The sequence below is a fragment of the Natrix helvetica genome (assembly GCF_964273705.1).
Source record: "Natrix helvetica genome assembly, chromosome: 6".
In the NCBI taxonomy this organism is placed as follows: Eukaryota; Metazoa; Chordata; class Lepidosauria; order Squamata; family Natricidae; genus Natrix; species Natrix helvetica.
The window spans coordinates 58,687,064-58,831,242 of NC_138553.1; the positions used below are offsets into that span (position 1 = coordinate 58,687,064).

Sequence of the window (144,179 nt, forward strand, 5' to 3'; positions counted from 1 at the left end):
ATAATATATGTTAGGAGGGAGGAAATGGAATTGGAATAGCTGTTTTTCACAGAGATATGAAGATGATTATTTATGAAGCTAAAAATAGTATTGGAAAGATCCTACAATTTGTTTTGCAAAATAAAAATGGGTCAATTACTAGCAAGATTATTGAGTGGCATGGGTGGCCTAGTGATGAAAATGCTTGCTTCCCACTCATAAGGTTGAGAGTTCAATCCTATGCAGCCACAGATGTTTCTTTCTCAGGATACAAAGAGAAAATATCTGCTGCAAACTCTGCATAGGCATTGGGAAGGACAACTGGCTTAATTCCATTCAATCGCCCTGACTTTACCCAGAATTAAGGAATTACAGGATCGTTAAAAAATCTAGCACGATTATTAATTATTAATTTGATTTCTAATCTGGTTCACAGTTACAGCTAAAGATGTCCAAAATATTTTTAACACGAACTCTCCTGAATTACAAACCCTGTTTTCAAGCATGAATTCTGCTGGTATGAGCATTTTGGAAATATTCTGAGTGCCAAGCAGTCCTGAAATGCTCAAACTGAAATGTGACATTTGTAGAATTTCTGAAAAGGGGTGACAATAGTGTGGTTTAAAAAAGTATGCTTAAAGTATGTAAATACAAATTAGAGATAACAGTGAGCATTCCTAATAATTTAAGACATGAACAGAATATTGTGTATATCTCCTGTACATTTTGTAACTGAAATTTGCAAATAGGTCACTCCCACTTTTTAATTCATTTAACCTTTTAATAATTAAAATTGTGCACAGTTTTATAATAGCAAGTACAATGTAGTTTCTATTTGTTTATGATGGCATGGCATATCCAGACTTGTCTTATTGGGAAGATGGGTGGCAAATTAATCAAGCAATCCTAGAATCCTTCTATGCTTGTTTCTCATACATTTTAAAATTAAGAATAGTGATGTGTATATATATATATGCCTTGAATCTTGCCGATACAACAATGACTTGTTTTAATTTTATCTAGGTAATAGACCTTTTTTCTAGTATTTTCTTTGTTAAAAAGAATAGATATAATCCTAAAAAAGCAAGTCTAGTAAAACTCCCTTGACAGTTTCGGAATATATAAGTGTTATAATTTTGTCCCTAAAAATATGTTTTCTTTTTGCCAGATGTTAAGAAGAATTCTTAGGATTTGTGCAGTGCTCTTTCACAATGTGATGACAACATAATAAAGGTATAAATTCATAGAGGATAAACACAGCTGTTTGTGGACACATAGGAAACTTGTTTAGAAGAAAAGGAACAATCAGCATCATCAAGTACTTGATCAATTGTATTAGCACAGAAACAGAATGCAATCTGTGTTGACAGCAAACCTTATTATAGTAGTATATTTACATCATGTGCATCTTATTGCTTCTTGCAATGCAACGAGACACAAGAAGAAGCTATATAATCATGAACTGAAATAAATCACTGCATGGAAGAATAGGTCTGAAACATTTCTAATTATTTCAAAACTTTTTGAAATGATAATAATAATTAGTGGTTTAATTCTTGTTTCTTGAATTGATACTATTTCTTTCATATATGTCTTATAGAATGCTTATTAATACCAGTGCTATAGACACCTAAGACAAAGCTCAGGAGAAAATTGCTTTTACATATCTGCTTAGCAGAAAAGTTATGTAATGAAGCAGGTTATGGTAGTACTCTCCAAATATTGTCTACCATTGTTTTTTTTAAAGAGCATATTTAATAAACAATAATGAATGGAAAATAGATGTAGCCTTTCAGGACAGGCATTCCTGAAGACAACTCTTTTTGTTTCAAGACATAGATATCAACCCTATTAATATGAAATGATCCATGAGATAGCTTAAAGTTCAGAGTTATGATAACAATAGATTTCTCTACATTTATCTTACTGCTAATAATGAGATACATTGAGTTTTATGGTAATCTTGAAAAGTGATTAGTAGGGAAATGTCAAGAATCACAGTCAGCTCTGCCGCAGCTGGCTCTCTGGGAAAGAAAGATGCTTGATTCCATCAGGTTACAAGGGTCTTTTAATAAAGACAACTGGAGGCAGTGAAAGTATAAGATCCTGCCTCGCCAGACTTCTCAAGAAAACAGAACTCTTGAAACAAAAGCCATCTCAAAAGGAACTTTTGTTGGAAGATTGTGATAGCAAGAGATGTAGGCAGAAACTAAGTTTTACTGCTCAAAATGTTAGATTAAACCAGTGCTTCCCAACGTGGGGCACATGCTCCTCGGGGGGGGGATTTGATTTTTAATGGGGGCAATTTGAACCTGTTTAAACTAAGTTAATGGCCTTTTAGGCTTCCTCCATGTGAGTAGAGTTCACTTTTTGAGTAAAGTTAGAATTATATGGGGGGGGGGTGCATCAGGATTTTAAAGATGCTTAGGTGGGGCATGGCCAAAAAAAGTTGGGAACCACTGGATTAAATCATTGCAGACAGAGCCCCTCCCAAAGTCCAATTCATCATTGAGCCAATCCCGGGGTGTGAAGATGTTATGGGAAACTCAGGCCGAGATGATAAATGCCAGTCTCCAAGGCAATGCTGCTGCTCTTCTCCAAAGATGAGATAAGGCAGCTGGCTTGAGGCATATTCCTTTCCCGCCTCCCAAGGTCCCAAAAGTTACAGCAAGAAAAGCAAGGAATAGAAACAGAAACAGCATTCGGAGATCCCCACCAAGCCTTCCCCCTCCACAAGAATGACATAAATGTCCCTATAGGAATCTATGGGACCTGACCAAAAGTGAGGCCAGATCCGAAGAAAACCTGCACAAATTGCTACAGTTCCAAACCCTTAGCTCTCCCCATTTTCACCAGTAATCAGTGCCCAGTAGGATGGTAACTGAATGTTTTGAGAACAGGACACTTTGAGAAGCAGTTAACACTCCATTCCCAGTTCCTGAGCACCCAAAAGTCCTTAAAGTGAACCAGATGGTACTGGTTGACATCTCTGCTTCCTATCCATGCTGGTCTCACCATCTTTCCCACTTTACTTCCTATCCTCCTCTCTCTCGGGATTGTGGCAGGCTGCAGCACTAATGTCATAGGGACATTAGTCCTGGAAAGAGATAGAGAAAGATTAGTTAGTATTCCGTGGTTTATGTAGATATTGGTTATGGCTCTCTGGAGTAGTTTAGGTGCATGCACATGCCGCACATCCACCCATTCGGTTTCAGAAAGGGGAAACTGTTTCCAGGCAATGAGGTATTCTATTTTTCCACTGTGCTTGCAGGAGTCAAAAATGTCTTTAATGTCAAAATGCTGTTCCCGTTCAATCAGGATGGGGACTGGAGGGGTTCCGGCTCTGGCTATAGTGAAGGAGCTAGTGTCAACAGGCTGCAATGAAATACCGGATTGATTTGTCTGAGATTTTTGGGAAGCGTTAACTGTGGTGTGACAGGGTTGATGATTTTACAAATGGGAAAAGAGCCCCCGTTTTTTGGACTTCTGTCTAGATTGAAATATTTAGTGGAAAGGTTGACTTTCTCTCCCATTTCAAAGGTTTGGAATGTGTGCAAGATATGTGTCATCTAGTGCTTTATGGACCATGGGCCAGGTGTCTTATAATTGGGTGATCAAGTCAGCCAATGAGACAGTCTGAGGCATGCTTTGGGGCAGTTCTGGCATGACAATGAATTCTTCCCCTGTAACAGCCTTGCATAGGTTGGAGAGAAACTATACGAAACCCAAAGTGCCCTGCAGTTTTTGAATCATGGCTTTTCTCTAGGACTAAAGCTCATCAGCTCTTAGGAATGTACAGTTTCCCTCCAACTTATGCAAAGCCCTCACACATTCATTTGTATGGTTCTTAAACTAGTTACCATATTTTAGGGCTATTTACAGTGTTTCAATTACTTTGTTAGGTGTAGTTTTTGGCTGCCTTGCTCTTATGATAACTGGAATTGCTATTTGCTTTGAAGGGATAACTGGCCGGATGAGCTCCAGCTTAACACGATTGTATTGTGGCACTCTAGATAAAGCATCCACTAAAAAATCACAACCCCTTGTGATATAGCATAAAGCAGACATGTGAAACACGCAACCCATGAGCTGTGTCCGGCCCACGATAGGCTCTGAGTTGTCTCTCTATTGCCAGGGTCATGATAAAACATAAAGTCTTGGTGTGCCACCATTGTCCTCACCACTCATTCAGTGACAAATGTTGTGGGAGCTCCCCCTGCCCTAGTTCCATTTGGTTAGCAGAAAGCTACAGGTACCTTACATTCTCTAAGGCACAGTCCAGTGGTGGGTTTCTGCCGGATCGCACTGGATCGCGCGATCCGGTTGGTCAATGAACCCGGAAGTAATTTCCTGCCCCGCCCCCTTGGTGTTTTTTGCATCGGGGCTTGCTGCAAGAGAGAGGGAGTAAAGACCTTTTCCAGATTGTTGGTGGTGGAGGTGCGGGCCCGTGCTCACTGAAGCAAGTCCGGGGAAGTCCTTTGCACCAGCTGGAAAAGGTCTTCACTCCCCCCCCCCTTGCAGCATGCCCCCGATGCAAAAAATTCTGAGAAGTTTCTCTTCTCAGAAATGTCTTCTCGGGCTGTGCCCGAGTGATCTGAGCAACCACTCTCCCTGGCAGCAGGACAGCACTTGCCTGCGCTCCACCAGCTTGGGCGCGACCGGAGAAGTTTCTCTTCAAAGAAATGTCTTCAGTGGAGCGGTGGCAGCCTGTGTCCCTTTCAGGAGCTCCAGTGAGGAAACTTCTCTGGTCGCGACCGAGCTGGTGGAGTGCAGGCAAGCGCCGTCCCGTCGCCAGGGAGACAGTGAGTGAGGGGAATCGCATGTTGCTCAGATCACACGGGCGCACTCCGGTCGAGCACCTAGCCGAGGGCAAAGGATCCTGCAGTCTCCTTTATTCCTTCCTTCCCTCAGCGCCCCCCAAAGCGTTCCCCCTGCTCGGCTGCTGTTGCTGCCGCCACGCCCTCTCTGCGTGCCTGCCCGGGCTCCGGCCTGAGTGGTAGTGAGCAATGGCGCAGGGCGGCTACTGCTCCTGGGCTAGCTGTGGGTCACGCTGCTCAGCGGGCAGCGCCCTGACTCCCCGCCGCCACCGCTGCGCTACCTCATGTTCTTTGTCTTCTGGCCGCGGCCCCACTTCGTGGAAAACATAGGCGCAATTACAATTCAATTCAATTTATTAGCGCTTATAGACCGCCCCCTCTCCCGAAAGGGACTCGGAACAGAAGCAAAGCCCCTTTTCCAACTGGCCTTTCCTCGCTTGGAGGGCTTCGGAGGGAAGCTTCTGCAGAAGCCCGGGCGAGTGACAAATAGTTCCCGCCGTTACGAAGTCTCTGAGGCTGTAATTTTCTGAGCTGTGCGCGCGCGCCTGTTTTCCACGGCGTGGAGCAGCAGCGAGGCTCTGCGCGGCCAGCGATGATTCCGGAGGCCATCAGTGGGGGGCAGGGTCCCCCCTCACGTTCCTTGTCTTCCCAGATGGCCTCCGGAGTCATTGCTGGCCACGCAGAACTTCGCCGCTGCTCCACGCCGTGGAAAACAGGCGCGCACGCACAGCTCAGAAAATTACAGCCTCGGAGATTTCGTAACAGCGGGAACTTCTTGTCACTCGCCCGGGCTTCTGCAGAAGCTTCCCTCCGAAGCCCTCCAAGCGAGGAAAGGCCAGTTGGAAAAGGGGCTTTGCTCCTGCTCCGGGCTGTAAGCCTCCCTCCGAAGTCTTGGGATGTTCTGAGGAGACCCCCAAGGAAAAACGCCGCTGCCAGGTACTTTTAACCATATATTTTGGTCCTATGACTGCAGAATGCTGCAAAATATCATAAATGCAGGCCAGTTGTTGAGTGTTTCAAATGTGATTGGAACACTCAACAAGGTGACCACAGTGTGTGTGTGTGTGTGTGAGACAGACAGACAGACAGAGAGAGGAACAGAGAGAGACAGAGAGAGGGAGTGAGGGAGGGAATCAGAGACAGACACACAGACACACACACACACACACACACACAGACAGAGAGGGGGAGGGAGGGAGGGAGGGAGAGAAAGATAGACAGACAGAGAGACACACACAGAGTGAGTGAGAGACAGACAGACACACACACACACAGAGTCACAGAGATGTGGGAGGGAGGAGAGAGAGAGAGATACAGAGAGAGAGAGACAGACAGACAGATAGACACACAGAGAAAATGACAGAGGGAGACAGAGAGGGAGGGAGGGAGGGGGAGAGAGACAAAGAACCAGAGAGAGAGAGAGAGAGAGAGAGAGAGAGAGAGAGAGAAAGAAAAAGAAAAAAAGAAAGTGGGAGAGAGAGAAGGAAAAAAAAAAGAGAACTTATGACCACAATTGAGCCCAAAATTTTGGTTGCTAAGCAAGAGCGTCGTTAAGTGAGTTTCACCACATTTTCCAAGTTAGCCATGCCCACCTGGTCACATGACTGCCAAGCCACTCCCACCCGGTCACATGGTCGGCAAACCACTCCCACCCGGTCACATGGCCAGCAAGCCACTCCCACAAAGGAGGCCACACCCACAGAGTAGGTTCCAAAAAAATTTGAAACCCACCACTGGCACAGTCCCACTTTTTCCACCACTCTAGGACTGACCCAAGTCCGAAATGGCAGTCAAATCCCCTTTACTGTGCAAGGAAGGCACCTCATGTTCTATGGGGATGGTTATGGGAGGAGCATCCCGTTACCAAGGGGTCTTCATTAGTGTCAGTGTAGCTCACAGTCAGGTTCCATTGGGCTTTGATCAGAGTTCGGTTGACCAGGAATCTAATGTTTTTATTGAAAGTCTTGAGGGAGCATATGTGCCAATGTCACCATTGCCTCTGCAGGCCTTCAAAGTCATGGAAAGTTCCTCAGGAAACACCCAAAGTCCCTGAGATGACACCCAATGTCCTTGGAGGATCTCAAAGGGTAGTGGATGGCTATTTCTGTACTTCTTTATCTTATTTAAAGTGCGCTAGCTTGGAGTGGATCGAGTGTGCCAGTGCTTCTGGGTGGAGAAGTGGACAATGTAGCACAATATGAGTGTCAAAATATTTCAGGGTTCTCCCTTGCTAAGGCCCATATTTATTCAGCTGAATAAATGTGTAAAGCTTATCAAAGTAAATGCACTGTCTTTCTTTATACCAAGTCACACCTGAAACTGGCAAAATAGCTCCAGGCTCGTCATCAGGGAAACTCAATGACCTCTGCTCCCTTTAATGCCATTTCATGAAACCTCAGGGAGTTTCCCCAGCTTTTTACCTGGCACTGGGGTGTTCTTTGGGGTTGAGTGGGGTGCACGGCAATCTACAGTCTGATGTCCCTCCTTCCCACCCTTGAAACAGCCAGCAGTGGAGTGTCTTCGCAGGCTTGATTCTCTCCCCCTCCCCCATTTCAAGCCACCTCTCCTCTCTGCCAGGAAAGGTTTCTTCCATCCCTGGCTGTAGCAGTGGGAAGAGCAGGCCAGGTCAGTTTCAGCTTTCTCCAGCCACGAAGCGTGGGGGTGTGGGCTTGAAATGCAGGTATTGTAGACGTTGTCATTTAGCCCATCCTGGGAACACTTGAGCAGGTTCTGCAGCCAATCGGTTAGTCTGTAAGCCAGCTCACAGAATTCTTTAGTGCAAATGGCCACAGATTAGCGCCCCTGGTTGATGGCTTTAATTTGGGTTTCAGCTTTGCGGTTGCCAAATGGATCCTAGAACCTCCAGCAGAGTGCTGTCATAAAGCGGTTAAAGATGTACAGCTCTGGGGCATCATTGTGAAGGATGACCATCCACTTTGTTGTGGTGCTGTCTAGTGCCAGCGTTACCACCCTCACCTTAACCTTTTAGTTGCTATGTCAGCCCCATATTACTGCATATAAATCCAGATGTAGGCGATGAAAAATGCCAGGGTTTGTGGGTGACTGGGCCGCTCTGGCAGGGGGGCTGCGGCTGCTGGAGTGCCTGATTGGGGTGCATCCAGAACTTGGGTTTGGGCTCCTGACCCCCCTCGACAACAGCTCCATCCTGCTTGATCTCTCTGCACTGGAGCAGCCTGAAAGGACATGTGGGCCAGGTCTTCTCATGCTTGCAGGTTGTTCATGGCTCCCCTTAATGCTTCCATGGCTTGCTCGATCAATGTACCATCAGTTGCTGGGGCTCAGTTCTACTTTGAGTTCCATGCCCAATTCTCTTCGGCGGGTTCCTCTGCCTCCCTGGGTGATGGTCTCGAGAATACTTCATCCCATTCTTTTTGCCAGATGATGGCCATCAATCACCTGGTCTTGGTTGCTCATCATTAACTTCCGCTTCTCCTGCCCACTCCAGGGGTGATCTACCTTGCCCTGGTTCTGACAATTGCCTCTCCCTGGATGTCAGCCTCCTCTTGGTGAGACATTGGTTGTGCAGTTCTCATGGTAGCTTGGTGGCTCCGAGGGGACTGATTTTGCAAATCTGGTCTAATGTCAGCCCTGCCTAATGTCAGCTGGCTCTGTAGGAAAGAATTTTGACTCCATCAGAAGGTTACAAGGCTCTTTCACTAGAGACAATTGGATGCAGTGAAAGTGAGGTCAGCTCTGAAGAAAACCCACGCACATTGCTAGAGTTTCAAACCCTTAGCCCTCCCTCCTTTGACAAGTGTGTCAGTGCCCAATAGGATGGTAACTGATGTTTTGAGAACAGGACACTTTGAGAAGTAGTTAACACTCCTTTCCCAGGTCCTGGACGCCCAAAAGTCCTTGAAGTGAACAAGATGGACTGGTTCACACCTCTGCTTCCTGTCCATGCTTGTTTCCTCCCATCTCTCCCCTTTTACAACAGGCTCCCTGTACTCCCCATGCCCCTCCCTCTCAGGATTGTGGTAGGTTGCAGCACAAGCAACAGGGAGGGCAGCCTGACAATCAACTTTATTTTCTATTTGTCTATTTGTGGCATAATCATGCCAACCATATACCAGATCATGACCCTCAATATTCAATATTCTATCCTCTGTTAGGTTAATCCAATCGCTAATTGTTGTTAAAACTATTGCTTCATAGTACAATTTTAAGTTGGGCATTTTTAAGCCTCCTCTTTCGTGTATATCTTACATTATTTTAAGTTTTATTCTCGGTTTCTTTCCTGCCCAAACAAAGTTGTTAATACCTTTCTGCCATTCTTCCAAATTTGCGGCTTTTTTAAGTATTGGTATAATTTGAAAGAAGAATAGAAACTTAGGCAAAACATTCATTTTAACTGCTGCTATCCTTCCCAACAAAGACAATTGTAGTTTTTTCCCATTTATTCATTTCTATCTGTATTTTATGCCATAATGGTTCATAATTGTACTTATATAATTTCCCATTTGAAGTTGTAATATAAATTCCTAAATATTTAACCTTTTTTACTATCTCACATCCTGTTACTCTTTCTAATTCTTTTTTTTTTTGGTTCGTAGTCATATTTTTAGCTATCATCTTTGTCTTGCCTAGATTTACTTTGAACCCAGATACTTGACCATATTGATTAATTATATTCATTAAACCTGTAACTGATTCCCCCAGCTGGGTTAAAGTTACAACCAAGTCATCCGCAAATGCTCTTACTCTGTATTCATAATGCCTAATCTTAATTCCTTGTAGTTCGTCAGACCCACGTATTCTATTTAACAACAATTCCAAGGTTAAAATAAACAATAATGGAGACAAGGGACACCTCTGTCTTGTTCCTTTTTCAATTTTAAAAGATTCTGTTAAGCCTCCATTAACTATAATTTATGCTGACTGTTTCTGGTATATTGCTTTAATAGATTGCATGAAATGCTCTCCGAACTGCATCTTTTGTAATATTTTTATTAAAAATTGCCAATTGACTTGATCAAATGCTTTCTTCGCATCTAAAAATAAAAGCACTGTCGGGACTTGGTTATACTTTCTCAAATATTCCATTATATTAATGATTTGCCTTACATTACTTTTCATTTGCCTTCCCTGTATAAAACCAGACTGATCATTATGAATCGTTTGTTGCACAATTGGCATTAACATGTTTACCAATATTTTAGCAAAAAATTTATAATCTGTATTAAGTAATGAAATAGGCCTGTAGTTTTTTGGTTGGGTAGGATCCTGATCTTCTTTTGGAATCAAGGAAATAAAGGCTGTTTTCCAGGATGGTGGAACCCTGCCTTCCATTTGTATTTTATTAAATAATTTCCTAAGAGGTTCCACCATTTCTAGTTGTAACTTTTTATAATAAACTGCTGTCAAGCCATCTGTGCCATGAGCCTTGCCAATTTTTAACTGCTTAATTGCCAGGAAGATTTCCTCTGTAGATACAAGTTGATTCAATCTTCCCCTTTGGTCATCTGTGAGTATAGGAATTTTCTCTTTCTCCAAATATCTGTCTATGTCTGAACCTTGTATTTTGTCACCAGCATACAATCTGGTGTAAAATTCTAAAAAAGTCTTTTTAATCATATCCTTTTGAAAAACTTCTTTCCCTTTGTATTCTACTTTCTCTATAATATGAGATTTTTGTTTTTTCCTTAACATGTATGCTAGCCATCTACCTGGTTTATTGGCATTGCAAAAAGTGTTGTTTAGCATATAGAAGATTAGTGGCTATCTGGTCCAACATCAACATATTAAACTGCCCTCGTAATAAGGTAATTACCTCTTTTGTCTTATCATCTGGTTTAGACATTAACTCCTGTTCTTTTTTTTAATCTCTTCCTCTAATTCCCTTTGTTTCTCCCTTTGTCTGCACCTATAAATATTATTCAAATTTATTAAAACACCTCTCATGTATGCTTTACTTGCGTCCCAAACCATTTCCATAGATATCCCCTTATGCATATTAAAAGCAAAGTATTCTTTCAATAGTTTTTTACATTCCGTAACATTTTTCTCATATCTAAATAGATTTTCATTTAATCTCCAAGACCACCTAGGTTGGTCTCCATATTCAAGTTCCATCCAAACCGGGTTGTGATCTGTTAAAGTTCTCGGGCATATCTCAGTTTTCTTCACCCTGGAAAAAAAGTCATTTGTAATTAGTATAAAATCAATTCTAGAAAAGGATAGATGCCTATCAGAAAAAAATGTGAAATCCCGTTCTTTAACATTCCGTTCTCTCCAGATATCTCTCAATTCAAAATCATCCATCATATCAAAAAAGGATTTAGGTATATTTTTCGTGTTTGGGTATTTTGCAAAAGCCTCTTCTTGTCTTGAACGGGGTCCAGTATTCCTTTCCAGTCACCCAGTAAAACACAAGATCTATAACCCCATTGTGTTAATTTAGTGTGAAGCAACTTATAAATTTTTTCTTGTTGTAGATTGGGAGCATATACTCCTGTTAAGAGTATTTTCTTTCCTTCTATTAATAGTTCAATTGCAATATATCTACCTTGAGGATCTGCTTCAATTAATTCAGCCTTTAAGTCTTTTCTTAAATATATGACTATACCGTTTTTCTTCTCCGGAGCAGATGCTATGAAGTGTGGTCCCAGTCTTGCGTTCATCAAGTATTTGTAAACTCACAACCCCAGTTTGTGCCTGACTATCTTGCTGCCTGGGGTCCTCTGTCTCTTTTCTTTCTTTGGGACTTGGAGATGGGGGGCATCCTGCCTTTAATACTATGCTATAAAATCTTTTGCCTTCCAGACAGAGTTGAGACGATGTCTTTCTCCCAGGTAATTCACCACCAATCTGGCTGGGGTCTCCCATCTGTATTGAATCTGGCGATTTCTAAGTTCATCCACTAGAAATGCATAGTCCTTTCTAGATCTCAACATTTTGGGGGGGATTTCCTTCAATACTATCACATCTTGACCTGCCACTTGCAGTTTATTTTTATAGGTTGCTTGCAATATTTCATTCCTAATTTTCCTGGTGACAAAATAGATTACAATATCTCTTGGCAGTTGTCTTTGTCTGGCAATCCATGAATTAACGCGGTAAATTTTGTCAATTTGCCAGGCACATTCGGCGTTTGGTTCCCTAGTTAATTGAGCGAAAGCGCCAGCAAAAATCTCTCTTAAATTTTCTTGGTTATGTTCTTTCAAACCTCTTATCCTCAGGGCAAATTCCATTGTTCTACATTGTATCATTCTAAGCTCCGCCTCCGATTTATCAATTTTACTTTGTGCCTCCATAAGTTTATTGTCCAACTTTATATTAGACTCATTAATTTCTTCCACCTTCTCGTCGAGAGATGTTACGTAACCAAATAATCCTTTAAATGCATCAACTATATCCTCCCTTATCTCTTGGTTACGCGTTTGGATTAAATCCTTAATTCCAGATATTTCATCAGAGACATCTTTAAAGGCACTTGCGATTTTCCCCTCCAAGACAACTGCCTGTTCTTTTAATGCATTTTGTAAGTTATTTCGTAGAGCCTCCAGTGTCCAGGTTTGTGCTTGTGTTGAGGTAGTAAAGATTGTAGCTTTTGCGATTGCGCTGGAGAACTGCCAGCGCTTTTTGAGACACTGAATTTTGTTTGCTTTGAAGCCATTTCAAAGTATTCAAATCAAGCTTTTTAACAACCAATTTGTTCAGTCCAGAAAATCCACCTATTCTCTCAAGTCTTCCAACAACACTAACAAGCACTTAACAAGTGCTATTCTGCTTTCCGCTTCACTTTCGTTTTCACCACACCCTTTATTGTTCCGGCGCCATTTTTTTTTAAAGTTCCCTTTAAATTTACAGAAGGAGATATAATCTATGGAGTTAAGGCTTGTACTTGTGTTATGTTGACCTCCTGGTTTGCTCCGCCTGCATCTTGTTCAAATGTAGAATAATCGTTGGAACAGCAGGAGTGGTCACTGCCTTTTGTTTCTGCAAAGGCAGAAGCGTCCCGAGATGAGATTGTCAGGCTTCCTGGGGAGTTCACACCCTTCATGCCACAGAATTACTTCTGGGGCCGCTGGGGACCTCTACCTTATGTCAGACAGCTCACCTCCCCCTCTTTTCCCGAGGTTTTTTTTTCAAACCGCTGGACAGCTGATTTATGCTATCCTAGCAGCTTGTTACTCAAACATGGGGCTGGCGTTCCCAAGGGAGTGTCCTCCAAGTCCAGCGGCGCCACCGGAAGTCGTGGCAGTGTTTATTAATTGCAAGGATGACACGACTTCAAAAAGAAACCATAATACTACAACAGATTATGTCGGGAATTCAAAAATTATTAGAAACAACAGAGAGCATTGAGAAGAGATTGGAAAATATTGAAAATATAAACTTTAATGTGGCAAAACCTGATGGAAAAATGGAAGATACTCAGCAAATAGAAGATATTCAACAAATGGAAAAAAAAGTGGAGACTGGAGTCCTAAAAATCCAGGGGGAAAATGAACAAAGAGATAACAAGATAACTGTGGACATTGACAGTGAACTGAGTGTGTGTCAAGCATGCCTCCTTCATTATCCAAGAAAGGAAAATCTCAACTCCATTTTAATAGAGATAAAGTAACTTTTACTAGATATGAAAACAGCTAAAGGAAAGCAAGATCTGAGCCAGAAAGGCGGGAACATATATATACCAAACGTTTTCCCAGCACCCTCCCCCCAATTCCCCAACCCAGTGTCCAATCTGCAACTCCCTAAGGTGTCATGTGGGGTGCTTCTTCAAACAGCCTCATCAAGTTGGTATGCGGAACGGTTGGCCTTGACCAAGTCCAAACATCAGTCACCAGCATGCACACAAAATGGTGAGAACAAGACTCCTCCAGTACAATACAATTCCCCTCCCTAATACTATGCATCCTCCCGTTCCTATGGCAGCCAATAGCAAGCACGCGTAGCAAGCAAAACAGAGGCTGACAGTGTGGTTGGAGATGGAAAGAGTGAAACAAGGAAAGGGAAGATAGATGAAAAAGTGCTTTACTACAGATTTCATGGTATAGAAGAAGGAAAAAGAGAAGGATGGATGGACTTAAGGAGAGAAATTTTGACCAAAACACTACTGATAACCAGAGATAAACAGATTAAGGAAGCTGATGGAGGGTTTCGAGATTTTATAAGATATATAATAAGAAACAAGTTGCGAAGAGAAGTCCAAACAAATTTGATTAAGGAACTAACCAGAAGATCAATTCCACAAATGGCAAAAGAAATAGGACTACACTATTACTGGAAAGGCACAGGTTGAGATATGAAAACTAATAATAAAATACTAGTTAAATTTAGTTAAAATTAGAGCATTATGTTAAAAATGTAGTGGTAATGATAGTTAGGTAAATAATTGATAATGATAATAATGTATACATATGTATTGGTTTGATAGGAGGAAATTGGTTTGATAGGAGGAAATAAATTTTTAAATGGTGAAAAAAGGGGAAAAAGTTAAAACATAGTTGAACTAAATGACTGATAATGATAATAATGTAATAATTTGTATTGACATAAAGGGGAAATTGGATATAAATTGTAAACAATGATTAAGAAAAGAGGTTTAAAAACTTTGTAAATTTGGTATAAATTTTTAAACATCTTCTTGAGCCACTCTGCACACATACTCCAAACAACTGGATTCCTTATCTCAGGCATTGCTACTACTGCTTTACACATTTCCTGCCTACCTTTTTTGGCTTTGAAGCTCCTGCTGGATTAATACAGTGAAGGTTCTCAGCACAATACTGAGTGTCATTTATACTAACCACAGTTTTTCACAGTCACAAATTTCTCCTATGGGAACTTCCTACTAGCAAAAAGGAGTGTCTCCAAACATTCTATATGAATGCAAAATACCCCTCCTCCTTACTATTCATGCAGGCATTGTAGGAGAGATGTAGTAAACTATGGTGGCAAAAAAAAATCAGGAAAAGTCTGCCGGGTCTTTTTTTGACTAACACATTTTTAAGAGGCTGCTGATTTGATTTTTAATAAAATGTGTTAGTTGGAAAAGACGTTACCATATTTCTTTTAATTAATGTAGAAAATTATGCTGATAGAGGTTTGTAATTTGCAGTTGTAGTCTATGACATATTTTCTAAGCATAGGACTTACAATAACTACTGCATTGAATGGATTTAAAAAAAAACATGTTATGATTTTTTTAAAAAGTTTATTTTTCAGTACCTAGTTTTTTCTGTTCATAACCAAAATAGGAATAATATTTCTACAGCACCCAGTATTCTATTCAGACAGCTGCTTTCTATCTTGTACAATATAGTTCAAAACAGAACATGTTGCAACATATTGCAATTCCTTCTTGCTGATATTTTCCAATATAGGAATGAGTTTCTCATGATTCCTAACAGAAGAGAGATACTTAAAAACAAGAAAGAGAATTTGTTCTAAAATTCAGACACTCTACAATTAATTTATTGTATTTCCACTAATTCTTTTGGCAAATTCATGGTGAGAAAATTATATTTTGCAAAAACATTATCAATGCCCTGAACATTGAAGCATTATATTATTTTATTCTCATTCTAGGTATTCTGAATATGCTGAATCTTGTTCCAAATGTTATTGATTGAAACTGTAGAAACATATATATTAAAATACTTAATTGCATTTCTGAATTTAATGAACATAATAATGACAAAATCAAATTTGTATTCAAAACCCAGCTGATGTTTTAAGAAAAAGTGATTATTTACTGGCTGATTTAAAAATATTTTCCATATGGTTAGGTCAGTGGTGGGTTGCAGGCAGTATATCCTGGTACGGGGGTACCGGTGCCTGCCCGGAGCACCGGGTACCGTTCTGGTACACTGCTCCGGGGGCCTAACCGCCCGCCCGATCTCCTTACCTATCTTTAAACTCTTTGGTGCTTTCGTGCATGCTGCATACAACGCATGTGCAATGCTCCGCCGAGCAGCTGGAGCGTCGCGGAGGCATCGCTGGAAGGTAAGATGCATGTGCGGGCCGGGGCGCGTTCATGTGGAAGACGCCGGGCAACGGGATCCTGAACCCACCACTGAGTTAGGTGTTATATTAGGAAATATAGAGAAATTAAAGCTGGGTACAAAATCAGCTTAATTAATGACAAAAATTCAGTTATTAATTTTATATAGGTTTTCTTATCCCAAATGATAAACTTGAATCCACTGACAGGGAAGCAGATTTAACTAGATGTTAAAACAATTCTAACTATGGGTGCTGTTTTTCTAAAGAAAATTTTGTCAAAGGAAAGGGTGACATCCCATTAAAAGAAAATAACCAAGAAATTATTACTTCATTCTTTGTCTAGCTGCATGCTCCCTGAAAGGTGGAAAAAATTAATTTATGTCACTTCTATACAATCCAATTAAGTTTAACAAAAAATAACAACAACATTAAATGGCTAAATATAGAATGAAAAAAAAATGTAAAAAATATCATACAAATGAGCATGCATATATAAATAATACTTTTATAGTATAAGTTCAATTTAAAAAACTGATAACAATTTTTTTTTCAAGAAAAGTGTTACTCATTGCTGACAGTACATTCAGGCTTAAATTCTTAAATCACTTTTAGCGTACCAAGACCTCAAATAATCCACATAGAATAATGCTGAGAAAAGAATGCAGCTATACAGTCAATAAAATGGCTTACTTTTTTTGTAGATATAATTAATATACTTTCCATTTAGATCCAAATTACATGGATGTATCAGTACTTTCATGTTATAGGAAATATGTATAAAAAGGAGAACAAATCAAATATAATGAGTTAAATAATTAACTCATTAAGCACAAGAATATTAAATTCTAAAACTGTATTTTAAATAATAGCTATTCAGAAACCACTTTCAAGGATTTTTTTTTCTCCTTCCTTCACCTAGTGTTTAATGAGTCCTGATAATTTGAAATTAAAACTGATTTTTTTTTGCCTGAAACTGCACTTTAGGACAAAAGTAGTTTGATACCTCTCATATTATTTATAAACCTTGACTTAATAACTGGCTTATTTTCATTCTGGCATCTCTTGACAAAGAATGCACAGAACTTGTTTTAGAATGTCCTGATTTTTCATTTTTAGTCCCATCTTGATTTAATCATCCCAGAATGCTTCATTTGTTATTACTGGCTGAAAAACATGGAGTTGATCTTACTATAACTCTTGAGTGTTGTCTTTTAGCAAGTGGTTTCTTTAGGGGCATTGGACTTTGCAGACCACAGCTGTTGAATGGAATATAGGCAATGCAAGAGAAAGAATCCCCCCCCCCCTTCTGAATCTATTAAACTATGAACTGTTAAACAGAAAGTGGCTTAAGTAGGAAAGCACAATTAGTAAGTTTCAGCTATTTCATTACTATTAATGCACATTTTAAATTAAAGTTCTGTAGTAATTGATAGTAATTTGAATAAATATAGGAATGGCACAATGCATTGTGAATCTATTTTATAGTGCTTAACAAAAGTATGAAGTAAAATACTGTAATCAATCATTACAAAAAATATTTCCATTAAAAAAAATAAAAGTAAGAATGCAGATTATGTCGTATTATCTCCAGATATTGCCAGCTATATGCTTTCATTGTGCTGTACATTTTATAAGATAAGAGGGGGAAAACAATTTATCTCCCATAATTAGAAACATTAAATGGTTTGTGGGGAAACTTTATCTTAATTTTATAGTTCTAAAACTGTTGCATGAATAATTAGTATTCAGTGAATAGTTTTTTAAAAATGAATTGAATATGTTTTTTCATATATGCATTTTAGTTACTACTCAATTATTTTCTATCTCCGCAAAGAAACATTCTGCAGTTTAATAATTTTCCTTTAAAAACTAAAATCAATGTGTTTCAGTGTGATGAAAAAATATAGTAAAAATTGCTTAGCTTTCTCCATTGAAAATCAGAGAAAAATATCAGTTTAACCTTGCTGAATTTAGCTTTGCTGAACTTATTTATGATGTTGTATTAATTAAGGCTTAAAATATTCAACAATTAATTTTGGCATTATTTCCAAGACGAACCATTATGCTTCCAAACCTAAGAATACTTGGCAATAAGCTCCACTGACATCAGAAATACTTACTCCCATGTATGTTGTCTAGGATTAGGATATAAGACTCCTATGTTCCATGGAAAAATGTAGCATTCACTTTAGTTCATTTCAACATGAATTCAAAGTGCCAATAGCTTTAGAGTAGGGGTGTCAAACCTGCATCGTCATGGCATCATCATGTGACATAAAGCAACTTCCCCACCTTTGCTAAACTGATTGTGGGTGCAGCCAGGATGTGACGCATCTGGCCTACGGGCCGCAGGTTTGACAGCCGTGCTTTACAACTATCTATGTGGCATAACTTGATTTATTTTAATTCTTTGCTGTTTTTCTTTTTGAAACCCTTCGAAACAAACAATGACCATGATTCAGTAGTTTCTCTTCCAATGACCTAGGGCTGAAATTGATATATTGATATAAGTGTGAAATTTGACAAATTTATATCAGACAGCTACAATGCAAAGAAGCACACAAAGCTGTCTCTCAAGTCTATGGTCACATTTAATGGCTCATATGGAATTCAAATCCAATTTGGTTACAAATATCTATGCTGTTTTTCTTTTCAAATGAAGTTCTTATTTTTCTGAAATCTTGCATTTGCGCAAGAAAATACAAAAAGCAATATAGCTACACAAGTAACATTTCTTCAAAAAGTAAAATGTAACAAATAAAAAAGTTATAAGTCAATCCTGTTTCAAGTTGTAGGAGCTCTCACTTCTGATTCTTTGTTAAGATCTGACAAGTTTAAAGCCTTGTCCTGTATCCAATACTGTAGGAAGAAACCAACTCATCTTTAATCGTTTTAAGCACCTAAAACAAGTTTTGCAAATCCAGAAGAGATTAAGCCCACAGAACCAGTTTGCAAGATGAACCAATGGATATGTGATACGGGGAAAATACATCATCCAGTGTTTGGCAACATCACTTTCAGTTGGCAAATGTAAAGTGTAGTCACTCCACCCTTTTGACACTCCATACACAGCTTTCACAGTACGTCCCTTTTCAAACCAGCTGATATTGTGATTGGAATTACAATTGTATTCAACCCAATCTCGGGTGAAATCACCAACGTGGGGAGGTTCTGATTCTTCTATGTCTACTACTTTAGCCAGTTCTGCTCCTTGCACTGCAATATACATGTCACTGACTTTTCTGACTTCTTTAACCCAAGGCAGAGCATTTTCACAGTCTAAGACTATAATAAGCCGTGAACAAAAGGAACCATTCTTCTCTCTCCACCAGTCTAAAAGCGTGTCAAGCTGTAATGAATCTCCACCTGTGAGGGAGCCAGAAATGCAAGAATTAAAAAAAAAGAACCATTCCTACTTTATACTAATCTCATCATGTTTTGTCATATGATGTTTTAAATAATGCTATAAAAATTAGTATGTCCTATAAGAATGCCTTATACAGTTTTGTTCAGATCAAGTTCACTGCAGGAATCCTATTCATGAAAAATTGCACTAGTGAAGTTCCATGCAGTCAATACAGGTAATTCCCAGGTTACAAGTGTTCTCTTAGTGAACATTTGAAGTTACGCAATAAGTGCCCCATAACATTTACGAACAAGTTCCGAAACTATGAATTTGCAGCACTGCTGAAGTATTATGGAAGACCAGGATGCTTCAATAGCAGCCTTCAGCTCTTCTGCGTTGTTCGGTCTCATGTCTCTCATCTTTCTCTTGGCAATGCCCCATAGATTCTCTATGGGGTTCAGGTCAGACGAGTTTGCTGGCCGATCAAGCACAGTAATCCCACAGTCATTGCACCAGGTTTTGGGGCTTTTGGCAGTGTGGGCAGCTGGAAAATGAAGTCAGCATCCCCATAAAGCTCGTCTGTGGAAGGAAGCATGAAGTGCTCCAAAATCTCCTGGTAGACGGCTGCGTCGACCCTGGTCTTAATGAAGCACAGTGGTCCAAAGTCCTCTTTTCTGATGAGAGCAACTTTTGCCAAAAGCACCAAAAACTGGTTCAATGACCGTGGGATTACTGTGCTTGATTGGCCTCTCCATTCTTCTTCCATACTCTTGGTCCTTGGTTTCCAAATGAGATGCAAAAGTTGCTCTCATCAGAAAGAGGACTTTGGACCACTGTGCTTCATTAAGCACCAAAACCTGGTTCAATGACTGTTGGATTACTGTGCTTGATTGCCTTGCAAACTCACCTGACCTGAACCCCATAGAGAATCTATGGGGCATTGCCAAGAGAAAGATGAGAGACATGAGACCGCTATTGAAGCATCCTGGTCTTCCATAACACCTCAGAAGTGCCACAAGCTGATAGCGTCCATGCCACGCAGCATTGAGGCAGTAATTGCTGCAAAAGGGGCCCAAACCAAGTACTGAGTACATATGCATGCTTATACTTTTCAGAGGTCCGATATTGTTCTATGTACAATCCTTGTTTTATTGATTGCATGTAATATTCTAATTTTCTGAGATGGTGGATTTGGGGTTTTCATGAGTTGTACGCCATAAAGATCACAATTATGAACAAATCATGGCTTGAACTATCTTGCTTTGCATGTAATAAGTCTTATCTCATATATTAGTTTCACTTTTTACGTTGCATTACTGAAATAAATGAACTTTGGCACAATATTCTAATTTTTCAACTTTCACCTGTAGGTAAAAGCCAGTTTGGTGTAGTGGTTAAGGCATCAGGCTAGTAACCAGGTGACATTGAGTTCTAGTCCTGCCTTAGGCATGTAACCAGCTGGATGACTCTCAGTTCTAAGAAGACAATTGTAGACCACTTCCACAATATTTTGCCAAAAATAGGGGCTTTGCAATGCATGAGAGTACAAATGAAGCATCACCCTTTGAATCGTTAAAACCACTGCATCTTTTGCCATATTTCTCATGGCTGTTTTCAAAACTGCTCCCAGCAGTTTCCAAATATATGTGAATGCACAACAACTTTATAAGTAGCTTTTAAGTTCCCAAGTGAATGTCATGCACATAACTGCAGAGAGTGGCAGGGGCAACTTTCAAAACAATCTGTGGAACCCTGGCAAAAACATGGTTGCTTTACCAATTTGAAAATAGTTGCTGTTAATATTCCAGCTTACTGCATTTAAAAAAAATAGTTTAGCTTTTCTACAGATTACTAAAATTGTCCTTGAAAATGACAGGCTAAATGAGCTTTAAACATATATAAGTGAAAGAAACACAGTATTAAGACCTGGCTATCAACTGACATGGGGATCCAAGAGTGGCACATAACCTCAGGGGTGGTGGTAGATTGAGTGTGCGTGCTCGCTCTAACTTTGTCTGTTTTTGTTGGGATTTTAGGTTTTTATAGGTTTTTTTACTTGTAAACCATTGAAAGTCACTTAAATAGTGATGGGCAATTTATAAATTTGATAATATTCAGTACTTACCTGCTAGTGCCCACTCCCCAGAGCTGTGAGAATGACCACTGTAGTATAATATATAAGTATCATGCCTAGGTCCATCAGATGTTCGAAGTTCAAGAAATGACTTTAGTTTAGAATGTAATGTGTCAAATGAAAGTCCACTTGTGGAATAATCACAGCCATAGGTCTCAATCATATGATATGCAAAAAACCTTTGGATAGCATTAAGCATGCCTGTAGACCTCAAATTTAGCTTTTGCACATGCTCAGGTGGAAGCAATGTTGGTTGTCCATCAGGACTGAAGGAAATAGAAGAAAAATGGAGAAAATTGTAATGAATACAACTTATTATAATTTGTCTAATGTTGTGTTATTAAATGATTGACCACTCTAATTGCATACACTTTAAAACAAGAATATTCAGTTACAAATGGCTTAAATTAGCAGCCTAAATCATGGAAAAGTTCTATGTCTCATTGATAGCATATACAACGGACATAGTTTTAAGATAGTCCTATTTCTCAATGATATGTTAAATATGAATATCTATTTGCTTTCTGATACTGTGTTTGCCCGAAATAAGACCCGGTCTTATTTTCTTTTTGGCCCCAAAATAAGCACGAGGTCTTTTTTAGGGGGGATGCCTTACCCGCTTACCTTAGGACCACTGTAGTCACAGCTCCCACACCACTGCTGCCGCCTGACTTTTGTAGCTGCTTGGGGCCGCGAGGCTTGAAGCACCGATGCCACTGATTGCGGCAGGACACCACATAGCTTGTAGCACTGGTGCTGCCGTTCATGACAGGACGCTTCATGGCTCATTGCACCTGTGCCACCGCTTGTGACAGGATGCCACATGGCTTAGTGTGCCAGTGCCACCACTCATGGCAGGATGCCATGTGGCTCATTGTGTCGGTGGCGTTGCTCACGGCAGGACATCCCAAGGCTTGTCACATCGGTGCTGCCGCTCAAGCTGTGTGGTGCGTTGTGCCATTGCGTATGCAAGCGGTGGCACCGGTGTGACGAGCCTTATAGCGTTCTGCCACAAGAGGTGGCAACAGCACAAGCCACACAGCGTCCTGCAACGAGAGGCACCACCTATGCGATGAGCCATACAAAGTCCTGCTGCGAGTAGTGGTAACATCGCGTCAAGCCATGCAGCGTCCTGTCACAATTGGCAGCACCGGCACAATGAACCATGTGGCGTCCTGCCGCCAACAGTGGCACCAGTGCTATGAGCCTCATGGCATCTGGCCCTGAGTGGCCACAGAAATTAGGCAGCGGCACGACAGGTGTCGGGGCATAGAAGATGTGGCTGCGGTGGTCCTAGGGTAAGCAGGTGTGGGGCAGCTCCACCCACCCTACCCTAGCTTGTGCCTGGCCCCATCTGGTACAACCAGATGGTGGGTGGAGCTTAACTAGGGGTTATTTTGGGGGGTAGGACTTATATCAGGCACAGGGGTGAAAATCGGGCTATGACTTGTTTTCGGGGCAGGTCCTATTTTGGGGGAACACAGTATTTATAAAGACTTTAGCTGAAAATGCAAACGTGAATGGTTTTGCTCAGACATTAATAACCACTTCAAGAAAACCTGGCTGTAATCAGCAGATATACATTGACACCAATTATTCTATGACCTAGAAGAATGCTCCCCCTCATTTTTCTATCAGTTTTAGTTGACAGAGAATTTAAGGGGTTATTAGAATCTTTTCTGCATTTCTAGTCTCATTCATTACTTCTCTCCAACCCGTTCAGTTACAGATACAAACTTCCAAATCCAAAACTATTATAGAAAGTAGGTAACCAGCCAAATCAGTGTGAACAGAAGGTGTTCCTTTTCCAAGGAAAAGAAATAATAGTGATAGAACTTCATTTGGAATGCTGTTTCTTTTATAAAAAATATTACTTGAACTTGCTGTTAGAAATGATTCCATTCAGAACAAAAAGCAAATTAACATTACCACTGTTTTCTTTCTTAAAGTTTAAAGTGCTCACAATGTCAGTTTTATTAACAAATCAACACAGTCCCATGGATTCCTTAAATTTATCAGATTAGAATATGTAAAGGAGAAAAATGCAAATCTAGTAGATAAATTAGATGACTGCAATACTGTGTATTAAATAACATGTATTTGCATTAACACTTACCTACAAAAATTGGTAGGGATCACAATTGCATAGCCAACACATGTGCCTCCCAAACAACTTCCTAGTTCATGAAATAACCCATGAGCCATAGATTCAAGAGGCAAGACAATCAAAAAAACACTCATGAAGATTCCATTGGATTTCTATAATAAATGAATTTGTTGTAAGAAATGAATGCATACAATTACAGTTATTTCAGTTTGCAAATGCGAGTGAAAATACATAACATTTAAAATCACAATATTTTAAGCATGATTCAAATGCAATTCTGTAATCTTAACAATGCTAATTCTCAATTTGGTCCTAACCACCTCACCTCCCAAAAAGTGCAATAGTATGCTCTATAACAGGGGTGGCGAACACGCGGCTCTCGAGCCGCATGCGGCTCCCGGCCAAAATGAATGCGGCTCTTTGCCTCTTATCATTATTTTGTATACTGTGGCTCTTTGCCAAGTTTGGATTTTGTCCCTTTCGGCGCTAAACCCGGATCGCGAGCTCCCTTTCGGCGCTAAAGCCGGAAGTACGGTCTTGCCCCGCCCCTGGCGATGCGACGACGCTTGCCTGCGCTCCACCAGCTCGGCTGGGAACGGAGACGTTTCTCTGCTCAGCAATGTCTTCAGTGGAGTGGTGGCAGCCTGGCAGGCTGAGCCTGCGTCCCTTTCAGGCGCTCCGCTCCGCTGAGGAAACGTCTCCGTTCCCAGCTGAGCTGGTGGAGCGCAGGCAAGCGTCGTCGCGTCGCCAGGGGCGGGGCAAGACCGTACTTCCGGGTTTAGCGCCGAAAGGGAGCGCGTGGTGTGGCTCTCTGACTCTCACAGTTTAAAATTTTGGCTCTTTTTGTCGAACTTGTTCGCCACTCCTGCTCTATAACTTTAACAAAAATATTGCTGAAAAAGCTTATTAAGTATATGCACAGACGCAGCCAAATATTTACAGGTCTATTTTTTGTATTTGATTTTCAAAAGTATTAATATTTCTTATATGAATATGAATTTCCATGAAATAATAATTTATTTATTAATAATAATTTATTACATTAAATTTAACAATTTAATAATAAATCAATAAATTATAAATTAATTTTTATTGATATTATTATTATTATTATTATTAACTTTATTATTTCAGGAAAATGCATATCTATAAATGTAAATATTCAGCTGAGTCTGTGCATATATTTAATTAATGAACAATTCCACTGCAGTCAAAAGAAGTATACACTCTTTTTTCCCCTGTTATCCAGTTAACTGGCACTTGCTTCTTGGCGATTTAGGAGGCAGCTTCAATACATCTATATAACAATTCTCCCTAGCTGAAAACTATTGGTGCCAGCCTCACCTGTCTTAGTCCTTAGAAATATAATGAAGTAATGCTAAAAATAAGGAAATTAATAGAAACCATTGTTAAATGGTTTTAATTAGGATGATTTTGTGGCTAAAAGCAAATTGGGGGGGACCAGGGGTTGATGAAAAGAACACAGAGAAACCTAAATTAGAGAAAGAATTAACTATCAAGTTTGCTCTGAAAGCAACTTGGTTTACAAATCTTCTATCTTTCAAGGAGAAACAAAAATTAATGTAACTTCAACCATACCAATTAGACAAACAGCTGATAGAACTAAAAGATATTCCCTGTCTTGTTAGAAGGAAATAAAGGTGGTAAGAGAAGAGAGGTGATATTCACAAGTGGTCTGTAAAAACTAAGGGAAAATAAATGAAAATAACTAGCTTACTTTAAAAAAAGAAGAGAAACTTTGATCATATCTTGTGACAAGCTAAAGGATCATTTTGTAATTAAGCATGGCGATTTTGTAGATCAAGGGTGTCAAACTAAACTTCATTGAGGGCCACATTAGGGTTACGTTTGAACTCAGGGGGCTAGGGTGTGCATTGCCAGCTTGACGTCATTCATATCTGGGGTGCCTGTGCTGGCCCAAACGGGTTCCCGAGATCTGTTTTCAGCTGCGACTGCCTCCTGCAATCCTTTGCCAGCGAAAATGGAGCTCTGTTTTCACTGGCAGAGGCACCTCAGGCCAGTCCTTCGCTGTTTTCAGGGTGGCCCCACAGGCCAAATCTAAGCACTCTTTTGGCCAGATCCAGCCCCCAGGTCTTCAGTTTCACACCCCTGTTGTAGATTTAGCTCTTCAGAGAGGAATAACTTACCCCCTACTACCATTTCCTCTCTTTCTTTCTCCCCCCTCTCTCCTCTCTCTCCCCCCCCCCAATATTTCAGGGGCTCTCTCTCTCCCCCCTCCCCCCAATATTTCAGGGGCTGCCACAAAGAACAGGGGTCAACCTATTTTCCACAGCACCAGAAGACAAGACAAGAAGCAATGGATGGAAACTGAACAAAGAAAGAAATAACAGAGTACTAAGGAGAAATTTCCTGACAGAACGATCAACCAGTGGGACAGCATGCTTTCAGAAATTGTGGCTGCTCCAACACTCAAAGCTTTTAAGAAGGGATTGGACAACCATTTGTCTAAAGTGGTATAGGTTCTCCTGCTTAAGCAGGGGGTTGGACCAGAAGACCTCTCAGGTCCCTTCCAACTCTATTTTACATTCTTGTAAAAGGATGTAAAGAACTTGTAAGACAAGTCATAATGTGAATATAACATGAAACTTCAATATATGAACAACATGTTTATTATTTTCAGGACAGCAGCTACTAATGATGCCACTTAAATAGAAACTGACACACATCTAGTTACATCTTAAATAACTCATCTCAATGTTTATTGCAGTCATTAACCAGCACCAAATATAATAGTAATGTACACCTACAAATGTAGCTGATTAAAATAAATGGCAGAAAGTAAATATCCATCCCCCAAACATTCTTCCCATCAGCTGAAAAGTTTCCACACTGACTTTTACGATGTGTCACCAAATCTGTTGCTTCCCATCAGTCAAATGATAAAATGCAGCCCACACAATAAAAAGGGTTCTCCTGTTTTTTAGCCCAATGAAATGTTTACATTTTTCCCCACATAGTTGTTGTGGGGGGGAAACAGGAGAAAGGAGCACTTAGCAAGTTTAACAACTTGAATTACCTATAAAGTAATAAAGGTGGGATAAACATCAAATAAACAAAAATAAAATAAACAGAGCATGGTGAGTCCATTTCAAGGCATAATATTCTATCTGCTTTTATTTTTTGTCAAAAGCCTTAACCACAATTGTTTTAAAATCTCCCTTTTTTGCTACACATACTTTAAAGATAGTTTGACAGAGGACTATAAAAACATTAAAACCTACCTGCCAACATACTGTACCCAAAACTGCTGTTGCAAGAAGGCTGAAAAAGACAAGTTGCTCTGAAATTAAACAAAAATGGCGCATTCCTTTAGATGCCATTACTCTGTCAAGGCTATTGTTGTCTGCTCTGTGTGTGTAATATATTTTGTGACAGTCATTAAGTTTTGTATGAAATCCCCAGAGAGTTATAAGAAAAATGATGTGACAGATTATCCAGAAAATGCCAAAAATGGAAAAGCCTGGTATTACAAAGTACCAGAGATCCAAATCACCTAGTTTAAGTGCTGAAAGGATGAAATAAATCAGTTCAATAAATCCAACAAAAATGACTGAGAATCTTCGGCAAACTCGACCACGATATAAATAAGGTTTCCAACGTTCTGTGACTGAAAGTCCACTAAAGTAAACATCAAGAAGGGGATCAGCTATTAAGCAACTAAAAAAACATCCCAAGGGAAATGGATTTGTTGGTATATGCAAGGATGGAAAAAATAACAAAGAGGCAAGGACTCCAAAAATTACTAAATTTGGAATTGACAAAAATGATTTCATCCTCAAATCAATAATCAGCATTGCTAAAGCCACAATCAATAGAATAATACTCATTGATTTCTCCACCAGCATAGTTGTACTGGCAATTGCAAATCCAACCAGCTCAAGTACTTCAACCGTTGTTAGTAAAATGGGCCGATGATGAACACAGCCACATATTCTCTGCACCAAAGCATACAATATTCTTATAATTATGGAGGAAAGAAGTAAATATTTTGTTGCCTCTTCCTTTATATCATTTTTAAAAGAATTATTATCCAGGAAACAAAGAAGGCCAAGTAAAAATCCAAACCAAAGATTAGAGAGACTTAAACTTGCTGCTTCCATTGAAAAATAGTAATAAAGTATACTTGCAATTCCAAGAACAAATAATCCAAGGATAAAAATTATGAGTATTAGTGCATCTGCAGTTTTCTCCCATCTGACATAAAGACCCATACATATCGCTGCCAACAAATTCATTCTGGCTAAATAGCCGAGATAGCGGACAGAGGAATGCATGTTCACTTCTTGATTTGCTTCTTCCAGTCTTGTCATTGCTGCATACAGACAATGGCTAACACAGTAGCGCAATGATCTACACATGTAAGCAGACTGGTAGGGATTATACCCACTTTACAGAATATAAATGTTTGAATTTCATCCAAGAAATATGATGCACATGGCGTCTTTCAGTATTGTTTCATTTATAATTATCAGTCATTACTGAAGATCTGAAAAACAAACATAACTTCACTTTAATAATATATTGTATCACATAAACAGATAGTCTTACATATTGTTTTTCAGCAAGAGAACAATGTAGGTAATACAGTGTTAAAATCTTAATATAGTAATATATGAATCCAAAAGGGGAATTAATTTTACATGTTGACTCTGCAAATTACATATATTACATTAGTCAACTTTCATTTCTTACTGAAGAACAGAGGTAGTGTTGTTGAAATAGAAGCAGGAAAAGCCAGGTCCTAGTCCAGTGATGGAGAACCTTTTCAGCACTGAGTGCCCAAAACAGAACACGTATGCATGCATGTGTGCATGTGTACGCCGGAGCACCAGAAACCCAAAGACCAGTTGGCTGGCGTGTGCATACCTGCTTTTTGGCCATTTTCCGGGCTGTTTTTGGTCCAAAAACAGCCTAAAACAGCCTGGAAAATGACCCCCAAACACCCTGAAAAATGGCTCCAAAACTGCCTGAAAAACAGCCTGGTTTTTGGCTGTTTTCTGGGCCATTTTCAGGCCGTTTTCCGACACTCTGGTGCCTGCAAACACCAGCTGACCAGCACGCCGGAAACCAGAAGAGCAGCTGGCAACAGCACATGTGCCCACAGAGAGGGCTCTGTGTGCATGTGTGCCATAGGTTCGCCATTACGGACCTAGTCCTTCCTAGGCATTTGGAGCGTCCATTTATTTCTATTTTTTGTCCCATACACATTTTGATTTTGCCATTTCTCTCATTATTTTGATTTTGTTCTTCTTTTAAAAACTCTTCCATATATGAAATTTATCATACATTTCCGAAACCTAGCCTTATTTTCACTCAAGAAAATGTGTGGGATAATTATTTATATATTTTTATTATTTATACGACCACCCAACTTGCAAAAGTGTAAAGCCAAGCAGCACTTTAAAATAAAAATCTCTGTACTTGTAACTCTGTATGTATGAGAAAATATTAGTATGTATACTGATGGCATATTAATTCATTTTACAAAATACAAGATGTAAATATGCATCATATAGATAGATTGTAGTTAACCAGCATAATTTTTACACCACTCAGGCCTTTTGATATTGTTACAGCCAAAAACGTAGGGTCATTTTTAAAATCATTTTTGGAGTATTTGGAAAAAATTTGTGGGGCAATGTTGGGTTTAAGTCCTGTACTGTACATTCATCTCATACCTTTAAATCCTTTAAAATCAACCGTGGAAACTATCTGTCCTGACTTCTGAAACTTGTTATGCCAAAACAATGTTAATATATAATAATTATTTATTTTTCTGCCCCGGGGCTTGTTCTTTTTAGAATGTGGCTGTACACAGTACAAGTGTGCTAGATGCACTTTTATTTATTGGGAGGAGGGGATGTCACCAGATTTCATTTTAGTTGGTATTGGCAACTACAGATTGGCAGGATAAGAAAGCTGTAGCATGAAAATAAGATTTCTTTTTTCCTAAGAGGAAAGCAAACTCCTCTTGAGTAAATGTAATTTTATAACTGTTATCTGTCAATTTAATTTTCCACTGTTTTTCAATTTTTTGAATTTTGTATAGCAATAGCAATAGCACTTATAAACTGCTTCACAGCTCTTTTGAGTCAGAATACTACATAAGGCTGAGTCAACCTTGAGCCACTTAGAATTTCTGGAGTGAGCAGTGAATTAGCCTGCAGTACTGCATTCTAACCACTGGAATTGATAGATTTATTGGAGAACATCTAAATTCATTGTAAAATTATTATCTATGGCCGTGATGGTGAACCTATGGCACGCGTGCCGGAAGTTGCACACAGAGCCATCTCTCCAGGCAGGCGAGCCGGCACCCATTGCAGTTCCAGGTTCTGCCGTGCTGGCCAGCTGGTCTTCACGCATGCTGGAGTGCTGGAACCAGAAGAGCAGCCGCCTGGCACGCATGTGCACACAGGGAAGATGTTCTTCTGGTTTCTGGCACACATGTATGCACGAAAACCATCTGGTCAGTGTGCATGCGTGCACCAGAAACCAGAAGACCATCTTATTGGCGCTCATATGCACACCAGGCGGCTGCTCTTCTGGTTTCCAGCATGCACACGTCCGCGCCTTGGCACTTGGTGCCGAAAACCAAGTGTCAACACTGGTTTTCACCAACACTGATCTATGGTTTCAAATAAAGATGTTATTTTTTTATTTTTCAGTCTTTCCAGCATATAGAAAGATTCAAACCATGGAAGAATAAAGCATAGTTTGTCAACTGCCCAAAATGTGTGCAAAATTACAGAAAATCATCATCCTTAAAATATTAGAAATACACTGTTACATTTATGTTGAATTTATTTTAAATTTAAACTAATCTGGAAAAAACTATGTCATTTTGACTAGTTTAAAATTTTGAGAACCTACCAGTACTGATCAAACTACTAAACTGGAATAGTACTTACAGAAGCTATGCAAAAATGTAGATAGCCACAAACTTTATTTTATTAGGAAAAGAGAAGCGATCTCAATAATATTTTATTTTCAAAACTTGACAGTCTGCTGTTGCTACTCCTTTGTCTCAGCAGCCCTAAATGATGGCAAAACCTCTTTTCTTACTTAATAAACCAATCTAATTATTTCTGCACACAAATGATCCAGCATTTCAAGTTAAAGCCTTGGCCGTTTTAAATATGTTTCATCCCATCTTTAACATGCAGGTATTCAGGAGAATGAGCAAGCGTGTTTCCTATTTAACTGTAATAGGGGAAAAGCTTCGATTTCCTAACGAAGTTAAGAGAGTTTGTGAAACGGGGTTAAGGCAAGGTGGGCTCTGTAGGGTGGCGGGTGGGCAGGACGCCTGTTTCAGCGGCTCACAAGCAACACGGGTTCACGGCTTGACAGCGGACCGACTATTTGCTGGCGGCAAACTAAGAGCAGCGGGTACGCAATCGCTAGATGAGGTAGGAGGCTGAGAGGGCAGACCGACGGCCTTTTTTCCAACGCCAGGTGGGGCAATCACACCCCTCCCCCCTTCATATACGAGACACATTCCAACTATGGTAGCCGGAAGAGGCAGTGGTCTCTTAGCAGCCTTCGCGCCCACCTCCCGCCTATGTTCTAATCGAAGATCAAACTGTGGCACCCGTGTGATTAATATCCCGGTTTCTTCGGAACTCACCGTCCGCCACTTCCTCCCAAAACTTCCTCTCCCGCCGCCATTTTAGCGCTTCTTCAAATGTGTTCCGAGTGGTACGGGAAGAGCGAAGGTTCAAATCGCGCAACGCTCCTAACCCAGAGCAGGAAGGCGAAAACTGCAACAGCAGAATTAAGGCATAGTGCTTTAACAGGAGTTTTTTCCTCCGAGACTTACGACCTAATAGCAATGCAAAGAGACGCCACTCGTTCTTCCAAAGGGGGATGTTTGAATCTCCTTTCAATAGAATGGAATGGGAATAGAAATAGAACTGGAAGGGACCTTGGAGATTTTCTAGTCCAGCCCCCTCCTCAAGCAGGAGAACCTATACCATTTCAGACAAGTGACTGTCTAGTCTCTTCTTAAAAACCTGGTTAATGGTTAAAGACAATCATGATGCCTTTTGTGCAAAGTGGAGTCACGTGGCATCTTGTTGCACTTAGCCTGTGTACTTATTCAGGATTTATGGGATAAACCGATGAGGCGAATTTCCTCTAAGACCCTGAAGCAAAACCAATCAAATTTATGATTTAGTATAGTGTTTCTCAGTCTTGGCAACTTTAACTGTGGACTTCATTCCCAGAATTCCCAAGCCCAGGAATTCTGGAAGTTAAAGTCCACACATCTTAAAAATGCGAAGTTTGAGAAAAATTGATTCATGCTGGAATGGGCACAATAACAAATGGTGTTTTTTTTTTTTTTGGTAAAGCTCTTTTTATTTCTCAACACAAGCAAAGAGAATGGATGAAATAGATTGTCTGGAACACCAAACCACAGAGCTCTTGTGGTAGGAATAGAAATGCCCTACAAAGATTTGTAGAAACTTAGCACCCACCCCTCTCCTAAAAGAATGAAATATTTTGGGAAATATTATAAAAGGCAGAATATAATATTTCCCTAAAGGAGAAACCTGCTTTTGGAAACCTTTCTTAATAGCCCCAACAGGGCTGGGCCAGCCTATCTATAAAACAAAAGACCTTCAGCTCCAGGATTATGGAATTATCCTTCAGGGCAAAGCCATTCAGCCACAATAGGAACTGCATTGCATCAGCCCAAGTTTCAACCAAGCTTGACTCAGAAAACTTACAAAGTTAGCTATGATCCCTGCATAGCCCCATGGGAGTCTGACAGCAACCAATATAATACATGTCCTTGCCACAGGAACAGGAAGCTAAAGGGCAAGGCCCAAGCGAGGTATAAATATTGTTCTCTCTAAACTCCACGTGTTCAGCTGCCCAAGATCTCAAACCCATGTGGTCCTGTCCATCAATAAACCATCTTTCCAATCATCAGTAAGTTGAAGTCCTGCCTTGGCCATGAAAGCCCCCATGACCCAGTCACTTACTCTCAGCTCTACTCATCTCACATGGGTGCTGTGGTAAAAATAGGACGAAGATGTGTTAGATATGTTTGCTGCCTTATTTATAACAATAAATGTGGGATATAAAATAAATACATGATTTAGCCTATCTATGTAGTCAGTTTGCACTCAGTAGGATTCGTGACTCCATTTAGTTGAAGCAAAAGAACTTTTACTAAACTGGTTGCAACAAAGTCAGGCAAAATCTGATGTTCCCGCGCAAAATACAAAACTATTATTTCTAATTCCCAATCCTTCCCCCCATGATCGGGCTCCCAACCAGCCAATGCGATGCCGGTAAGATGTTTTGAGAAACTGAGGTGTGGAACTAGACACATTCTGTTCTCAGGGCAAACAGCCTTGAAGATCCTGCCAGTTTGGTGATCTGGTCGTCTTCCATTGTCATTTCCCATCCCCCCCTTCCCACCATTTGACACTAGATATGGATTGTCCAAAATGTCTCCCCCACTCCCTTTCCCTTAGATGGCAGGAACCCAGCAAGGAGCCAGGCTAACAATGGAGATCCTGACACCTTGTAGCTTTTGGGAACAGCTTCTAGTTGCAGCAAGCATAAATGTATCCAGAACATAGTCATACTCCTTTCTTTTTAATCAATATTGGTCAAAGCTGCAATTCTTTTTCAATATCTATAAGCTGATCTGGTTAAATCAGACAGGAAATATGACAGATAAGTTTAATTTGATTTATTGTCAGGCTAATTAACAGAAGTCAATGATAGCACAAAAGTTGCTGCCAACACCTTTAACTGCTTGTTCTATTAGGGCAGGGTCCTTTTCAAGTTTCTTTCTCCGACAGTTGAACCATTGGGGCACATGTTTCTTTTCTGATTTCCTAGGCAACATTTCATCCTGCAAGGACATTCCCACATTTTGTTAAAAACCTAACTCCCAAGACCCAATTATTTCCTTGCTCCTTTTAATACCCATGTGGGAACACCCTTAAAGGATATTTGAACACCTTACAACCCAGTTCTTATATTCACCATTATTCACTCGCCAATGAACATAGCAGTGTTCACTAAATCTGCTATGAAGCTTTAGAAAATGAATTATCTTAAAAGAGTTGAACAACCTGGTTTGTCAATCCAGGTGACTTTAAATTAGCAGTTGGAAAAAGACTAGTGTTTTTAAAAACATACATAATAAAGCTTTCTTGGTTTGCATCTTTCACCTCTTCAGAGTTATGCTGTAACCAAGCCAACTCCTACAGCCAATATTCAGGTAAGCTGAACTTAATTGGAGTTACTGAGCTGCTAGTTAATATAATTGTAGTTTGATTATGACTGCAAGTACTGTGAGAATTCATATGCACTACTGATAGCAATATAGGCAGTATTTTATTAATGTTATCAATCACCTCACCCAGGAGAGAGAAGAGATTCTTTAGGACAAGAGCACAGAACATCAGGCTGCATCATGATCAGCTTCAGTGGGAAAAACTGAAGGGATGGGAGGTGCTGGAATCCAAAGATCAAAAGATTTATAGAAGAACTTGTCAAGAGCATTTAATTCATAAATAATTTTACCAGAAGAGAAAAAAAAGGAATAGGATTTTCTGAAAGAACGTTTGGTTGGATGGAATGAAGCAGCTTTCACTCCTATTCTCACTGTAAATTTTAATACAAAACACCGCACACACAGAGTCAAAAGTAGGTTATTTTGTGTCCTGAATTTTGATGATATATTTCAATGTGTTGGGATTGCAATTAGGCATGCTGGAGAACTATGTGTGACTCAGAAAGTCTCCATCCCAACTGTCCATTGCAAGCTGTGTGCTTGTATTCAAAGAAAAGGAGCAGCTGTTGTGATGCTAGCAAGCCATCCTTCAGGGGTATCCACTGGCAGTGAAGTAACCAAAGAATTACAAGAGGGAGGGAGGGACTGCTGCAGCAAACCCTTTTTACAAATCATTTTCATTGTACTACTTTATAAATTGTTTAAACATCACCAGTGTCATTTCTGTCCTTGAAAATGGATTAATAATTTGACCAAAAGAAATAAAACTAGTCTCATGACAAAAGGCAAACTTGTTCATAGACGCTGGAAGTACATAAGAGTTCAACATTTTAATGAGCAAATACACCAGACTGAATGAACTGCAATTGATGCTTGGTATTTAGTTTTTTTAAACACAGAAATATAAAAATCCTAAAGACCTAAACGTTAATCATATTTCCAAAGAGGTACAAGACGTCAGTTTAATCTAAGTTGTTGAATAAGCTACTATTAGTTAGATTTAAACATTACACTAATTTGTAAACATATTTAAAAATAAAAATCAGGGTACAACCAATAAAGCAATCCACAGAATGCTAACTCAGTGTCTTCCAGAGCAAGGTATTATTTGGTTGATGTGGGAGAAATCCCTTTTTGGTATTATGTTAGTACTGATTTATATAAACAGTTGCTCTCAAGGTTGTGTATAAATATAACCAACCATTATTATGGCTTTTGTTATAAAATATGATTTTATATTCTCAAATTCTCTATTAATAATGTAACAATAGCAATTTTGCTCTCTTGATCATTAAAGGCAAACTAAATGAAATATTATACATCAACACTATTGAGAAAATTGTTGATATAATACATTTATCCTGATGTGCTCTGAGAACATAAAAGAAAAAATTGAGACATTTTGTGGTACACTTGAAAAAGGTGTCTTCCTTGTTAACCCTAGATTAACCCCTTGGTGTTTCTAAGAACCTCCTTCTTGGAACATCTGACAGATCTACGTAGCTGTCTTGAAATTTGTATATCCAGTGAAAATATATCCAGTAAAACATAGAAAGTAGTTTAAAACATCACCATATCCACAAACATTCAGGAAAAATATTATACTTTTCACAAAGTCATCAGGTATTACTGGCCAATATCTACCCTTTAAACTTGAAGCTCTTTCATCTACATATATCTTGAACTGGATTAGGCATCAGAATGAGTTGAAAACAACATTACCACATACATACACACAACATAAATGCATCATACTATGTAGTTTTGAGAACTTTTTGCTAATTAAACAGTACATCGTGCATATTCTAGTTACATAAACAGGAAACACTATTATGAGAAGAGGGATAAAGCTAACATATTTTTAAACTAGTCCAACAATATAAAAGGAGAAAGCTTTTAAATTCTAGTTAAAAGAAATTTTTAACTAGAAGTAGGCAACTTTTGTTTGACTAGCATATACTTTTATTCAAAGGCCATTTAAAAAGTTGCTTAGATGTAGCATGTTGGCTGCAAGCTTTCTAGGACCCTTTATATATATATAGTTCACCCACACCCAACTTTTGCTACATCTCTGGGGTAAATGATTTGCTAATCTGATTCGGAGCTAAAAATTGTGGTCTTTTATTTAGTTCAGGTCTCATCAGTGAATGCATTTAGATAAGGTTTAACATATAAGATTTACACCATGAATTACTCAACACATAAGGCAAAAACCAAACCTAAAAGTCAGTTGTTAAACATTAGTGCAAAAAAATTAGTGGTAAAGCATTGTAAATAAATACCTTTCAGACTAAGCAGTGGTATTCCTGAAATGAATGGTTAATATTAATATCATTTCTGAAACTGAAAAACTCTTTTGATTTTTACATTTTTGTTTATTTCAAATTATATTGGCTACATCCTCATTCAGATTTGCAAACATAAATTATTTAATCAGTTATTAAGTCAGGAAGCCATCTTTAGATATTTGAATGTAACTTTCTGAGGCAGCTAAGGACAGAAATGTTGGGATTGTTCTTAAAACAAAATCTATTATTTCATTTTTAACTAGAATGAAAGAAATTAATCTTAATTTTTGAACTTCATATCTTTATATGAAGATTAGCTATTTAATCTAGTATCTAGAAAAAGAATTAAGCAACAATCTTCTATTACTCCCATTTCCCAAAATGTTTATGTATGTTTAGGATAAACATTAGTTTAATTAAAAACATTTGGTAAAGCAGTGAAATTGAAACAATGGTTACACAAGTTGTATGATAACAAAAAAACCTGTTTATGTTTATGTGTATTATATATTATTCACTGATTTAACAGGTAACAGAATCTGTATTTTGTGAAAGTGCTCCAGCTGCAAATACAACTTAAGTGAAGTGATTTTGGAGCTATTTTCACTTACCAGATCAACTTTAACTCAAGCAAAACTTTTGTTCAAGTTCAAGGCTAACAAAACTTTCTAAATATATTTCTTAGACATTTAACAGTGCATATCATCTATTTTGTGCAAACTTCTGAGAAATGCTATCACGAATCTCAATCAAAAGCATTAAGTATTAAACCAGGGCACATCAGCATAGAATACATAATCACAGTTCACAGCACTGAAAGGGAACAGTAACTTTCTAGAATATTACTAAGTAAACTCTGTTCATGCTATGGCATGAGCCATTCTGCATAAAACATTAATTTTTCAATACAAGAATACGTTTTAAAATTTATAAGTACAAAAAATAACAAGTTTTCAAAAACTTTAGCAGTTCTTTTTTGTAAATGCTTCATGTGCAGAATAGATGGTGATTTAGCAAAATTGGTTTTACGGGAAAGGGAATCTGTACTCTGAAGCAGATTTTAACTTAGAAGCAATATAGGATCTTCTAGTTCATAGAAGGGTATCGAGCTAGCCTGGCTTTCTCCAGAGTCTGAATCATAAGGAGCATCTGGAAGCTCCATGAAGCTACAGGCCAGTTGTTCATCTTCAACATCTGATCGGATATAGTAGGAATTATTAGAAAATTCCTCCTCTTCCACAGTGTTAAAATCCTGGGGAATGTATAGCATTCCTGGGTAGTTCCTGCTCACTAAGTCACTTGTTGTTTTGAGTGAGATTTTCCTAAAAGCCATCAAGTGCATATGAGAAAACTTCGAGTATTTGAAACGTTTAAACCCTAAAGATTCTACAGCAATTTTCCAGCTTTTCATCATCATAGCATGGCGGTTCTGATGAGAAGAGTCAGGAGTGATAATAAGGAGCAATCCATTTAATACAAGTAGTTCATGGGCCTTTTTACAACATATCCATCGCTGATAGGGTGAAGGGAAATAAGAAAGGAGGAGGGAAAAGACCACAACATGAAATAGTTCTCCGGGCAGGGAATCAATAGGATTCTTCAACTGTTTCAAAAAAGCATTAATAGCATCTTGTGCAAGTTGAAGAGGTTGATGAATCTGAAGGTTTAAAAAGTCACATTTGTAGACACTCTGGGGGAAGAAATATAAATGCAATGATGTACTTGGTATACAAGTAAATAAGAAGATAAATAATTCTTAAAATCAGTAATAGAATTTTTCATTGATCACTTAATATCATTTTTATCTGGGTATAATATTTTTAAGTTAAACAAGTAGCATGCGTTGGTTTCAGGTAATATAGGTGTGTAGTTAAATCCAACTATACAGATGAAACTCGAAAAATTAGAATATTGTGCCAAAGTTCATTTATTTCAGTAATGCAACTTAAAAGATGAAACTAATATATGAGATAGACTCATTCCATGCAAAGAAAGGTAGCTCAAGCCGTGATTTGTCATAATTGTGATGATTATGGCTTACAGCTCATGAAAACCCCAAATCCACAATCTCAGAAAATTAGAATATTGTGAAAAGGTGCAATATTCTAGGCTCAAAGTGTCCCACTCTAATCAGCTAATTAAGCCATAACACCTGCAAAGGGTTCCTGAACCTTTAAATGGTCTGTCTGGTTCAGTAGGAATCACAATCATGGGAAAGACTGCTGATCTGACAGTTGTGCAGAAAACCATCATTGACACCCTCCATAAGGAGGGAAAGCCTCAAAAGGTAATTGCAAAAGAAGTTGGATGTTCCCAAAGTGCTGTATCAAAGCACATTAATAGAAAGATATGTGGAAGGGAAAAGTGAGGAAGAAAAAGGTGCACAAGCAGCAGGGATGACCACAGCCTGGAGAGAATTGTCAGGAAAAGGCCATTGAAAAGTGTTGGGGACTTTCACAAGGAGTGGACTGAGGCTGGAGTCAGTGCATCAAGAGCCACCACACACAGATGGATCCTGGACATGGGCTTCAAATGTTGTATTCCTCTTGCCAAGCTGCTCCTGAACAACAAACAACATCAGAAGCGTCTTACCTGGGCTAAAAACAGACCTGGTCTGTTGCTCAGTGGTCCAAAGTCCCCTTTTCTGATGAGAGCAACTTCTGCATCTCATTTGGAAACCAAGGACCCAGAATATGGAGGAAGAATGGAGAGGCACACACTGCAAGATGTTTGAAGTCCAGTGTAAAGTTTCCATAGTCTGTGTTGATTTGGGGAGCCATGTCATCTGCTGGTGTTGGTCCACTGTGCTTCATTAAGTCCAGGATCAACACAGCCATCTACAAGGAGATTTGGGAGCACTTCATGCTTCCTTCCCAGACGAGCTTTATGGGGATGCTGACTTCATTTTCCAGCAGGACTTGGCACCTGCCCACACTGCCAAAAGCACCAAAACCTTGTTCAATGACCATGGGATTACTGTGCTTGATTGGCCAACAAACTTGCCTGACCTGAACCCCATAGAGCAGTAATGGCGAACCTATGGCACATGGAGCCATTTGTCAGGGCACGCGAGGCGTGCCCTGTCAACTGGCCAGCGCGCATGTGCGCACTGGCGAGCTGAGTTCATCCTTTTTTAAAGCCATTTTTGCCCTCCCCAGGCTCCAAAGCCTTTATAGGAGCCTGGGGAGGGCAAAAAGAGCCTCCCCTGCCCCTCCCGAAGGCCCTCCGGAGACTTCATGAGCTTCCCTGAAGCCTCCGGAGTGCAAAAAAACGGCCCTACAGGCAAACCGGAAGTTCGGGAATGGACTTCCGGTTCGCTCGGAGGGTGGTTTTGACTGCTCCTGAGGCTTCAGGGAAGCGTCCTGAAGGTCCCTCAAGCCTCCGGAGGGCTTCCGGGGGGGGGGGGGGAGGCTGTTTTCGCCCTCTCCAGGCTCCTATAAAGCCTCTGGAGCCTGGGGAGGGCAAAAAACCCATGCAAAAATGGGGGGGAGCATCTTTAGTGCGTACATGCGCACTGGGGGGTCATGCATTGCATTATGGGTGCGGCACCCCCGCACACTACCCCCTGAGCTCCTCCCACTTATGGCACGCGAGCTAAAAAAGGTTTGCCATCGCTGCCATAGAGAATCTATGGGGCATTGCCAAGAGAAAGATGAGAGACATGAGACTGAACAATCCAGAAGAGCTGAAGGCCGCTATTGAAGCATCCTGGTCTTCCATAACACCTCAGCAGTGCCACAGGCTGATAACTTCCATGCCACGCAGCATTGAGGCAGTAATTGCTGAAAAAGGGGCCCAAACCAAGTACTGAGTACATATGCATGCTTATACTTTTCAGAGGTCCGATATTGTTCTATGTACAATCCTTGTTTTATTGATTGCATGTAATATTCTAATTTTCTGAGATGGTGGATTTGGGGTTTTCATGAGCTATAAGCCATAATCATCACAATTATGACAAATCATGGCTTGAACTATCTTGCTTTGCATGAGTCTATCTCATATATTAGTTTCACAAGTTGCATTACTGAAATAAATGAACTTTTTCGAGTTTCACCTGTATAGCACATCACTGAGTACTCAAGCTTTAATCACACTATAACTTAAGCAATGGCTTTAGATATACACTAGTAAAGCTGAAGTTTTCAGTCGTGTCCCCATACTTTCGACTTAACTATTTGTTAAAATACTCACTTTCAACCTAAAAACTATACTATCAGATATTAATCAAAAGGGAATTAGCAATCATTGAATAAATAATACATTTTATGTTTTGGATTGTTAATATTTCATACCTCAACAGCTGGGACAATATCAATGCCAATAGTCAAAAACTCTTCAAACTTCAAAAATGGATTAAAACAGCTGCCAACATCAAGTAATCTTATCTTTCCTGAAGGATGTAGCAATCTAAGTAGAAGAAAAAAATTGAAATCTCCCTCAGAATCCCCACAATCTTAATCATGGAAATTCTATTTAAAATAGTAAATATGTTGCAGTTTCAGAATTAATGAGTGAATTTTGCATAAAATATTTTTATTTTTAATCTTTCAGGTAATCAATAAGATAATGTTTGAATTGGTTTTTATTTAAACAACAGATTAAACATGTCAATTTTGAAAGATATGGAAGATTCAATGAACGTCTGGCTCATGGCATACATATTTGGCAACATGACCCCCAACTTAGCAACTATGTACCATGTTTCCCCCAAAATAAGATCCCATCTTATTTTTTTTCCCCACCAAAAAAAGCCACCAGTCTTATTTTCAGGGGGGTTGCCCACTGACTCACCTCACTTGCATGCGTCACCCCCAGCCTTTTTCACTATCAGAGGCTTTCAGGAACTTCTTTGTCTGGCAAGGCCAGCAAGGGTTTCCTGAAGGCCTCTCTAGCCAATAAGAGAGTTCCAGATCGATCCGAAGCTCTGTTATTGGCTAGAGAAGCCTTCAGGAAAGTCTTGCCCGCTGCAGAAGAAATGGGCCGAGGTGTGCGAAAAATGGTATATAATAAGAAAATCTGTTTTTTTTAAGTTCTAATATAAGAAGCTATTTGCCTAGCTACACACATACGTATTATGATTATATGAGTTCTAACAAAAAAAGCCTGTTCTATATTTTTCATCTAAATTATCTGCTTACTTCAGAATAATTTAATTCTATACATTATAGCCATGGTATATGAAAGAGTACTTAATCTATTAGTAGCAGTTTAGTTATGCTTTTCCCAATGAACTCTGAACAGTGACGTGCGGTGAGGTTTATGGCTGGTGAGGCTGGTCTCTCACGGTCCCCTTTGTCACGATGTTAAAAAGTTTGCTAGGCATGAACTGACATTCAAGAGTTAAACTAAGAAAGCTTTATTGCGCAGGTCATAAAACAAAATGTTATCTGAAAGTGATTTATTGCGCATGCGTCACACATTCCAGAATTCCTTTCTTCTTTGTTCGGCTGCCAACTTGGCAACCGGAGCTTTTTATTATCAAAATGTAACCAATTAGTTACTTCTGTTTTATTTACTTTTTTTATTTTATTATTAAAGTTTGTTTATTAATTAGAATACTTCTTAAAGACTTTTATTTTTCTTAATATCTCAAAAGATATGCGGAAGGGAATCAGCCCGATCCATTGATCTCAAATTTCTCCAGGGCATTTTTTCCCCTGACACCCTTCATGTTGACTCAGGAAGGCAGGGAATCGGACCACGTGTGCCTTTTCCCTTTTCCCTTTTTTTTCTTTTCATGATGAGAGCGGTGAGGCTCTGCCTCCCCTGCCTCCCCTGACCGCACATCCCTGACTCTGAAATATTTTTATTGTTGTTAGAGAGCCATAAAACCTATTCCTAATAGGAGAGAGTAACTGGTTGTATAAGAATGTTGTATATGTTTTATGAGAAGATATAAACCAACCAAAGCTGAGCATTTAAATCACACTGGTTTTAAACAGAAAATCTACATTGCACAATTAACTAATGTATTAAGCACAGTAGTGCTCAAAAGTCTTATTTATCTAAGTTAATAATTTCAAAGTAAATTACAAAAAATAACTTCCTATTCACAATCACATCATAACTAGATACTTACTCATCCATTAAAGAACTATGGATTGAATTATCAGTAGAAACTTCCATTTTTGAACTTGCATGAATGCTGATAGTTTGAATGCTTTTAGTAGCAAGAGCTGCTCTTTTCTCATCTTTTTCTAGTGCTTTCCGTTTTCCACCATTTTGAAAATATTCCCGGGATACGCTTAAGGAAAGAAAGGCAGATAGCTTTTTAAAAAATGCCTATTATAACCATGATTTAAAACACTGTAATTATTCCACATTACAATAGTGTAATTTAATTATACTTCATCAAAATGCATACAAAATTAACAATTAGATTTAGGCTAAATGCTAAAATAACCACAGAAACTGTTCAATATTGTACAATTCTTTCAGTGACTCATGCAGTACTGTAGAATTGCATGGATCTAATTATTTCCCCCTTTTCTTTCATTGTTTTTCTTCCCTATGCATCTTCAGCACTATTTTCTATAGCAAGTTACTCTTTCTAGAAAACACTTACAGTATATTTCTTCATTAGGAATTAAAAACAATGTTTAAACTGTCAGTTCTTTAATATGATTGCAAGGTAAAGACTATAGGTAGTCCTGATCTTACAACTGTACATTTAGCGATCAAAATTACTATGGCACTGAAAAAAGTGAGTTACGACCAGTCCTTTCACATGACTGTCACATAGTCACATGATCACAATTAAGGTGCCTGGCAACCAGCAGTAATTTACAATAATTGCAGCATCTTGGGGTCATATGATCACCATTTGCAACTTTCCCAGGTAGCTTCCAACGAAGTCAATTAAAGAAGCCAGATTTTCTTAAAGGCTGATTAAGTCACTTAACACTGTGGTTATTGTGATTTCAACCTGAAGTTCTCCAGCTGAACAGACATGGAGGATTTGAGCTCTGAAGAGGCTCATATGAACCCTGTCTCCGAGATCCATTTTGGGATCAGAACCCCCCTGGAGGGGGAGCGAAGAAGGGGCAGTGTCTCATCAGACCTAGAGGGAGTGCAACAGGTCCCTCGTAGGTTAGAGATTTGCCCTCTGAATCGGAGCCGGGGTGGCAGCATGACAACATGCTGCACAAGAAGCTGTCTCCAGGCCAAATGCAGTTGAACAGGAGCGTGCAAAGGCGAGATGAAAGCCTGTTAAGATCTATTAACCCACAGTTATAAAATAGAATTTGGAAAAGGCAAAGAACCTTGAGAGCATAAATAATATTGATGGACAGATCAGGATTTTTGCAAAAAGAAAGAAGGGGAAAAATGAAGGGTTGAATCACCAGCCCAAAAGAGAGCTATTTTCTGGAAATAATTTGGAGAAAGTAAAGAAGTGACAAACCCACTCAAACACAAACTCTAAATTTGGTTTTGGACTTGAAAAGATTGGTTTTTTTAAAGGAGTTTTAGGAGTGTGAAGATTTCCTTCGCCCTATTTTAAGCAACTCCTATCTCCTCACTGACAACTGATAATTTAATCTTGCCTGTGTGGGAAATTCTAATTAACCGTCATAAATCAGAACTTGGAAAAGCAGGAGGCGAAGAAGAAACATACCCGAGTTGTGACTGTATGCAAGCTTGTTCCAATTAATATATCGAACAAGAGGTGAAAAGTAGCAAGAGGAAAAAAACAATAACAAAATCAAGAACCAGGAAATACAAAAGTTTTTTTCCCCTTTCTTTCTGCAAAAGATTAAGATGGCTCTAGCTTCTTTTCCGGTTTCACAGTAGTTGAATTAATTAAATTTAAGGTGGACCAGAACTTCGAAATAAGATTTGTATAACTAACTGCAATTTTGGAACTGAACATTATGGAAAGCTGGGAATTTAAAGAACTACGTGAAATTATAAAAAATATGCATATAACATTAAAATCAAGCCTAAATAGAATTCTGAACCCAGAGAAGCAAGTATTTAAAGAAGAAGGTGGTGGTGGGGGAGATAATGAAGGGGGTAGAAACGGTGGGAAATAAAAAGCAGACAAAAAACTACATAGGGCGTGGTAGTGGTATAGGGAAAATTGTAAAAGGGGGATGTATCCCAACAAAAGGGAATAAAAACCAGACAAAAGATGTTTCGGAGGTTGAAAGTGGCATAAGGAAAATTGAAGTAGGAGGTTACGCCCCAACAAAGAGAAATATAAAAGAACTTTCTGACGGTGGTTTGGGAAAAATTGAAGAGGGTGGATGTGTCAAAACAAAGAAAAGGGAGAAGGCAGGAACAGAGAAGTGGGACAAGAGACTTACTAGGAAAAAATCAGACAACTAGAAATTGTTATACTAGAAATTGTTGGGAAAATACAAAGCTAAGATAAGGGGTTTATTCCTAAATATGACAATAAAATGGAGTTGCTAACTGGTTGAATATGATATTGGAAAGATAATTAAACAAAGGTTAAAATATATAGTCAAATATGAAACTGAGATGGGGAGATTGTAAAGCAGAGGTTTGTGATTCTCTTTTATACATGATAATTAAACTGAGTTGCTAATCAATTGAATATGACAATAGTACAATTAAGCATGGTTAAAATATATGAAACATGGACATATATAAAACTTTTAAGATGATGAACAAAGTGAGATGTGTACCGCTTGTTATTCTATATAGTAGATTAAGGGAATTATAATGAATATTGAACAGTAAGGATTGTTATTTAAAGATAATTAAGGGTGACCTAATCCAAGATATGGTAAAATGGAGAGGGAACATAAAATATACTTACAGTAGGAAATTCCACTTACAGTGGGATTTAAAGACAGAAGCACAAATTGGGGGCGTGTAAGGATGTATAATTATATAAATATAATGATAATAGCTGGGAATTGTAACCAGGTCTTCATCTCGGCCAAAATTATGCTGGGGGGGGGGGGGAGCGTTAAAGACACAATGACTATATATGTATACTTTTTTGTTCTATTTCTTTAAAAAAAGGAGGAAGATATATGATAAAATTAAATATGTGTCAGGCCTGTAGTTATGTTTCTTTTTAGGATCTTTGGCCAGCCACACTTTTTATTAATTTCCTATGCTGTTTCATTAGTGTAGTAGTTGGGAGGGGGGAATAGAAAGTAGTAGGATTGTGGAATGTATTGTTGACATTCTTTTATAGAAACAAAGGTCATCTTTTGTCTCCGCACCTCGGCACCTGACCGGAAACAGAGGGGTGTAGATGCCAGCGTGGAAGATGATGATTGGAACATGTGATGGATTTGTGGGTGTGGGGATAGATCATGAACTTTCAACTGGGTGGAATTCCAGGAAGAACATTAGAGTTGGAATTCCATAGACATGCTAACTTGCCTGTATGATTAAAATGGAACTTTTAGGATGATTTGCCTTGGTCTCTGATGATTTCATATATCGTATTTAGAACGCCTGACAATATGTATATTGAAAAGGAATTATAAATACCATCAACATAAAATGGAGCTCGCTCAGAAACTGAAATACACCAAGCAAATGAGAGGGAGAGTGTGACGCAGAGGAGAGGGGCAAGGGAAGAAAAGAAGGATAGGAGAGAGGGCAGGGAGAGGAAGAGAAGGAGAGAAAGGAGAAGTAGAAAGGGAAGAGAGAAGGAGAGAGGAAGGTTAAGTGGAGAAGAGAAGGATGACAGAGGGAAGAAAGGAGGTAGGGAGGGGGAGGAGAGAGGGAGAAGAAAGTGACGGATAAGGTACAAATATGATGTATGGAGAGCAGAAGAGCCAATAATCGTTTTTGGGAGTTGATAGTAAGATAAATTGATGTAAACATTTAATAATACAATACGATGTTGGCTATGTAATTGTATACATGTGATTATATGTTATGAAAATGAAAAAATAAAAAACTTAAAAAAAAACCACTGTGGTTATTTGCTTAACAACTGTGCCAAAAAAGGACATTAAACTGGGTGGGGCACATTTAACTGCCTTACTTGCAACAGAAATTCTGGTCCCAATTGTGGTTGTAAATTGAGAATTACCTTTACAAAATTCCTGGGTCTATGCCACAGATCTCATAAAGTAGGTTCACTAATGGCTTTATATACATATTAGAAAGCATGAAAGCATACTGTATGGGATTCTGTGGGACATTACAGGTTCAGTGCCACAGGGTAGTGCACAAGCTCCAAATTACTTTTGAAACCAAATTTGAAAATAAAACTGAATCTTCATGACTTTCAATCCTAATCAACACCACTGGTTAATAGGATATTATAGTCATTGGTACTTAAAATTGCTAAAGTTACAAAAAAAAATCAACTTTATTTATTTATTTGGATCCCTTTATTATTTTTACAGTAATTCAAGGTAGTGAATATATACATCTTCCTCCTCCTATTTTCCCCACAACATCATTGGGGGTGATTTGGGCTAAGACTGACTAGCCCAAGGTCATCTACCTGGCTTTTGTGGCTAAGACAAGACTAGAACTCAGTCTCCCACTTTTTAGCTGGGTGATTTAACCACTATACCAAATTGGCTTTCATCATAACATCCAATCTTTCTTTGAATACAGATCTTTATATTAAGTTTTATTTTGTGCAGAACTTAAACCTAATACATACTACATAGTTTTGATCAGGTTTGTTTCAGATTGAAATTCTCCACATATTTAGAATTTCAACTCTCAAGCAAGTATAACCAAAAGCCAAGAATTGGGACAATGTAGTTAAAAAACTGATAGTTGGCATCAGGATTTTATAGTTTACTTCTGGTAAAAATAATGTTTTATTCAAGAATACCTGGAACTGGATTATCATCATTTGGTTGCTGTACTTAGGCTAAAAACAGAAAATTCATAGTTGGTTGATAGTTGTTATTAACATTTAGGTCCAATGAAACTTTTCTCAAAAATGTCTCACAAATTTCTACTTCGTTACGTTTTTTTCTTTTCTTTTAGACACTGATAACCTTCTGGACCCATTCAGTCATCCCTTGAAGAATGATTAGAAATAATCAAGATAGGCATAGGTTAAGAGTATAAGTGGATAGTTGGAGCTCTTCAAGCACTTTTTCCATACTTTCAGACTGCAAAACACATCTTTCAAAACTGGAAATGTATAGTACTCCCACTATCTTCCAAAAGCCCGAGAAACATTTTTAATATTCTACAACATTTTCTTTCCTTAGACTATATATTTACCTGCAGCACCATTCAATGCGACCTTCTCCTTCACAAGTTTTAGCCCAGTGATTATCTGCCAAGTTTTTCATTGCCTCAGCATATTCACAGAGTGTTTCTTCATCCTCACAATGTTCACGCCATATTTTATCAAAGTCACCCACTAAACAAAAATACACACACATAATATGAAAGCAGCTATTAAAACTTCACTGTAAAGGAAATCAGATACGCTACAGTATATTCCTATATACTGTATTTTCTACTTAACAAAATCCACTGTGTAATGTGATCTTATAAAACAACTGATCCATACTGTTCTACTCCTTCTCAGACTTACTTGAGGATATGAATATATCCATTAGGACATCAGCAATACAAAGTTTTTCCCTGTGATGTTGTTCATGCCTGAAACATTTTGCGCCATGATTTCTGAGGTGAATAATTTTTTAAAAATAGAAGTCATTCCTTCAAGTTTCCTTCCCATGCTTGGTAAAAGATTTGTAATTTCCTAATCAAAAATATTTACTTGATTTTTTGTCTTAGCAGGCAAACTGCACATACCAAATTATAGCAAGGGTTAGGGTTAGGGTTGTATAGCAAGGGTGCAAAATCTCAGCTAAGACACTATTGCTCAGGCCTGAGATAGGGAGCTTGTCATTGAGCTTGTCATTTCAAGGCATTCACCAATAACTTGACATGGCAGGCTGCCACAGCACTTCACCTGCAACCAACCAAAATTGGCTGACTTAACAAAGGAGGAACTTCACAAAGCAACTGGTTCCACTGAACTCACTCACTCTCTCTCTCTCTCACACACACACACACACACAGACACACACACACACAAACGGTGTCCACTCAAAAGAAAGTATTATTTAGATTTTTTTATCTAAAGAATAAAACAAACCATTATTTAAAAAGTTAAGCATGAAAATGAAAGTTCATTTAAAAAATCTAAGAAGCTGAAGCAATTGTTCAGTACAAACAGCCAACTAAATAGGCATGTCTTCAGCTATTGATTAAAGGAACAGGGTGCAGACATAGGGTTAAGTTTTATAGTTGGAAATTGGCACCTTGAAGGCACTTATCATTACCTTGTGAATTGAACTCTTTAGTGAAAAGAAAAATTGGGCTTCTCTACTTGATTTTAATGCAGGAGTTGGATGATACCTGGAAAGAAATTTTAAAAAGTATTTGACTCCTCATATATTTAAAGCAGGAGTCCCCAACCCCTGGTCCACAGCCTGCCAGGAACCAGGCTGTGCAAGTGAGTGAACTCCCATCCACACACGCGTAGGATCCAGGCAGCGCATGAAATCATGCCCACCCTGGTTTGTGGAAACTCCATCTTCCACGGAAGCAGTCCCTGGTGCCCAAAAAGTTGGGGGGGGGGCGCTGACTGTAGATGACAATTAATAACTTGGATTAGGCCTGGTGCTGCAAAAGCGGGAAAGGCAGCTTAATTCCCAGGCCTCTGAACTATCTATTCATAGTGTTTCGTATGAATTCAGTTTCCTGACGGCACCCACTTTCCTGGTCTTAAGACAGCTGTTATATACCTGCACAATCTCCCCTGATTAAGATGGGAAGAGGAAATAAGAATACTGATATCAAATATCTGAACTACCACACCCAAGTGGCTTTATGGAAATGTTGAAGGAAGAAAAAAAAACCTTGTGAAGTTATCACTAAGCACAATGAAGCCAAATAGAAATCAGTAATTGTCATTCTTATGACCCTACAGTTTCAAAAAACATAGCCACATTACACTGTCCCTGCTAGATCTTAACAGTCATACTGGGCAAACTGATAGATAAAAAGTAGCTTGCTTATCCTCCCTAACAATAGCAATCAGGCCACAATAACAAATTAATTAGTTCATGCTCACATACATTTATGTGCAGCAATTATATGGGTCAATTTAGAGCAGATTTTATCTTCAAAATTTGTTACAGTAGACTGCTAAATGATATGCAGAATCTGCCTCAGGATTAACTTTGAACAGCAACCCACCACCCAAGGAAGTTGTGCTGGGTTGTTTTCTGAAAATGCAATGATGGCAGAGAAATAATCAATAATATATAATTCCTATTAATAATAAATAATTCCTAACCAACCTAGCTGACAACTTTGTTGTCCAAAAGGTAGAGGAGGGAACTAGAGGAACAGCCATATTGTATTGAATTCTTACAAACAGAGAAGAAGTGATAGAGGAAGTTGAAACTGGCAAGGAAGTAACAGGTGACAGAGAGAAAGCAGAGATGAGTAACTCATTCTTTGCATCACTCCTCTTGCAAAAATAAACTATAGCCCAACCTACCAAAAACATAACTGCAAAAAACAGACTAGAAATGCAAGTTAAAATAAGCAAAAGAATAGTAAGAGAACACCTGTTTGATCTTGATGAATACAAATCACTGGGACCTGATGGATTAAATCCCAGAGTTCTAAAGGAGCAGGTAGATGTCACCTCAGAACCACTGTATCACATCTTTCAAAACTCCTGGCACACTGGGGAACTACCAGAGGACTGGAAAAGAGCTGATGTGGTTCCCATCTTCAAAAAAGGGAAAAAGACCCAGGAAATTACAGACCAATCAGCCTAAGATCAATACCCGGGAAGATACTGAAAAAATAATTAAAAAACAGATCTGTCAACATCTAGAAATGAGTAAAGTAATAACTAGGAGTCAGCACTGCTTTGTTAAAAACAGATCATACCAAACCAATCTTGTTTCATTCTTCAACATAGTGACTAAATTAGTAGACCAACCTACTTCTTGGTAAGCTAGAAAAAACTGGGATAAATAGCACCACCACCAGATGGATTCGTAACTGGCTGACAAATCATACTCAATAAGTAGTCCTTAATGGGTTTATGTCTACATGGAGGGAAGTAAGCAGTGGGGTACCACAAGTTCCATCTTGGGCCCAATACTCTTCAATATCTTCATAAATGACTTAGATGAGGGAATAGAAGGGGAACTTACCAAATTTGCAGATGATACTAAGCTGGCAGGAATAGCTAACATCCTAGAAGATAGGTTCAAGATATAGATGGATCTTGATAGACTTGAACATTGGGCCCTATCTAACAAAATGAAATTCAGTGGAGACTTAGGCAAGAAAAACCAAAAGTACGCATATAGACTGAGTGAAACCAGGCTTAATAACAGCAACTGTGATAGGGATCTTGGAGTCTTAGTGGACAACAAGCTAAATATGAGCCAGCAGTTTCAGCAGCAGCCAAAAAAGCCATCACAATCCTAAGTTGCATTAACAGAAGGATACAATCAAGATCAAGTGAGGTACTAATACCATTCTATAAAGCCTTAGTAAGACCACACCTAAAGTACTGCATCCAGTTTTGGTCACCACACTATAAAAAAATGTTGAGACTCTAGAAAAAGCGCAGAGAAAAGCACCCAGGATGATTAGGGTACTGGAGACTAAAACATATGAAGAACAGTTACAGGAACTGGGTATGGCTAGTCTAGTGAAGAGAAGATCCAGGGGAAACATGATAGCAGTGTTCCAATATTTGAGGGGCTGTCACAGAGAGGAAGGGGTCAATCTATTTTCCAAATCACCTGAAGGTCAGACAAGGAATAATGGATGGAAACTGATCAAGGAGAGATTCAACCTAGAAATAAGGAGAAATTTTTGACAGTGAGAACAATCAACCAATGGAACAGCTTACCTTCGGAAGTTGTGGGAGCTTCCTCACTAGAGGCTTTCAAGAAGACATTGGACTGCCATTTGTCAGAAATGGTGTAGGGTCTTCTGCTTGGGTGGGTGGGGAGTTAGATTAGATGACCTACAAGGTCCCTTCCAATTCCAATTAATCTGTAAATCACCTTTTGTTGCTAGCATTGCACCTTAAATTATTCTGGCTTGTGCTTAGTCATAGTTATTATAGGCTTTGTTCTAGCAATCTAATGATTTTTACTTTACTGTACACAGAACCAAAAGAGCATTCTAGGCTGTATGTAATTGGAGAGGTACTCAGGATCAATAGCATCAATGTCCATCCTCTACTCAATGTACCACTGTAAATCTAGTGCTGTGAACTACCAACCATGTTAGCTGAGAGTGTTAACTACCGTAAGTCCTCAGATTCCATCTGTCTCTAAGGGTAAATCATCTTAACTGGTCGAATTGCAACAGTAATGATCTTTTCATGCAAACAGAGCGATGTTCATACTATGAATTAACCACTCACTTCTAATATAATCTTATTCTCTTTACACTAATAATCCACGGTTGTCATGACACAACTAAATTACTTGTCAACTTTAATGTTGATATGAAAGTCTGGAGAAAAACTCTCTCCAAGACCATTTCAAGAACTGCCTTTGATAGGAAAGATGAGCAATAGAATTCCAAACCTCAGAAACATGAGAGAGAAAATTATGATAGAAAAATGCAATCCCTCCTCCCCTTCCTTCTGGCATATGTTGGTCCTGTACCAAGTATATGGCCCAGCATAACTGGATCAAGACTGCCTCCAATAGTCTGTTCTCATGCCAGCAACATTTATGCAGAAAAGATAGATTCAAAAAGGCTCTGTAAGGCTCTGTAACAATAACCCAATCCTTTTAAAACCTTGCTTGTCACTTTCATACTCCTTTTCCCCAGTGATGGTTCCTTTAAACTAAGAATTTCCAAGGGAGCACATTTTCTCACCAAGGACTTACTTCAAGTGATTTTTTTTCTAGTATAGCCACTCTCTCTCTCCTATACAAAACTGGAATTATTACCCTTTGAATAGCTGAGAGAAAAGAGTATCCCTAACATCAAAGACAAAGTAGTGGAACATATGGGTATCAATGATAACCATACTAGGTTCAAAATAGATACTTTACAAGACGCAAAGATAAATTAAACAACTGCCCTTGAATCATGAAAGGTGTGTCTTTTACAAATCTTGGACAACTGTTTCAAAACTTGTCCTTGGCTCTGAGGAGGCATGTAAAGGGCAGTGTCAGGACAAAACGTTTGTGAAGGATAAACTATATACTCTCTAAACTACTAACTTCAGCTCTGATGATTAATTTGTAATTGTGAACCTAATTTAAAATGATATAAAATTTAACATTCCAGAAAAGCATAAATACTCAATTCCATGGAACTTTTTTCTATTTTAAAATGTTCCATTTTATAAAACTATTTAGTTTTCATTTGCAATTAAAACAAGGCAATTAATTAAAGCTATCTAAAATATCAATATACAAATTTCTCAAAGCCTGACTAAAATAGCAGTTTTAAATTGGCTCCTAAATGTTAAGAAAATGTTAAGAAGTAAATGCTGTACTTCAGTCTTGAGACTACTAATACAGTCTTTAAAAAAAATTGAATACATCTACAAAGTAAATATGTCTGCAGTTAAGCTATCCTCACCTCCTTAGGTCACTAATGGATTACAGAACTATATAACGAACTGACATTTTCCATTCTCAGTTCTGCCTCAGGCTTGTACAGCTAAAAGTATTGTCAAAATTGACAATAAAAAAAGATGAGAGAACTTCTCTTTTTTGTTTGTTTAAAAAATTTTTACATTAGCATAGGGCTCCCAGATCTGATCTGCAAAAAGTCCACATGACTGCTAGATGACAACAAATAGATACAGAAAGCACAGTTGTCGCAGCCTTGATATGGTATCTCTGCATTAGAATCTCAGGATCAGTAATAAATATCAGGGCAGACTATATATAACAGGATTGACTTTATAGCAAATATCTGTAAGAAAAATATTCTATGAAATTGTATAACCTCTACTTCCAAAGATGTGGCCCTAAAATAAGTATATCCATAATTTACATAATTGTAGTATTATTGGATAGAAATGGCACGGAGCTTTCCCCATGAACATCAATATAAGCCCTAATCCCACAAATAAGCCCTAGTTAAGCCCCATCCACCGTCTGGTTGTACGAGGTGGGACAAGATGCATTTGTAAAAATCAAGCTAGGGCAGGAGTGGGGTGGAGCAGCCCAATGCACCTGCTTACTTAGGACCTCCGTAGCCAGGCCTTCCATTTCTCAACACCTGTCGCACCCCTGTCTGATTTCTGTGGCCTATTGTGGCCAGACGCCACGTGCTGCATTGCACAAGTGTCACTGTTCACGGCAGGATGCTGCGAGGCTCATTGCACCAGTGCTGCCGCTTGTGGCAGAACACTGTGAGGTAAATTGCAGCAGTTCCGCTGCTTGTGGCAGGACATCACAAGGCTTGTCGCACCGGTGCCACCACTCACGGCAGGATGCCGTGTAGCTTGTTGCACTGGTGTTGCTGCTCGGGTGTGCAATGACACAACAAGCCATGCAGCCTCTTGTTGTGAGCGAAAGCACTTGTGTCAGAGGCCACAGAAGCCAGGCAGTGGCGCAACAGATGTTGGGGTGCGGGAGGCCTGGCTGCAGTGGTACTAAGGTAAGAGGGTAAGACACCCCCCAAAATAAGACCTGATGTTTATTTTGGGGCCCAAAAGAAAATAAGACCGCGCCTTATTTTTGTGGAAACACGGGTATGCCTAAGGAAATGCTTTATAGTTACTTGAAGTTATAGTATTGCTAATTTAAGCAATTAAATATTCCATTTAATAGTATACATGATTATTTATACCATGCAATGTTTCTGAACTTTCCGAAAATGTTCATAAAGCTTGGGGAACATCAAATTAAATAAACCTCCTCTCCCTATGTTTTTACTGAGTTCATGTTTTGAATGAGTAAAATAATAATTGTCTATGTAAATTTTGCATCAAAGCATATAATACAAAATTAAATATATAATTACCATTTAAGGAAGATGCTGAGGTGGCAAGCAGGCTCTGTTCTGCCAAACTAATCATTAATAAATATAAGGAGGAGAGGCTGGAGTGCCAAGCAGGCTGTCTGAAATCTTAAGTGTACAGCACTCAGCTGGTCAGAGCCTACTTACCACTACAGATCTGCCTCTATGCATGTAGCAAATCAACTGGCCAGACCCACTCACTGCCTGAGCCCTGCGTGTCCACATACACTGACAATCAGCTTGTTACTGATTATCAGTGAGGAAAGGGAAATGTTTAGGGATGGGAGTGGTGGGGGAGGGGAGAGGGACTGTGGGCAATGGATACAAGAAGGCTTTAAGTACTCCCTTTAGTGAATTTCCAGAGTTATTCAAAGGAAAACGTAATGGGTAATACTTACACCACCCTAAGTTTTATTTAATCTTGACCAACTCCAATTATATTTTACATCCTTCATTTAATCCATCAAAGGCAAATAGGTTCTGAATACTTTAGTTCAACTAGTAATCAAAAGCCATCTTTAAAATTTAGATTTCTGCTCCTAACATGAGAAAGAAAAACAAAAAGCATCTTATTTTAGTATGAAATTCCAGAACTAGGATTTCTATTAGGTTTAATACTTCCTTTATATAATAATAAGGAACTAGTAGCAGAATTGTTAAATTGGTTTCAAGATCGAAGTCATATAATAATTTCTTATAGGCCAAAACTATTGCATGTTTAATATTTACTCATATTTTAGCCAAGTAAAAACTAGCATATATTTCTGTGTAGAGCAGATATATGTATACAAAGTTTTGCTGCTAAGGGTTACATGTAATTTAAGCTTAAACATATTCTCTTTGTGCCTATAGAGAGATCAATTATCTACCGTAATTGCAAACTCATTTTGGATTATGCCTACTGAATTAAATATTTAGTTCTGAGTAACCACGTAAAAGCCTCTACATTAATAATCAACCTAGCAATTTACAACTAGTATTATAAACTATTAACAAGTACAAATAATGTCTATCCCAATATTATCTTTTCTCTTTTAAAACATATAAGACAATAAATTAAGACTAAAATCACAAGGCCAATATATTTTAAATTGTGGGATTATTTTTCAGATACAACTGAATAAACCTCATCTAGGAAATCAGCTAAAATAAATACCGGTAAGTTATCTAATAATTAGTTTTTCAGGTAGCTTAAAAGATTTATCTGATCTTCATCCTGACAAAGACTCCTATCACTGCAAATACACTGGCTATGATTGTTTCTAAAGATTTCTTAAACTGTGAGTGATCTTTATTTGATATAATCATGTACTTTTTGCCAACCCTAGTGACTCTAAGCATTTGCAATTAAAACAAGGCAATTAATTAAAGCTATTTAAAATATCAAAAATATCAAAAATTCCTCAAAACCTGACTAAAATAGTGGTTTTAAATTGGCTCCTAAATATTAAGAAGGCCAGCCTCATTCAATGACAATTAATCCATAATATAACTCTAGAGTATGTAGCAGAAACCACAGGCTGTTCTAATACATACCTTGAATTGGGATCAAAAAGCAACTGCTAACCCAGGGGTCGGCAACCTTAAACACTCAAAGAGCCATAAAGGTCCAAACTGGAAACACACACCACCACCATCACCCCGTTCAATTCTGGAGCCGACCAGAAGTTTGGTTTCCCCATCATAGAGTTTCCTCCTAGCATGGCATCTTTTTTTCCTCTATCTGGCCTAACTGAAAACCCTATCAATTATGGAGCTGACTGGAAAATCCACCCCTTGCCATAGAGACTCCTCCCGGAGTGCCCTGCTCCCCCCCTAACCAGAAGCTCCTCTCAAAATTGTGGTGTCAACTGGCGACAGGGAGCCACAGCAGAGGGATGAAAGAGCCCCATGTGGCTCCAGAGCCATGGGTTGCTGACCCCTGTGCTAACCGGTACGATTATTGAAGTTTCTCCCCACTTATGTATCACATTCTATGCCAATGGCAAATTATAATGTTTTCAAGGGCTGTCCCATGAAAAACAAATGTAGTACTACAACCTTGAGGCTACCAATAGCCTTTTTTTTTAAAAAAATGAATACAACTACAAAGTAAACATACCCTCTTGCTATAGTGGCCATTGGTGAACAGTTTTATTAAAGATACTTTAGAAACTATGAGAAACTTCATTTTTATAGTATCTGTTCAAGGGAATAATAAAATGTTACAATATTCTTTTGTTTTGCTTTCAAGATTATCCTAATTTGTCAGTTAAATCACTATTATTTCAAGTGCTCAAGCTGAAATACTCTGAGATATAGAATAAAACTGAACTGTACAAAAGAGTTTGTTCCACTACTCCATACAATTCTGGGATAAATGGTTGTTTTTATAACAAATTTTAGTTAAACGTACAGAATAGGTGTTACTCTCAATTCTATTGACAGCTAAGATAAACCAAAGAGGATTGTAACAATGAAATCTCGGGTCTTTTCCCATGTAAGATTGAGATTGTCTTGGCAACATTTCGGCGAGGTCTCACTCGCCATCTTCAGGCTGGGTTTTGGGCTTAAAGAGGCTCTGTAGCCAAGACCCTCATCTCCAGAACCAAACGCCTAGCCAACAAAGACCACCTGAAAACTGAATTACGCACTCTCACAAACATATTAATCTCCAACGGATTCCAAAGAAAAACAATTACCAACCAAATCCAAAGGGAGACCCCCCCAAAAAAACGAGACAGAGACACAGAACAGGACAACGGCATCTCCCTCCTCCCTTAAATCAAAGGCACCACAGATAAAATCAGGAAAATTCTCCACAAACACAATATTAAGTCAGCCTTCAACACTGACCAAAAAATAGCCAACATCTTAAGAAACCCCAAAGACAAAATCCAGCTAGAAAACCAAGGAGTCTACGAAATACCAGGCAAAATCTGCCCTGCAACATACATAGGACAAATGAACAGGAGAATAAATGCACGCATCGCAGAACACAAGAACGCAGTAAGAAAAAAAGAAAAAACTTCCTCCCTTTTCCAGCACCTTAAAGCTACAGGACATGAAATTAATTTTGAAGGAATCAAATTAATCTCCAAAACTGAACACTTCAACAAGAGAATAATTATTGAAGCTATCGAAATAGAGAAACACCCCCACAACATGAATAAACATGACGATACCTCCGCCTACCAGACATCTGGAAACCAGCCCTAATCAACAAAGAAGCCCCACCCACCACCCAGGCCATTACAACACGAAATAACAAGACACACAGCCAGCACCAATCAACCAATCATGATACAACCACACAACCAATCATTCCACTTACTGAAATGCCAGCACTCCACACACCCCCACCAAGATTTATAGAAAGACGGCAGCTCCGACCACGCTTTAAGCCCAAACCCCAGCCTGAAGATGGCGAGTGAGACCTCACCGAAATGTTGCCAAGACAATTTCAATCTTACATGGGAAAAGACCGGAGATTTCATTGTGACAATCCTCTTTGGTTTATTTTAGCTGAATATATGTTCTTGAATCAAATTTTTATATTCTGAGCAAATCTCTTTCCAGATCTTTGCATCATTGCTTCTTTTGGAAAGGGTACCAGCACTCTGATTTTGCCACCCATAAAAGAACCTCCTACTAAAATTAGCCAAGTAGTTATTTTAAAACGGTTCACCAATTGCGGTTAATGCCACTCTTAAAGAAAAAAGAAACGCGTGCTTTAGAGTAACGCACTTCATAGAACGAAAGTCACTTAACATTGAAAGGTGAAACCCTTCTGCTAAATTCTGACCGACCCAAATCCAATGATTGGATTTTCCGGAAATTCTCAACTATAACGTCCTCCTTGCCTTCAAAGCGAATGGAATTGTTTTTCTTTTACTGTTTCCCACATTACACGAGAGGAGGCGCAGCTCCCTTCCTCCCCCGCACAGGCTGAGGGCCCGCCGTCCTCCTCCTTTGACTAGCCTTCATTCCCAGGACCGAGAGGAGAAAGGTGGGCGGTGCCCAGGCCCAAATCCCTTCCAAAGCGATGGGGAGCCAAGACAAGAGGGCGAACCCAGCCCTGAATGCCGTCCTTCCTCTTCCCGCGGTTGAAGATCCGTTCTCTGCGGACTGAAGGGGGCGAGTTAAGACCCGAACCTTATTACCTTCCCGGTATTTCTTGCGCAGGCGCCGATGAACACTCTTCACCACACCGGAGAGCTTCTCCTGCTGCAGTTTCCGCTCTTGTTCTCGGGGCTGGGGCAGAAACAGGATAGGAATCCCGCACTCAACCTCCATGGTGCTAGAACTGGCGCTCCGCAACCCCTCTCCTTCCGTTTCCCCAGAGGGGGCGGCGGCCACGGTCTCTATGACACGACCGGCAGGGTAGGTTTGCGAATAGGAAGGGTCATGTGATCGTTTGGGTTCCCGATGCCTGTTGGGAAATGTAGTCTTCACGCCTGAAAGCCTTTTCTTGCTGTTGCCTTTTTGAGTCTAAGTTTCACAGTGGACCAGCGTCCAAGCGTCATGGAGTCTTTTAAGATTAACGCTTTTCATTGCAAGGTCCAAAGCTGTCGTAAGCTACTGCTCATTTCAGAGACCTTGGAAGCACCTGCCTTATAAATTAAAGCAATCATACATCTTTTATTTCAGAAAAGTGTCTTTAGATTTAATGTAATCATCAGTGTTATCCTTTTTTGTTGTAGAATTTTCCTTTGTAAAACAAAAGTTCTGTCCCTTTTTCAGGTTTATCTTTTATTTTATCCAATAAAATATAGTCACTGTGCTTATAATAGCTGATAAAAGCATTTCTGCATCTTAAAAGGTGCTATCAGACTGATTCTTGGTGACCCTAGACCAGCGTTTCTCAACTTCAGTTGAAGTTCATGGATTTTAAAGTAGCCAAAATTGAGAAACACTGCCCTAGGCTAACACAAATTTTGGAAGTAATTGTTGAAGAAGGAAGCATTAATACCAGGCTTTTATTTGAATGCAAAGAAATCGATTGGTGCAATAAATAGAAAGACTAATCTGAAAATCTCAGTCTTTCTTCTTTGCTTCTTCAGTAGAAGTTATTCAATGAAGGTTTTATTGATTGGAATGATTAATTCTGAAAATACAGGATGATCTGCAAAATTATAGATGGATACAACAGTTCCTTTAGTCACACACCCACTTTCCCTCTTTTTTTGCACACTGGGTATTACACATACCAAAACTAAACATGCATACTTGTTGACAAAAGCTCACAGATGATGTTTGCTTCACTCTCCATTGCAATACAGAAGGATGATTACAGAAAGAGCAATCGTTGAACACTTGTTTGTTCTTAAACAGGTGGTACAATAATAAGACTCAGATTCACTTTCCTAGCAAATAAGTAGCAACTGCAGAACACACTGAATATAATTACTTTTAAATAGTTGCGCAAACATTTTTTTTCATTCAATCACTGACTGAACTGCCTTCTGACAAGGTTTTTTTTTTTTAGAAATACAGGTGAAACTCGAAAAATTAGAATATTAGGCAAACATTCATTTATTTCAGTAATGCAACTTAAAAGGTGAAACTAATATATGAGATAAGACTCATTATATACAAAGCAAGATAGTTCAAGCCGTGATTTGTCATAATTGTGATGATTATGGCATACAGCTCATGAAAATCCCAAATCTAGTATCTTAGAAAATTAGAATATTACATACAATCAATAAAACAAGCATTGTACATAGAACAATGTTGTGGCCCAGAAGGATCTGGTTGAGCTGCTGATGGACTCAGATAGCGAGGAACCATATGAGTCTGCCCTGGACGATGTGGCGGACCCTGTGCAGGGTTCAGAGTCAGAGCAGGGACCAGAGAGGCTGGTTGGCCACCAGGAGGCACTTGAGGCATGGAGCAGTGGGGAGCATCAAAGGCAGTTTGTCCCTGATGCTAGATTGAGAAGGGCTGAGAAACGGAAGCAGCAACTCCATAGGCAGCCTTACAGAAGATGATTAAGCACAGGTGGTTGTGGATTGGCCCCTCCCAAGAGAGATTATAGGTGAGGCATTGGGAGGGGACATTTGCAGGAAACAACCATTCAAATTAGCAGTTAAGAAAATCTATCTGTGTATTCTAGCCGTGTCTGCTCGTTTGGACTATCTGCATTGTTTCATTTGAATTATCTGGGTTGCTCTATTGAACGTGAGTTGTCTGGGCCCTCAGCCAAAGGATTTGTTATCTCAGTAATTAAACAGCGGCAAACAGCCAAGCCTGTGTTCTGGTTTATTCACAGGTGTGGAGAGGGGGTCAGAACAGTTTGTTTCCTGCCTAACAATTTACATTAAGCCACCATGGAACAGCTCCATGCCGACAACGCTCAACTGGCACAGCAGGTGGCCTTGCTGGCCGGCCAGATAGCTCAGCTTCAAGGACATGCTATTTCCCCCCAGCCTCGGAGGAAATGTCTGGTTGCCATGCCTGATAAGTTTGACGGCACCCAAGCCATGTTTCCAGCTTTCTTGGGACAATGCCAGCTCTTTATCAGTCTGAGAGCAGAGGACTTTCCCACTGACCGGGCTAAAGTGGGATTTATCATCAGCTTATTCTCCGGCTGCACAGCTCGTTGGGCTATTCCTTTGTTGGCTCAGGCTAGCCCTTTGATGGATGATTTCAGGGGGTTTTGCGATCACCTCAGACTCATGTATGAGAACCCAATTAAAGAGGAAACAGCCACCAGATGTCTCAAGATGCTGAAGCAGGCCGGGGTTCTTTGCAGGACTATGTCAGTGAATACCGGCTCCTTAGCCAAGATTCGGCCTGGAATGAGGCAGCCCTCATGGACACCTTTCAAGATGGGCTATTGGACAACCTGCAGGATGAGCTGGTGCGGGTGGAGAGACCACCGATGTTCAATGTGCTGATCCACCTGTGCCTCCAGATAGATGCCCAGTTGCAGAGGCAGGGGAGTCGTCACGCATCCCAGGAGACCAGAGGGGTGCCGATCCCATGGGAGATTCTAGCTCCACGGGAGGAGCCCATGGACTTGGGTGCCACCAGACCCCGCTTGTCGTGAACTGAGATGGACGGACGGTGCGCAGGGGGGTTGTGCTTTTATTGTGGGGATCTTGGGCACCTGGCAACGGTTTGCCCCAAGAAGAGTAGGGGGCTGCGAGGTCTGGGGCCTACCCCTCAGCTCCAGAACAACTTGTCAGGAAACAGGCGGAGCCCGATCTGAGGGAGACCTTAGGTTGGGCGCACATTGAGACAGAGATTGATAGCCCTCCCTGGCACTTGATTTTGGCAGCACGCATTCTCCTGTCTGGTAGTCCGCCGGGGATTCCGGCCCATGCCCTGATCAATTCCGGGCTACCATGAACTTCATGGATGAGGCGTTTGCGACCAAGTATGCCATCCCTCTGTGTCCAGTGGACCCACCGTTGCTGATTGAGACCATTGACGGCCGGGTGCTTCTGTCTGGGCCTATCAAGGGTGCCATGCAGCCCTTGCACCTAGTCATCAGGGATCACGAGAAGACCATCCAGTTTTACATTGCTTCGGGCCTGCATTTCCCCGTGGTCCTGGGCTTGTCTTGGCTGCAGGCGCACAACCCCCAGATTTATTGGTCCCAAAACCTGGTCTTGTTCCCGTCCCTGCAATGTGTCGACCACATATGCAGGCCAGGTGCTAAGTTTCCAGCAGACTTAGCAGAGTTTCAGGGTGTCCTTGCCGGTGGACTTAGCAGAGTTCGCGGACGTCTTCAGCGAGCAGGAGATGGACCAATTGCCACCACACTGGCCTTATGACTGCCCCATCAACTTGGTGCCGGACGCGCAGCTCCCTGTGGGTCACCTGTACTCCATGTCCGAGCCGGAATTAGTCGCATTGCGGGACTTTCTGGACAAGAACGTCGCCCGGGGTTTTATCCGGCCCTCGTCTTCTCCACTGTCTGTCCTGGTATTGTTCATCAAGAAGAAGACCGGGGATCTGAGACTCTGTTGTGACTATCGTTGTCTGAATGCAATCATGGTGCGTAACTGTTACCTGCTGCCTCTAATTCCTGAGTTGTTGGAGCGGCTCCGGGAGGTGACGGTGTTCACGAAACTGGACTTGCATGGAGCCTATAATCTGGTCCAATTCCAGGTGGTGGACGAATGAAAGATGGCCTTTGGCACCCGGTACAGACATTTTGAGTACACGGTCATTCCGTTTGGATTGACCAATGCCCCGGCCATCTTCCAGCATTTTATGAATGATATCTTGGACCAATTTGTCGTTATTTACCTGTATGACATTTTGATTTACTCAGCTTCTCGGTAGGGTCATCAGCAGCACCTACGCCTGGTCCTGCAACGACTCCGGGAACATCGTTTGTACGCAAAGCTGGAGAAGTGTCAGTTCTGGCAGACCACCATCGAGTTCCTGGGGCACCGTATCTCCCCTGAAGGAATTGCGATGGAGCCGGGCAGGTAGAGTCGTTGTGCAATTGGTAACCTCCTTGGTGAGCAAAGGATGTCCAACGACTCCTTGGGTTTGCCAACTACTACCGGACCTTCATCCCCAGCTTTGCTTCCCTGACCGCGCCCCTCACTCGGCTCCTGCAGAAGAAAGTGCCATTTTGCTGGGGGCCTACGGAGCAACATGTGTTCGAGGCCCAGAAGCACGCCTTCATGAAGGAGCCGATCCTGAAGCACCCTGATCCCCTTCATCCGTTTGTGGTGGAGGCGGACGTGTCCAACATTGCGGTGGGCGCAATGTTACTGCAGGCTCACGCCCCTGGCAGTACCCTTTTCCCTTGCACTTTCTTCTCACGGAAACTCAATCCTTCCAAGCGCAATTACACCATCTGGGAGAAGGAGTTGCTAGCCATTAAGGTGGCGTTTGAGGCCTGGAGGCATCACCTGGAGGGGGCCAGGCATCAAGTCGAGGTCCAGACGGACCATAGGAATCTAGAGTTCCTGAAAACGGCACGCAAGCTGAACCAGAGCCAGATCCGGTGGTCTCTGTTCTTTGCCTGGTTCAACTTCTGAGTGACCTACATTCTGAGTACACTCAACCAAAGGGTGGATGCCCGGTCCAGGAAACCTGAGTACTCTTGCACTGCAGACCCGCTTCCACCCTGGACAGTTTTGCCTGTCGAATCCTTTGCTGCAGTTCACGAGCCTGTGGACTTACGGTCTCATATACGGGATGCACAGTGGTACGACGAGTGAGTGGAGCAACGGAGGGCAGAGTAGGGCTAGCCTCCCTGTGGACCTTTGACGATGACCTCTTGAGGTGCCGGGACAGGCTCTATGTGCCCGAGGGGCCCCTCTGGGGACATATTCTCTCCCAGTGCCATGACAATCCGGTGGCGGGACATTTTGGCCTTTTCAAGACTTTGAACCTGGTCTGCCATACCTTTTGGTGGCCCCTCTTACGACAAGACGTACAGATGTACGTCACCTCTTGTGTACAGTGTCGGCAGGCCAAGTCAGCGACGGGAGCTCCTCCAGGGTTGCTTCAGCCATTGCCGACCCTGGACAGACCCTGGGGAGCCATGTCCATGGACTTTCTGATGGAATTGCCTGTGTCTTCAGGGTTTATAATGGTCCTTGTGGTGATGGACATGCTCACGAAGATGGCGCATTTCATTCCATGTTGGAGATTGCCGACAGGCTGCGCCACCACCCGCATGTTCATCTAGCATGTCTTCCGGCTACACGGCCTACCTGATTGGGTCGTGTCGGACTGTGGGATGCAGTTCATGACCCAGTTCTGGAAAGGGCTGATGGAGGCTCTGGACGTCCAGATTTGTTTGTCCTTGGCGCACCATCCTGAAACCGACAGGGGGACAGAGAAGGTGATCGGGATTTTGGAACAGTACCTGCACTGCTTCGTGAATCAGCAGCAGAACAACTAGGCGGACTACCTGGCCGGAGTTTGCATTTAACAACTTACAGCACACCTCCACGCAGACAACACCCTTCCTGGCTAACATTGGATACCACCCTCACTTCTTTCCTCTTACCCCAGTCGACTCCCCAATCCCCACAGCGCAAGACTTCCTCTCAGAGCTCCAGGTGGTCCACCAAGTGGTGTACCGCTATCTGACTCAAGCCAAAGAGGACTACAGTGGCAGTGTGGGCAGTTGGAAAATGAAGTCAGCATCCCCATAAAGCTCGTCTGTGGAAGGAAGCATGAAGTGCTCCAAAATCTCCTGGTAGATGGCTGTGTTGACCCTGGTCTTAATGAAGCACAGTGGTCCAAAGTCCTGTTGCTCCTTGGTCCAAAATCTTCTTTTCTGATGGGAGCAACTTTTGCCAAAAATACCAAAAACTGGTTCAATGACCGTGGGATTACTGTGCTTAATTGTCCTCTCCATTCTTCCTCCATACTCTGTGTTATGTATTATAGTTTTCCCTCTGGTCCATTTCGCTAGGGGGCACTGTGCTTGATGCTGATTGGTTGACTGTTTGACAGCCGGCATATATAAAGGGCTGTCAAGCAGGACTCAGCTGTTGCCAGTTAGCTGAGACGTGCGAAATGTGAAGTGCCGCGTATGGCAACCTGTTAACAATAAACTGTTAGCAATTGTTAAGTCCTGGCTCCCCTCCGTTTGTCCACCTGTGTTCTCTCAACTAGAACATTGGCGACGAAGGTAGGATCAACAGGCGGAGTCCAGGCAGAGCTGTGAAAAGTCACTAACCTACGAGCTAAGTCACTGAGAGCTGAATTCCCCTCAGGGAATCACTCGACGAGAGGTCGAGTGAGTCACTTGCCTACGAAGACTGCCTCTGGTTAATCAATAAAGAAAGAAGTTACCTCAGAGGTGGCCTCAATGAACACACTAGCCGCTTTTAACGTGACCGCAGAGACTTGGGGCTCCTATATTTCCCATTTTGAGTGTTTTTTAGAAGCCAAAGGCTTTACAGACCTAACTGAACAGCGAAAAAAGGCATGTTTCCTAAATTTATGTAGTACGGAGATGTTTAATCTTGCGGGGACCCTAGTTGCCCCGCACTCCGTCCACGATGTGACCTGGGACATTTTAATGTCCAAGTTAAAGAATCATTACGCCCCAGTGCTGTCCTGCACAATGCGCAGATTTGCATTTTACAGAAGGATCCAGCTTGAGGGAGAGACAATAAATGACTATGTGGCTGCTTTACGAGCCGCAGCTGTTCCTTGTAGATTCAAAGTCTTAGATGAAGCCCTGACAGACCAGATTGTGTGTGTGTGGGGGGGTTTAGAGACCTCCGTATACAACACCATCTGCTGGCCAAACCTGAACTCAACTTACAGACGGCCCTGGATGAAGCCAGGGCAGTAGAGCTGTCAACGAAATCTACGGAGGAAATCAAGAAATTCTCCAAACCACAACCCAGATAAGACTACCGAGGTGCACCATGACGACGTTATCGATGACACCTGGGCCATCAGAAATGACGAAGTACATCTCCTCTGGGGTGAGCAATCCAAAGGTCGGCAGGGTAAGGCCATGTCCCAAACAAATTGCCCAGGGTGTGAGGGTAGGCATGATAGAGCAGACTGTCATTTCAAAAATGTGTCCTGCCTCCGTTGTGGTAAAAAGGGCCATTTAGCAAGGGTTTGTAGGGCAGCTGCGCCTTGCACAAGTGCTTTAGAAGGAAACTCTCCCAGCACCAGCCAGGGTTTCAGAAAACCCTCCAGTTTTGGTAGGAACGTAGGGTTCAGGAAGCAGGATTCCTGTTTTGCAGTCAGTGAGGACAGAGATGAGTCTGAAGTAGACCAGATTGTCCATACCCCGAGAGGAAAAATATTCCTCACCATTAGACTGGAGGGCAAACCCTGTCAGATGGAGGTAGACACGGGCTCAGACATGTCTATCATATCTTGGGCAGGGATTAAGAGACATGTGCCAGACATCTCCCAAGTGAGATTGAAACCGTGCCCATTAAAGTTGAGGGATTTTCAGGGAAATCCCATTCCAGTGCTGGGAAGTTTTTCTGTAGGGTGTCCTTTACACAATATCATAAGAGGCTTCCTCTTATTGTTGTCAAGGGTCCCAGGCCAAGCTTGTTAGGTTTGGAATGGTTTGAAGCCCTGGGTCTGGCCATAACGGGAATAGATCAATTTCAAACCACTCCATACCTTGACATGCTAATCAAAGAATTTCCCGAAGTTTTTGGGGAAGGATTGGGAAAATACACTGGCACCCCCATTTCTTTTAACCTAGACTCCCAGGTACCACCACGGCGTCTGAAGCCGCGTAGGATACCATTTGCGTTAACACCTAAAGTAGATGCAGAAATAGACAAGTTATTGGCCCAAGGGGTGTTAGAGCCTATTGGCCACCCCATTGGGAAACTCCCATTGTCACACCAGTTAAGCATGATGGCTCTGTGTGCATCTGCGCTGATTTTAAATGCACTTTGAACCGTGTCTTGCAGCAGAGCGCATACCCCGTGCCCGTGGTGCAGCATTTGCTGCACTCTCTGGGTCAGGGAACCATATTTGCGAAGCTTGACCTAGCTCAGTGGTGGGCAACCTTTTTTTTCAACTGAGCCAAATCTCGCCAAAACCACGATTGAAATTTACTTTGAGAGCCACATTTTTAAAACCGAAAATACATAGGATGGTACACTGTTTTTAGTTTCAATAAACTCTGGCATTTGAAGCATGCAAGTCTTAAAGCTGTCAAGTTACAAGATCCTTGCATCCCTAACCCTTTAGGGAAAAAACCCCCAGGGGTGTTCAAACCTGACAGCTTTAAGACTTGTGGACTTCAACTCCCAGAATTCCTCCTCCAGTCATGTTGGCTCAGAAACTCTGGCATTGAAGCATGCAAGTCTTAAAGCTGTCAAGTTGCAAGATCCTCGCACCCCCAACCCTTTAGAAAAAAAACCCAGGGTCTTCAAACCTGACAGCTTGAAGACTTGTGGACTTCAACTCCCAGAATTCTGAGAATTGAAGTCCACCAAGGGCATCAATCATATTAGCCCAGGGATCTGCAAAATTGGCTCTTAAGACTTGTGGACTTCAACTCCCAGAATTCTGAGAATTGAAGTCCACCAAGGGCATCAATCATATTAGCCCAGGGATCTGCAAAATTGGCTCTTAAGACTGGTGGACTTCAACTCCCAGAATTCTGAGAATTGAAATCCACCAGTCTTAAAACAGCCAACTTTGCAGACCTCTGTGTTAGCCCAAAGCCTGGCGCTGGGCGGGCCTTGCTCCCCCATTGGTGGAGCCCCAAGAAGTGAGGAGGGAGAAAAAGAGACAGAGGCCAAGGAGCTTCCCCCCCGCCCCCTCCCAGCAAAAATCTAACCGGGGAGCCGGGAGGGCAGTAGCAAATTAGCCGATCATGCCATGTGGGCAGTAGCAAATTAACCGATCACGCGGCGTGATCGGCTAATTTGCTACTGCCCGCCTGGCTCCCCGGTTAGATTTTTGCTGGGAGGGGGCGGGGGGAAGCTCCTTAGCCTCCGTTTCTTTTTCTGCCTCCTCGCTTCTCGTCCCCGCCCAACTTCAGGATCCTCCCTAATCATTGTGGGTCGAAAAGAAAAAAGGGAAAGGGGCGCTTGCTTTGAAGTGCCCGAGAGGAGGGAGGGGAGCGGGCGCCCGGCACACAGAAGAGCCGCATTAAAATGTGTAAAGAGCCGCATGTGGCTCGCAAGCCGCGGCTTGCCGACCACTGACCTAGCTCAAGCATATCAGCAGTTGCCTGTGGATGAGGCAACTGCTGAAGCCCAGACTATAGTTACACATAGGGGTGTGTTTAAGTGTAACCATTTACAATTTGGGGTCAGCGTAGCACCAGGACGTGTTCAAAATTTAATGGAAAGGCTGCTACAAGGGATACCAGGCGTCGTTCCCTATTTTGATGACATCCTGGTATCAGCCCATTCCTGTCCAACCTCCTGGCCTGATTGCGAACTGTACTTTGGCATTTCCGTGATGCTGGCTTAAAACTGAAAATGACCAAGTGCCAGATTGCAGTTCCCCAAGTCAAATTTTTGGATTTTTTAGTGGACAAGAAAGGAATTCATCCGACCGCTGAGAAAGTGCGGGCTATTACTCAGGCTCCTCCGCCTACCTCCAAAGCCGAGCTTCAAGCTTTCCTGGGTCTGCTCAATTTTTATAATATTTTCTTGCCTCACAAGGCGTCTGTTGTGGAACCCCTACACAGATTGCTAGACCGCTCAGCAAAGTGGGTTTGGGGCAAGAAGGAAGCCGCAGCTTTTGACAATGTTAAAAAATTCTTAATTTCTGAGTGTGTCCTGCTCCAATACGACAAATCCCTCCCTGTGGTTCTGACTTGTGACGCGTCTCCTTACGGGGTTGGAGCAGTCTTAAGCCACCGTCTGCAGTCAGGTCTAGAAGCCTCTGTGGCATTTTTCTCTCACCCTGTCTTCGCCCGAAAGGAACTATAGCCAGCTAGACCGAGAAGCTTTGGCTATAGTAGCCGGGGTGAAGCGTTTCCACTCTTATCTCTATGGCCGTCATTTTCACATAGTGATGGACCACAAGCCCCTACTGGGTGTCATCGCTGGGGATAGACAAGCGCCCCAAATTCTATCTCCCAGATTCACGAGATGGACTATATTCCTGGCTGCCTACAACTATACCTTGCATCACAGACCGGGGAAGCACATTTGCCATGCCGATGGCTTGAGCAGGTGCTCCTTGCCCATCGCAGTGAAAGACCCAGCGCCTGCCTCTGAGGTTTTGCTGATTGACGAGATGCAGTTACTGATAACAGCAGCCGATATGGCCGCGCACATGGGTCGGGACAAACTACCCACCAAGGTGCTGGCTTGGACTGAACGGGGATGGCCAGCGAAACCACTGGGCACCGAGTGGCAATCCTTTTCAACCAGGCAACACAAACTCTCTTCTTAGCAGGGTTGCCTCCTGTGGGGTGGCCGAGTGATCATTCCTGCCTCCCTGCGAGAAGCGGTGCTGACAACTCTTCACGAAGGCCACCCGGGCATAGTCCAGATGAAGTCACTGGAGCTATGCTTGGTGGCCGGGCATGGACCAGGACATTGTGAGGTGGGTCTCTGGCTGTTCAAAGTGCCAGGAGTCCCGACCTGCCTGTCCCAGAGCTCCCATCCAGAATTGGGAGCAGCCAAGGGCTCCAGGGTTCATATGGACTTGGCAGGCCCAGTAAAGGGCCAAACTTTTATTGTTATTGTTGATGCTTATTCTAAGTGGGTTGAAGTTGCATTATTGTCTACCACCACTGCCCCTGCCATTATCAAGGTGTTAAGGAGTGTGTTCGTGACCCACAGGTTACCAGATCTGTTCATTTCTGATAACGGGCCCCAATTTACTGCAGCATTGCTAGACACTTTCTTTGCCAGACTAGGGGTCCGACACACTTTTGTAGCCCCCTTCAACCCAGTGGCCAATGGCCTAGCGGAACGCGTGGTCAGATCAGCGAAAGAAGTGCTGGCTAGGTTTGGCCCCCTCAATTGGCAGGAAGACATAGACATGTACTTGCTATGGCAGCATGCCACCCCATGCTCCACGACAAACAAAAGCCCGGCGGAATTATTAATGGGTCAGCGAATCAGAACAACACTAGACAGGCTACACCCAGAGTATGCAGTTTTCTATATCTTTCTTAAGGGAAGGCCACCAGAACTGCCTCTTAATTAAGTGCAGTATTTTCACAAAACTGAAATTGCCGGTCAACTTCAAGTCATGGCAGATTTTCATGAGGGAAAATCTCTGGCTGGCTGGGACATGTAGCTTTCCTCCCACCCAAGCCAGATCGTGTCTCAAAGATATCCATTCTTTTAGCCACATAAGTGCAGGTGCCTGGTAGTATAACTCCCAATTTGGCAACCCAAAGTCTCTCTGTTATTAGAGTTTTGAAACAGTTTCACTTATTCTTGCTTTTTTACCTTGCCAGATAATTTTTGATACTAATTTGTTTAATTCTTCGAAATATTTCTTTTCCAGCTTTATTGGAACTGTTTGGAACAGGTATAATAATCTCATTTATTTTATCAATAATAATCATTTATTTTAATGGTGGCTAATCTTCCTATTAGTGATAGCTGCAAGTTTTTCCACTTTTCCAAATCAAATTTAATTTGCTGTATCAATTTAATATGATTATCTTCTTTTATAGTTGCACATCTTGCTGATAAACGAATACCCAAATATTTTAGTTTTTTCACTATCTGAATATTTGTCTTCTCCATTAAAACTTTTTTCTGTTTAACTGTAAGGCTTTTGACTAGAATTTTAGTTTTCTCTTCATTTACTTTTAATTCTGCAACTTCCCCAAATAGTTGTCTATTTTCTTCATTAATTTGGGTCTGGTTTCTTGCAGTTCCACTATGATGAATACCAGGTAGTTTGTATTTTTCTTTTTTAAAATCTCCATCTCTTTTATTTGTGTGTCATGCCAAATATTTCTATTTAGCACTTCAAATGTCAAAATAAATAATAAAGGGGACAATGGACATTCCTGTCTAGTACCTTTTTTTATATTAACATTCATTGTTATATCCCTGTTTACAAACACTTTTGCAATCTGTTTAGCATATATTGCCTTGATCATATTAATATTTTTTTCGCCAAATTCCATGTATTTTAATTGCAATATCATAAATTGCCAATTTACATTATCAAATGCTTTCTGCAAGTCTAAAAAGATCAACACCATTTGTTTTTCAGGATGTGCTTCATAATATTCCAATGTATTCAAAATTATTCTCATGTTATTTTTAATTTGTCTCTTAGGCAAAAATCCATTTTGGTCTGGATGGATAAATTCATTCAAAAATCTCTTTAATCTTTCAGCTATTATTGACGCATAACTTTTATAATCCACATTAAAATGAGATTGGTCTGCAATACATCTGCATCTTCTTTTGGTATAAGAGTAATATTTGCTTCCATCCAGGATTTTGCTATCTTAGCTTCTAGCAAGACTTCATTATAGACTTCCAGCATTGATAGTCCTAGGCCTAGGCAAGGGTGAAATCCGATTGATTCGAAACAGTTCAGGTGAACTGGTAGGGATGATTTGAATCAGTTCACTGAACTGGTAAAAACCACCCCTGGTTGCCTCCCCTCCCATGCCCGCCTGCTCGCCTGCTCTTCGCTCACCCATTCTGGCCACTTGCCTCTTCCGGCTGATAGCCCCACCCACCCACCTCTGTCCTATATATGCTTCCTTCACCATGCGGCCCAGCTAATCGCCTTACCAATCACCTCACCCGCTCAGTTCACCAAAGGTAAGGAATGCATGCTGCCTGCTCACTCTTTGCCTTGGGTCGGGGCCCAGGGCCCAGGGAAGTGCCCTGAGGCCCCAGAGCTGCTGCCCACCTCAGCCGAGTCAGGGAATGCACCATTCCCTGGCTCCAGCCTTGCTCCAGAGCAGCTGCCCACTCGCTGCCTGCCTCAGCTGGGTCAGGGAATGTGCCATTTCCCAGCTCCGGTCTTGCCTGGAGCCGCCACACATGTGGCCACCACCCTGTTCCAGCTGTGCACGCTCATCTCATCTACCAGACTTTGTATCTGTTTATTTTCTTTCTCCTTTCATAATTTATATGCCAGTCACCTCTCTGGTTTGTTAGCATTTTAAGTAAATTTTGTTTTACAGTTTTAATTTTTCATACCAATTCTTATTTTTCAATTAAACTCAATTTATATTTTATTATTTCCATTTGATTTTTAAGGTTCTTTTTTGTGGTTTTTTCTGTAGCTCTACCTCTAGTCTTTTATATTCTTCTTCCAGTATCTTTTGATGTGGTTTCTTTTTCTTATTTTTTGTTCCTGTGTAGGTTATGATTAGTCCTCAGAAGTATGCCTTAGCTGTATCCCATACATTTTGCAGTGAGACCACTTCCTTTCTATTCTCTTTAAAAAAAGAACTTCATTTCTTTTTCAGTTATTTGTATAAATTCTTTGTCTTTTAATATAGATTGATTCAAGATCCATATCACCTTTTTCTTGTATACTTTCCATTTAATCCTAACTGGATTGTGATCTGCCCATATATTCGGTTCTATTTCTATTTCTGGTACATTAGTACTTAACTCTAGTGACATCTATGCCATATCTATTCTTGACCATGATTGGTGTCTATTTGAATAATGTGTATATTGATTTTTCTTAGGGTTTCGTTCTCTCCATACATCTTGAATACATATTTCTTCCACCTTTTTAAAGAAAGTCCTTGGTAAGGTTTTCCTTACCTTTTTGTTTATTTTACTGCTTCTATAGTCAAGTTTTACCTCTGTAATTGCATGAAACCAAAGATGAAAACCTCCTAGAATGCATATGGGTCAATATAAAAGAAAAAAAGAATGACATGGCCATAGGTGTGTACCGTAGGCCACTCAATTAAGCAGAAAAAGTAGATATCCTTTTTGCCAACCAACTAACAAACATATGTAGGAAACACACTACAATAGTGATGGGGGACCAGCACAATACCAATGAAAAAGAAAAACAAGAAATCCAGCATGGTTGAACTTCTGTGACAAATTGAAAGAGAAAAAGTACAAGTACAAAAGTGGAAAGAAGGACACATAACTGGGGCAGGATATCAGCAGATAGCAAAGACAAAGTCAGAAAAGCAAAGGCTCAGAATGAACAAAGACTTGCAACAAAAGTCAAAGATAATTTTAAAAAGTTTCTTTCAATATATAAACAACAAGAAATAAATCAAGGAAACAGTCGGTCCACTAAAGAGAGAAGATGGCAAGGAAGTAACATACAACAAAGAGAAAGCAGGGCTGCTTAACTCATTCTTTGTATCGGTCTTCACGCAAAAAGAAACTATAGCCCAACCTACCAGAAACGTCATTGTAAATAATAGACTTAAAATAAGCAAGAAAAAAAGTAAGAGAACAACTGTCTGATCTTGATGAATACAAATCACCAGGACCTGATGGATTATATCCCGGAGTTCTAAAGGAGCTGGCAGATGTCATCTCAGAACCACTGCACCACATCTTTCAAAAATCCTAGAACATCAAGTAACTACCAGAGGACTGGAAAAGAGCTGATGTGGTTCCCATCTTCAAAAAGGAGGAAAAAACAGACCCAGGAAACTACAGATCAATCAGCCTAACATCAATACTCGGGAAGATATTGGAAAAGATAATAAAAAAACAGATCTGCCAATGTCTAGAAATGCATAAAGTAATAACTAGCAGCCAGCATGGGTTTGTTAAAAACAGGTCATGTCAAACCAATCTTATTTCATTCTTCAACATGATGTCATCTCAGAACCACTGCACCACATCTTTCAAAAATCCTAGAACATCAAGTAACTACCAGAGGACTGGAAAAGAGCTGATGTGGTTCCCATCTTCAAAAAGGAGGAAAAAACAGACCCAGGAAACTACAGATCAATCAGCCTAACATCAATACTCGGGAAGATATTGGAAAAGATAATAAAAAAACAGATCTGCCAATGTCTAGAAATGAATAAAGTAATAACTAGCAGCCAGCATGGGTTTGTTAAAAACAGGTCATGTCAAACCAATCTTATTTCATTCTTCAACATAGTGACTAAATTAGTAGACCAGCAAAATATTGTGGACATAATATGCTTAGACTTCAGCAAGGCATTCGATAAAGTAGACCACAACCTATTTCTTCATAAGCTAGACAAAAGTAGGATAGATAGATCTTGACAGACTTGAACACTGGGCCCTATCTAACAAAATGAAATTCAATGTTCAATTTTTTTAACAACCGGTTCTGTGGGTGTGGCTTGGGGGTATGGTTTGGTGGGTGTGGCTATCAGTCTGCTCCTATGCCTTGTAGAATGGATTTTGGATTCCACTTGGCAGGCTTCTGTGGGTCTCCAAATCTAGCTCAAACTTCATCCAGGAAGGAATCCACATTCCTCAACTCTGGGGCCCGTTTGTCATGGAGAAATACAATCTGGGTACAATAGAACCTCTGATCATGACCATAATTCAGAGGCATGGGTTCCTCATCATCCTGGACCAGCACATAGTCTGGTGGTAGCCCCACCACTTGTGGGATTGCATGAACCAGATCTCCTGCCACTACAGGGATCCCTTGGCTGCTGGAGGGAAGGCAGCCACCCTTCTGGGACCCCCAGCCCCTTGTCCGATATTCCCCAGCCTCTCTAGTCAGCATGAAGATGGGGATGGGACTGCTGACACTTGACGATTCCAAGCTCTGCTCCCAGGACTGACAATGTCATTGATGCAGTGGTGATCTTGATGGTTTCCAGGCTCTCATGATCCATGCACAAATTCTCAGCACTCCATTCCATCCTTCCCTCCCTCCAGTTTATTGGCAAGTTGAATAGTGATAAGGTTTGAAAGAAGCCAAGAGGTTTAATCTTGACAATATCAGGAGACTGGATTTCCTTAGGTTTGTACCAGGGGTGGGTTCCTGCCAGTTCTAACCTCTTCTATAGAAGAGGTTCCACAAATCTACAGTGCTGTTTAGAACCGGTTCCAGCTCCCCCCCATCCGCATATCATCAAGATGATGAGCAAGAGGAGGCGTTCTGGGAGTTGAAGTCCACAAGTCTTAAAGCTGTCAAGTTTGAACACCCCTGGGGGTTTTTTCTAAAGGGTTAGGGGTGCAAGGGTCTTGTAACTTTACAGCTTTAAGAGTTGCATGCTTCGGAAGAGAAGGAGCCAATGTCGCGATGAGACGACGTGCGATCTCAATGCTCTGAGATCATTGTCGATACTTTTGCCGCTGGGTGATCCAAACAGACCTAAACTGTCCCGCAGAGATGGTGAACAGGAAGAATATGTCTTGCTGATCTCAGGGACATCACAAAGTCACTGATCGATCGAAGAGAAGTTCTTCAAGCGGGCAATAAAAAATCTAGCCATTAGGCTGATGAAGTCGGGGCGGCTCCAAAATGAAAGGATACGGAAAGAGAAAGTGTTTCCAGCTGGTGAGGAATTTTTACCGTTTTAAAAGAGACTGCCTATAAAAAACTTAAAATTAATTTAAATTGGAGAACAGAAGAAATAAGTGGCGGAATTAAAATTGGAATGGTTTTGGACAGTGGGTTATCTTACTTTTTAAATGCTATCTTCACGGATGGAATATATGCAAGCCTTTTAAAATGAATGGATTAAAATTTCTTCTATTTTTTTTCTTTTATTATTCTTTGTAACCTATGGACTAAAATTCTCCTCTTTCATTACTGTGGGTGTTCTTCTAACTCATTCAAGAATCGGACTTTTTTAAAAAACTTGAAATACAAAAAAGATACAAAAAGAAACAAAGAAAATTGCAACAATAACACTGCTACTCGGAGGCTGGAGGTTTGTGTATTGGAAATGAAACACACTTACTTTTCTCACTGATTATCCTGGCTTGGCACTCCAAGGTCTCACTGCTTGTTTATAGAGAGTGATAAGAAGAAAAGCATACAGATGTCCCTTTGAAGTATATCTTTAACCAGAGAAAGGTGAAAATAAAACATTATTGTGAATCTATGCTTAATCTTGTTAAAACCTTCCAAGCTAGAGCAGCTGTGTTTGTTAGTTGGAGATAATGGCACAATTTCAACAGCAGAAAGCAATTTTAAGTCTGCAAAAGATATTCTCAGAAATACAGAAATTGTCAAACACATATGAGAGGATAGAGAAGAAGTTGGAAGACTTAGAGCATCTAACAGCAAAATATGATGAAGAAGTTGGAGATGTTTATCAAGTGGAAAAAATGGTGATTAAAATCCTAAAAATCAAAGAGGAAAATGAATATAAAGAAATTAAAATTGCTGATATTTATGGTGATTGGTTTGTCTCTGAAAATGGAAAGAGTGGAATACTGAAAGAGGAATTAAATGGCGAGGAAATCTACCCCAGATGGCAAGATACAGAAGAAGAAAAAACAAAAGAATTTATGGATTTAAAGAGAGAAATTTTATTAGCAATATCATTGATAACACTACTGACAATCAAAGAAAAGCTGATTAAGGAAGCAGAAGAAGGGCATCGAAATTACATGAGAGATTTTATAAGCAAGGAGTTGCTAAGAGGAGTCCATACAAAGTTGATTAAGGAGATGATTAGAGGACTGACTGTCAGGCCTGTAATTCTAACCCTTGGACAATGATTTAATTCTGCATGATATTTGGAACGCTGACACTGACACTGGCAGAAGATATGAGACTGTTTTGCTACTGGAAAGATACAGGTTGATAGATGGAAGAGTATAATTTAAAACTAGTTAAACTTAGTGAAATTTAGTGACAATAGATATAGTTAAATAAATAATTAATAATGATAATAATGTATACAATGTGTAGTGTTATGATAAGTAATAATTGGATATGAATATTGAATGATACCCATGAAAGGAAGATTAGAAATCCTTTTTGGATTATGTATAAAGGTTAATAAAAAAGAACTAAGTTAGATACAGTTAAGTCTTGATTATTAGGGGGGAAATGTTATGATGCAGGATATAGTTAAATAAAGGAGGGATAATGATAACAACGTATATACAGGTATGGGTACAACATAAGGAAACTGGATGTAAATTGTAAACAGTGATTTGGAAAGAAGGATTAGAAAACTTTGTTATTAAATATTATGGATGTTTAGCTAGAATAGGGCATAAGGATTGAGTGTTATTGGAGGATTTTAGAAATAGTAAATGAAATGCCAGTATGTAGTTATGTATTAAATCTTGGTATATTTTATGATGAAGGACATTTAAACAATTATAGTCAAATGAAAATGGAGGTATGATGATGGTAACATGTATAAATATCTGAGTTAAAATACTTGAGTTAATATGAATTATGTTTGTTGACTGTGGAAGAGATGCACGAAAACCTTTTTGTTACCAACTGATACACTTTCTACAGTATGTAAAGAAGGATGTGTTGTGTTTGTTTTGAAAATTAAAAAAAATTATTAAAAAAAAAAGTTGCGTGCTTCAAATGCTAGAGTTTCTGAGCCAACATTTTGGTTGCTAAGCAAGAGCGTTGTTAAGTGAGTTTCACCACATTTTACAAGTTGGCCATGCCCACCCAGTCACATGGCTGGCAAGCCACTCCCACCCGGTCACATGGCCGGCAAGCTACTCCCACAAAGCAGGCCACACCTACAGAAGAGGTTCTAAAAAATTTTGAAACCCACCACTGGTTCGTATTCTTATTACTTAGTTCTTAAGTTGCATAGTACAACATGGATTAACCAAAGTTTACAGTCCAATCACTGTGGGTTGTACTTTTTTCTGAAGGCCTTTTGTGCAAACGCAGCCAGATATGTTTGTTCAATAAACTATGGTTCAGCAAACCATGATTTAGAGTAATGTGAGAACTCAGTTAATATATGGCTTCATAATATCCACAGAATGGGACAATTTGCCGCAGCTGAATTGCCCTGGCCATCTCATTGAAGTCAACTTGCCCCAGCCAACTCATCTTAAGACAACTCGCTACAGGACAATTTAAGTTAGCTGGGGCAAGTTGGTCATGATGGGTTGTCCTAGATCCCAATATACAAATATCATCTGCATATTTGTGTGCATACAATTGAAGTGATTTTCAATGACTAACAGGTTACAGGTGACACAATAGATCTTGACTGAGAGCATGAAGATTTGATGCCAATCACAATAGAAAATATTAAGCATGATATACGAGTGGACTGTTCTGTTTCGAAGCATCTCCTAAGCATTTTATGTTGCAAGAGGTCCATTATAACTAGCAGGGAACAATGGCTAATATTATTTAAAATGTGCTTATTATTTAAAAGTAAGCACTGTATGATCTAGGAAATTTAATGCCAATCACAAAATATTAAGCATGATATACGAATGGACTGCCCTGTTTTGAAACATCTCCTAAGATTGTTATGTTGCAAGAGGTCCTTTATAGGGAACAATGACTAATGCAAGTCATGTGCTTATTATCTAAAAGTAAGCACTGCATGATTTAGGAAACACTTCCACTTGTATTGTGTTAAAAATATTCTATGGGTTCATTTTCTCCAGGGGATTAGTTGATTGGGCTAATTGATCTCTTTTTTATGTATGTTTTCCTGATATCTCTCCTCTGCTCCATTAAACATATTGTAGGAACAGAGCCAATATGAAAGTAAATACTTAGATAAATTACATGGCATATGAAAATATGCAAAAGCTAAAATATAAAACATTTCTGTCTGTAATGTCTGCTTTCTATTTATTTTTCTTCCTGTTAGACCTGGCAAACACTGCTTTGAAGTGTTAAGCAGCATGATGTTAAAGGCGACTCATATAGTTAGCAGTCTAATATAATCAAATATAAGATGCCCTTATCAAAAGCAACCATTATAGTGGCATATACAAGTAATTACCTGTTGAGCACTACCTAAAGCAATACTTCAAAGGAAACATCTTTTAAGTTAGGAGTTGCCATTGCATCAAAGAAGTTACATTCTATCATACAAAAGTGGGGGGGGGAAGTATTCTGAGAAAGAAATGTATTAATGTTAATACATTTGGGTAATATCTTACACAATATTCTTTGAAGATATAAGAAGAGTAACATCAATCTGGGAAAATAAAGGAGAAATATAACTCTATACCACTGTATGACATGGTCAGATAAATTTTTTTGAAAGGCTATTTGTTGAAATTAAAGACCTACTTTGACTCTGTAAAAATATTTTCAAAAGAAAATATAAATGCCCTTGGCTTTTTATGTCAATTTGCTTATTATGATTTATATAGAGTCTAAGTAGGGTACTGTTACCATAACTGTACAAATAATAGTATCCTTTTCAATGTGACATTCTTGAGACACAAAATTGCTAAATTGGAAGAAAATCCCCTTGAACAATATGAAACTGATTTCTCCAAAAAATATGCACCGAATTAGACTATACATGATTTACTAGCCATAAAAAACATCATCCTGTTTCACTGGGACGTTGTTTGAATTGATGACCTTCTGATGCACAAGAGCAACAGTCACATGAACAGCAGATAGAAAAATGAAAAAATGGAATTGTTTTTTTCTGTACTTTTAAAGATCAAAACTGTTTCAGAGTACAATATCAAAAGTACAGAAAGCCATTTTGCAACATACAGTGGATGATTTACATACATATACACATTCTGAAATCGATATACAGATTCCCACAATGATAGAAAAATCACACAAGTGATAATGCAAACCTTGCCTGTGCAATAAACACATTTGTTCTCATCTCAGACCCAAATATGCAATTTGAGGGTTTGCATCAAGATGCATATTTTGTTACTTACCCTCTCCACAGACATCTATGCATAATTCAATGTATTGTGTATATTATCCATCATGCTATTACCTTTTGGGACACACTATCATTATGCAAAATGTAGAAAAAGAATAATTTGAATTAAACAAAATAAAGACAGAAAATAAGAGAAATAAAGCTAATTTATATCATGTCATTCACTGTATTTCTCCTTACCATTTTATTCTTGAAAAACATCCTTATTTTTTTTATCTCATGAGTCAAGTGTGCTTTTCACTTTATTGATGTATATTGTATATAATATTATGTATTCTAAAGACTGTATTACAATACATTCTAAAAAAATATGACTTGATTGATGTATATTGTATACAATATTATATATTCTAAAGACTATGTTAAAATACATTCTTGAAAAAATATCAGTGAATTACATGGAATAAAGAAATTAAAAGCATACAGTATTGCCCATTACCAGTATCCACCCAGATTCTTGTATTTTAGAAGCGTTCAATTTACCACCAGAGGGAGTGTCATGAATACAATATAAAGGTTCCAATGCTAGCCTAAAAACAAACCTTTACATCATTAGGAAAGCGGAATCTGGGTTCAAAATAGTCACTTTATTTTTTCTCTCTCATCCGTTCATCCATGCTGAAATGAAAATGTATCTTTAAGCATATTCATAAACTAGTATCCTACTGAGACAAAGAAAAAGTGACGTCTTAATCCTTTTGGTAGATAACATAAATGAAAACTGATACACCTGGTTTTTGGGGGGTGCATAAACCCCTACTTTCTGTTTCAAATGCCACTAAGAAAATAGCATTAAAATATCTGGAAACCAGGATAAAGATTGCAATTATTCTGAAGGGGTAAAAGTGAAATGTCTGTTTTCTTTTACTCTATAATGGTTGTACTTGGACCCTTTATGTACAGCAGGAGAGAAAGATGAACACCTTTCATATGCATTGTCTTCGATGTATTCTTGGCATCACCTGGCATGACAAAGTTCCAAATAGCACAGTCTACCTAGCACACATTATTGAAACAGGGACATCTACGCTGGCTTGCGTATGTCGTGAGAATGGCTGATGGTCGGATTCCGAAAGATCTCCTGTATGGAGAATTAGTGCAAGGAAAGCACCCCAGAGGGAGACCACAGCTGCTGTACAAGGCCTGGGGAATGGACATTAACAGCTGGGAAAACTTGACCTCTGATCGTTCAGCTGGGGGGTTCTCTTTGACTCTTGCTTGCAGTGGGGTGGGGAGAAAGCAGGGGAGAGAGGGAGGAGAAGGCCAAGCTTCTGCTAGGGACAGGCTTCTCCTCCCTCTCTCCCCCTAAGTACTCCCCGGCTGCGCTCGCGGAAGAAGGAGGCAGGGATGCTGGCCAGCACTCGCTTCCCTTACCGCTCGCCACCACTGCCCCTGCAACCCACCAGTTGCAGTCCCATTGGCTGGGCGGGCAAAGGAAGTGGGTGGGCGGGGCAAGCGTGCGGACAGGTGGGGCGAGAGAGCGAACAAGCAGTAACTGGGCGGATGGGGGGAGCGAGAGGGAAATGATTAAATAAATTAATAATTACATTAACTGATTCCAAAAATTAAAATGAGGCTATATTTTGGTTCTGCTCCTTCATATTTCATAGTGATCCTGCAGATTTTTAGAAGTGGTTTCTGGTATCCACTGATAGAGCTAAGTGTGCTCAAATCAAAGCTGGTTTGCATCAGAACCCTTCTCATTAAGAAAAACATAATGGTTTAATTTTTTTATAGTAGGTGTTGAGTATTAAGATGTTGATTGGTTGCCGTTTTGGCAGGAGGAATGTTGTTGATTGGGCAATCGCTGTTGACAGCAAGGTATTTAAAGGAGCTGTCAATGCAAATTGCACTTCGCATTTCTCCAGTGTTAAAGTTGTAATTCTCTATTGCTTAATAAAGAATTTTACTTAACCGAGCTATTGCCTGATTTATTGTATCCCGAACCTTTTGTCAAACACAACAAAGTGGCGATGAGGAACGGATGTAATAATCGGCCGGTTAAGCAGTAAATTAATGGCAGCGGACCATTTAGGAGTAATTACTGCCTGAGGGAAATGGCTTTACCTCAGACGCCAGTGGTGGTTTTGGAGATGGCTTCGCAAATGGCTTTCGTGCCTTTTAACCCAAATGCTGAAAAATGGGAGTCATATACAGCAAGATTTGAGTGTTTCCTACGGGCACATGAACTTTCAGAAATTTCGGATGAGCAGAAATGTGCTTATTTTTTAACAATGTGTGGTGCTGAAACATTTGACACCTCTAGATCTTTAATGGTACCCACCTCTATTCATGAGGCGTCTTGGGAAGCTCTGAAGTTAAAATTTAAAAACCACTATGCCCCACACCCTCTAAAATAGCTTGTAGGCATGAGTTCCATAGGAGAAACCAGGCTGAAGTAGAACCAATTAATAATTACGTTGCTGCGTTGGGATCTTCTGCCCTGAATTGCGAATTCAAACATTTGGATGATGCCCTGTTAGATTGCCTGGTCTGTGGGGTCCTAGATTTAAAATTACAATGTAGGTTGCTAGCAACACCTGATTTAACATTGCAGTCAGCTCTGGATGAGGCTAGGGTGGCAGAGATGTCCCAGAAATCATTAGCTCTATTCAAAGTAGTCAGAGCCAGCCAAACAACAGGAATTTAGTTTCCCTTCCTAGTGCTGAGGTTCACCAAAGTGATGGGATTTGTGAGGCAGAAGAGGAGGAATTAGACGAAGTGAACCGAGTAAAGGAAGAGAGAAAGAGAACTTGGAAGCCTGGGGAAAAATCACGTTCTGAGCAATGTTGGGGTTGTGGGGAAAATCATTCCCGAAGTAATTGCTGTTTTAAATTAGCATCTGTCAGCGATGCAATAGGAAGGGTCACCTCGCCCGAGTATGCAAGGCTTCACAGCCTGCTATAATGCAGTCAGCAACTTTTCAAATGAGCCACTGGCCCCCAGCAAAGAAGCCTCAGCTAGGAGATGACTGTCACACTGTCCATACTGGGTCAGAAGATGTAATCAGTCAAATTAGTAATGGACATAAAAAGAAAATTCAAATAACAGTGAAAATTGAAGGAGAGGATTGTGTAATGGAGGTGGACACAGATTCTGCCATCTCCATCGTGTCATGGAGTACCATAAAAAGGCTTCTGCCTTCTATGTCAAAACATCAATTAAAAGCAGGAGGGTTGACCCTCAGAGACTATCAAGGGAATTACATTCCTATAATAGGCAGTGGATATTTCAGAGTGCAATAGAATAAATTCCAGGGACGCCTTCCTTTAGTGGTGGTTAAAAGAACATTGCCTAGTATTTGGGGACTAGAATGGTTTGAAGCACTGGGATTAAGAGTTACTGGCATTCATCAAATACAGATCTCTGATTTGGACATGTTAGAGAGGGAGTTTTCTGAGGTTTTTGATGGAAAGTTAGGCACTTATATAGGCAAGCCAGTGTCATTTAATTTAGACCCCAGTGTGGCCCCTGTGCGAATGAAGCCACGTCAAGTACCATTTGCACTCAAAGCTAGGGTTGACGCAGAATTGGATAAACTGATCGAACAGGGGATATTAGAACCTGTGGAGCACTCCAAATGGGAGATCCCCATTGTGACCCCAATTAAACCAGATGGATCCATTCGTTTGTGTGCTGACTACCATTGTACATTGAACCGTGCCCTAGCTGCCCATGCATACCCTGTGCCAGTGATCCAGCATCTACTCCATTCGTTAGGGAGAGGAAAAATATTTACAAAGATGGACCTGGCACAGGCGTACCAGCAATTGCTGGTAGATGAAGAAACAGTGGAAGCCAGACTAGTATAACGCACAGAGGCGCTTTTAAAATGTAACAGGCTTCAGTTCAGAGTTAGTGTGGTGCCAGGGCTCTTCCAGAGCATAATGGAGCAGTTGTTACAGGGAGTCCCTGGCGTCATACCGTACTTTAATGACATCTTAATATCTGCTACTAGCCATGCAGAATTGCTCACCAGATTAAGGGAGGTGCTGAGACGTTTTAAAACAATGGGGCTTAGAGTGAAGCGGAATAAATGTCAAGTGGCAGTACCACAAGTAGAATTTTTAGGGTTCTTAGTGGATAGGAATGGAATTCACCCCACACCTTCAAAGTCTCAAGCCATCATAGATGCCTCTGCCCCTACTTGCAAGGCAGAATTCCAAGCATTTTTAGGACTTCTTAATTTTTATGCCATTTTTCTATCTCATAAAGCTTCAATTGTGGAACCGTTACAATGGTTACTGGATAAAAAAGCCATGTGGAAATGAGGACTGACAGAGGAAGTTGCTTTTAAGGTTGTTAAGGACTTGTTACTATCCAACCAAGTGCTTGCTCAATATAGCAAATTACTTCCACTCAGGTTGTCCTATGATCCTTTCCCATATGGCGTGGGGGCAGTGCTAAACCATATTTTGCCAGATGGAAGGGAAGCCCCCATTGCATTTTATTTGAGAATTCTGGTGGCAGCTGAACGCAACTATAGCCAATTGGACAAAGAGGCACTGGCTATAGTTACAGGTGTGAAGAAGTTCCATGACTATGTTTATGGCCATCAGTAACAGAGCATAAGCCTCTATTGGGATTGTGAGCAGGGGACAAACAAACTCCCCATGTCTTATCACCTCGGCTAATCAGGTGGACGGTATTCCTAGAGGCATACCATTATGAACTCATTCATCAGCCTGGCAAGCACCTGGTCCCTGCAGATGCCCTGAGCAGATGTCCATTGCCAGTTACCCTTGAAGACCCTGCACCAGCCTCGCAAGTGCTCTTAATAGATGATTTTCTCCTGCCAGTGATATTGCCAGGTTGTCAGCTAGGGATAGAATATTATCCCAAGTTTCAGATTGGGTAAAGAGGGGTTGGCCATAAGACATATCAAGCCTTGAATGTCAATCTTATGGGAATCGTAGATTGGAATTGTCAGAGCTAAAGGGTTGCCTATTGTGGGGCAACAGGTGGTGGTCCCTCCCCCTTTAAGAAACACCATATTGGCCACATTGCATAGCACATATCCTAGAATAGTAAGGATGAAAGCACTGGCTAGAAGTTATCTATATTTTTACTATCGGTTTGCTCGATCCGATCTGGACCAGGAGCAACCCACCTCTGGTACACATACACACACACACGTGTTCAAGAAGAAGGATTTTACCAATCAATGGAATTACAAGACAGCAATCAGAGACGTGAACTCCTAAGAGTACATCTTAACTTTGCCAAAGGCATGCAATTGCATGATATCTGACAGCTCTTTGGAGTTGTGGAGGAAGTCACATAGACAGAGGTGGAACTGGTTCTTTAGTATACAGGTCAATTCTTGGAATCTGACCCTGGTCTTACACAGAACCTGCTTCTGTAGGAAATGAAATGTTGAGGTTTGATTATTGCATTGTAGAATGTATCTGAAAAATACCAGTACTAACATTCAGTACTGCAACCAGCACTGGTATAATATAATTCTGTGTGCACATGTATATACAGAGAGATATGAAAATCATTAAAATCACAGCATAACAAATAATGCTAGATAACCTATGATCCATAGGGTTATTCTTCTTTCTACATAAAATATAGACTTGGGTCATTCTCCCCCGCCCTTTCATTATCTTCAGGAGCTCTCAGTGAAACCTCCTCCTCCTCTGAGTTACAGAATTCCACTTTGTTGAGGGGATGGGAACCAAAGGAGCTGAAGAGCTGCATCCCTGCCTACCATTCTGGCATGTCCTAAGGGCCCCCTCCCTCCAAGGAGGAAGAGGGTTCATCTGCTGATCTTTGCTACACCCAGCCACCCCCAGTTCCCATTAAGCATCCAAATCACTCCCTTGTCCTTCCTCTTTCGACATATGGTATAGGTTTTCACCATTCCCCCTGTTAGATTGGGTAAAGGAAGGCACAAGAGGCTAGAGATAACAGCTCTTTATTTCAGTACGTGCAGACATCTACTGAAGAGATGGTCGGACAGCTCCCCCTTTTAAATGGTAGCTGTCCAGCCTTTCAGCCAATCAGGTTTCCCTCTGTTCCTGCCGGCAACAGAGGACCTGAGTGGAGACTTCCATTGTCTAGCAGCACTAGAGGGGGAAGTATCTAACACCCCTCCCCTCTAGGATGGAACATCCTAACTGATGACGTAGTCACGTAGGAAGGCGGTCTTTGTGTTGTTCTGCTGGACCTGCGCAGTTCAATCTGCTGGTTGCCCTCGCGCAGGTCGGACGGACCTGTTGCTTCTTCGGGCCCGTCTGGTGGAACCTCCTGGAACCTTTCGCAGGCCCCAGCTGGAACTTCTGGTGATGGATTTCCCTGGCCCTCATCGAATCCAGATAAGTCACCCAATGTTCCCGGGACTATCTGGGGATGTTGATATTCGGGTCGCGAGGGAGTTATGGTTGGTTGTCTGAGTGGGGAGTTAGTCACTAGGCTGTGGAGTTGGTCGATGTGCCTTCTCCAATGACGTCTGTCCTCGAGTCTCAAGGAGTAGGATCGCAGGTTGGGAATGCCAACTATGGTCGCAGGTATCCACAGCCCCCCCCCCGTGTAATTGTGTGCATATACCGGGTCTCCTATGTTGAAGGATCTGACCCTGCTCATGGAATCAGGGGGTGTTTCTGTTGAATAGTTGGGGAGCCGAACTCCCATGAGGAGTTCGGCTAGGCTTCTCTCAGTGGTGGCACTGGGAGAGATGTGTTATATTAATAGGTAGTGGTCTATTCACGTCTGCCAGTCGCCTGGGCCCATCTTGTTGAGGGCTTCCTTAGTGGATCTTACCATATGTTCAGCCTGGCCATTGGAAGCCAGGTGGAACGGTGCAACTAAAGCGTGTCTGATTCCCTGTGCCGCTAGGAACTCCTCGAATGCTCTGGCCATGAACTGTGGGCCATTGTCTGACACTAGAACATCGGGAAACCTGTGAGTTGCGACAGCTTCCGTAGTGTCTTGATGACCGAGTCCGTGGTGGTGGATGTCATCAGGACTACCTCTAGCCACTTTGAGAATGCGTCCACAAGTATAAAGAAGGTTTGTCCGTGGACTAGCCCGGCGAAGTCTATATGTATCCTGGACCACGGTGCTTGGGGCCTCTCCCATTCCTTCGCGGGCGCCTCTGGGGGAGCCGGCCTGGAATCCTGACAGGGTGTGCATGTGGCTATCCACTCCTGTATGTCTTTGTCCATGTCGGGCCACCACACATAACTCCTTGCCAGTGCTTTCATCTTGACTATCCCCGGGTGACCTATGTGAAGTGCCTCCAAGACGGCTATCTGTAGTTGTTTAGAGATGACTACCCGGTCCCCCCACAACAGACAACCCTTGATTATCGACAGTTCATCCCGCTTAGAAGAATACAGTTTAAAGTCAGACCCAACCGGCCCCTTGGGCCACACCCTCCACACCCAGTTCAAAATTTGTTTGATCATGGGGTCCTTCGCAGAGTGTCGTGCCACGTCGCTGGAGGAGACTGTCCCGAGTCCAGGCAGTCAAGCAGGAGCACCATGGCCTCGGGGAGGGGTCAGCGAGCAGTTCTGGTAGGGGGCAGTGGCTCAATACATCGGCATGCCCTAGTGTGGTGCCCGGGTGGTGGATGAGCCAATAGGAATAGGCGGCCAAGAAGACAGTCCATTGGGTCATACAGGGGGAGAGTGAGACTGGGGTGGGGCAGTCCCCAGCCAAAAGTCCCAGCAGAGGCTTGTGATCTGTAATCAGTTCAAAGTCTCTACCATACAGATATTCATGGAAGCGCTTGACTCCCGCTACTGCAGCCAGGGCTTCGCGGTCCAGCTGGCTGTAGTTCCGTTCCGCCGTGGACAGCATCCTTGAGTAGAACGCGATGGGGGCTTCTGTGCCATTCGGCATCCGATGGCTCGGGACAGCACCGACGCGGAAGGGGGAGGCATCGCAGGTCAGCACCAAGGGCATGGTCTGACTGTATTGCACTAGGAAGGAGTCCACAGCAGTCCTCTCACAGTGGTGAATGCTTTGACCTCGGGTTTGCCCCATGCCCACTCTGCGTTCTTCGCCAGCCGTCGGTATAGCGGTTCAGCAACCGTCGCTTTCTGCTTGAGAAATATGCTGTAGAAGTTAAGGAGCCCGAGGAACACCTGCAACTCGGTCTGATTCCTCGGTGTGGGGGCTTCCTTAATAGCTTTTATCTTTTGGTTCGTTGGGTGAATCCCAGAACCATCAATCATGTACCCCAGGAACTCTACTTTTGGTGTGTTTATTTTACATTTTTCTTTTTTCAGATGGAGGCCCTTGTCTCTGATTCTGCTTAGAATGGTGCGTACTCGCTTTAAAAGTTGTGCTTCATTTGCGGCCGATACTAGTATGTCGTCGAAATAGGGGACGACTCCTGGTATCCCCTGCAAAAGTCGTTCCATAACGCTTTGGAATAGTCCAGGGGCGATACTAACGCCGAATTGTAGGCGGTTACATTTGAATGCCCCCATGTGCGTCACGATGGTTTGGGCCTCCGCAGAAGCGCCATATACTGGCAGCTGCTGGTACGCCTGCGCCAAATCTAATTTTGCAATAATCTTTCCCGGATCGAGGGAGTGTAACAAATGCTGGACTACCAGTACCGGGTATGCACTTTGTTGCAACCCCTTGTTAATTGTGCATTTATAGTCAGCGCATATTCTGATAGACCCATCGGACTTGACGGGAGTCATGATTGGCATCTTCCAGCGGGCGTGATCGACTGGTTTGAGGATGCCCTGGCTTACTAGTTTATCGATTTCTTTGTCAATTTTTGGCCAGAGAGCGAAGGGTACTCTCCTGGGCTTAAGCCGAATTGGGGCTATGCTTGGGTCTAAGCTAAAGGAAATTGTGTCCCCCTTGTACTCACCCAGACTGGAGGTGAAGACGTCCTCAAACTCCTTAAATATGGTTTCGGCGGCGCTCCCGGTGGTGGTGGTGGCTGGCCCTTCTCCTGTCTGCTTCTCGTCCATGGCGTTGACTTCGGCAACAACCATCCCCAAAGCCTGAAACCAGTCCAGTCCAAATAGGCTTTGTAGGTCGTCCCTGACCATGATCGTGTGTAGGTTCTTACTGATCTTCTTGTAGCGCACCCTGAATGTGCCTTGGCCCACAAGGGGGACCAGGTTGCCCTGATAGTTGCAAAGGCGGATATCTGGGCTTCGGAGGTCCTTCTTTTGTATTGACGGGATCATTTGTTTTAGTACCACCCATGAGATTATTGTTAAGGACGACCCGGTGTAAATCTCCATCTCGCAGGGGGCGTCCTCAATGAAGACGGTGACCTTTAGCTTCTTGAGTCAATTTGTTCAGATGTGCCTCACTGGAATGGTAATGTTCGGCTTTTTGGTGTGATCCGGGTGGCTTTGGCTGGTCAATGTAAGGTTGGCAATCCTGTCGTCACCCTCCGCCCTCCTCAGGTACCTCTGGTTTCGTCATTGCCTCTGGCCCGGTCATTTCTCCGTCCTCTCGGGTTGACCGGAGGCTGCGGGGAACTCACTGCGGCACACCCTGGTGATGTGCCCCTTCCATTCGCACCACTGGCATGTTGTGCCTCAGAAATGGAAGGATGATCTGATGTGATCCCCTCTGCAGCTAGCGCAGGGCAGATTCTGCGGCTTGAATTTTCACGCCGGCGCTGTTCAACTACTGCGCATGCGATGGCTGTCTTCCTCCTTGGGTTCCGTGGTTTCGCGGTGGACCTGGGCGTTTTATGGTGCCTCCATTGCTGCGTTGTGGTGCTGGAGGGTCTCTATGGACTTGTTTGCTGATTCTGCTGCCCTAGCCTCATCGAGTGCGATTTGTAGGGAGAGGTTGGATCTGGCCAGGAGTCTTGTCTGTAGATCCCGATCTTGGACTCCCAAGATTATCCGATCTAGGATGAGATCGTCTAACTCGCAGAATTCACAGTGGGCTGTGGCTTTCCGGAGTGCTGCCATGTACTCATTTATTGATTCACCTTCCCTCTGGTTTCGTATATTGAATTGGTATTGGCGAACATACTTTGACGGCTTTGGGGCGCAGTGTGTCTTCAGCATTTGTTGCAGTGCGGACCAAGAGACGGCATGCAGAGGTAATGGCTCTGAGAGGTTCTTTGCTGTCTCCAAGACTTCGGGTCCACAATACCCTAGGAATAGGTTTTCTTCCGAATTTTCAGAACGCCCCCAAGATCGTTCGCCTCTGGGAAGACTTTGAATTGCAATAAGTATGCGTCCCAGTCATCTGCGGCTGGGTTGAATGGAGGCGGTTGAGCGTAGGTGGCCATCCCGATCTCTCTGGGTTAATTGATTCTCACTGGGAATCCGCTATGGCCCTGCTGTTGCCTCTCCTGCGCTCTGGGCGGATGCTGCCGCACGATTAAGCTCTCTTTGTCTGGAAGACTTCGCTCTTTGTCCACCTTTATTTAAGTACGTGCAGACATCCACTGAGGAGATGGTCAAACAGCTCCCCTTTTTAAAAGGTAGCTGTCTGGCCTTTCAGCCAATCAGGTTTCCCTCTGTTCCTGCCGGCAATAGAGGACCTGAGTGGAGACTTCCTTTGTCTATCAGCACTAGAGGGGGAAGTATCTAACATCCCCTTCCCTCACAATTTTCAGGGGAGCTCCAGTGAAGTCTCCTTAACCTCCTCCTCCTTGACTGATTTGTAGAAGTGCTTGCCACTTGGTTGGAGGGCAAGGGAAAAAAGAGAGCCACAAACCATAAGGTGAACTCTATCCTACTCCCCTTTCTGGTGTGTCCCTAACTCTCTTTTCTTCCAGAGAGGAAAGGGTTCATCCATCAGCTGCTAGTGCCCTCCTCCCCAGCCAGGCCTATCTCACCAGTAGACATCTTTAACCAGATGACCTTCCTCCATTTTAACCTTGGCTCTAAAATATGCAATGACTGCTTGTCTGTTGGGCCCGGCCTGGTACAGAGGTCAGAGGGAAGTTGGAAAGTGGGTAAGGATATGTCTCTTACATCTTCCCTTGTGCCACACAACTCACAAGTTTCTAGAAATATGTGGAAGGCATGGTAGCATTGAAGAGGCCACAATTTCCCCAAATTTCCTTCCCAAGGAAAGCCGTCTTGGCATTCTATAAGTTAGTCCATGTGAGTTACCTTGGTTCAATTATTGTTGCCCTTATACTTTCCAATTTTGTTGAGTTGAAGATTACAAACAGACACAAGAGTTTTAGTAGTATATAGATAGACATAAAAGTTATTCTTCTATATGTAGGAGTGCAGTTGTACATAGGATTTTGGTGGTTATATATTAGACGTCCTTCTAGATGGGACTGCAGTTGCAACATAAAAGTAATTAACATCTCCTGTTGTTTTGAAGAAGCCATTACCGGTTGGGAATAATTCTTCCAATTGTAGTCATGAGCTTTATAGCAAAATGGAGTTTTTCAACTTAGAGGCAATGTTTATGAAGCAGCGGAAATGCCAGTGTTGTTCTTGATCACTTTGCACTACACAGGATTATATTGATGGTCACTGAAGATTACCTTCCAGTACTTAGAATCTTAGTATGGAGCAAAAAATTGAGCTCAATAGGGAACCACTATTTTTTTAAAAAAAATAATTTATTGGCCATCCAATTCCAGTGGACTCCGAATAGCACGAAAACTAGAAAAAAATCCCACAAAAACAGCTAAAACTTTACATTTAGACTATAGACTAAACTAATTTGATAAACAACAAAATCAATCATAAACATCAGCATCAACTCCTGGGAGAGAAGACCTTCCCCCAGAAACAGAGAGGAAAACTGCAGAGGGTCTGTTCTGACTGAAAGAGACTGGGGCCGCGGATGGGGGTGATGAGCAAGATGAATGAGCCCCAACCCCAGTAGCAGCAGCCACCAGAGTCATCCCAAGAGGGGGAGGGGGTCCCCGGAGACGGCAGATGGCCAAAGTTCCTCCACTTGGAACGAAATTCGATGGGGAGGCAAAAGATTTAGGATTTTTCCTGTTTCATGTATGGAATTACATGTGTCAGTTTGGCGAAGAATTGCCTACAGAAGAAGCCAAGGTAAGAATTGTTACCCTGGCATTAGAAGATACAGAGGCAGCTTGGATGGTTGCTCTGGATAATGCAAATTCCCCCCTACTGAGAGATTACAATCGGTTCATGGCTGCCCTGAGGAAATGCTTACCTTGGTTACGGAAGTGGAACCCACACATCAATTGGTGAAAAGGGTGGCTGTGCATCCGTTCCACAACACCTCCATAGGGTGAGGGGGGGGCTCCAAAGCCCATTAACACTAAACCTAACCTAGCGGCCACAGGACAAGAGAAAATTGAGGGGGAGAAGAAAATCCCAAACGAATATTGGGACCTAAAGGATGTTTTCAGTGAGAAATCCTCTGATAAGTTACCCTCTCACTGCGCAACAGATTGCAGTATTGATATTCTCCCAGGGGGAAAACTCCCAAAACCCCAAATCTACTCAATGACCCCCATGAAATGGATGAATTATGGAAATTTATTGATAAAAATTTACGAAGGGGGTTTATTGAACAGGCCAGGCCCCGAGTGGCTGCTCCAGTGCTATTTAGAGAAAAAAAAGATGGCTCTCTTCGCTTCTGTGTGAATTACAAGAATTTAAATGCGGTGTCTGTACACAATGTTTACCCCCTCCCTCTGATGAAGGACATGTTGGTCCATTTGGGTAAAGGGAGGATCTTCACAAAATTGGACTTAAGGGAGGCTTATTACAGAATCAGGATTAAGAAGGGAGATGAATGGAAAACTGCTTTCAACTGTGCACTTAGTTGTTTTCAATTCCGAGTACTCCCTTTTGGCCTACAGGGGGCACCAGTGGTTTTCATGCAACTAATAAATGAAGTTTTGCATGACCACCTATACAAAGGCGTGATAGTCTATCTTGATGACATCCTTATTTACACAGAAACACGTGAAGAACATGTGACATTGGTGTGTTCAGTTCTCAAAAAACTCCGCGTGGCGGAGCTTTACACCAAATTGTCTAAATGTGAATTTCATCAGGAAAAAATTGACTACCTTGGTTATCGCATCTCCCACAATGGCATCGAGATGGACCCAGCTAAAGTCCAAGCTGTTACCGATTGGGCACCTCCCCGCACCCACAAACAATTACAAAGTTTCTTGGGATTTGCGAATTTTTATCATCAATTTATTCCATCCTTTGCCAGCATTGCGCTACCCATTACAAATCTCCTTAAGTCAAAAGGAGAGGCCAAACCCAAACCGAGGAAGCCACTAAAATGGATTATGGAATGTCAGGCCGCATTCAAAAAACTAAAGCGACTCTTTGCAGCTGAACCCGTTTTAAAACACCCAGACATGGATGCACCTTTTATTGTTCAAGCTGACGCTAGTGATGTGGTGGTGGTGGGGCTATGTTACTTCAAGCAAACGCTGACAGGCACCTGCAACCTTGCGCTTACACCTCCCGGAAACTGATGGAGACGGAGAGGTGATGGGCCATATGGGAAAAGGAAGCTTTTGCGGTCAGGTGGGCTTTGGTGACCTGGTGACATTTCCTTGAGGGAGCTAAACACCCTTTTGAGGTGTGGACTGATCACAAAAATTTGGAAGCATTAAAGACCCCTCGAAAACTTTCTCCTAAACAAATGCGCTGGGTGCAACATTTCAACTGGTTCAATTTCACCCTAAAGTACATCCCTGGAGGGAAGAATTTTATGGCAGATGCATTATCCAGACTCCCACAATACAACAGCTCCAAGTTGAGCGTGGTGCTTCCTGTCATCCCAGCGAAAAGTCTTGCTGCTCCAATGGTTACCAGAAGCCACAGCACCCCTAGGTTGGAGGTCACAATGGACCTCATCTGCAAAATCAAGGAAAGCCTTGAGTCTGACTACTGGTTTAAGGAACATTCAAATGAATGCACCATGAAAGATGGACTAGCCTGGATAGGCGCTAAATTATATGTTCCTGCAAGCATGAAGCATTTGGTATTACAACGAGCTCATGATTCCCGCATGGCAGGCCATTTTGGGTTTGTGAAAACTCTGCATCTCATCAAAAGACAATTTTGGTGGCCGTCTTTGAAAAAAGACATTGAATCATATGTGGCCAGTTGTCCTGTATGTGCTGCTGCTAAGCGACCTCCAGGGAAGCCCCAAGGCCTGCTTCAAGGTATAGCCCGTCCTGAATTGCCATGGAAGGAAATATCAATGGATTTCATTGTCGAATTACCTGAGAGTCAAGAAAATACCGTGATCTGGGTAGTCATGGATTTGTTCTCAAAACAGGTTCATTTTGTCCCTTGTTCCAAGATCCCTTCAGCTAAGTCCTTAGCTAAATTGTTTATTATACATGTTTACCGTTTGCATTGAGTGCCAGAGTGCATAATATCAGATAGAGGGGTACAGTTCACCTCCCTCTTCTGGAAGGAATTTTTGAAGTTGATTGGCTCCACCCAGGGATTAAGCTCCACTCACTATCCTCAGACTAATGGTGCATTGCTTCTGTTTTGGAGCAATACCTCCGGTGTTTTATCAATTATCAGCAAGATAATTGGACTGAACTGTTACCACATGCTGAAGTAGCGTACAACAATTCTGTGCATAGCAGCACCGGTTTCACCCCGTTTAGACTTGTATTTGGACAGGATTTTGTGCCAATCCTGGAGTTGCCCCATGAAAAACCACAAGTTTTGTCCCTTTCGGAGTGGAATGACCAGCTCCAAAAGGTTTGGCCCATAGCCCGAAAAATGTTGGAGGCTGCTCATCGAGCACACAAGAAACAGGCTGACAAGAAGAGGGTGAAAGAAAGGGAGTACAAGGTTGGAGATCAAGTTTTTCTGTCTACCAAATTTCTCTAAACTACCCAAAAGTCGAAGAAATTAGGGCCTAAGTATGTTGCTCCGTTTCCTATTGTGAAGATCATTAATCCTGTTTCTGTACAGTTGGAATTGCCAAAGTATCTCAACCGCATTTACCCTGTGTTTCATGTTAACCTTTTGAAACCAGTGCACACCTCTTCTTTTCGGACACCCGTACCATCACCTCCTGACCCTCTTCTCATCGAAGGAGAGCAACATTTTGAGATCAAAGAGATTTTGGATTCCAGGAGACGTAGAAATCAGATTCAGTATCTAGTCTCCTGGAAACATTTTCCCCCATTCCAAGCTGAATGGGTTGATAAGTCCCATGTTAGAGCTCCTAGGCTTTTACGAAAATTCTACTCTGCCTATCCCGATAAGCCCTAACTCATATTGCCATACTTATGTCTAATCTATCTTGCTCCTGTTTTCTTTCTACGTTTTCCAGGGGTGATGTCCTTTCCTGACGGAGGGCCTCTGCTTTGCTGCTCGCTTTCAGCTGCCATTGAAATGGGGGGGGGGAGATATATGGTATTTTGGAGGGGAAGCTTGAGCACAGGAGTGAATGAAGAAGGGAGTCATTTTCTCACCATCTACTGCGCATGCTGCAAATAATGGAATTGCCACCAAGGCCAACCGTCCGGCATACCGTCCTGATGATGGATTTTGAAACTGCAGCCCACATGACACCTGGGGCTTGGGATCACTAGGGGGAGGGAACTGGGTCACATATTGATATCTATGATTGCGCGCGCTTTTGCCTCAGATCTTGCTTTGCTAGCTGCTATCTACTCATAACCAGTAAAAGTACTCTTAATTCTGAAAAATGGACTTGAGTGATTTCTTTCTTGGTTACCGATGGAGGCTGCCCTGACATAAGTAGTCATAGGTAGTTAGGTAACTAGGAAGAATGATTTTTGACAAGAATGAGTTTGTAAAATGGGCAAAATTAACTTACCAATGGAAATTTTGAGCTCAATTGTGATCGTAAGTCAAGGACTACCTATGTCACTTTTTGTAAACAATTCAAATTTGCTATCTACCCTTCATGAATGCTTTCTGCATTTTTCACAGCTTCCAGCTATGTGCTAAGGATTTTTTAAAACATATAGTACTTGCATAAGCATTACATTAGTACAGTACTGCTTTCAACAGAGAGCTATAAGCTGATAGGATTGGGGTTCCTGGCCACAACAGAAACATCTACATAGAGTGCTTAACTTCTAAATTCAGGAGAGTAAAGTTTAAAAAAAAGTCAGGAAGCTGATCACAACAATGTGGCCAAAGTTCCAGCTGTTTTTTATATATGTCCTGTATGCAACTCATATTAAAATGGGTGGAGTTTCAACTGCACCATCACTATTGCCATCTTGACTTTTGATCATGCTCTGCAGATGCTTAGTTCAAGTTCAATTCTTTTTTATCTCAAAACTCAGGTTCAGTTCTAAATTTGGATCTCTATATGTTCTCTTTTGGCATGATAGGATTTTGTAACTATCTGGTTTTCAAACCTTCACCATTACTCACAAAAAATACACAGAAACATACACACACAAAATCTACAAAATACATAGAATAGCAAATGGAATCAAGACAAGGCATCAATTATCAGCACCTCTTTTTATTATCCCTCAGGGGTTGGTCCTCCTTAGAGTAACTAGGAAAGCTCTACTATGCAGTACAGTGAAAAGCACAATTCTCATGGCATTTGTGTGTACAAAAACGTCCTAATTCAAAAAGGTCACACTTATGTATGTTTCTGCCCACATTTCTCTAGCTAAGAAAGCTACAACAAAAGATGTTCTTTATCTGCCATCTTCTTTATTTGATCTAGAGCTGTTTTTGTTAAAATATTCATGACTGGGAGATACATGGGAACAAGGTCAGCCAATGAATAGGAATAGCAACTAAATCAGTCAATGGGAGCTTAAACAGATCTGAGTCTGTGCAGAGAATTGAAACAGAAACTTAAGCACTCTGTGTCAGGCCTGTAATTATATTCTTTTTAGGATCTTTGGCCTGCCACACTTTTTAATAATTTTCTATGCTGTTTCAATAGTGTAGTAGTTGGGAGGGGGGAATAGAAAGGAGTAGGATTGTAGAATGGATTGTTGACATTCTTTTGTAGAAGCCAAGGTCATCTTTTGTCTTCGCATCTCGACACCTGGCCGGAAGAAGATGGGTGTACATGCCAGCGTGGAAGATGATGATTGGAACATGTGATGGATTTGTGGGTGTGGGGAGAGATCATGAACTTTAACTGGGTGAACCCAGAGCATGTACTTCCAGAGTTGAAATTTCCATAGCAGTACTAACATGCCTGCGGAATAAATTGCACCTTAAAGGATGTTTTGCCTTGGACAATGATTTATTTCTGCATGGTATTTAGAACCCTAACACTCTGCTGCTCTGAGAAGTAAACTGGCAGTCTGTCTGGGCTTGTCTGCTGAAATGAAACTAACTGCTTGTGTTTGCCTGTAACTCTCCTGCCTTGTGTTTATTTGGAAGAACCACCTGTTAGTATTGTACATTTATTCATCTATTCTTATATATATAAAGAAGTTAATGAATCCTGGATTTGAATTTATGCAACAAACTCTGACAGTTTTACAGAGTTTCACAGAGCAACAGAAATCCGTTGACAAGCATTTCTTCAAGTGCTGGAATTATACCTGGGAAAATTAGGGAAGGAATTGCACTGAATTCCATTCTTCTCCATCTATAATATGCCAAGTGAAGTTGTATTTCTTCAAGAAAACATTGCAATATAGAGAAGCAAATTCTTCTCTGAATGACTCCTTGTGATGTCACCATTGCAAGTTGTGTTATTATTTAGCTTGCCTTCAATTTCTTCTTCATGAAGTTTATATTTCCAATCTTTTCTTTTTGCTGCAATTGTTCATTTTTGTATGCCACCTTTGATTCTGCCACATTTAGAATGCTTTCCTTGCAGAAATTTATTAACACCCTCTCTTTGTTTGCCTTTGTGTAATCACTTAGATCTCTGATTTAAGGTTCCACTGTTGGAAGAGGCACTAATTTTTCTTTTTGAACACAATCTATCTTGATTTGGGGTACTGTGTATGATGTATTATCATAGCTTTGGGAGATGTGCAGACTCTGTCTAAAGCATCTAGTTTTTGCTTCTGTCAACAACACTTGCTCAGTATTGTATTACAGGGACAGTGCAAGTATTAATGGATTTGATTGTATTAGGTGAGTCAGCTTCAATTTCCAAAGTTTTCTAACTTGTTTTATATGTTGATTTCTGGTTTTCTTTCTTTCAGTTGGATTCAGGTGGACATGCAAATAATATTTGTTTCTGAAACACCCAGATATTTATAACTTTCCTCTATTTTGATATCATTTTAATATCTTTCAAGTGTTCAATTCCATCCAATAATTGCTGGAGTTACACACTAATGAAATCCAAATTTCATTTAGATGTCAACACTAAAGATTTGAAATATACATACAAATGTCTGTATATTTCTAGATTCTTTTGCACATAGTTTTAAATTATCCACATATAGCAAACATAAAACATATATGCCTTGTTCTGATTATTCAAAATTTCTATTAGTGGCATCAGAACCATATTAAAAATAATTAAGACAATGAGTTGTGGAAAGTTATCACCCAGCCCTCTCCCAGAAAAATGAAATATCCTAGGAAATATTGAAAAGGCAGAATATTACATTTCCCTGGATGTGAAAAGGAAGAAACATGTTTAAAGAGAGAATAGCTCCCTGTAGCTTCCTGCCTCCACCCACTTTGTCAATGGGCCATTAAGGTGGCCAAGCCAGTCCCTTTACATAATAAAGAGTTCTCCCCTTCAGCTCCAGGGGGATGGGATTAAGGCATGATAATATTGGCTTTTTACCCAACTCGCCACATGGCATCTGAGAACTCAACCAAACCTGGATTCAAAATGCAGTCTAGAGAGTTGCTCCTGCATGGCCCCATGGGAGTCTGACAACCAATCAGAATACAAGCCCAAGATCGGGGCTTCCGTTGGCACCGTTGGCATTGAAGGATGCTCCTCAGGGAATGCCAGCCCCATGACAGAGTATAAGCTGCTAGAACAGTGTAGATCAGCTGCCTAGCAGCTTGGAAACTCCCCCCTTGGGAAAAGGGGGGGAGCAGCCGGGTTAGGGTAGAGCTCCCCTAGACCCCCAGAAGCAAATCTGGGGTTCGAAGGGTGAGAGCTCCCCTGCAGCCTGACAGAACTCCTCGTCCGGGATGCTTCTGCCTTTGCAGAAACAAAACGTCACGACCACCCCTGTAATCAACGTTTTAATCTACATTTGAATAGGATGCAGGCAGAGCAAACACAGGAGTGATTACAATTGCAAGTACAAATCTTTAACTCTGATGTGGAAATACTTCCTTCTGTTAAGATTAAGGAAACAAAAGGGAAGATGGCGCCTGAATATCAAAGGGCGTGGTGAGAGTGAAACTTAAAAAGGATAGTATTTCTTAAGTGCCTGTTAACGTTGTTAAAAGATTCAAGAGCTCAAGATTAAAGAAAGCAGCATTTGTTTATTGACAAGCTATAAGATTTAACAAATCTGGGGAATAGGTGGACTTTTTGGACTTAATAATTTGGCTGTTGAAAAGTCTGATTTGAATATTTGGAAATGGCTTCAAAACAAACAAACTTAAGTGTTTCCAAGAGCGCTGGAAGATCCCCAGCCCAGACACAGAAATTGCAGTCTTTATTACCCCCAGTGGATACACAAACCTTGACACTTGAAGCCCTCCAAAATGCCTTAAAGGAACAAGCCGTTGTTTTGGAAGAAAAGATTGCAAATGCTTTTAAAGATGTGTCTGATGAAATGTCTGAAATTAAGGATTTAATCCAAACCTGCAACCAACAGATAAGAGAGGACATAGTGGACGCACTTAAAGGCTTATCTGGTTATGTAACATTACTGGAGGATAGGGTGGAAGAAATTAATCAGTCTAATGTCAATTTGGAGAATAAAGTCAAGGAGGCACAAAGTAAGATCGACAAGTCAGAGGCAGAGGTTACAATGATATAATATAGAGCGATGAAATTTGCTTTGAGAATAAGGGGCTTGAAAGAAAATAATAAAGAAAATTTAAGCGAGATCTTTGCAGAAGCTTTTGCTCAATTGACTGGTGAACCAAAGACAGAATGTGAGTGGCAGATGGACAAAATTTACCATGTTAACTCATGGATTGCCAGACAGAGACAACTACCAAGAGATATTGTAATCTATTTTGTCACCAGGAAAACTAGGAATGGAATATTACAAGCGACTTATAAAAACAAGTTACAAGTGGCAGGTGAGGATGTGGCAGTATTGAAAGAAATCTCCCCCAAAATGTTGAGATCTAGAAAGGACTATGCATTTCTAGTGGATGAACTTAGAAATCGTCAGATACAGTATAGATGGGAGGTTCCGGTTGGACTGGTGGTGAATTATTTGGTGAAAGATATCGTCTTAACTCAGTTTGGAAGGCAAGAGATTTTTACAGTAATGTACTAAAGGCTGGACACCCACCATCTCCAGGATCCAGAAGAAGCAGAGGAGGCTAGACAGGAAGATACCCAGGTACAAGCAGGTGCTGCTCAAGCCTTGGAACTACTCGAGGAGACAGAAGGAGTTATGGAACAAAGACAAACCCGAGCAGCAACCAAACGTAAAGAACAAGAATTAAAGATGTAACAAGCTCAGATAACAATCCAAGAAGTTACTATAAATACAGAAGCTGTGGGGGGAGCTAGACCCAAGAAATTCCAGCAGGATTTCCAGGTAGCTCTTAAAAAGCTTCAGGGGGCTCAAGATAACAATTAAATTTCTAACCTGGAATGTTAATGGCTTAAACTCTCCACAAAAAAGGAAAAAAATATTTCACTATCTGAAACAATTTTTAAATGATGTAATTTGCTTGCAGGAAACACATATTAGAACAAATGACCAGAAATACCTGATGAACGCAAGATTGGGAATGCATTTTGTGGCATCTGCACCAGAGAAGAAAAATGGTATAGTTATAGATTTAAGGAAAGATTTAAAGGCTGAATGAATTGAAGCAGATCCTCAAGGAAGATATATCGCAATTGAATTATTAATAGAAGGAAAAAAATACTTTTAACAGGAGTATATGCCCCCAATCAACAACAAGAATTTTTTTACAAGTTGCTCCATACTAAATTAATACAATCAAACTATAGATCGTGTATATTATTGGGTAACTGGAATGGAGTATTAGATACTATGATAGACAAGAAGGGACTTTCACAAAATATTCAAACACGAACAAGATTGCCTAAACCCTTTTTCGATAGGATGGAAGATATGGAACTGAGGGATATTTGGCGAGAATGGAATGTTAAAGAACAAGACTTTACATTTTTTTCTGATAGGCACCAATCCTTTTCTAGAATTGACTTGATACTAATAACGAATGATCTTTCTTCCAGGGTGAAGAAGACGAAGATATTGTCAGGGGAAAAACGCCCTGTAGAAATTTGAGATCAATGGATCGGGCTGATTCCCTTCCGCATATCTTTTGAGATATTAAGAAAAATAAAATAAAAGTCTTTGACAAGTATATTCTAATTAATAAACAAACTTTAATACGAAAATAATAAAAGTAAATGAAACAGAAAATAACTAATTGTTACATTTTGATAATGAAAGCTCCGGTTGCCAAGTTGGCAGCCGAACAAAGAAGAAAGGAATTTTGGAATGTGTAACGCATGCGCAATAAATCACTTTCAGATAACATTTTGTTTTATGACCTGCGCAATAAAGCTTTCTTAGTTTAACTCTTGAATGTCAGTTCAGGCCTAGCAAACTTTTTAACATCGTGACACCCCTTCTTTTGCTAGTCTGGGCTGACGTCATCAAATCATCAATTAAGGCACATCTTCTTTCGCAGATATTCGTGTTGATTTGCGGCAAGTGGTTTGTTAAGCATGTCTGCGATCTGATCATGTGTAGAAACATATTGCAATTTAACAAAACCTTGCTTAACTAATTGCTTTGTGTTTTGATAACGAATGTCAATGTGTCTGGACCTAGAACCTGTAAAATGTGACTCAGAAATATAAACCACAGATACATTATCTTCCATCACGGTGATTGGTCGAATCGGACGTGTCCAAATATCTGTGATCAAAGCATCAAACCACGTTAGAGAATTACAAGCATCTGAAACACAAGCATATTCAGCTTCAGTAGATGAACATGAAACAAAACTCTGTTTTCTCACTTGCCAGTAAACAGGACAATCATTTAGGAACATCATGTAACCAGAAGTGCTTTTGCGTGACTTCTTGTCGCTCGCCCAGTCGGCGTCAGCAAAACAAATCAACTTTGGTTGATCAGCGTGTGTTGGTTCTAGCAATAACTTCATGTGTTTAGTGTGTTTCAGGTATTTCAACAACTTCTTAATGCATGACCAATGAAATTGTGTTGCCTTACCTACGTGTCGTGATAAAAGATTAACACTAAGTGCGATGTCAGGTCTGGTCCAACTACTAATGTATAATAGTGAACCAATGACTGAACGATAAAGTGTTTGATCCTCGAACTCAGGACTTGGTTCATGTGTTAAGTTGTGAAAATCTGTTTGCATGGGTGTCTTTGTTGTGCTAGCATCTTTCATGTTGCAATGATGTAGAATGTGGTCAATTTTCTCTTCTTGTGAAAGACTAAACCCCTTCTGTGTCTTTTCAATTTGAACACCTAAATAAGTGCTAATGTGTCCTAAAGATTTTAGTGTGAAGTATCTCTGCAAACTTTTGGCAAAAATCTCACTCATTTTCTTATTTGGACCAATATAAACAATATCATCAACATAAACAAGAATTATCTCATATGCATTGTTAGATCTTTTTGTGAACACGCATTCATCAGTTTCGGACTTAATAAAGCCCATTGAATTTAGTTTGTCAGTAAGACATAAATACCACATTAAACCTGACTGTTTCAGACCATAAAGACTTTTGTTCAGGAACCAGGTATCCCCTTCTTGCTTTCGGAATCCTGGAGGGCTTCTCACGTAGATCTCTTCGTCTAGGTCTGCATGTAGATAAGCTGTGTCCACATCAAATTGGAAAACTTCTAAACCAAGAATAGTTGCAGTGGTTAAGGCAATTTTTACACTTTCAGTTCTGACTGTTGGTGAATAAGTGTTTGTGTAGTCCTCAGGATAACGTTGAGCGAAACCCTGAGCTACAAGTCTGGCTTTGTATAAAGACTCACCATTTGGTTTCTTCTTGATTCTGTAGACCCATCGGGTGCCAATGACTTTTTTGTTTGCTGGAGGTTTTGCAGGTGTGAATACATTAAGTTTCTTTAAACTGTCCATTTCATCCTGCATTGCATCATACCACTTGTCTTGTTCTGAATCAGGAAGCTGTTTGATTTGTGTGAATGTCTCTGGAGGAAGAGTAACGTTGCAAATCAAAGGTAATGGTGACTTTGTCAGTTGCCATGAATAACGTTGTGGAGGGATTCCTTTTGTGGCCCTCTTGGAACATCTAGGAGCATCAGTCCAGTCTTCTTCTTCTTCTTCATCATCATCCTCGTCCTCACGTTCGTCGCTAGCATCAGCATCCGCGGCTTGCGAAGACGGAACATCAGGTTGTGAAGAACTGGTAGAAGGAATATCTGCCTGCGAATTGTCATCAGGCTGCGTGGCATCTGGAACACCATCTCTAGGAAAATAAACTTCAGGATCATTGGAATGAATCCTGGACCAGTCAATGTCTTCCTCGAAATTAGCAAATTGTGAAATGACAATCACATGTTTAGTATCAATGAATTTGAACCATTTTGAATTATCATCAATACCCATAAATCTCAGTCTCTTTGCTACTGTACCTCCCTTTCTTCTTTGACTTAAGGGAGTGTTCACCATAGCATATGAACCAAAAATGTGGAGGTTCTTGAGATCAGGCTTGTAGCCATACAGCATGTAGAAAGGAGTTTGATTGATTACACTGCTCCAAGTACGGTTGACAATGTAATTTGCATACTTGATTGCTTCACCCCAGTATGTGTTACTGAGATTGGCATCTTCTAGAAGACAACGCATCATGGTTTGTAGAACCCCTTGTCTTCTTTCTACGACTCCGTTATGAGCCGGTGTATATGGAGCAGATATCTGATGAAGAATTCCATTCTTACGCATCCAGTCCTGGAAACGCTGAGACATGAATTCTGCACCACGGTCACTCTGGATTCTGGCGATGCGAACTTGGTATTGTGTAGAAACAAACGCTGCAAAGTCTTTAAAGATCTGAAAGGTCTCAGATTTCTCTCTCATAGGATATACAAATCCATATCTAGAATGATTATCTACAATTGTTAAAAAATACTTTCTGCCACCAAGTGTTGGTGGGAAAGGACCTACTATGTCAGCGTGTACCAAATCAAAAATGTGTGTTGACAGGCGTGTAGCGTGTTTGGGAATTGCAGCCGCCTTGGATTTAGCCTTTTTGCAAACTGCACAATCCAAAAACACCTTACACCCCTTTAGATCCAAACCTTTTGCGAACTCCGGCATCTTTCTAAGAACACGGAAACTGGCATGCCCCAATCTTCTGTGCCACTTGTGAATACACCTGGAATGCAAAGGTTTACCAGTTAGTGAATTCTCAACATTAACAGTTTCATGAGGACCCTCAGGCTTGCTTTGAGCAACCTGTTTCTGTTTTCTCTGTTTGTTGGCTTTAGGAGCCTTTGGCACAGTAACGTTTTCTCTCTCTGGGACAACTCTCTCTGGGTTCGCGTTGTGCCTTTTTGGAGTTTGCATACTTGCCTGTGCTTGCCCTTTAGGCTTTGGCTTTAAGTAATAAACACCACCAATCAGCATGGTTTCAGCAACAATATCACCATCTTTAACTAAGTAACTTGCTTTTTCGAGGTGGTGAACCTGGAACTTTAAATCTCTAGACAAGTGACTTTGACTAAGCAAATTACTGGTTGCTGAAGGTATGTAATAAACATCAGGTATGTGTGTATCGAGTTCTTCAATGTAAACAGTTCCTTTTCCCATAACCTTGCAAGTGTGGTTGGTGAAGGAATACAGTTCTCGATACTCGGGCTCTGGTTCGCCCATCTTTGTGAAAAGTTCCCTTCTGTGGGTAACGTGCACAGCTGCTCCACTGTCTAAAGTCCACAAAAGACGTCTGTCGAACTTTGGATCAGGTTGTGGAACGTTGGTTATGGCCAGTGTTACAAGTGGAGCTTGTGGATCACGCCTTGGACCACGACGACCTTGTCTTCCGCCTCTACCTCTGCCTCTGGAGTCTGTTCCTCTGGGCTGGTACGTGACGGGAGCTGGAACTCGTTGGGGACAATCCCGGGTGTCATGTCCCACACGGTTGCAGGTGTAGCATTTTGGCATCCTTGGAGCGTAGCCTCTTCCTCGGAAGGGACGTCTGGCTGGAGCCTTTGACGCTGGGGGTCGTTGCAGATGTGGTGTAGCTAACCTGATAGCTTCGTCTTCCACTAAAAGTCTGCAAACGTGGTTAACTGTGCGTTGAGCAATAGGCACGTAGTTAATCTTTGCAACAGCATCTTTCCATTCATAATTCAATGAGTTAATGATGATGCTAATCATTTGGATATCATCGATTACATGGCCATTTTGTCTCAATTCACTTCTCATTCTTTTCAGTTTGGTCAAATGTCCACCAATTCGTTCACCAGGTTTCAACTTCGAACCATGGAACTCAGACATGAGCAAACATGAAGATTCAATTGAAACGGGCCTGTAGCAATCTTCCAAAATAGCCCAAATTTCTTGGGCAGTTGCATCAGGTGGAATCTCTTGGATCTCAATTTCCATTGACATGAGTAAAGTCGTGATTGCTCTGTTTTCCAGGTCTCTCATTGCAGGTGTCCAGGGCTGAGGAGGAGGATTAAAAATCATGGAATGTGTGCCTTCTCTTCGAAGCAAGAGCGCAATTTCACTGACCCAGGCTTTATAATTCTCTCCTGACTCCTTTAATTTGGACTCACCAGTCAAGGGGGTGACTGTGAATACCTGCTGAGGAATGTGCATCGGAACAATTTGTTGATCTGGTTGCAAAGCTGGTTGTTGAACCAGGGGATGCTGGGGTTGCATCATTGGCCTTTGCATGGCAACATCAAATTGGCTTCCTCGAATTCGCCTTTGGCTTTGCCTTTTTCCATCTAGGGAGGATTCGGCACCGCCAGGGGGTGTTGAAGACTTAACCTTTGGAGGCAAAGTTTTGGCTTCTAAAGAACTCATAGGTAAATCTCTAAAGCTTTGATGAAACTGCATCATCTTTTGCTCTAATAATTTTTCTCCGCCAGCAGATGGCAGTGCAGCTTCACTTCTTGGCTGCAGCCCTCTATACATGGCCGGAAGTTCAATGGGCTCAAAGGGATCACGTGACCTCGGTGACGTGTACATATCTCTTTGTTCTAATTGACCAATGAACTCTGTGGGGTGTGTCTTAGGCTGTTGTTTTGAAGACAAGATGGCGTCCTCAGACATTTTGGGAGTGGGGGAGCTCCTCCTACTTCGCTTTATTTCGTTAAAGCACTCTCTCACCTCCCTAGTATATTTTTCAAACAGCTTTAATCGATATAGATAGCTTTGCATTTCTTCCTCATCATCTGGGAAGATTTCATAAACTTTGCTTTCTGCGTGGGAGGATTTTTTCTCTGCTGGCAGTTGCCGTTTAGACTTTTGCCATTCATTAATTGTATCTTGATAATGAGGGAGATTTACTGACCTCAGTCCGTAGATCTTGCCTTCTGTAGCTCCTTCCCCCACATCTGGCTCGGCACCTGAAGAATCTTGCTCCTCTGTGTCTGAGGGAGCCTCCTTGTCAGAAGAAGCTGATCCATCTGTGCTTGCCCCATCTTTCTTTTTCTTTTTTTTCGACATGGCTAATTAGCCTTAGTCGGTTATCTTAAGATAGCATGAAGGGAAAATACAGCCATAAATTGTAGCCATCTCAGCTGGTATCATCAAACCAACCTCTGCATACCAAGTTGTCAGGAAAAAAAAACCGCCCTGTAGAAATTTGAGATCAATGGATCAGGCTGATTCCCTTCCGCATATCTTTTGAGATATTAAGAAAAATAAAATAAAAGTCTTTGACAAGTATATTCTAATTAATAAACAAACTTTAATACGAAAATAATAAAAGTAAATGAAACAGAAAATAACTAATTGTTACATTTTGATAATGAAAGCTCCGGTTGCCAAGTTGGCAGCTGAACAAAGAAGAAAGGAATTTTGGAATGTGTAACGCATGCGCAATAAATCACTTTCAGATAACATTTTGTTTTATGACCTGCGCAATAAAGCTTTCTTAGTTTAACTCTTGAATGTCAGTTCAGGCCTAGCAAACTTTTTAACATCGTGACAGATATGTCCGAGAACCCTAACAGATCATAATCCGGTGTGGATGGAACTGGAATATGGAGGGGATCTAGGAGGTCTTGGAGGCTAAATGAAAATTTATTTAGATATGAGGGAAATGTCACAGAATGTAAAAAATATACTGAAAGAATATTTTGCTTTTAACATGCATAAGGGAATAACCATGGAAATGGTTTGGGATGCAAGTAAAGCATATATGAGAAGTGTCTTAATAAACTTGAATAATCTATATAGATGTAGACAAGGGGAAAAAAGAAGGGAACTAGAAGAGGAAATAAAAAGGAAAGAGCAGGCGCTAATATCCAACCCAGATGACAAGAAGAGAAAAGAAGCAATTACTTTATTACGAGGGCAATTTAACATGTTGATGTCAGATCAAGTAGCAACTAATTTGTTGTACGCTAAACACAATACTATTTGTAATGCAAATAAACCAGGTAAATGGTTAACTTGCATGTTAAGGATAAAACAGAAGACTCATAATATAGAGAAAATAGAGTACAAAGGTAAAGAAGCTTATCGACAGGATATGATTAAAAAGGCTTTTTTAGAATTTTAAAAGAAACTGTATGCTGTGGATAAAATACAAGGTTTAGATATAGATAGATATTTGGAGAAAGGGAATATCCCCATAGTTACAGATGAGCAAAGGGAAAGATTGAATCCGATATCTACAGAGGAAATTCTCCTGGTAATTAAGCAGTCAAAAGTTGGTAAGGCCTCTGGCACAGATGGATTGACGGCGGTTTATTACAAAAATTTACAATTAGAAATGGTAGAACCTCTTAAGGAACTATTTAATAAAATACAACTGGGAGGAGGAGTACCACGATCTTGGAGAACAGCCTTTATTTCCCTGATCCCGAAAGAAGATCAAGAATACAGTCAACCAAAAAATTATAGGCCTATATCACTACTCAATACAGATTATAAAATTTTTGCTAAAATACTAGCAAATAGGTTGATGTCAGTTATACAACAAATGATTCACAATGATCAATCTGATTTTATACATGGGAGACAAATGAAAAGTAATGTAAGACAAATTGTTAATACATTGGAGTATTTGGGGAAGAATAACCAAATCCCTGCAGTGCTTATATTCTTAGATGTGGAGAAAGCATTTGATCGAGTGGATTGGCAGTTTTTAATGAAAATAATACAAAAGATGCAGTTTGGAGAGTACTTTACACAATCTGTTAATGCAATATACCAGAAACAAACAGCACAAATTATAGTTAATGGTAGTTTAACAGAACCTTTTAAAATTGAAAAAGGAACAAGACAGGCATGTCCCCTGTCTCCATTATTGTTTATTTTAACCTTGGAATTATTGTTGAATAGAATACGTGACTCAGATGATGTACAGGGAATTAAAATTAGGCACCATGAATACAGAGTACGAGCATTTGCGGATGATTTGGTTGTAACTCAAACCCAACTGGGGAAATCAGCTGTAGGTTAATGAACATAAATACTCAATATGGTCAAATATCTGGGTTTAAAATAAATTTAGGAAAAACAAAGATGATAGTTAAAAATATGACTATAAATCAAAAAGAAGAACTGGAAAGAGTGGCAGGATGTGAGATAGTTAAAAAGGTCAAATATCTAGGAGTTTATATTACAACCTCAAATGTGAAATTATATAAGTATAATTACGAACCATTATGGCAAAAAATACAGATAGAGATGAATAAGTGGAAAAAATTACAATTATCCTTACTGGGAAGGATAGCTGCGGTTAAAATGAATGTTTTGCCTAAGTTTTTATTTCTTTTTCAAATGATACCAATACTTTAAAAAATGCAGATCTGGAGGAATGGCAGAAAAGTATTAATAACTTTGTCTGGACAGGGAAGAAACCAAGAATAAAACTTAAAATAATGCAAGATATACGTGAAAGAGGAGGTCTGAAAATGCCTAACTTAAAATTATATTATGAAGCAGTAGTATTATCAACGATCAGTGATTGGATTAATTTAACAGAGGAAAGAATATTGAATACTGAGAGATATGATTTGGTATATGGTTGGCATGCTTATTTAATATATGACAAGAAGGTGGACAAGATTTTTAAAAGCCACATATTAAGGAATGCTCTATTGCGTGTCTGGAAAAAATATCAATACAAGTTAAATGATAAGATACCTATGTGGACAGTACCCAGACACGCGATAGAGAATATAAGTATAGAACAAAAATAAGACGTAATTACATATAAGGAGCTTCTCAACATAGAAAGAGGTGTACCACAACTAAAATCCTTGAACGTATTAAGAGAGGAAAGGGTAATTCAAACCTGGTTTCAGTATGGACAGTTACAGGCTAAATGGAAAAAAGACCAGAAAATTGGTATTATACAAAATGAAGATAATTTGGTAAAACAAATTAGGGATCAGAGTCAAATTCATATAAAAAGGTTGTATAATACACTGATAGAAATAGACTCGGAAAAAGAGTTAGTTAAAGATTGTATGATAAAATGGGCACAAAATTTTGAAGAACCAATATTGAGGGAAACATGGGAAAAGATTTGGGTAAGAAATGTAAAATTCACACAAGCTCAAAACTTGAGAGAGAATTTTATAAGATGTTTTATAGATGGCATTTAGATCCTAAAAAGTTAGCTTGTATGTATCCAAATTTACAATCTAAATGTTGGAGATGTGATTGTATTGACGCTATGTATTATCATGTATGGTGGACTTGTAAAAAAGTTAAAGCATTTTGGATAAAAATATGGTGGATCATTCAAAATATTCTTAAAAAGAGGATAAAGTTCACTCCCCAGCTATTCTTGTTAGGTATAATCACAGATTGCACAGCTATAGAGACTAATTTGATTTTGAATTTAATAACCACAGCAAGATTGTTGGTGGCACAGTACTGGAAGAGGGAAGAACTGCCTACTATTCAAGAATGGACGTTAAAAGTAGTGAACTTAGCAGAGATGGCCAAAATTTCAGCATATTTGAAGGATTCTTCAGATGAGAAATACAAGCTGGAATGGAAAAGATGGATTGACTACATTCAAAATAAATATCAGACTAAGAAATTCCAGTTAGCTTATGAATAAACAAGGAATGTTACAATTTATCCAAAGTTAGTTTAGTAAAAGGGGAGTTAAAGTACAAGAGTTGATAGGATGCTATAGTTTGTTAGCTTATGTTAGTGCAGTGCTTCTCAATTATTTTCTGTCATGCCCCCCCTAGGAAGAAGAAAACATTTCACGCCCCCCGCGCGACTGTAAATAGTATCATTTGTCTATAAAATTGTTATAAGTACATCTCTGCATAACACTTTATCCTTATTAACGTATAAGAGAATAAAAAAAGAAAGAAATGTGGATCAATTTACAACAAAGAATAGCTTTATTAACTGTAGCAGAAAAGAGAGAGAGAGAGAGAGAGAGAGAGAGATTATATCTCTCTGAATAAATATTCAGAAGAATCTATCCACTATAGATGATCGCTCTTTGCAGAATTACTATAGCTTTGTGTCCAAGCGTAGTTAGTTTAGCACTGTTTTGATAAGGCCTAAAAAGTGGAACTTGAATACGCTTAGGATTGTAGATATAAAACAAAGGGAAAAGAATGAACTTTCAGTTTTGTTCAAATAGTTACATATGCTCTGATAGAAAGACATTACCACTTTCAAGGACAAAGTTCTCTGGCTTCCAAACTCCAAAACTCAGCTGCTGAGTCTTCCAGCAGCGGTGGCTCTAGGAGGGTGCTTTATGGTTGTGGGCTGGCTGCTGGAAGACTCTCTGTCTGGAAGACTCTATATCCAAAAGACTCTCTGTCCAGCAGCCAGCCCACAACCATAGAGCGCACTCCTAGAGCAGCCACTGCTGGAAGACTCAGCAGCCGAGTTTTGAAGTTTGGAAGGCGGAGAAGAAGTTATGCTCGTGAGCGTGGTCACCTCATGGCAGCTTCGCTCCTGACAGTCAAACGAGATCGAACGAGCCCCCCTTTATGGAGCCTCGCGCCCCCCCTGGGGGGCGCGCCCCACTATTTGAGAAGCACTGTGTTAGTGTATGATTGTTAAATGTTTATACCTTCTATTTTGCTCTGGGAGGTAGGGGGTAGGGAGGGTTGGGGTAGGGGTAGGGTTGGGGTGGAAGGAGGGAAGGGGAAGGGGAAATATTTGTAAAATCATTAAATTCTTCAGAATACAAGCTCAAGATCAAAGGCCAGAGAGGGCATAAAACCAAGGATTCAGCTTCTCTTCCTCCCTTCTCTTCTTCTCCCCAACATTGAAGCATGTGATCACCTTTTCTGTTCAGGATTCAAGCCATGTGGTCCTGTCCACCATTAAAACCATCTTTCCAAGCAGCCTCCATGTCTCCAGTGTCTTTTTCCCCACTTGGAGTCGAACCCAGAAGGACATTTCTTTCAACAGAGTCTTCTTGAAAAATTCATCTTCTGATTTTAACTTTTCCAAGTTCTCCTGTATTTGCCATTAATGTTGTTTCTCAGGTTTTGTTCCCTGTATTGTAAAACCTTAAGATTTTTCTGTTTTTCCAAAAATGTCCAAATATTATTTAGTTCAGTGACAGGGTAGTAGGTCAAATGCCTTTTTTGTAATCAATCTAAACCAGATAAAGATGCATCTTTTAGGATTTTAAATATTGTTTTATTAACAAAAATTGTCTTTCATATTTCTAGAATTTTGATATTCTTTTTTTGCACTGAACAATAAAGTGATTTTTAACAAGTACCATTACTGCTAATGATACTTGTTAAAAGCTTGAACATTGTACGCAAACAAGTTAGGTGCTGGATATAAATATTTGGATGGTGCTTCTTTTAGTTTGTCTTTCATGATCAAAAATGTTCACTGGTGGTAGTGAGCCAGTCATTTATTAATTCTTGATGCAATGTTTGATATAAAATGGTTAATTGCTTAAGCCAAAATCCATGAAATTTATCTTTTTCTGGGTTTTTTCCCCAGTCTAATTTTCTACTGTCCCATCTAATTTTCTTTTTTTGCCGTGGTGGATGGTTTTCAATTTGTAACCCATTTCTATTGTAATTACTTTCTGTGGCGATATAAGAGTTGATTGATCTTTTTTGTCTTTATTGGTTGGGCAAGTATGCAATTATTTATATCTATCAAGCTTTGGTTTCTCTGTTTGCATTGTTGACGGTAGACTGGTGATATTCTCTATATTATGGTAAGAATCTGCTATTCTATATCTCAACCTTAGCAAGAACATTTTCAAGCATGCCATTAATTTGTTAGATAAGAAATTATGATAAGATCCATGTAAAAGGATTGTTTCTGAAATTGATATTGATTTTCTAGTTATAGCACTTTATGTATTCTTTGTTCTTCTCTTTGGCAATGTGTGCATCACCATGTGGTATCTTGCTCACTCACACACACATATAACAGTGGTTTAGTGGGTTTATTAATATTCCACAACAATTCCCTTCACCAAAAACATAGAACTGTCCCAATTATGTCCAGCCAAAAGCAGACTGATGCTAGTCCACAGAGCAATAGCCAATGAGTCCACAAGGCACTTGAAAGTTTCTCAAACAAGATAAACCCACCAGGCAAAATGAAATCCACAGTACAAGAGGGTTCACAAAGCAAGAAAAGTCCAGAGCTCACAAGGCATGATTGAAGTCAAGGCATGGTGTCAATCCAAAGAAAGGCAGAAATCACAACAATCAGGAGACACACAGCTAGAAAATGAACACATTGTTCTCAGCATCATTTCCATCTGTCTGCTGTGCTAAATAGCCAGCTTCTGGCACAGTCATCAAGAAGGGAGAGGCTGCCTCCTCAAAAGTAATCAGGCTGACCTTTGTTGTTCCTACCTTTTCTCTGCTCTACATGTTCTCAGGTCAGGTGCAGAAAGAGGTTCCTCTTCCTCATCTCTGACCAGTTGCAGCTGCGTGCTTTTCTCACCTGGAGCCTCAAGCTTGTCCTGCTGCAGCTGTGTTTCAGCCAAATCCTTCTTAGATGGCTGCTTAGATCCATTGACCAACTCCCCTCCAGATGTGCCTGGAACTGGTTCATTGTCCTCCAAGCTAACATTTGGAGAGGCATCTGGGGAAGCATTCAGGGGAGTCATCATACATTATTATTTTCATGTGCTCTTATTTTCTTTTTTCTTTTTGTCATTTTTTTTAAAAAAATGCTTGTATGTGTAAATCTGATTCTCATGCTTAGCTGCAAAGTGTAAAGCAGGTTAAATATAAAGCAGGCTTTTTTTATTTAAATGAGTCCTAAGCAGTTCCATATCTTTTTGCTGCAATGGCCTGCCAAGTGTTCTCCAGTTGTAATGTCAAATCTATGCCTTATATAAAAGGAAAGTTATATGGGTATATAACTAAAGCTATGACCACAATAAGACACATGTCATAAAACTCCTGCTTCTTCCATCATTATAATCACATTGGTGTTACAAACACAATTGTTGGCAAAGTGAAAGGTAGTAATATGTAACCAAAGAGGGAAATAATTGCCTGTGAAAGAAATACTGCCATATATTGTCTTGGAAATAAAAGTAGTTTCATATAGCCAAGGTGGTTAATTTTCTAGAGAGGCAGTCAACCTAAAGCTAAACAAACTAAAGTGTTAGCACTGATATCTTTCTACCCATTAATTCCTGTCTAGATGAAATATTATGATTGGCAGGTGCTAGTAAACTGCTTTCCATCAAAATGTCAACAAGTACTGCTGTTTGATAATTGAACCATTTCTGGAAACATTTTTGAAAGTAACTGAAATGCTTATATGTGAGAATTGTGCACTAGTTGGAAAGCAGTTTCCAGTCTCTGTATAGTTAAAATATCAGCTATGTCAGGGAGGCCAAATGTTTCTAATGTAAATGAGGTGTGCTTAAAAATAGCAGCAAAGATAGGTTTATTTCACCTTGTTTGGTTTGGTTTTTCTTTAGGATCTTTTTTTAAAACATTGGAGAGAACTCTTGCCTTACCCATGGCCCTGGTTCCTGAGCTGCAGGTCTTCTAGAGCAATGTTTCCAAATCTTAGCAACTTTAAGATGTGTAGACTTCAACTCTCAGAATCCCCAACCACATGCTGGCTGGAGAATTCTGGGAGTTGAAGTCCATATGTCTTATAGTTGCAGAGGTTGAGGAACACTGCTAAGGAGGAAGTGTTAGTTTCACATCTCTGCAGCAACTTGTCAACAGCCCAGACCAAATGAGATGGAGTCATTTTCATCTTTTCTGCATCAGACAAGCTATTGAATATTTTTTTAACTTTTTTTAATTGAATAAACATTTAAACATTGGACATAGAGTGACCTTTCTGGCTTTGTCATTTCCATACATATTTTAACATAACAACAAATACAGTTCCTACTTATCGTACATAGCTACTTTGATCTTATTAACATATCCCTTATTCTCCTTTATATATTTATCTATTTTATTATCCAGTTCGAATTTTACAATCCTCAAATATTCTGTTTTGATTCCTTTTCCTCATTTCCAACCATTGATACATTTTGTTCCAAATTTCATAATATTCTGTCTCGTCTCTATTTTTGATTTCTAGTATCAATCTGTCCATTTCTGTAGAGAGCAATTTTTTCTTTATTACCTCTTATTATTATTTCTTTTTCTATGCACAAGAAGTAAAGAGATTTTTGTACCTGCAGTATTTACCCAGCATAGGATTTCAACATTTCAAGTTGGCAGAAGTAGAGATGATCAGGATTAACTATCACATGATTAGGCTTAACACTGTTACATATTTTATATTATGTCATAAATATATAAATATAACTTATGAATATAGATGGCCTGTAATTTACAACCATAGTTAGCCTTTTCATGAACTCACTGGGAAGCTCATATTGCTGGAATGTGTGTACTACCGATAAGGAAAGTGACAACTCTGAAGCGAACCTGGCTGAAGCCATCTTTTGCTGCCTCATAGTTGTCATGAACCATGAGAAAGAGAAGGGAGGGGAAAAGTAGATAGACCCAGAGGTGGACTGCTGCTGGTTCAGACCTGTTCGGGCAAACTGGTTGTTACGATTTTTGCGCAGTTCAGTGAACTGGCAAATCCCATCATTGGCTGACCTGCTCCACCCTGCCCTGCCCTGCCCTGCCCCGCCCCACCCCACCCTACCCCGCCCTGCCCTATCTCACCTCACTTACCTTGGCTAATGACTAGAGTCATGCCCGCGCCCAGCTACTTTCTGGCTCGCTTGCCCAAACCACACAGCCCAAATGTTCTCTGTGCCTCGCCTGCTTGTCTGCCTTCACCATGGCCTACCACGGCAGCCATGAAGCTCAGCTAATCTCTGCACCTCAGCCATTCTGCTCACCGTGGCTGCCGGCGAAGGTAAGATGCTCGGCTGAAGGGCCACCTCAGGGTGGACATGGTGAGTCTCAGCCAACTTTTGGGCCTGGCTCTTGCCTGCATGCTGCCTGCTTGCCCTTCACCTCAGGTCAGGGCCCGGGGGGACGCACCAGTCCTCCTGTTGCAGGAGACGCGAGAGGCACCCTTGCAGGGAAGAGCAGAGGAGTTTGGGGAATATCTGCAAGACAAAGTCGCTCAGATCCGGAGCGGATGGGCCCCCCCCAGTGGACCGGACGAGCCGACATCAGTGAGTCTTGTGAGCCCACTCTGGGAGGAGTTTGACTCTGTTGCCCCCGAGGATTTAGACGGGTTGCGTGGACGGCTGCGACCCACCACATGTTCAATGGACCCGTGCCCCTCCTGGTTGGTACTGGCATCCTGGGAGGTGACGCGAGGCTGGCTTCTGGGCCTGGTGAACGCCTCATTGAGCGAGGGTTCCTTACCGACTGCCTTGAAAGAGGCGGTGGTGAGGCCCCTGCTCAAGAGGCCTTCACTTGACCCAACGGAGCTAGCTAGTTATCGTCCAGTCTCCAACCTCCCCTTTTTAGCGAAGGTTGTTGAGAATGTGGTGGCGCAGCAATTTCCACGTCACCTTGACGAATCCGTATATCTAGACCCACGCCAGTCCGGCTTCCGACCCGGGTACAGCACCGAGACAGCCTTGGTCGCGTTGGTGGATGATCTCTGGAGGGCCAGAGATAGAGGTTGCTCCTCTATCCTGGTCCTATTAGACCTCTCAGCGGCTTTTGATACCATCGACCATGGTATCCTATTGCGCTGGCTGGAGGGGATGGGAGTCGGAGGCACCGTTTTACGGTGGTTCGGCTCCTACCTCTCCGGCCGGATGCAATATGTGTTGACTGGGGGGCAGAGGTCGACCCTGAGGCCACTCTCTTGTGGGGTGCCACAGGGGTCGGTCCTCTCGCCCCTTTTGTTCAACGCATATGTGAAGCCGCTAGGTGAGATCATCCGTGGTTTTGGGGTTGAGTACCATCTGTACGCTGATGATACTCAGTTGTACATCTCAACCCCAAGCCACCCCAACGAGGCTGTCGAAGTGATGTCCCGGTGTTTGGAAGCCGTCGGGGTCTGGATGGGGGACAACAGACTCAAGCTCAACCCCTCCAAGACCGAGTGGCTGTGGCTACCGGCACCTCGGTTCAGCCAGCTGATTCCATCACTGGCCATAGGGGGCGAACAATTGCCCCCTGTGGAACGGGCGCGCAATTTGGGCGTCCTCCTAGACGCCCGGCTGTCAATGGATGATCATGTGGCAGCCGTGGCAAGGGGGGCGTTCCACCAGGTTCGCCTGGTGCGCCAATTGCGCCCCCTTCTGGACCGTGATGCCCTACGCACAGTCACTCACGCACTGGTGACGTCTCGCCTGGACTACTGTAACGCTCTCTACATGGGGCTTCCCTTGGGACGCGCCCGAAGACTGCAGCTAGTCCAGAACGCAGCCGCGCGGGTAGTCATGGGGAGTACTAGGTACTCCCACGTAACACCTCTCCTGCGCGAGCTGCACTGGCTACCTGTGGTCTTTCGGGTGCGTTTCAAGGTTCTGATCACTATCTTTAAAGCGCTCCATGGCACAGGACCTAGTTACTTGCGGGATCGCATCCTCCCACATACATCCCTGCGGCCAATTCGCTCTCACAGGGAGGGGCTTCTCCAGGTGCCATCCACTAGGCAATGCCAGCGGGCGGCGCCAAGGAGTAGGGCCTTCTCTGTGATGGGCCCAACCCTCTGGAATGACCTCCCCCCCGATATTAGAACCACCACGGACTTCCGCTCCTTCCGACAAAAATTGAAGACTCACCTGTTCCGATTAGCTGGCCTGGCATAATTATAACTGTTATAACTGTTACCTCCTGGAAATATATTTTTAACTGGTATTTTAAGGGTATTGTTTTAAATTTAATTGATTTTAGGGGTTTTAAAGCCATATTTATATTCTTGCTGTACAGTACTGTAACGCTCTCTACATGGGGCTTCCCTTGGGACGCGCCCGAAGACTGCAGCTAGTCCAGAACGCAGCCGCGCGGGTAGTCATGGGGAGTACTAGGTACTCCCACGTAACACCTCTCCTGCGCGAGCTGCACTGGCTACCTGTGGTCTTTCGGGTGCGTTTCAAGGTTCTGATCACCATCTTTAAAGCGCTCCATGGCACAGGACCTAGTTACTTGCGGGATCGCATCCTCCCACATACATCCCTGCGGCCAATTCGCTCTCACAGGGAGGGGCTTCTCCAGGTGCCATCCACTAGGCAATGCCAGCGGGCGGCGCCAAGGAGTAGGGCCTTCTCTGTGATGGGCCCAACCCTCTGGAACGACCTCCCCCCCGACATTAGAACCACTACTGACCTCCGCTCCTTCCGACAGAAACTGAAGACACACCTGTTCCGACTGGCTGGTTTGGCATAATTTATAACGTCTACCTCCTGGCAAACACATTCTTACTGGTTTTTAGAGGGATAGTGTTTTAAATTTAATCTGATATTTTAAACTTTTGTATTGACTTATTTATTAGCAGTACAGTTTGGCATATTTTATCCTCCTCATATACATGTATTTCTGTAGTTATTTCTATGTTTTAATCTGTTGCATTTTAATGCGGACTGTACACCGCCCCGAATCCCTTTCGGGAGAGGGGGCGGTATATAAACGCTAATAATAAATAAATAAATAAATAAATAAACTTTTGGGCCTGGCTCTTGCCTGCATGCTGCCTGCTTGCCCTTCACCTCAGGTCAGGGCCCGGGGGGACGCACCAGTCCCTGGCTTCCCCAGGGCCTCTGCCCTGCCCACTTGCCTTTCACCTTGGGTCTGGGGATGCATCAGTCTCTGGCTCTGGCCTTCCCCTGGGCCTCTGCCCACATGCCACCCACATGCCCCCCTCTGGCCTCAAACTAAGCCCCCCTGGGCTGAAGCAATTTATCCAGCCTGGGGCCTGCCGCCTCAACTGAAGGCACTGGAGGGGAAGCATGGGTGCAGGGATGGTGGTGTGGATGCAGGGGGCCCGAAGCAGTTTGGGTAAGGTTCTTACCTGTAAGAAGTACCATCCGCAAAATGCTGCAGTGAAGAGAAGCAGCCGGGTTGAATCTCCAGCGTCTCTCAGGTCTTGCAGCTGCTTCTTCTGGCCCTTGGTGTTGGGTAAGCCTCAGTCGCTCACGGAGATGCTCCATGTGCTCTCTGGGTCGGCAGTTGTTTTTCTCCACTGCTGCTCTTGCTGGGAGGCATCTTGTGCAGCACAGTGAAATTTAGCCGTGAGCCATCGCTTTGGGTCCTGTATGTCCCATCCGGAAAGTGCTATGGGCCTGCGGCAGATAGAAATAGCATTCAACCTGGCTGCTTCTCTCTGCTGCAGCACTTTCCAGATGAGACTTGCAGGAAAGTGGCGGCTCACACTGCTAAATTTTGCTATGCTGGGCAAGATGCTCTCCCAGCAAGAGCAGCACGGAGAGAAACAGCTGTTGATCCAGAGAACACATGGAGCATCTCCCCGAGCACCCAAGGCATGCTCAGCACCAACAAGGGCTGCAAGAAATGGCCATGAGATCAAGCAACATCTTGATGGTTAGGAGGCCTGAGAAAAAATTCTTGCCCCAAGGGCCACTCACCCGAGGCACCAATGCCACCACTCTGGAGCTTGCCCTCAGGATGGATCAGTAAGTTCTTGCTTTGCTCCTCAGAAGGGCTCTGTCATGAAGGGCTGTGTGCCCAGATCAGGTGCTTTCTCTTGGGCCTTCTGCCTGTGGCAACAGTAGAAGGAACTGTGTGGTGGGGAAGGCTGTCTGCAGTTCTTACAGCCAAAGCTGGGATGTCTGCGAACTTGCATATGTAAGAGGTCTTCTGCCTTGAGCAGAAGGTTAAACTATAAGACCTCCAAGGTACTTTTTAGACTGTGATTCTAAAGTCTCCAACCAAGAGAATTTGCTTAAATTGTGTGTGTGTGTGTGTGTGCAGGGGGGGAGAGAAAGAGAGAGGGGAGTGGGTTTTTAGCAGTGCATTTTGGAGAAGTGCTAAAGGGCAAAGATAAATGCTAAAAGGGCAATAAGCTTGGGATTAAATTTCAAATGAAATTGGGTCTTCAGGGTAAGGAGACATGAAAACTTTCAATTGCAGGTTTTTAAAAATCTTATTACAATGGATATTTAGAGGCAGCTCTTTAACTCATTAGTCCAGAGGGAGCAAAAGAGATAGGCTACCTCTTATGCAAAGAAGCAACATTGAATTGGCCACAGCCACCCAGTCACATGTCCATCCAGCCAGCAGTGGGTTCCTGCCGGTTCTAACTGGTTCGCCCTTGGCTCTCTATTGCTGCCTGCCGAGGGGGTAAGGGCTGGCGCAGCGGCTTTTGGGGCTAATGGGGCTTGGTTTTCCAGCCCGACAGCCCCCACCACTTCTGGACATCTATTGCAGTCGTGAGGACCCAAGGAGAGCACGGAGAAGGCTGGGAGAGACGCGTGCCTTGGTTTAGACTCCCGGGACGTCGCAGCAGCAGCCCCAAGTGTGCTGATCTTGGTGTTTTTCGCATCGGGGCGTGCTGCAAGAGGGAGGGAGTGAAGACCTTTTCTGGATTGCTGGTGGTGGAGGTGCGGGGCCGTTGCCCCATGCTCAGCAAAGCAAGTCTGGGGAAGTCATTTGCTCTGCCTAGAAAAGATCTTCCCCCACTCCCTCTTGCAGCACACCTTGATGCAAAAAATGCCGAGATTGGCGTGCTTGGGGATGCTGCAATGTCCATGGAGGCTAAACCAAGCCGCGTGCCTCTCCTCACAGCTTCCCAGAGCGCCGAGAACCTTTGCACTCTCCTTGGCTCCTCATGACTGCAATAGACGGGGCAGCGGCTGTTGGGCTGGAAACCCAAGCCCCATTAGCTCCAAAAGCCGCTTCTTGACAAAGAAACCTAAGCAAAGGAGGGCTGGGTGGAGGAAGGGGGAAACCCTAGCGAGGGCTGTTGGAGCTGCATTGCCCCACTGGGTTCAGGGACTTCTGCCCCTCATGCCGGGCTTTGCAGCCACGGCAAAGCCAACGGGGGGGGGCGCTGCCCAGCCGGCCCCCCCTCAGCAGCAGCGGCGATTTCCAAGATGTCACTTTCAAGGTAAGCGGTGGCCTTGGTAAGCACTTGGCTAGGACAGCAGGGCTAGCCCGGTGCCCACCCAGTCACTGCTTGGCGGGCGGGTGGGCAGAGGGTAGCCCTGGCCTGACCGGCGGCTGGCGCAAACTCCCCTCCTTCTTCTGCGGTGCACGCTGCCTTGTCTTTGACAGCCATCTTGTTTCCAATTTAGGGGTAGGGGGAGAAATCCTCTGCATGGATCCCCCCAATTGGAAACGAGGCAGCTGTGAAAGACAAGCAGCTCTGCCTTGTCTTTCACAGCTGCCTCATTTCCAATTGGGTGGGGGGAAGAAATCCTCTGCATGGATCCCCACAATTGGAAACAAGGCGGCTGTGAAAGATGTGTGGGGTCTGGAGCCCATCCGCAGGGGGCAGGGTCCCCTTCACATTCCTCATCTTCCCAGATGGGCTCCAGTGTTATCTCCAGCCATGCAGAGCCTCGCCGCGGCTCCACGCCATTGAAAACATAAGCACATACCTCGTAAATTACAGCCTCTGAGACTTTCCCCAGGGAAAAATGCTGCTGCCAGGTATTTTTAACCTGTGATTGGAACACAAGGTGACCACAGTATGTGTGTCTGTGTGTGTGAGAGTGAGAGAGACAGACAGACAGAGAGGCACAGAGAGAGAGAGAGAGAGAGGGATGGAGGGAATCAGAGAGAGACAGACAGACACACAGGGAGAGTCAGAGAGAGACAGAGAGGGGGAGGGAGGGGGGGAGAGAGAGACAGATAGACAGACAGACAGAGATACAGAGAGAGACACACACACACACACAGAGTGAGTGATTAAGTGAGTGAGTGAGTGACACACACACACACATACAAACAGAGTGACAGAGAGAGAGAGAGAGAGGAAGGGAGGGGAGAGAGACACACATACAGAGAGAGGGAGGGAGGGAGAGAGACAGAGACAGGCAGATAGAGAGACACACACACAGAGAGGGAGTGAGAGATGAACAGACAGACACACAAACACACACACACAGAGTGACAGATGGGGGGAGGAAGGAGAGACAGACAGACAGACAGACAGAAAGAGAGAGACAGACAGACACACAGAGAGAATGATAGAGAGAGACAGAGAGGGAGGGAGGGAGAGACAAAGAGCCACACAGAGAGAGGCAGAGAGAGAGAGACAGAGAGAGAGAGAGAGAGAGAGAGAGAGAGAGAGAGAGAGAGAGACAGAGAGAGAAAGAGAAAGAAAGGAAGAAAGAAAAAAAGAAAGAAAGAAAAACAAAGTGGGAGAGAGAGATGAAAGAAAGAAAAAAAGAAAGAGAACCTATGACCACAATTGAGCCCAAAATTTTGGTTGCTAAGCAAGAGTGTTGTTAGGTGAATTTCACCACATTTTCCCAGTTGGCCATGCCCACCTGGTCACATGACCACTGACCCACTCCCACAAAATAGGCCACACCTACAGAATAGGTTCTAAAAAAATTGAAGCCCATCACTGCCAGCCAGTCACTAGGGCAGAGAACCAGTTGTTTAAAAAGTTGAAGGCCACCACTGGATAGACTGGCTAACAGTCAAAACAAAGTTTTCCTGTGGGAACCAAAGTCATCTCAACAGGTGGCTGTTGAAGGAGGAGAGGAGTGACCAAGCAGCCTGCCAGCTATTTTCATTAGACAATGTGACCGGTGACATCTGGGAGGGGGAACTTTTGCTCTTTTAATTAAGTGAAGACTGTGGGAGTTTTAGAGTTGATTTTCACCTGCTATGCCGATATGATGTATCCAATAAACATGTTCTTTGCGGAATCTACCTGCCTCAGAGTTCTGCTTTTGATAGGTGTGTTACTTGGATGCTGACATTAAACTAACTTTCCTTTTGAGGGAGCAAAGAAGACTTAGGGAAGACCATGGAGATGGAGAAACAAGAAGGAGTTGCTGGTGCTGGCGCAACCCCCAATGAAAGCCTGCAGACAGCGACGATGCTGGCCGGTAGTGACCCAGCCGAGTTCCAAACAGAGGCACTGACCACTGGGAGCCTATACCTGGCTGAAGAGGACCTCGGGCACCAGGGCTCCAACCAGAGGTTTGGGATGGAGTTTCCACAGATATCCACGTGGGAATTGGTCTCCTTCGCCCCACAATGGATGGCAAGGGGACCCTTTGAGCTAGACCAGGATTATCAAACTTGATTTCATTGAGGGACACATAAGGGTTGTGTTTGACCTCAGGGGGCTGGGTAGGTGTGGCCAGGGTGGGCATGGGCAGCTCAAAGTCACTCATGTCAGGGGTGCTTATGGCGGCCTCAGCACACCATTGTCTCCAGCGGAGGAAGGCAAGACCAGAGCGAGTGCCAAACCCTTGTCCTCCAGAGGAGCCTTCCTTCCCCTCTCAGGCATTGCAGAGGACCCCTGGACAGTGGTGGAGGCTGTCCTAGGCAGCAGAGGGCAAGTGCCCAGCCCAGGCTTCAAGCTCCCAGGGCACTGGGACCCCACAGTCCTGAGCTCCATTTTTGGCTACGATGGCCATGTGCAGCAGTCTGACAGCAAAAAATGGAGCTCAAGAGGGCTGTGTGCGACCTTCCCAAGCTCCATATTTGCTGCCAGAGGCAATGTGGGCTGGTCCTTTGTTATTTCCAAGGCAGCCCCATGGGCCAGATGTAAGTATCCCATGGGCCGAATCTGGTCCCTGGAGCTTGAGTTTGACACCGCTGAGCTAAATGAATCCAGAGAATGGAGGTATTTATTTATTTATTTATTTATTTATTTATTTATTTATTTATTTATTTATTTATTTATTTATTTATTTATTTTATTTTATTGAATTTATAGACCGCCCCCTCTCCCCGAAGGTACCTGACAGCTTTCCCCACTCAGATGGTGGTGAAATTGTGGGAGATGTTTGACCAGATGAGCATCAAGGGGATTGAACAGGCAAGTAGATTTGAACCACCAGGGGTGATTCTGAGCTTACCAACCCTGACATTCTCACCCCGCCACAGTCTAGCTCCAGCAGCAGTGACAAAGTTGGTACCCCTCCCCCAGTGCAGTTATCACAATTGAGCCTGGACCCACAACAAAACCTGCCATGGCACTGTTGGATGTGAGCCCACTTGGCCACCTGCACAACCCTCAATGGTGGCAGGGACCCCCACCACATACTATCCTGGAGCCATCTGGGTCCCAGGTCATTGGCCTCCAGCTTTGGCACCACACCAACCTTCTCCTCCTCACCCAGCCATGCCTCTCCTGATGAAAGCCACCTTCAATGGAGACATGGAGAAACTGGCATTCTTCCTCAATCAGGTGTGAGCTCATATAGATGACCATGGGGCTGACTATCCAAGCTATCAGACAATGGGATGCATGGTGACCACAAACCTGGAGGGAGAGGCAGCGGAATGGGTGATTCAAATCCATGATGAAGACATGCCAGAGTTAGGGAACATCAACAGCTTCCTTCAAGAGCTGAGGCCTAGGTTCAAAGATGACTCCCAGGCCCTGCAAGCTGAAGCTGAAGTCTGCAAGCTTAAGCAGAAGGGATGGCCGGCCAAGGAGTACGTCTGAGCTGTGGCAGTGGCTGGAGAGGCTACTGATATATTTCTTCAAGGAGGGCCTGGACAGGGAGCTGCTACATGTGTGCATTTACCAAGGAGTCCCTGACCAAATCCACAAGTGGTATCAGATAGCAGTGGCAATGGATCTCAAACTCAAGCAGTACAAGAGATGCAGAGCCATGGAGAAAAATCCAAGGCCCAGGGGAATGTAGAAACCCTAATAGATTCAAGATGCACCCGCTGTTTAATCAGTTTACAAGCAGTCCTGGAGCTAGGAATCGAGTGAAAACCCTGACCTGGCCTATAAGATTCAAACAGGTCAGCAGATCGCTGATAGGGGGAACCCTCACTACACTTCTCACAGAACCAGTAAGACTAGAAATGGGCAGACACTGGGAGATCATCCACTTTGTGGTGGTGCCAAAAATAACCAAAGCGGTGATCCTGAGACTGTCCTGGCTAGACAAATAGGCCCCCACCATCTGGTGGGAAGGGGAAGAGAGAAAGTTAAGGCTTGGAATAAGCCCTCCCCCCTCCTAGCCCTCCCGAAAGAGAAGTCATCCAGTGGCTGAAGGACACTAAGCAAAGCAATAAGGTAAGACCCATAATAGAACAGCTCCCAGGGATACTCCCCCCCCCCACAAGATTCCCAAGGAATACCGGGACCTCGCAGAGGTTTTCCGCAAAGCAGAGTGCAACATGCTTCCACCCCATCACCCCATTGACTGTGCAATAGAGGTTGTGCCAGGGGTGAAACTACTCAAACCAAAGCTGTACTCCATGACCCCGAGAAAAATGAAGGAACTAATTCATCAATAAGAATCTAGCCAGAGGGTTCATATAGCCAGTGAAATTGAGGGTGGCCACACCAATGCTGTTGAAAGAGAAAAAGGATGGGATGATGATGCTAGGCATTGATTTTAGAGGAATTAACAGTGTCTGCATGGAAAACATGTACCCTCTCCCCTTGATGAAAGACATGCTAACCCACTTAGCAAAGGGGAAGATCTTCACTGAACTAGACCCACAAGAGGCATGTTACAGAGTGAGAATTAAGGAAGGGGGTGAATGGAAAACAGCATTAAATTGCCAATTGGGGACTTTCCAATCAATGTTCTCTCTAATTTTTTTTCAGTGTGTGCGGAAAAGTATAGTGAGCGGCACATTTTCATGCCTGAGCACCTGAATTTTTTTCACAGATGTCACCCAAGACAACAACAAAATCAGTGGTTAGCGTTCTAAATACCATGTATGAAATAAATCATTGTCCAAGGCAGAATCTTCCTTAAAGTTGTCATTTATTCATAACAGGCAAGTTAGCACGGCTATGGAATTCCAACTCTGATCTGCATCCTGGAATTCCACCCAGTTGAAAGTTCATGATCTATCCCCACACCCACAAATCCATCACATGTTCCAATCATCATCTTCCACGCTGGCATCTACACCCCTCTGCTTCCGGTCAGGTGTCGAGGTGCGGAGACAAAAGATGACCTTGGCTTCTATAAAAGAATGTCAACAATACATTCCACAATCTTACTCCTTTCTATTCCCCCCTCCCAACTACTACACTAATGAACAGCATAGAAAATTATAAGAAAGTGTGGCAGGCCAAAGATCCTTAAAAGAACATAACTACAGGCCTGACATCAGTGCTATTTGAAACTCAGTTCTACCATGTAAATATCCATTAAGTAAAGAAATCTCCCTATACAGGTAGTCCTCAATCTACGACCATAATTGAGCCCAAAGTTTTTATTGCTAAGTGAGACATTTGTTAAGTGAGTTTTGCCCCATTTTACAACCTTTCTTGCTACAGTTAAGTGAATCACTGTAGTTAAATCAGTAACCTGGTTGTTAAGTCTATCTGACTTTCCCACTGACTTTGCTTGGCAGAAGGTTGCAAAAGGTGACTACATGCCCCCAGGACAAGGACACTGCAACCATCATAAATATGAGGCAGTTGCCAAATATCCAAATTTTGATCATGTGGCCATGGGGATGCTGCAATGATCATAAGTGTGAAGAACAGCCATAAGTCACTTTTTAAACATTTTTTTTATCTTTAAACATAAAAGATAACATCAAAATGCTTTCATCCATTACATACAGCATGTCATTTGGTTACAAGTGTTTTTGCATCTGAATTTTCAATTACATATACAATCACAGATTTTCCATCTAATATAACCAAAAACCTCACTTTCATTGTACAGCATATATTCAATTACGATTAATATTTCTTTCTTTTCAATAAACTTAATTCTCTTACATTCTTAATTTAATTTTAATTTATTAAATTTATAGACCGCCCCCTCTCCCCAAAGGGACTCAGGGCGGTGTGCAGACCACAATAAAACAATATACAAACTTAGATAATTATAAATACCCATTAAAACAAATTATATGATAGGCTGTACAGTTATAGTTAAAAATTAAAACAACCTAAAAAATCTATCCCTAAACATTTAAAATTTAAAATATAGGCTAGAGGGACACAAAAGCAACAGTTAGACCAGGCCAGCTAAGTTAAACAGGTGGGTCTTAAGTTTTTTACGGAAGGAGCGGAGATCGGTCGTTATTCTAATGTCGGGGGGGGGGGAGGTCATTCCAGAGGGTCGGGCCCATCACAGAGAAGGCCGTACTCCTGGGCGTCACCCGCTGGCACTGCCTAGTGGACGGCACCCCGAGGAGTCCCTCCCTGTGAGAGCAAATCGGCCACAGGGATGTATGGGGCAGGATGTAATCCCGCAGGTAGCTAGGTCCTGTGCCATGGAGCACTTTAAAGATGATAGTCAACACCTTGAAACACACCCGAAAAGCCACAGGTAGCCAGTGCAGCCCGCGCAGGAGAGGTGTTACATGGGAGTATCTGGTACCTCCCATAATTGCCCTTGCGGCCACGTTCTGGACCAACTTCAGCCTTCGGGTGCATCTCAAGGGAAGCCCCATGTAGAGAGCATTGCAATAGTCCAGTCGGGACGTCACCAGTGCATGGGTGACTGTGCGCAGGGCGCCCCGGTCTTGATTGTCTGCTTAATAACAATGTACCTTTATGTAATCATTGTCTCATTTAAAATATTTTTACGGTATAAAAGAATTTACCAAGTGTTTATATTTATACATCTATCATTATTTTCAACAGGATATCTTTATAGTATGCACTTAGAGTTATACATTATATTACCAATCCTCTATCACAGTGATGGTGATCCTATGGCACGCGTGCCACAGGTGGCACACGGAGCCATTTGTCAGGGCACACGAGGCGCTGCCCTGTCAGCTGGCCAGCGTACATGCGCGCACTGGCCAGCTGAGTTCACCATTTTTTAAAGCCATTTTTCGCCCTCCCCAGGGCTCCAGAGGTTTTATAGGAGCCAGGGGAGGGCGAAAAGAGCCCCCCAGCCCCACCGGAGGCCCTCTGGAGACTTCATGAGTTTCCGTGAAGCCTCTGGAGCGTAAAAAACCAGCCCTATGGGCAAACCGGAAGTTCGGGTACGTACTTCTGGTTTGCTCGGAGGGTCGTTTTGAGCGCTCCGAAGGCTTCAGGGACCGTCCGGAGGCTTCCCCGAAGCCTTCGGAACGCTTAAAACGACCCTCCAAGCAAACTGGAAGTGACTTCTGGTATGCTCGGAGGGTCGTTTTGAGCGCTCTGAAGGCGTCTGGGAGGCCTTCAGACGGTCCCTGAAGCCTTCGGAGCGCTCAAAACAACCCTCCGAGCAAACCAGAAGTCACTTCTGGTTTGCTCGGAAGGTCAGTTTGAGCACTTCAAAGGCATCAGGGAAGCCTCCGGACGGTCCCTGAAGCCTTCAGAGCACTCAAAACGACCCTCTGAGCAAACAGGAAGTTGCTCGGAGGGCCGTTTTGACTGCTCCGAAGGCTTCAGGGAAGCCTCCTGAAGGTCCCTGAAGCCTCTGGAGGGCATTGGGGGGGGCGGGGGAGGCTGTTTCCGCCCTCCCCAGGCTCTTATAAAGCCTCTGGAGCCTGGGGAGGGCAAAAAAAGCATGTAAAAAGGGGGGGAGAGTGCCTATAGTGCACGCATGCACACTGGGGGGGGGGCGCATTGCATTATGGGTGTGGCACGCCCACATACGACCCCCCTGCACTCCCCCCACTTATGGCACGCAAGCCAAAAAAGGTTCGCCATCGCTGCTCTATCAAATGTACATAAATTCGTTATTATCTTTGTCCTTCATTTTATAACAAAAGATTCTAAACTATTCATATATATGTCAGTGTTTCATTGTATCATTATTAGTCTATTTAACAACATTATTGTATTCTAACTTTCCTCCTTCAATTAAAACATAAGTAAAACATTTTTCATTTCCAGGTTCTTTTTTCCAGCCACTGATAAAACAAATCCCATATGTTATAAAATTGCTCATCTTCTTGTTCTTTAATTTCAAATGTCAATTTGCTCATTTCAGCACACTCCATTATCTTTCGAATAACTTCTTCCTGTTTTGGTATCATTTCATTTTTCCAGTTTTTTGCAAATACAATTCTAGCTGCTGTTAAAACGTTTACAATCAAATATTTTAAGTCTTTGTTGTAAATTTCTGGTATGATTCCCAATAAAAAGATCTCTGGTTTAAGGTCTATGTGTTTGTGTACCATTTTCTCCAAACACATGTGGTTTTTAGTCCAGTATCTTTTAGCTTCAATACAAGTCCACCACATGTGGTAGTATGAACCTGGTATCTGATGACATTTCCAGCATTTTTCCTATTTATTCTTGGACATTCTTGCAATTCTCGTTGGGGGTAGATGCCACCTGTAAAATATCTTATACACATTTTCTCTATATGCAGTTGACATTGTCATTTTATAATTTTGAGACCACAATTTCTGCCATTTCTCTAAATCTATCCCATGCCCAAAGTTTCCCCCCAAGCTATCATAGTTTCTTTAACTTGTTCCTCTTGTAATTTAGCCTCTAATAAATATCCATATAATTTTTTAATTGCTTTTTCATTAGTACCTGTTAAAATTTTATCTAACTCAGTCATTTCATTGTAAAGACCTTTTGATTTTCTATCTTCATTATATCTAGATTGTATCTGTAGATATGAATACCAATTCATTTCTATTCCTTCTTGTTTCAACTCTTGAATAGATTTGAGTTCACACTCTGTATTCAATATTTCAACATATCTAACTGTTTGTTCATTTTTATATATTATTGGATATGAAAATGTTTCAATTGTTGATATCCAGGCTGTAGTTTTTAAGTAGTGTAATCTTTTAACCTTTTCCCAATTTAATAACAAGGCCTCCCTTATATAATGTCTTCTAAAATAACCATGTGCTTATTATAACCCTTATACCATAAAAAAGCATGCCATCCCAACAGTAAATCATGACCCTCTACATTCAATAATCTGGAATTTTTTAGTGTTACCCACTCCTTAATCCACATCAGGTTTGTTGCTTGATAATATAACTCCCAATCAGGTAAGCCCAATCCTCCTCTTGTTCTAGCATCTTGTAACAATTTAAATTTTATTCTTGTTTTTTTCCCTTGCCAAATAAACTTCAAGACTATTTTATTTAGATCTTCAAAAAAGTCCTTGCCCAATCTAATTGGAATTGTCTGGAACAGGTATAAAATTCTGGGTAAAATGTTCATTTTAATTGTAGAGATTCTTCCTATCATTGATAGTTGCAGGTTTTCCCATTTCATCAAGTCAGTCACAATTTGTTGTTTTAGTCTAGTATAATTATCCTCCTTGAGAGTGCTACATCTAGCTGATAAATGTATCCCCAAATATTTAACCTTACTTTTGATTTGAATCTGCGAAGCTTCTGCCAACTCTTCCTTTTGTCTTTTTTTCCCCCTTTTGTCTTGATGGTACGTTCTTTGTCAAAATCTTTGTTTTGTCTTTATTTATTTTCAAGCCTGCTACTCCTCTATTTTTTCTAACAATTTGGGTGCTGTCTCGAGTGGGTCTTCAAGAATAAATACCGAATCATCTGCAAATGCTTGTAGCTTGTAGTCTTCTTTTTAAATTTTCATTCCTTTTATTTCTTCTTCTTCTCTAATCTTTCTATTTAAAACTTCTAATGTTAAGACAAAAAGTAACAGTGATAATGGGCAACCTTGTCTCGTACCTTTCTTTATTTCAATAGAATCTGTCAATTCTCCATTTACCTTTATATTTGCGGTTTGTTTATGGTATACAATTTGTATGGTTTGGATAAATTTCTTACCAAAATTTATCTGTTCCAATTGTAAAAACATGAATTGCCAATACACGTTGTCAAAAGCCTTCTGTGCGTCAAGAAACATCAAAGCCATTTGTTTTTCAGGATGGGCCTCATAGTATTCCAAAGTATTCAAAATATTCAAAATACTATCTTTAATTTGTCTCTTTGGTAAAAGCATTTTGATCAGAGTGGATAAAGCTATTTAGATACTTTTTGAGTCTCTCTGCTAATATAGATGCAAATAACTTGTAATCTGAATTTAATAAAGATATTGGTCTATAGTTCTTGGTTTGTGTTAGATCAGTCTCCTCTTTAGGTAGCAATATAATATATGCTTCTGACCATGATTTAGGTATTCTGCTCTCTGATACCACTTCATTCATAACTTCTAAAAGTGGGAGAGACAAGGTTTCTTCAAATGTTTTGTAGAATTCCACCGGTAATCCATCTGGACCTGGGGCTTTTCCATTATTTTGTTTTTTAAGTGCTTCCGTTAGCTCCATCATTGTTATTTTACTTTCCAACATTATTCTAGTTTCATCTGATCTCTTCTTTTCTTTTTTTTAAAACAAAGTTTTATTGGTTTTTTGATGTTTTACAAAGGGAAAAGGTAAGGGAGAGGTTACAAATTTTGGCAGCTGCGAAATGCGGTAGGTGCACCCCCCCTCCAAACTCATAGTATACATTTGCATAAAATTCAATATTAAGTAGTAACATATAGTCAGTGTGGTAAATTCAATTGGTAGTTTCGATCAGTTTATATCAGGTGTTTTTTCTTACTCATTTGTGTGATCTGAGCTTTCTTGATGTCGCCCCATCTCCCCCTGCTGGCAGAGCTCCGGCCCCTCCCGTGTCTTGTATGTCTGTTGAGGAGTCTTCTGGTTTTTCTAAGAGAATTTTGTTTTTTCCCATAAAGGCCTGCGCCTCTATGGGTGTATTAATTCTAACTCTTGTCTCCTCCCAGAATATTAACATACCTTCAGGCATCAACCATCTAAACCACACCCCCTTCTGGTATAATTTATTCACCAATTGCGAATAGTGTTTTCTTTTTTCCCTTACTTTCTTGGGGATCTGTTTCAGAATGGTTATCTCCTTATTTTTGTATGTCAAGGCTTGTCCCCTTTGTGCATTCAGAATTTCATCTCTTGTGATTTTCCTAAGAAATTTAATGTGTACCTCCCTGGGAACATTGTGTGTTCTAGCGTAAGCTGAGTTCACTCTATAAGCCAGGTCTATTTCCCACCCCATCTGTTGTTTCTCCTTCTGAATATACTCAGCCAAAATGTTTGTCATGATGTCCCTTATATTTTCATCATCTGTCTCCATCACATTTTGAAATCTAAGATAAAAAGACATTCTCTCAAACTCTATTTTCATTTGTTGGGTGTCAAGTTCTTTGTTTCCCTTCTGCACACCCTCTATCCCCTCCCTCATCTCAGCCGCCCCACCCTCCAAAAGATCCAGTCTCTGTGAGTTCTTATTAATTTTATCCTGGTTCTCTTTAATTTCTTCTTTCATCTCCTTCAGTTGTCTCTTTATTTCCTCTTGTCCCTGTAAAAGTTGCTGAAACATTTGATGGAACTCCAGCTCCGTAGATTTAGGTTGCTTTAAGGCTGTTATCGTTGATTGTGTACTAGGACTGGAGGTTGCAGATGTCGGGGCAGAGGCAGCAAAGCCTGACTTTCCAGGAGGTGGTCTTTTAGATGCCATTGTTTATAAAGTAAAGAGTCCAGTCAGTATAGGGAAGGATCAATCAGGGGGGTAGAACAGCCAGGAGAGTCCAAGAGACAGAAGGTTCAGGCAGAAGATTGCGGGATCGCATCCTACCGCACACATCCCTGTGACCAATTCGCTCTCACAGGGAGGGACTCCTCCTGGTGCCGTCCACCAAGCAATGCCAATGGGCGGCGCCTAGGAGTAGAGCCTTCTCTGTGATGGGCCCAACCCTCTGGAATGACCTCCCTCCCGACATTAGAACTACCACCGACTTCCACTCCTTCCGTCAAAAACTAAAGACTCACCTGTTTCGACTAGCCAGCTTGGCCCATCCATAGTTTTATCTCACCTCCTGCCAGATATTTTAGTTGGGTTAATTTTAACTTTCTGGGGTATTTTTAGGGGTTATTTTTAATATGGTTTTAATAGCTTTACTTTAAGATACAGTCTTTTAACCTCCCCATCTAATTTAAGGATTTGTGTATTTATATTTATTCCTATGTATTTGTGTTTTAATTTGACTGTACACCGCCCCGAGTCCCTTTCGGGAGAGGGGGCGGTCTAGAAATCTAAATAAAAGTAAAGTAAAGTAAGAAGAGAGCTTTTGTTTCCACTGGCCCTGGCAATAGAGCCAAATTTCCACTCCACGAAGTTCAAAAAACAGCAATCCACAAGAGATTTGTCTGAATAGCATGGAGACAAAGACCGGAAGCCTGAAGTTTTAAAGGTGGAGTCAGATTTCACATTTCATAAAGACAACGGAAATGTGCCATCTTGCCCTGCCAGCTTCGGGTTTAGAGGCAACAAATAAAGTTTTCAAAGTTCAAAAGTTCAAAGTTCCCAAAGCTTCTAGATCCTCATTGTATTATAAGTTTAAGTCCAAGAATCCACTTAGTAGGGGTGTGACATCATTGGTTTGGCTCTCCCCCCTCCTCCTTCCCTTGGGGCTGAGAGCACACTTGTTTCCAGCCGCTTGTCTGAGGGGGGGAGGAAATCCCCCTCCCTCCAGCCGCGCCTCTCCAAGTCAAGCCGAAAAGTAAAGTTTACACAACTGACAAGTTTTAAAATTAGTAATGGGAATGGAGGAAGTGTACGCCTCACCGCACCACCGCCGCATCCTTCAGCTTTCTTTGTCTCCGCACGGCATCCCAGCGAAGATGCCGGAGCGTCTCCCCATCTTGCTCCCCAGTGCCTGGAGCGAGGCGGGGGACCTCCTGCCGGCCGCCGCCGATCCAGGGATCCCCCGCGGTGCCGCCCCTTCAGCAGGACGCCTCTACGGGGTGTCCTGTGCCCCCCAAGGAGTGGGAAGCTCACCGGGGAAGCGGGGGGAGAGCAAGGCTTGCTCGTCGCCGTCGGCCACCGGAACCGGAAGTCCCATTTTCTCTTCTTGATACAGCTTAGCATAGTAGTCTTGTATAATTTTCTTTTTCTCAGCATTTCCATAAGTCACTTTTTTCAGTGCTGATGTAACTTCAGCCATTACGTGAACTGTTGTAAGTTGAAGACTACTTGTATTCAAGTTCAATGGATGACTCTCTATGGGAAAAGGATCAAAACTTCCCTCTATCCACATTTTCCATACTATGAATTACTTTATATGCTTTATACTTTCCCCCTTAATATCCAATAGTCTGCAGTGATATTAGCAAGTTATGAATAAATTACCAATTGATGTAGATTAGCAATTGGGGTACATAAAGAAAGAAACAAAGAGGGGAGAGGAGGGAGGGAGAGAGAGAGAGAGAAAAATGAAAGAGAAAGAGGAGAAAAAGAAGGAGAAAAAGAAAGGGGAGGGGGGAGGGAGGATAAGAAAAAGAGGCAGAAAAAAGAGAGAAAGAAAAATGAGGAAAGAAAGAAGGAAGAAAAGAAAAAGAAAGAAAGAAAAAGGAAGAAAGAAAAGAGAGAAGAGAAGGAATAGAATAGAGGCTAAAAAAGCAAACAAGGAAAAGTAGGGAAAAAACTTTCACTGGAAAATACTATTTTTCCATCACCGCAAAACTTTCCTAAACAAGGTTAATTTTCCGGATTTTAACTTTCCAGTCCGGGCGGACCAAGAAGCCTCTATTTTCTTTTTCTTTTCGAGCAATAAAATCAAATAAAATCCGCGGAGCACCTGCTCGACTCCCACTTCCTGCGAAAAAAACCTTGAGCCCCAATGCTCCGAATGCAGAAGCTGGGTATTATAATATCCCGGCTCAGCTGACAGAAGCCTCCGAGTCGCCTGCAGACTAAAGTCCATCATGCTAAAATCACTGCGTGGCAGTTGGAAACTGCTGCATGTTTTGTTGCTAGCTGTGCAGGTGCGCAGGCGTGCAGCTTAGAGGGAACATTGTTTCCAATTTAAAGTGATGCCCTTTAACCTGCAGGAGGCTCCTGCTGTATTCATGCAACTTATCAATGAATCAGTGCTGCAAGAACACCTATACCAAAGGGTCCTGATGTATTTAGATGACATTCTCATCTTCACTGAAACCCTGGAGGAGCACATCAAACTGGTGTTCAAGAAACTCCTAGTGGCAAACCAATATGCCAAACTAACTAAGTGTAAATTCCACAAGTCCAGACTAGACTAACTAGGATATTGGATGTCCAGTGAGGGGGTGGAAATGGACCCAGGAAAAGTCAAAGCTGTCCTAGACTGGCAACCCCCTTGAACGCACAAGCAACTCCAAAGCTTCCTGGGGTTCACTAATTTCTACAGACAGTTCATTCCCTCCTTTGCTGAACTTGCCCTCCCAATCACTGAACTACTAAAGACTGGAGGGGAGGAGTGAAACCCTGGCCAAGTCAACTCTGAAAATGGACCCTTGAATGCCAAAAGGTTTTCAAGATGCTCAAATGACTGTTTGCCAAAGATCCAATTCTTAAGCACCCAGACCCAGAGCAATCTTTTGTCAACCTGGCTATGGCCATTTTCTTTTCTGTAGTTTTTTTTTTCTATCGGGATTTCTTTTCACATGACTTCAGGCTTGCCACTGCCTGGAGCTGTAAAGATAGATGGGGTTTTGTACCCAAAACAAAATAGTTCTCTCATGATTCAAGGATATTTCAACTGCTGGCTGGCCAGAAGAGAAGAGAAGTAACCAGGCAACCAGCCAACACCCAGATTGGATAATGTAATTTATTGTTTGGGAAAAAGGGAAATGTTAACTTTTTAATGAGGTGGAAAGTGCAGGAACTCTCAGAGTTGGCTTTCCACGAGTATGTACCAAGATGATATATCCAAATAAAACTGTTATTTGAGTTCTGCTTCTGAGTTCTGTTTGAAATGTGTATATTACTTGGAACCTTGATACCTTTTATAGTCCAAGTGCATGCCAGCAATGTAACGGTGGCCATAGTTCTTCTCCAAGGAAACACGGAGGGGAATTTACAGCTATGTGCTTACACCTGAAAACCTAAAGAGACCAAAAGAAGGTGGACAGTGTGGGAGAAAGAAGCATATATGTTCTGCTGGGCTCTGCTGACATGGTGTCACTTTCTTGAGGGAAGCTAAGTGCCATTTGAAGTATGGATGTACCATAAAAACCTAGAGGCACTTAGGACCCCATGGAAACTCTCACCTAAACAAGTGCAGTGGGCACAATTTAACTTTAAAGTACATGGGGGGGGGGATCTTTTAGAAGATGCCTTGTCGTGAATGCCACAATACAACAGCAAGCATGAGGAAGTGGTCCATGCCATGATATATTCCTCTCCCAACAAACAATGCAAGCCACCACCAGGCAACAAAAGCAAAGACAGAGAGCTGAAGAGGGAGGGGGTCTGACTCAAAAGTTAAAGACTGAGCTACCAGCTGATCCATAGTACAATGACCACAAGGGGCTATTGACCCTTAGAGATGAACTAGCTTGGAAGTGCTCTAAACTGTATATCCCCAGCAACCTGTGCCTCCAAGTACCATATTTTTCAGAGTATAAGATGCACCAGAGTATAAGACACACCAAGGTTTTGAAGAGGCAATTTTTTTTAAAAAAGTTTTTGCACTCTGCAAACCTCCCAAAATGGGCCTGTTTTTTCCAAAAGAGGGGTATAAATAGCCCTTAGGAGGCTTGTAGAGTGTTCCTGGGGAGGGGGGCAAAAACGAACAAAAAAAGGCCCGTTAGTCGTGAAAATGGGCCCTTTTTTGTAAAAAAAAAAGAGCATTAGGAAGCTTATAGAGTGCTCCTGGGAACTGGGGGGGGGGGATTTAGCAAAAATGGGCTGTTGTTTGCTCATTTCTGCCCTTCCCACCCCCAGGAGCTCTCTGAAAGTCTCCTACAAGCTATGCATGGCCATTTTGGTGAACAAGGGGGAGGGTTTCAGGAGGCAAAAAATGCTGTATTCAGTGTATAAGATGCACCCAGATTTTCAGCCTCTTTTTTGAGGGAAAATAGGTCCGTCTTATACTCCGAAAAAAACGGTACTTCAAAGAAGCCATGATGCAAAGCAGGCAGGACACTTCCTAAAAACCTTGCACTTGGTGAGAAGGCAATTTTGGGGGCCAAAGATGAAAAGGGACATTGAGGACTACGCCAAAAGCTGCATAACATGTGCAGCAATGAAAAAATCAGCACCTGATGTGCTGATACAATGTATCCAATAAGCACATTCTTTGAGGAGTCTACCTGCCATAGAGTTCTGCTTTTGATGGGTGTGTTACTTGGAATGCTGACAGAAAGATTCTGAGTGCGTGCATGGATGATTTATTGTTGGTGATACTAGGTAGAACATTAGTGAGCATAAGGAATCTAGTGGATTCATGGAAGGGGAAGTAAGAATGTGAAGTTCCTGAGAAGACAGGGGCAATATGTACTATGTACATGGGTACAAGCTGGGTATAAAGAGAAGACTGTTATGAACCCAGACCGCTGAAGTTTGAGATGACTTTTATTGGAGTAGTGGATGCCCTAAGTCTGCTTCCCAGCCCATTCTAACACAGCCTGATCACCTGTGTGGAGAGCGTATGTGAGTATTGTGTGAATGTGTAGCCTAGTTGGGCAACAATACTTATAGCAACTTGACTAATCTTGTTGGGCATAGTAACCTGAATAGCCTTGTTGGACATAGCTTATTGTAGTAAGATAACTTTGAAATTAGATAAGTACATGTACAAATATAAAGGAAGTAATGAATCTTAGCTGCACACTTGCTTTGCTTTTTGTCTGAATAACACAAGAATTTTAAAAAAAAAACTATTGGAAAATTCTATTTTGAGTGACTTGAATTCAATTGTATGACAATGCTTCAAGTAATGAAATAGGTAGTGGGAAAATGCTCAAGGAAGAGTCCCTACTGGATATGAGAGATTGTGGGGATGGTGGTAGCTTTCCAAAGTAGAATAGATTTTTCTTAAATACAAAATTAAAAGTGCAATATTTGATAAGTTTAAACTGTAAACTAGGAAAGGTTTTTGATGAATGGCTAGTAGTATTGTGCGATGACTCCTCCAGATGCTTCCCCAGATACCTCTCTAGATGTCAGCTCAGAGGAAGATGAACCAGTTCCGGGCATATCAAGAGGAGAGTTGGCCAATGGCTCTAAGCAGCCATCTGAGAGTGATTTGGCTGAAGCACATACAGCAGGAGAGTCTTGAGCCTTCAGGAGTGCAAAGCATGCAGCTGCAGCCAGTCAGCAATGAGGAAGAGGAGTTGCCTTCTACACTGATCCAAGAACACATAGCACAGAGAAAAGGCAGAAGCAGTGATGGTCAGACTGATTACTCAGCCTTCTTGATGGGCTGTACCAGAAGTTGACTATTTAGCACAGCAGATGGAGATGCTGCTGGGAATGTGTTTGTTTTCTTGCTATGTGCGCTTGCCTTAAACTTCGGATTGTGTCTCTTCAGCTGTTTCCTTTGCCTTGGGAACTTGCATTTGCCTAGTGGACTGGACTTGCCTTTGTCTTGAGGACTAGTGTTGGCTTCATTTGAGTAGCCTGTGGAACTCATTGTGGTTCAGCTGGTGCCGGCACAGGGAATTGCTGGGGAATACAAGTTCAGTTTGGAAGCCTCAATAAAGACTCCTTAAGTCTGAGATGTGTGTGTGAGAGAGAGAGAGAGAAAGAGAGAGAGAGACAGAGAGAGTGGGACAATTGTGGATTTTATTTCCTAAAAATTACCCCTTAGCTTGATGTTATCAGCTTATATATTTTCTAATTTTATCTAGTACCATATCTTAAATAATATTGATAGTAACATAATTTTGTACTAAATAGTAAATAGAAGATAGAACTTCTGAAAAACCTTTGGTAAGAAACAAAGAAATTTTTTTTTCTAGGAAAATAGTGTCAGATGGATACATTAGATTGCATATCCCAAGGGAGAAACAATTATGGAATATATGCCAGTGTAAGTGTTCTCCATTTGATCTTTTCTTTGACCATTTGACATCTCTAGATCAAGGCTATTTTATTTACTTGCAATTCCCAGACAACATATTCAAAGTTATTTTTAATAGTCAAGAAATCCTAGGTTTAGTAGAAGCAAAAGTATGCGAAATTCAACTTTCATTTGTAATTCTCTGTACCTGAAATCCTTGGAGAGGATATGTTACCACATACCTTGAAGCAGACTCCACTATATCTAGTAATGTAAGGTAATGTAAGGTAATGTAAGGAACTGCCCCAACTGCTCCCTCAGGAAAGCATGACTCTTGACTCCATTTAATTGAATCAAAAGAACTTTTACTTAGAGAAAGTACCATATTTTTCGGAGTATAAGACACACCTTTTTCCCCCCTAAAAGAGGATGAAAACTTGGGTGTGTCTTATACACTGAATGTAGCCTCCCCACCCACTGGCCCCAACCCTTTGGCCTCTGCCTCCCAAGCAATTTACCTCCTTGCATCAAACGGGAAAAATGGAACTTGCGGAGGCAGCAATAGGCTATGGCAATTCCTGCAGCCTGAAACAGCTGATGATCGGGAGGCCCATGCTGAAATTGAAAGTGAAACTTACTTTTGCTGCATGAGGCAAATTGCTGGGAGGCAAAGGCAGATTTTTTTCTTGTGCTAATCAGGATGTTTGCTGTTTGCTGCAAGGAGGTAAATCAATAACTATAAATGCCTATAGAATGTTCAAAGTATTACCCTTATTTTTTAAAGACTGTTTTATTATTGTTCTAGACAATTTAACAAAATGAAGAATTTTTTTTAAATAAATGCTTGGTCTGAAGAGGCCCAGTGCTATTGTATATAATTATTTATAATTATACTACTACTGTTCTACTACTTGTGTTTGCATAATTCAACATTATGCAAACACAAGTAGTAGAACAAAGTCAAACTAGAGTCTTGGACTTTAAGAGAGCTAATTTCAATAAACTTAGAGAGAGCTTGGGAAGAATTCCATGGATGAGAATCCTCAAGGGGAAAACAACTCAAGAAGCTTGGGAAATTTTGAAAAATGAGATTACAAAAGCCCAGTCTAGCACAATACCAATGAAGAAGAAAAATAACAGCTCCCAAAAGAAACCAGCATGGTTGCATAAAGAACTCTCTGACAAATTGAAAGACAAAAAGGTAAGTATAAAAAGTGGAAAGAGGGGGACATAACTAAGACAGAATATTAGCAAATAGCCCGACCCTGTACAGATGAAATGAGGAAAGCTAAGGCTCAAAATGAAAAAAGGCTTGCCATAAAAGTAAAAAATAACAAAAAAAGCTTCTTCCAACATGTTAAAAACAAGAAAGAGGTTAAGGAAACAATTGGTGCATTGCTGGGAGAAAGTGGCAAGAAGGTGACAAGCAACAGGGAGAAAGCAGAACTATTTAACTCATTTTTTGCATCTGTCTTTACACAAAGGGATAAAACAGTCCAATCTATCAAAAACAGCATCACAAAAATCAGATTAGGAGCACAAGTTGAAATAGGGAAGAAAATGGTAAGTGAGCACCCTAGATGAGTTCAAATCACCAGGACCGGATGGATTACACCCCAGGGTTCTAAAGGAACTGGCAGACAAGATCTCAGAACCACTGAACTCTTTCTGAGATCCTGGAGCACCGGAGAATGCCAGAGAACTGGAAAAGAGCTGATGTGGTTCCCATCTTCAAAAAAGGGGAAAAAATAAATCCAGGAAACTACAGACCTATCAGCCTGACTTCAATACTAGGAAAGATTCTGGAAAAGAAAATCAAGCAACGAATTAGCGAACACGTAGAAGTAAACAAAGTAATAGCCAAAAGCCAACATGGGATTGACCTAGCTATTTGCGGGATCGTATCCTGCCCCATACATCCCTGCGACCAATTCGCTCTCACAGAGAGGGACTTCTCTGGGTGCCGTCCACTAAGCAATGCCAGAGGGCGGCGCTGAGGGGTAGGGCCTTCTCTGTGATGGGCCCAGCCCTCTGGAATGACCTCCCCCCCGACATTAGGACAGTTACTGATCTCCGCTCCTTCCGCACGAAACTCAAGACCCACCTGTTCCAACTAGCCGGCCTGGCCTTAATTATAACTATATTTTCTAATCCCCCTGGATAATTTTTAAATTTTAAATTAAGTTTGACTTTGGGTATTTTAATTGTTCTTAATTGCATTATGTTGTACTTAACTAATTGATTATTTATTTATTATGTATTGTACAATGTTTTTGTATATCTCCTCCTCGTTATTTATTTGTTGTGTAATGAATTGTACGCTGCCCCGAGTCCCTTGGTGGAGAGGGAGCGGCCTATAAATTGGATTAATAAATAAATAAATAAATAAAAACAGATCATGCCAGTCTAATTTTATTGCATTCTTTGACAAAGTGACAAAATTAGTGGACCAGAGGAATGATGTCAATATAATTTACTTGGACTTCAGTAAGGCATTTGACAAGGTAGACCATAACCTACTACTAGATAAAATAGAAGAATGTGGATTAGACAGCATCACCACCAGATGGATTCGAAACTGGCTGACCAACCACACTCAACGTGTAGTCCTCAATGGAACTGCATCTACATGGAGGGAAGTATGCAGTGGAGTACCCCAAGGCTCTGTTTTAAGCCCAGTACTCTTCAACATCTTCATCAATGATTTGGATGAGGGAATAAATAGGGAATTCATCAAATTTGCAGATGACACCAAGCTGGCAGGAATAGCCAACACTCCAGAAGATAGGCTTAAGATACAGAAGGATCTTGACAAACTTGAACATTGGGCACGATCTAATAAAATGAAATTCAATGGTGAAAAGAATAAGGTTCTACATTTAGGCAAGAAAAACGAAATGCACAGGTACAATATAGGTGGTACCTTGCTCAATAGTAGTAACTGTGAGAGGGATCTTGGAATCCTAGTGGACAACCATTTAAATATGAGCCAGCAATGTGCAGCAGCTGCCAAAAAAGCCAACACAGTTCTAGGCTACATAAACAGGGGGATAGAATCAAGATCACGTGAAGTGTTAATACCTCTTTATAATGCCTTGGTAAGGCCACACTTGGAATACAGCATTCAGTTTTGGTCGCCACGATGTAAAAAAGATGTGGAGACTCTAGAAAGAGTGCAGAGAAGAGCAATAAAGATGATGAGGGGACAGGAGACTAAAACATATGAAGAAATGGGTATGTCTAGTTTAATAGAAAGAAGGACTAGGGGAGACATGATAGCAGTGTTCCAATATCTCAGGGGTTGCCACAAAGAAGAGGGAGTCAAACTATTTTCCAAGGCACCTGAGAGTAGAACAAGAAGCAATGGGTGGAAACTAATCGAGGAGAGAAGCAACTTAGAACTGAGGAGAAAGTTTCTGACAGTTAGAATAATTAATCAGTGGAACAGCTTGCCTCCAGAAGTTGTGAATGCCCCAACACTGGAAGTCTTTAAGAAGATGTTGGATAGCCATTTGTCTGAAACGGTATAGGGTTTCCTGCCTAGGCAAGGGGTTGGACTAGAAGACCTCCAAGGTCCCTTCCAACTCTGCTATTGTATTGTATTGTATCTTCTTTTAAATAGAGGAGAATAACTGTACTTCCAGAAAGCTACATCAATTTTAACAGCATCTGTACAAGTATAGCCTGAAATGTAACACCACAAATAGTATATATCGTCTGTACTGTTTGCTGTTTGCTGCAAAGAGGAAAATTGCTGGGAGGCAGATTTTTTCCCCTTGTTTTCATCTCCAAAAGCTAGGTGCATCTTATATTCGGAGCATTTTACACTCCGAAAAATACGGTAGTTGCAGTAAACTCAGCTGGAATCTGAAGGTCCTGTGCAAAGCGCAAAGAAATTCTTTTGTTTCCCCAACCCCAACCCCCTAACCAGTCCAGCGACAGCCAATATGATGCCACAAGGATATTTTGAGAATGCTGAGGTGCTAGGCACTTAACAGGTCACTCTCAGGGCACAACAGCCTTGGAATCAGGGTGGAACTGACTGTGAGGGCTTCTGCTCCATCTCCAAAGACAATCTCTAATTTCCAAGAGGTTACAGAAAAAGTGCAAGCATGTGAAAAATGTCAGCAAACTTTCCTCCCCACCCCCACTGAACAGAATGGCAGGAGATGATGGTGGACCTGACATGCTGCCCCCTGAACAGCAATGTTAATCATGTAGAACAAAACAAAACAAAACAAAGAGCGAGAGAAGAAGGATAAAGCAGGAGAAAGTTCATTTAGATTTGTCAGGCTACTGATTGTGAAAACACTTTAAAAACTTAGGGGCATTAACATAGCAGTGGTCAACCCACTCATTTTGGGCTTTAGGGAAATCCTTCCAGGTTATTAAATATTGAAGTTTCCCCCTATCTTTATGGGAATCAAAAATCTCTTAGATCTCAAAATGCTGTTTCCTTTCTATCATTAAGGGCTCATTGTTGGTGGAAACTTAGGTCTGAGGGCAAAGTGATTTCAAGTTTTAATAAGCTGCAATGAAACACAGGATGAACCTCTGAATGGACTTGGACAAATCTAATTCTACGGTTATAGGGTCAATGATGCGTTTGATAGGGAAAGGTTCCACAAGTTTGGGTCCCAGGTTTTTTGTTGTTTGTAGTGACTATAGATAACAGGTAGAGATGTAAACATGGTCCCTAATGTTGAGCAGTTTGGGCTTTGCTTGCTTCTTGTCAACTTGTTTTTTGTAAGCCTCATGTGTGTCCACCAGGGCTTTGCTCACCACTGGCCATGTATTTTGCAGTTGGGAGACTCACTCCTGTAGCTACTCGGAAAGGAGTGAACCCTGTGCTATTATGCATGGAATGATTATATGCTACCTACAAAAGGCAACAATTCAGTCTAGTTATCTTATTGATAATTGATATAGCATCTGAGGTACTGTTCCAATTCTGAATTTGTATGTTCAAGCTTTCCATTAATTTGTGGGTGATGACTGGATTAAGCCCCTGGCCAACCCCAGTAGGGGTAGAAAAGCTTTCCAGAACTTAGAGGTGAATTGCACCCCCCCCCCCATCTGAAATGATATGTTGGGGGTGCTCCAAGCAATAGATAGACATGGTGTAGAAATATTTTGGTCAACCCCCATGTTGAAGGAATCTTCTGACAGGAGACGAAGTGCACTTTCTTTAGAGAATAAATTTGTTATCACCCATATAGCTGTATTTCCTGAGCTTTAAGGGAGTTCCACAATAAAGTCCATTGAGATCTCACTCTATGGTGCTGATGGCTCTGCCACAGTTTGGAGGAATCCTAGGGTTTTCCCTTGCCGTCGCTTGGCTGACACACAAATGGGGCAATTCGCAGACCAAATGCAAAGTTTTTACAAAGCCACAATGTCCAGCAGCCTGGGAGTTGAGGCTCTTCCCTAAAACCATCAGCCTCTGGCTCTTTGGTACATATAGTTTAGCCCCGATCCAGACCAGTCTGTTTTGGGTTGAGCAGACATTCCCATGATTTTGAAACCATTTGTCACCCTTCAGTGCAGCTTTAAGGGCTATGGCCACCTTGTTATCTATTTGTCACTTCTCTTTTGTCTATGCTTGGGTGGTTATTTGGGCAGCCAATTGGCAGGATGGGAGCAAATGTTTGACCACTTCCACCTTAAGGCAATTGTATTGAGGCATTTGCAATAAAGAATCTGCTAAAAAGCATAATGTAAAATTGAAGCAGTTGAAATATTGGGCCGTCACACCTGCTTGGAAGATAGCCTCTGTGGGGTTTTCAATGCCTCTAAGTTCTTGTGATTAATCCACACTTCAAAAGGCATCCTGCTCTCTTCAAGGAAGTGTCTCTAGGTTAAAAGTGCCCTGTTCCCTGCATAAGCTTCCTTTTCCCATACCACCCACCCAGACTCCAATAGTTTCCTAGAGTTGCACATGGCTGCAATTGGCTATTTTCATTTTTCTGTAACACAGCCTCTATGGCCACATTGCTAGCATTGGCTTGAATAAGAAAGGGAGAGTTTGGGTCAGGATGCTGCAAAAGCAGTTCAGCTGCAAACAGCCATTTAAGCTTTTCGAATGCTGCCTGGGATTCTAAAGTCCATTTCAGAGGCTATCTGGGCTCGGTTTTCTTCTCCCCTTTTGTCTATAACAAGTTCTTGATAGAGAGTGCAATCTGGGCAAAAGGTGGGATGAACTGGTGGTAAAAATTGGTGAAACACAGTAAACTCTGCAGCTGCTTTCTGGTTTGGGGTGCAGCTCATTCCATCACCGCCTGGACCTTTTGGCAGTCTATTTCAATTCCTTCATGCAAGATACAATAACCCAAATAGTCTATTTTGTTCTGGTGAAACTTGTCCTTGGAAACTTGCACTTGCACATACAATTTGGCAGCTCGTAATTTTTTAAGTACAGCCATCACTGGTGGCAAGGTGTGTCCAGTGATTGTGACAAATATTCAACTTGTAGCCAGCAGCTGAGGAGTTGCATTTATTTATTTATCAAATTTATCTTAAACTTTCATGAACAAGATCTCACACAAGTTCTTTGAATGTCTACATGAATAAAATCTCCCACCTATCAATGGTATTTTCAGGTTAACCAACACATAAATTATCAAATTGGATTACTAAAAAAATTACACAATTAGTTTTTATAAATGCTTGTTATCACTACATTAATCTGATGCCAATTGTAAAAGTTGAATA

At 41.5% G+C, this 144,179-nt stretch overlaps 2 protein-coding genes and 1 long non-coding RNA gene across 17 annotated transcripts in view; 1 reads left to right on the forward strand and 2 right to left on the reverse strand.

Moving 5' to 3' along the window:
• The window catches only part of LOC309394742, a 5,115-nt gene extending 3,651 nt beyond the window's left edge, over positions 1 to 1,464 (forward strand). The window contains exon 4 of the long non-coding RNA XR_014175782.1: positions 1,148 to 1,464. This is a non-coding gene — a long non-coding RNA (uncharacterized lncRNA). The remainder of the gene's footprint in view (positions 1 to 1,147) is intronic.
• A 16,879-nt stretch (positions 1,465 to 18,343) lies between these two features.
• Positions 18,344 to 31,407, reverse strand: TMEM168 (transmembrane protein 168). Of its 6 annotated transcripts, none has more exons than XM_081958602.1 (6): positions 31,027 to 31,407; positions 27,787 to 27,885; positions 26,621 to 26,660; positions 23,367 to 23,509; positions 21,242 to 21,516; positions 18,344 to 19,136 (listed from the first exon to the last, which is right to left on the reverse strand). In XM_081958602.1, the coding sequence occupies exons 2-6, from the start codon at positions 27,813 to 27,815 to the stop codon at positions 18,589 to 18,591; spliced, it is 1,035 nt and encodes a 344-aa protein (XP_081814728.1). In that variant the 5' UTR covers positions 27,816 to 27,885; positions 31,027 to 31,407; the 3' UTR covers positions 18,344 to 18,588. The 6 variants fall into 6 exon arrangements, with proteins under 6 accessions (XP_081814728.1, XP_081814729.1, XP_081814727.1 ...); XM_081958603.1 differs by having other exon boundaries at positions 26,621 to 26,679; XM_081958601.1 differs by having other exon boundaries at positions 27,594 to 27,885.
• A 3,061-nt stretch (positions 31,408 to 34,468) lies between these two features.
• On the reverse strand, positions 34,469 to 113,242 carry SAMTOR (S-adenosylmethionine sensor upstream of mTORC1). 10 transcript variants are annotated; one of them, XM_081957461.1, is made up of 5 exons: positions 113,224 to 113,242; positions 47,136 to 47,277; positions 42,028 to 42,192; positions 40,241 to 40,355; positions 34,469 to 37,635 (listed from the first exon to the last, which is right to left on the reverse strand). In XM_081957461.1, the coding sequence occupies exons 1-5, from the start codon at positions 113,225 to 113,227 to the stop codon at positions 37,006 to 37,008; spliced, it is 1,056 nt and encodes a 351-aa protein (XP_081813587.1). In that variant the 5' UTR covers positions 113,228 to 113,242; the 3' UTR covers positions 34,469 to 37,005. The 10 variants fall into 10 exon arrangements, with proteins under 10 accessions (XP_081813587.1, XP_081813584.1, XP_081813591.1 ...); XM_081957458.1 differs by lacking the exon at positions 113,224 to 113,242 and adding an exon at positions 58,052 to 58,261; XM_081957465.1 differs by lacking the exon at positions 113,224 to 113,242 and adding an exon at positions 58,044 to 58,168.
• Between the last annotated feature and the right edge of the window lie 30,937 nt (positions 113,243 to 144,179).

Excerpts from the sequence above, each read along its gene's own strand:
- TMEM168 (XM_081958599.1), bottom strand. The coding sequence starts at position 27,757 with ATGTGTAGATCATTGCGCTACTGTGTTAGCCATTGTCTGTATGCAGCA. Across the intron at positions 21,517-23,366 it reads ATCCCTACCAATTTTTGTAG|TCCTGATGGACAACCAACAT; the intron begins GTAAGTGTTAAT and ends TATTTCCTTCAG. Across the intron at positions 19,137-21,241 it reads TGGGGAGTGGGCACTAGCAG|GTGGAGATTCATTACAGCTT; the intron begins GTAAGTACTGAA and ends GCTCCCTCACAG.
- SAMTOR (XM_081957458.1), bottom strand. The coding sequence starts at position 58,184 with ATGGAGGTTGAGTGCGGGATTCCTATCCTGTTTCTGCCCCAGCCCCGA. Across the intron at positions 40,356-42,027 it reads CATAGTTCTTTAATGGATGA|ATTGCTACATCCTTCAGGAA; the intron begins GTAAGTATCTAG and ends TCTTCTACTTAG. Across the intron at positions 37,636-40,240 it reads ATATTGTCCCAGCTGTTGAG|AGTGTCTACAAATGTGACTT; the intron begins GTATGAAATATT and ends TTCTTCCCCCAG.